This window comes from Polypterus senegalus, chromosome 7, assembly GCF_016835505.1.
Source record: "Polypterus senegalus isolate Bchr_013 chromosome 7, ASM1683550v1, whole genome shotgun sequence".
NCBI classification, from domain to species: domain Eukaryota; kingdom Metazoa; phylum Chordata; class Cladistia; order Polypteriformes; family Polypteridae; genus Polypterus; species Polypterus senegalus.
In genome coordinates, this window is record NC_053160.1 from 92467367 (window position 1) to 92611545 (window position 144179).

General features: G+C 36.6%; 1 protein-coding gene across 6 annotated transcripts; it reads right to left on the reverse strand.

Moving 5' to 3' along the window:
• Nucleotides 1-41975: 41975 nt before the first annotated feature.
• Nucleotides 41976-101192, reverse strand: znf608 (zinc finger protein 608). 6 transcript variants are annotated; one of them, XM_039759018.1, is made up of 10 exons: nucleotides 101024-101192; nucleotides 97930-98921; nucleotides 78696-78951; nucleotides 50707-50794; nucleotides 46736-49181; nucleotides 45599-46007; nucleotides 44486-44640; nucleotides 43319-43469; nucleotides 42756-42837; nucleotides 41976-42478 (listed from the first exon to the last, which is right to left on the reverse strand). In XM_039759018.1, exons 2-10 carry the CDS (start codon nucleotides 98728-98730, stop codon nucleotides 42472-42474), a joined length of 4395 nt encoding a protein of 1464 aa, XP_039614952.1. In that variant the 5' UTR covers nucleotides 98731-98921; nucleotides 101024-101192; the 3' UTR covers nucleotides 41976-42471. The 6 variants fall into 6 exon arrangements, with proteins under 6 accessions (XP_039614952.1, XP_039614954.1, XP_039614951.1 ...); XM_039759020.1 differs by lacking the exon at nucleotides 97930-98921 and having other exon boundaries at nucleotides 101024-101190; XM_039759017.1 differs by lacking the exon at nucleotides 101024-101192 and having other exon boundaries at nucleotides 97930-99271.
• Between the last annotated feature and the right edge of the window lie 42987 nt (nucleotides 101193-144179).

Sequence of the window (144179 nt, forward strand, 5' to 3'; positions counted from 1 at the left end):
TTAAAATTGCTGGTGAAGGAGTGTGCTTATGCAAACGAATAGGAAAGCAAGGTGTAAAGCTTAACTTTAAATTAGGTCCATAGACACGCTGCCACTGGCGTTTGTCATGCGACGAATACGATATTCGCGAGATACAAGTTTAATGAGAGGACGCAGGGTATAAACGAGACTTTTCATCACTTTGCAACAGAGTTAAAATTGCTGGTGAAGGACTGTGCTTATGCAAATGAAGACGAGATGGTCAGGGATAGAATAGTGTTTGGCACAAACTCAGCAAAAGTGCGAGAGAAACTTTTAAGTGCCGGGTCTGAGCTAACATTAAATAAAGCCATGGACATTGCAAGATTGCACGAGATAGCACAAGCACAGCTGAGAACCTTCGATGCATGTACTCCGAGCGGCTCACATGAACTGACTTTGCAGGACTGGGAAAGGTAAACCCGTGCATGCAGTGTGTGATGTTTCAGATAAAGAGGAAGACGAGCTGCTTATTGATGCAGTAGGAAAGGAGCAACCCTCTGACGCTGAACAAGCCTTTGTAGACATATCAATAGGAAAGCCAGGTGTAAAGCTTAAGTTTAAATTACGTTCATAGACACGCTGCCACTAAATATTCGCAGGAAAATCCACAACTTAATACTGGGAATGCCTTTTAAACATCTTAGATTCACGAGTACTGATTTGGGTAGTGATTACTTCGATGAATGAAACCTGTTATATTTACAACGGTTGACAACGAAGATGAGATGGTCAGGGATAGGCTAGACAAACACGTAATGTAACTTGAACACAACACATCCTCCAAATACGAACCTGATTGAAAAAAATAATGATAATCAAATCCTTGATGACAGCAACACTCATAACAGTCACAAAGCAATTACATTGACAATCATGTTACATTATTTTTAAAATGTTTCCTTTTCTTTTTCATAGCTTCTTTAACACACTATTTCTCCGCTTCGAAATGCAGGTATTTTGCTAGTGTAACTACAAGTATAATCTTAAAAGTGAATGTCTAGGGGTTTCTTCAGTCTCTTTGTTACTTATCACAAAAGCACACGTTTACATTTTCTGAAGGCAAAGTCATGTATTGGGTCATCACACAACAGCTTCTGTGTGAGGTCTGAGTGATGCTGATGATTGTCAAGCTGCTTATATGTTGTTGTGCCAAGAATGACCTCATGTATTTCTTGGTGAGCTTATGTTTTAAAAAACTGGTAACTGGAGGGTTGCTGTAATCAGGATGGTGATGCATAGATTTGGACTTGGTATTGGTGTAAATTTCTATTTCCTTTATAAATGAATGCCTAATTAGTTGTTATGATAATAATATAACAAAAGCAATAATAATAATTGTTGTTGTAGTAAATAATAATAATAATAATAATGGTTCCAGGGTATCAATGCGCTGTTACTCTTTGTTACTTGATACACCCAACAGTATTGCTTGTGACATGTGATGCAACAACAAAATAAATTGTAGTACCACTACTAATACTACTACTACTACTATTATTGATCATCTTATAGATTAAACGTCTATGCGTGGAAGTGTGTCTGTCTGTCCAGCCCAGAAGTGAGAGGTGGAGACGAGGTAAGGGTTCCAACTCCGATGAAACAGAAACTCGCTTAGCCGCTAATACACAAGCGAGGCCAGCATGTCGGCAAAATTTAACCTCCGAAGAAAGAGTCGCTCACTTAGCCGCTAATACAGAAGCGAGGCGGGCGCATCGGCAAAATGGCATCCCTTTTATATTTCCTCCCGCTGTTAATACACATGGTGGCGCAGTGGGTAGCGCTGCTGCCTCGCAGTTAGGAGACCCAAGTTCGCTCCCAAATCCTCCCTGCGTGGAGTTTGCATGTTCTACCCGTGTCTGCTTGGGTTTCCTCCGGGTACTCCAGTTTCCTCCTACAGTCCAAAGACATGCAGGTTAGGTGCATTGGCGATTCTAAATTGTCCCTAGTGTGTGCTTAGTGTGTGGGTGTGTGTGTGCACCCTACAGTGGGCTGGCGCCCTGCCTTGGGTTTGTTTCCTGCCTTGTGCCCTGTGTTGGCTGGGATTGGCTCCAGCAGACCCCTGTGACCCTGCAGTTAGGATATAGTGGGTTGGATAATGGATGGATGTTAATACACAAATGAGGTGAGCATGTCAGCAAAAAGAAACTTCCTAGGAACGAGATACCCAGAGTAGTTCCTTTCAATTACCTGACATCTCTACATTTCGATTTTTTTTCATGATTTCAAGTGTTTTTAGGACTCTTTTTACAGCACGGGCTTATACAGCTAGTAATAATATATAAAATACTACTACTTATAATAATAAAATAAAAACTAACACTATTACTGAACATGCTTAAAATGCTTACTAAATGCATTAAATGCAAGGTCAAAATGAAGTTAACTATATAAATATTTTAAAAAGGAACTATGGTGAATATGTCATCCATACTTATGAATTTAGCTAAATTACATTTTGTCCTTGCAATGACAGCAGATAGCAAACCAATTTAGTGATGTTAGCTGCCAATAAAACAAACCAACAAATGAAATTAATCTGAGCTAATTGCTCTTTTTCTACGTCAAAGTTGCTTATGTGGTGTTTTCCCACAGTTCAGCCAATAACTAAATGGGAAGAGCCTGTGTTTTGGGAAAATTTACAAACATGTCTTAAATGCCACAACACTCGGGGCACTTCATATGTCGACTAACATTAGCAGCCTTTAACAACGTGTGTAGGTCCTGAGGTCTATCTGGTAGTAATAATTAATCCACAACCATGTGTCAGTTAGGTACTGTAACATCAGATGATATCTGTTAAACACTTGATATCTAAACTATTACACATAATGTTACTCAGCTCTTACTCCAGTAAACTGCTAGCTTTAGTGTAGTAGCAGTTGAAGTAAAGTCAGCTCGCTTACCCTGAAGTGACAGGGTCTCCTGCACCGTAGTAGTCGATGTTCACCCACACTGGTGTACAGAGGAACACTCCTAATGCCAGCGTGGATCTGTAAGTTTTTTTCAGACCTTTGATGTAAACTTCCCTTGCCAATGGCTATTACTGTACAACCTGTGATCCTGTCACCTCGTAAATCTTTCACAAAGCTTTTTTTTAAATTAAGGTTATTTAAGTTTGATATACCAAAACACTAAGAGGCATAATTTTAGTGTCAAGTTTGCCCAATTACATTCCATCAGAGTTCAACATACTCTATTATTTGAAAACCTTATTATGTAAAACTGTGCAGATAAGTATTAGAATTTGAATTGCATTAATATCATTAAGTTAATTAAAAAACAAATACACTGCAAACAGGGCTCTTTTGATATCCACACTTCATCTACCTGTGAAAATTACAATTGTAAATAAATTGGTTGGCAACAGGACACATTTAGCAGAGGGGGGCACTTGATTTTCACAGGGGCGTACAAATATAGCCCACGTAATTTTCAATTTACAAGAAATATTCATGAGAATGCATTAACAGAACTTCATCATGTGCAAAGGAACCTAGCAACAAGGCAAACGCAGGTTGTATTGATCAAACTTGTGTACTGGGGCACCGGAAAGCAATTGAGCTCACACACACAGAAACCAATCCAGCCATAGTAACTTTGATTCACAATAAATATGCCTGAAAGTGAAACCAGTTCTAGCAAACTGAACTTTGTCCTATACAATGCAGTGTAGCAGCATTTCACTGTAATAAGCCAAAGGCAGGCTATATTGATGAAACATGTAAAATATGTCACTTTTTGCTTTTCATTTCCTTTTTCAATATTTATCGCTAGTTTATTTATAATTGTATTCCCTTTTTTTAATGAGTTCCTATCTGGTACAACCAGTATCAAATACTTTACTGCATTGCATTTTGAGTTGCCTTTTCTGGCCATATTTTTGTCATTGTGTGAAACTCATCCACAAACATTGTGAGGCTGAGGAAATTGTTGTGACAAAAAACTCTCCCTGGATCCATAATTATATTTTACAGAGTGGTGCACAAAAAAGTAGCCCTATGAACATTATGAAGTGTCATACTAGTTATAGGAGCAACACATGAAGTCAGGTGAAGTCAGTGGCAAGACTCTATGCAAGTTTTGTTTCATTTGGTTAGTTTTTGTTTTCTGTGTGCATGCTGGTGAGGAACCATTTATTGGATAAACACATTTTATTGCTGACTTCTCCTTTTATAATGGGCCAGATCAAGATCACATGTGAGGGATTTATGGAATAATATTACATTGTGAGTGTTCCAGTGAATCTCACAATTCAATAATCGCCGAGAATGTGGCACCAAAATCATGTAACCCTTTAATTCGTCCTCCTGCGGTTGTGACCAACATTGTGAGATGCGTGTGTCAAGAACGTCAGGTCAGCATGTTCTCCATGATTTGTGGACTATATTTTCATGAGTCACCTAATATAACTGAATCTTTGTCCTCCCAATGGAAAGCTTGTAATACATTCGTTTTGGAGGCGTTCTTTAAGCATTTTGAGTATTTGGGTGCTCAGATGGGTAACAGTTATGAGGCATAAATAAAGCCTGTTGTTTCTTTATGTTTATTAACAGAAAAAGGTCAAAGAAAATGCATGTATCTCCTCATATACACTAACTACTTTTTAACTCACACTTAGCTTATTAGCCATTTCCCTTTTGTGAGTATAAGTTTGGACTGCTCTAATCTTTTTCAATGTGCTTAGTTTCTAACATCCACTGTCACCATTTCAAAGCTGCATGAGTGTGTTTTAGGTGTATTGACAGTTAGTGCAATCTGAATCCATTAGCTATGGAGTTCAGGAGTTCAGCCTTCCACAATCGTAGTAATGCATATATTCTTTATTCATGTTCAAACCACTATTTTCTTTGACTTCTGACACTTCATTTGATAGTGCAATAGCCTCAAACCTGTCCGGTATTGATCCTCTTATTCTCAATAGTATGATCACATGCCTGGTGGCATTTTGATATTAACCTGCTATTTTTTGTTGAATAGCTTCAAAAAATAAATGTGTTGTATTTAAGCATACTGTGATGTATTCAGGTGCTTTATATGCCATAGGTATAACAAGGCTGTATTACCAATTCAAATGCCTAAAAAAACTAACAAAAGAATATGACTTTAGATTTTTCTGAGATGTTTAATGCTTAACTGGATTGCCCATTCCAAAGTAAGGCGGAATAAAATCACTTACTGCAAAAAAAAGTCTATAGGTCTTAACTGTATTGGAAAATTGACAGACCATATTAAAAAAAAAGTAGATTAACAATGGTGCTTCAGAATTAGTATAGATTTAAACCTTGTTAAAAATGGTCATTGTCTTTTTTCCGGGATAAAAATGTTATTTAAAAAACTAAAATGCTATGAATAACAGTCGCAACATAATTGTCTAAGAAGGTGAAAATTGCTACACTGTATGCTGCGTGTCCTGTTGCTTTTCTACACTGTTTCCTTTTTAATTTTATTGTTAATTCAAGTACATACATGCAAATAAGAATTCAAGTGCTGATCACGGATACCCATCTTCTTAGCCTGCTGCTTCCATTAAATGCTCATTGGGAGGTTTACCCCATTTTACTTACTGAAATTGTTAAATGGGAGGTCAGTGGGCCCAGGCTTGCCTTCGGGCTGTTATCTCATACCCTAACACCTATTATCACGGCAGTGGATACAAGGTGAAAAATAATCAGCTATACTAACGTACAGTTTTAAGTATCAGAAACCAAAGGAAAGCCCGCACTGACATGGCGAAAACATGCAAACTCCACATACACAGAAGCGGAGGCAGGAATCTCACCAAAGTCCGCATAGTTTTGAGAAAGCAGCGCTCAGGTCCGGCTCTAGTTTTTTTCCTGCCCTAGGTGAAGTTGAAAATGTTACACCCAAACCACAGAGTCTGGAAGGCAATGGCTCTTTGGATTTTACACGAAGACGTTGTTCCCCTTTGGAGTTTTGATGGTGATATTACACAGAAATTATATTGAAGACTGGGGGAGCGGGGAGGCAGTCTCCCTTGGTATTGTATTGAGTCTGAGTAGTTGTAATCCTGAGTTTGTGATTCACATTATTAAATTCTGAGAAGGAAATATTTTTTTGAAGTTAAATCAAGGCTACCTGAAAGATTAAGTTTTCCCAGGAGCTTGAATTTGTGTCACTTCGGTCAGTAGGTATTTTTGAAGAAGCATACCTGTAAGAGCCAATCTTAGAAAGTTAAATCTTTGAGATAAACTCATATTAGAGTTTGCTTAATTTCAATAGAATATAAATTTCTTTTATAGTTATAGACAATGGTATAGTCGTTTCCCCTTATAAGTTAGTAAGAGATAGAACTTTCTTGCTGTAACTAAGATACAGTGTGATAATTAAGTTAGTTGTACTTTAAAATGGGTCCCAATACTCAGGGACTTTAAAACCCATTTTCAGCTTAGAAATGGGATAGGCGTACAGTTTTCTGACTATTTTGAAATGGTTCAGAAACGAGAGATTTGTAACCATTAGAAATGTAACAAGATTTATAAAGCTTTGAACAGAACTTTTCTTAAACAATAACTTTTCTAATGTTTGGTATTTTATTTTTTTATTTTTTGTGTGAACTGTTTTACTTTGAATTTTAACTAAAACTTTTAAAAGCAAAGATTTTTTTGTCTGTGTAATCATTTCAACGCGTCAGGCTTTTGTTGAATCCCATTTTTTATGCTGCTGAACTTTGGTCATTTTGGGAAAATGCAGCTATAATACCCTTTACACTATTTTGACTACTCTTTCACTTACAGAATTGGTTATTACGCTACATTGAGATCAATTTCCCCAGTAACAAGCATATTGTGCCACACAGACGTTAATGCATTTGCCTCACAGGTCCAGGACGGCAGATTTGATTCTCTTTCTAGCTGCTTCCATGTTAAGTTTGTATTTTTTGCTTCTGTCTGTGTCATTTTTCCTCTTTGCTTTTCTATTTAACCACAAATCTCAAGGAGGGTGCACATTAGGTTAATTGGTGGGTGAGCATGAGCGTGACCATTGGATGGACCACCATAATGTTCTGGTTTCATTTCTGCATTGCCTCTGCTGTATAAAGATAAAATTGATCCTGTAATAAAAAAAAACAGATTTAGAGAATTAATGGGCAGATGGATGGATGACAAGTATGTTAAATTACCTTCATAACAGCTTGACATACAATATACATTTTGCCATTTGGAAAACTAGAATGCTTTAAACTCCATTTTCTGTTATTTTACTCTCTACTTCAGTGGTAATAATCCATAGCGATGAAATATTGCTTGTCTTGTTTATACAGCAAGTGGCCTTTTCTTGAGAGAGTTCAATCGCTGCTCGTTTCTGAACTGTGTTTAATCACACAATCTACTGAAAATGGACCTTGAACTCTCTAAGATTTTTACAAGTGGATAAAATAACAGTATTTAAAGAAATTCTAATTTCACAGGCAATATGCTCATATGAACATCATAATAACTAGTTTTATTTTAACAAATGTTTAAAGGATTCTTAACAGAATCTTACCATTCATCTGTAAACTTATTAAAATGCCACAAATGTTGATGACATAATTAAATAAACATGAATAGTTTACATATTTAACATTTATTAGACAGCTGCAATTTAAATTTTCTGTACCTATAAAGAGAGTTATTCGTGCTCTTTTTTTTCTTTTTGTTTTATTAATAAGCTGTGATTTAGACGGAGAAAAAGGACTGTGTTTTGCTTCTAATTTGTTTAGAGGTTATTTCCAATTTTAGTGCACAAACAGTTTTCTATAAGCAACACCACTTTTTCAGTAAGTAGCTTCTTTTGTTACTAGATGCACAGGCATGATGGGATTACACATCTGTTTATTATTGAAATACAACACTTTATAAGTGCAAATGAAATGTTGCTAAGCTGTTATACTTCAGGCTTTTTTCTCTTAAATTCTCAGCTTACCTTATTTGTTTGTGATTTCTACATTTGTCACTTTGTTCTTTTTTTTAACATTAATTTATGTTAAGCCTTAGAAAGACAATTGTGTTTTACATAGCATATCATAACATTAACTGAGTTCAGGGGCATAGGGGGTTTTAGGCATGTGCCAGGAAACAGCTCTGTACAAGGACCTAGTCCATCACAGGGTCCACTCATGTACACACCCTCACTCACAATGGCGCCATTTTAGAGTCACCAATTAGCCCAAATGTCTTGGAGATGTGAAAAGAAACTTAAGGAGAATGTCTGGACACAGGATTCAAAGTCAGGACACTGGCACTATGAAGGAGCAGTGCATACCCCCGCATAACTGTGCCAACTTCAGTTCTGCTTTATTGTATCTCTTAATCTTCAAAGTTGCAATCAAACTTTGGTTTCAGCTATCAGCCGGTCTGCTTCAACAGAGTCATGCCGTTCTGCATTTCAATCATTGTGTCTGTTATTATCTGCCATGACCTCTAGGTACAGTAGAAAAGCAAGCCTCAAGAGGTGCACCAAGAACATACGATACATCAAAGAGATGAGCTTCTCTTCTCTTTGTGAGGTTCAAAACACACGTGTTATACTTCCTCATGAGAATTTATTGGTTTATTTGGTTCTTAGCTCTCCTGCGTACACAGCTCGTCCCTCTGACTGATGAGAAAATCAAACATATTTGATTTTATCCTAGCCTGTTGCAGACTAGTTGGTCTCAATCATTCGGTATGTTGCATTAGGTGATCGACTTCAGGGGAGCATGGAGCATGCTGCCGATTTTCTCAGACTAGCTAAGATTATGCAAATGAAGTCTATGACTGAAAAAGTCATATAACATGTGGCATGGGTTTAAGTAAAAACATATAATATTCCTCAATGATTCTAGAGGGGTGCAGCATGGTGGCACAGTTCCCAGGTCATCCCTGCATGGAGTTTGCATGTTCTCCCCGTGTCTGCATGGATTTCCTCCAGGTGCTCCGGTTTCCTCCCACAGTCCAAAGACATGCTGGTTAGGTGCTTTGGCGATCCTAAATTGTCCCAAGTGTGTGCTTGGTGTGTGTGTGTTTCCTGGTGCCCTGCCTGGGATTTGTTCCTGCCTTGTGCCCTATGTTAGCTGGGATTGTCTCCAGAAGACCCCTGTGACCCAGTGTTAGGATATAGCGGGTTGGATAATGACTGACTGACTGATTCTAGAGGGCAGGTGATCCGGGTGCCTGATTCTCAGTCGGAAGAGAGAGTGAGGCCAGAGAGAGTGTAGAAAACACTACAGCACTTTCTAGCTAACAGGTGATAGCCAATTACCACTAACTGGGGAGGTTGAGGCCAGGTTGACTATAGGGGAGTACACCAGGAAACCAATATTCTTATTATTATTCTCTGCATGATTTTTTAACAAGCGAGACCTTTCCATTGTGCTTTGGTGCCACTAATGTATTTAGATCAAAGCACAGCCAATATCAAATAATAATCATGTCACCTCACCTTAATCCAACATTATAGCAGCATTTGTATCCACTTATTGCTTTATTTTGGTAGATGTGGGGATATTTGGACATGAAAGTGATGAAGAAGTCTTCAAAAGAATTGTGCTTGGCTCAAAACATATCAATGGCACCCATGAAATGCCACCACCTCCTGTCACTGATGCTACAATTCCCTCCTTTTGTGCTTGTGGGAGATTCTGCATTTCCACTTAATCAATATTTGAATGCTATAATCAAGTAAATAAACAAAGCCTTTGCCTGCTTTGAAATAATGGAATTTTTAAAAATTAATTCTATGTCAGTTACTTCTAAAGGTGCAAACCTTTCTCAACAAAATTATTTACAGGAAGTATTCTGTGCCCTAAATAATTAAAAACGTATTTGACATTCTGATATCACAAAGGAAGATATTAAGCAGGCTAAGTACAATGTCCCCTGGTATAGACACTGACAGCATGTGTTGCACTTTCTAAACAGGCTACTCAAACGGATGGAGCAAAAATTTTGAACAAGTAGTACATCCCACCAATCTATAAGGACAGTACTTTGACAAATGGAGACATTCAGAGTGTGGAAGAGAAATGTGGATGGGAACAGCAACCAACTTGAATGTTTTCTACAACAAGAGCAATTCACACTAATCTCAACAGAACACAGTACCGGGTGACACCATTTTAGACAGTTCAGACTTGGTTCCTTGTCAGGATAAGAGAAATAGGTGTATGCCTGGGTATATTTGTAAACATGTAGAAATTCCAATGAAGAATTTTGTAAACAACCCGTTTCATATTTCACAGTAACCACTTATATAAACCATAGCCACTTTTAATAACCATGCCTCTAAATTAAGCTTAGCTAAATCTGCCGCAAACTGTTCCATAAATAGTACAGTGTGATTTAGTAGTACTAAGTGTCTCAAGTAATATCACAAAGTTTGCATCAGGTTGTTTCCTTCCTACTTTCCTTTCATTCCTTCTTAAAGTTATGCTAAAGTTTAAATCTGGCACACGCATGTTCCACTGAAATAGCAGCTGATTAATTTGATAATTTGCCCAGGACCTTTGCTGAGTTGGAAATTTCATCAGCATGTGTTCATTATCTTAGCAAAATTACCCTCTTCACCTGCTTCCCCTTGTCAGACCCTGATTCAGTAAAATTTCTCAGGCCTGATCTGAATATACTCAAAAGAATATGTCAATTTCCATTTTTGGTTTCTACTGGTGAGTATATTGATTTAGTGCATGGAATTAAAGTCTACAGTAGGAAAGATTTAGAAGTTTCATTGTGATTGAACTAAGAGGAGAGATCTCCAGTTAATACTGCCTGTTGGGGGTCAGCATAATCAAATGAAGTGTTTGGGGAGTGGAGAGGGCATCTGGAGAATCTTTTACAGTATTCTCTCTCCCACAAAAAGGGATTTTTGAAGTGCAATTCTATTAAATATATGAGAAAAACTGAAGAAATAAATAAATTTTATATTAGCAAAATATAAGTAATAAAATAACTTGCTTTTAGTTCTTCATGGACAAGTTCAGAAATTCACGATATTAGGGAGACTACTACTTTCTCCCTACCAACTGTCTAGCATTGGTGATTTTTGGCTTTTGAGTGACCTCCACAACATAGCAGTGGAGTCGTTCATATACAAAAATGCACACAGAAACTGTTACACCAGTTTGTAGGTTGGGTTAGGTCTTTTTAATATGACAACCATGAATGTACAATGCAGAGTTACACCAGGTACTTTCTCTACTCCCAACTACATAAGGTGCCTAGTGGTTCCGCCTTCCTTTTTAAACAATTAGTAAGACCTTATTGATATTCTAGTATACATTTCTGCTTACATTTGCTCTCATAGTTTACTAGTTTATTTGGTGGTGTCTGTGACAAAAATTCACACATTAAAAACTTTTGGAATTCCAGACCTTTTACCAGCATTACCACTTCTCTCTTTTATTTTTTTGTTTTGCATTCATAAACCCTTTGCTTCCAAGTATCTGCACTATCTTCCTTTTTTTTTGTCATGTGATCTTTTTAAAATATTTTTTAAAAGAATAGATATTAATATGCCTAAAGCACAGAACTTCCTCAAACAGCTCCTCCTCAAAGCAGGGCCAGTGCCAGGGAAAACTCTTTAGGGAGGGAGGCATCTGAAATTTTGAAAGGGGCTGTGATATTTCAGTTGAAACAAAGCTATTGCAACTATGCAAGTTAAAGTTTACTTTAACTTTCAGCCCCAATAAACAAAGAATATTGTTCTTTTATTAAATTATTCAGTATAAAATTGATATTTTATTATTATATTAATAAACTCAGTATAAACAAAACATAACATGGTTATATCTTTGATTTCCTCCCAATTTACCTTCCCTAATAAATTAATATATGATCAAGACAAGAAATGTCAATGCAAGATAAACCCACCATACACTAAGCGGAAACGCACAAACTATTTTAAATGAGAAGCTCAAATGACTTACTAAGCAAAAATATCGACTAAAAATGAAAACGAAATTGTCAGTAATGCACTCTACCCGATAAACGATACACAATCAACAATAAAATATCACAAAAGATAATCTGAACATTACAAAAGCTGCTGTTTTCATTCTTGCTCTTGGAGTCAATGTGATCTGCACAGGTACGTGCTTGCGCTGTGCTAACGCGTCACTTTTGGAGGGATATGTTGGAGGTTAATGTAGTTATCTGACGTCTGACAAAGTAAAACAATGCTTTATTGCACATGGTAAGCTCGCACAAAATGCTCAAAAACTTTGAATGTGAAAGAACTGTTGAGAGGCTGACACCCCCTTTTGCTCCAAATTGTGCCAGTCTTGTTTCATATATGTCTGTTTGTTTTTGTTTGTCTTGTCTGCAGCACATGTGCAGTCAATGTGGACATGTCTTGGAGATGCGTGGATAGCTCTCCAGACAAATGAATGATGTTATAATGGACAACATTAATGACCCCATTTTGTCTGTGCATGCACGTGCAGATCTTTGTATAGACTGGCCTTAACAGCCTCTCAAAGCACTGGAGGGCAGAAATAGCAAAGGGGAGGTAGATAGATAGATAGATAGATAGATAGATAGATAGATAGATAGATAGATAGATAGATAGATAGATAGATAGATAGATAGATAGATAGATAGATAGATAGATAGATAGATAGATAGATACTTTATTAATCCCAAGGGGAAATTCACATAATTCAGCAGCAGTATACTGATACAAAGAAACAATATTAAATTAAATAGTAATAAAAATGAAAAAAAATTAAAATAAAAATTAGGGACACATGTGACCCCCAGAGCAGTGCTTGACCACAGAATGATATTTAATACCACCTCAGAGGATCAATATAATTTATCTGATGGGCTGCAGCACTATGACATCAGTGCATTTTTAGGACTGCGGTTTTAGGACAGAAGTTAAGGTTAGGGGTTAGGGTGGACAGTATTACAAGCTTGGTGCATTTTTTCAATAAATTTTTAGGACAGACATTAAGGTTAGCAGTTTGTGTGGTTAATGTTTAGTGGCAATGGTATCCTCGTTCTTTATGGTATAAGGTTTCCACCTAAGACATTCAGTTCAACATGTACTTAGTCAAGTGTCTAACTATTGTATTTTTTCTCTCGGACTGCATATATAGCTCTCTGCAATTGCCATTTGATGTTTGCTTTTCTACCCATGTATATGAAATCCCATCCTGTGTATAATTCGGCCTGAAAAATGCTGTCCTAAAACTGCACTAACATCAAGGCATTACTCATCTGCAAATAGATGTTTCTCTATGGCGGAGTAACTTTGAATCTAATGCTGGGAAGTGACTGCAGTATTATGTACAGAGCAGTAATTGAGAAGCATCTATAAGTATGACTAACTCTCTAAAATTAAACAACTAACATAACACCTAAAGGAAACAGAATGTGACAGCCCATCACAAACGACCAACGTCAACCCTCTTGAAGCCTTTTGTCTCTCTCCCTCTCTCAATCTTGTACGTAGAATCATTGCATGAACTCAGTCCATTGTTATTTAATTTAATAACTCTACTTATTAAAAATTTCAAAGACAAAATAGAATAAATTTTCTACATAGTCACATTCGTTTGTGATGCAATTTTCCCAGCATCGTACCAACTTTTAAATGCCCAATTACTACTGCTCCCGCCTTCACCGTTTCCAATGAAAATATAAAAGTGCGGAAACTTTTTGACTGTCCCTTGTGCATAATAAACACGAATAGTTGCATCAGTTTTTTTAAATATAAAAATGTGTGCTTCCTTTCAAATGTTTTAAGTCTGAATATTCTGAATTTTAACAGTCGTTTGTAATTTTTCATCCTGTGACAGAGGTCTAGAGAGATCTAGATCCCATGTAAAGGATCCAAACATAAAATATAACCTTGAAATTGTCTAGAACCATACTCTACATCCTTATGTTTGAAATTTTTCATTTTCAACCATCTGGATGACTGACTCTGAGATGGCTGAGATCACCTGTAAACAATCAAATTTCAAAAATATTACCATATTCATGATTGGCAAACTTAAAATAGCATAAAATGACACTCCACATTCCTATATTACTAATTGCCATTTTTTCAAAGTTTTGTGAAAAGGAGTAAATTTGACCCCTTATATCCTATTAGAGACTGAATCCCTGGGGTTCGGTTGATGTGCCATGCAGAACTTCAAGTCCTTTTTATCATTTTTGCTAAAGACACCTATTGGTTTATTCTTTATCATAAGGGTGTAGTTTATTGTACAAATTATGGATATAAAATCTACAAATGACAGGTTTTCGGGTCTAGTGGGCTAAAAATAGAAAGCAACCCCAAAAAGCTCAATGTCTTGCATAACTAGACATCAAGATGAGTTGAATGGTATATCATATGTGGGGATTTTTCTTGTAACGGTGAGTAAGGAGGCACTCAACAAAAAACGCTGATGTGATTCAAAGCATTCATAAGTAATTGTCATTTTTTCTTAATGTTTTTCATAATGCTATGTAATGTAGGATAGCTTTCAACGCCACCAATGTATTTTTCCATAATCAATTATGACTAGAAAATACCCATGTCAATATATTAGCCAGTTCTCTGGAAGTCTTTGTCTCCTCCACTTTTTATTTTTGTATTTAGTGGTGAAGTCTGGAAGTCATTGTGCCATCAGTGAATTGCTTTGTATTGTTAAACACAACATTCAATGTGTGGGTGGCACAAGGACATTGTGTAGTTATGAAAGGCAACAATGGCAATTGATTCATTATGTGAAAGAAGGTGTTGCCATTCCTATGTAATTCTTCAAGTTTACATATATCATAATTTTTCTTCTGTGAAATACAAAAAATCAATGTAAATGGTAATAAATTTACTTCATAAACTATTGATAGTTAAATTACTAGACAAGTACTAACAATAATGCTTTATGGGTAGCTTTCTGAAATTTAGCTTTCATATCAGCACTGATGTTGCTCCAGCTTTTGATACCATAATGTCTCTGGTGATGATGATGATGTTTGCTCTAATGGTTCTCTCCTTCATTCACATGTCTTGAGCTGGGATACAGTTTTTAATTTCATTCTCAAACCAGTAGAGTAGGGAAGAAGGCAGGAAATGACTATGAACGATGTGTCAGTCCATTACAGTGTAACGGTCGTCTGAAATATGTGCACGTCGCTGTGAGTTTGTACCTTTCCCCATTCCTTTTATTATTGGAATGGTTTAATTTGTTAGGTCGGCCAATTGGACAGGGGGAGGGGAGCACCTGGCTTGGCAGGCCAACAGACTGTATGGGGAGGAGCCAACAGTAAATGGGTGGTGGGAAAAAGAAGAGGAGAAGCGCAGAGCCAAGAGAGAAGCTGACGCCATCACAGGAAATGGCAAGAGGGAAAGGATTGACACTGCATGGAAACATCAGGTGAACCCAGGTTAATTTCAAAACAAATTATTTTTACTTTCTGGTGTAAGGTATTTAGGAGAGGACCTGATGGGCCAGCACAGGAACTGTTGATCTGTATGTTTTCCGGAACAGGAGGTATGGTCAGTGCCTCATTCCCCAACACAAACTGAGTTAGACATTACGTACAGATAATATTTAAAGGAGTATGAATACATTATTTTTTTTTGTTTTGCTCAAATTTCTGTATTAGTAGTGAATGTGTTTAAGTGTTTTGTGCCGTGATTTGTGTTGGGTGGGAAGCGTTGCAGCGCGATATTATGTATATAGGGTTTTTTGTTACAGTAAGTGTTCAATGATCATTTTTTACTTAACCCTGCTTTCCCTGGTATGTCTATGTACTTGGGGGTGGTGTAGTAGGAAAGTAGTGTTGGTCACTCGCACCTCGGATTTTTTTTTCTTTATTGTTTCTTTTTCCTTTGCTGCCACTCTAGGAGGGCAGCGCATATTATAATCGTGCCGGTTCTAAAAGCAATGCAACAGGCCTAACTCATACTTGAATCCCAGAAAAGGTAATTTAGAATCGGCAAATAACCGTAACTAGGACGTCCTTGGGAGTGTGATGACAAAAGTGAGGAACCAACTCAGTCAAGGAGAAAACATGCAAACTACACATGGACAATATGTCAGACAGAAATACAACCAACCAACCAACCATTTTCTAACCCGCTGAATCCGAATACAGGGTCACGGGGGTCTGCTGGAGCCAATCCCAGCCAACACAGGGCACAAGGCAGGAACCAATCCTGGGCAGGGTGCCAACCCACCGCAGGACACACACAAACACACCAAGCACATACTTGGGCCAATTTAGAATCACCAGTCCACCTAACCTGCATGTCTTTGGATTGTGGGAGGAAACCAGAGCGCCCGGAGGAAACCCACACAGACACGGGGAGAACATGCAAACTCCACGCAGGGAGGACCCGGGAAGCGAACCCGGATCTCCTAACTGCGAGGCAGCAGCGCTACCACTGCGCCACTGTGCCGCCCACAGAAATACAAATGAATAATTTATTCTAGGGAATATAATAGTAAAATTATATCAGCTACTAAAAGATAAGTCTTGATATTATAAAAAAATCACATGCATACCACTTGCTAGTTGCACCCTCTCTTACTCCCATACAATCTGCTAGACCATAGCTTGTTTCTAACACCTTCCCTATTTTGGTTGACCACATTAATGCCTGAATCAAACAAAGCAGCTCAAACATTATAAAAAAAAATAAAAATAACCCGGATGATATAAGCCACTTATTCTCATTTCATGTTTCAGATCAATTCACATCTCAATTTTTTTAAAAATTTACCATCAACTTTATTTTCAAGTACTGTACTTTACATTTTTTATCATTACAGTTTGCAGACTATTTTTATTCATGTATTTTTCTAAATGTGCATTTTCCATTGCAGGATCATTGAGAACTGGAAGCCATCCCAAACGTATTGGGTGTGCACCAAGGTAGGAATCAACACTGAATATAAAAGTAATGCATAACAACTTAGCATGCATGTCTTGGGATGTGGGAGACGTACCGAGTAACCAGACAGTAAGCAAACTGCCATACTGGGCCATAAATTGAACCCAGGGGAATGTAGCGGTATGGCAGCAGAGATAACCACTGGACCATCACAGTGAGTAGTATTCAATTAAAATTAATTTCCCGTCTTGTGATGGTATAATAAAAAAATAATTATAAAAAATAAAGTAATTTGGGACTAGTATGGTGATTGACACTGATTTATTGGGTTTATAAAAAGTATTTACCCCTTTTGAAATTTTCACATTTTATCATTATACAGTATGAAATCACACTGGATTTAATGTGTCTTTTTGACATGGATGAACTGAAAAAGACTCTTTAATGTCAAAGTGTAAATGGATCTCTAAATTAATTACAAAGATAAAACACAAAATAATCAATCACATAAGTATTTACCCCTTTTAATATGACATATCTCAAAGTCAAATGTCAAAGTCAAAATGAAATGTATTGTCGTCTCAACCATATTCAAGTTTACACATAGATGAAATTGCGAAGCTCAGGGTCCACAGTGTAACAACATGATGTGCAAATAATAAATTAAAAATAGAATTAAAATTTAAATTTAAAATTAAAACACAAACAAGATATTGTGCAAAGACAAGACAAAGAAGTAGCAGCAATATTGACATGTACTGTAGTTAGCAATATGAACATTGATGCAATGTATGGTATTTGCAATCTTGATACATAAATATAGTCAATAGATATGTAATATAATTAATAAATAATAGATATAGATAATACAGAAATCATCAGTGTATGATAATAGTTATTTAAGACATGTGTAAACAATGACAGGTCAGAATGTTTCACAGCAGAAGGATACCAAGAGTGTCCAAATACTTAAAGGTCAGTATGAGATTTTCAGTTCTTTTCTACCTGCCCACTCGTCTTTGCAGGAAAGTGGCTTGCATGTATAAAAGTTCTGTTTTTAGAGGTGGCTGAAGCAGGGTGGAGGATCCCAGGGAGCAGCATGGTGTTAAGGAGTCTGACAGCTTGGGGGTAAAAACTTTCTTGCAGCCTGAGAGATCTGACTTTGATGCTGCAGTATCTTCTCTTGGATGGGAGAAGTGTGAAAAGTCCATGTGAGGGATGTAAGGGGTCCTGCACAATGCTGCAGGTCTTGCGGACACTGTGTTTGTAAAATATGTCCTGTAGTGAAGGGAGAGGCACGCCAATAATGTTCTCTGCTGTCTTCACTATCCTTTGCGGTCGGATATGTCGCAGTGGCCATACCAGACAGTGATGCACCTGGTCAGGAAACTCTCAATGGTGCCTCTGTAGAACATGGTGAGGATGGAAGGGGGAAGACTTGCTCGCTTCAGCCGCCTCAGGAAGTGTAGTCTCTGCTGGGATTTCTTGATTAATGATGAGGTGTTATGTATCCACGTATGTTCCTCAGTTATGTGAACACGAGGAAATTGGTACTCCTAACAGTCTCCACATCTAAACCATTGATGCTGAGTGGGATGTGGGCAGGATGTCATTTTCTGAAGTCCACGATTATCTCTTTTGTCTTGTCAACATTGAGAGATAGATTTTTGTCTTCACACCATGCAGACTGCCGTTCCACCTCATCTCTGTATGCTGTTTCATCATCCCTGCTTATCAGTCCCAGCACCATCGTATCATCCTCAAACTTGATGATGTAGTTGTGCAGTCATGAGTCAGCAGGGTGAACAGCAGTGGTGCAGGCAGTTGAATTGAGAAATCACCTTTAATTAGTTAATTGAAGATCACCTGTCTGTAGTTGAGAGGTTTTAATTGGTTCTAGTATAAATACCCCTTATCAGGACAATTCACTTTGTAATGAGTCAGTATTGTGGTCTAACTTTCCAAGCAAGTTAGGGGGAAAAGTGTTTGAAAAGCACAAGTTAGGGAATGGATACAAGAACATATCCAAGTCACTAAATATCCATCGGAGTCGAGATAAATCGATCATTAATAAATGAAAAGAGTAAGGCATAACTGGAAATCTGCCTAGAATAGGCCATCACAAAAACTGAATGATTGTGCAAGAATAAGACTAATGAGGGAGGCCACCAAGGAACCAAAGATAACTCTGAAGGTATTTGCCAGGAGGAGACTCTGAGGACAACTGGAGGGAGGTTCTAAGATCTGATGAGACCACAATTGAGCTTCTTGGCCATTAGATTATATGTCTTGCTTGGTATAAGCCAAACACTACATATTATCAAAAACATACAGTATCGTCCCTTCCGTGAAGCATGGCAGTAGAAGCATCATGCTGTGGTAATGATTCTCTGCAGAAGACCCTGGAAGGTTTGTGAATATAGTGGGTAAAATTAATACAGCACAATACAGGAGATTCATGAAGGAAAACTTGATGAAGTCAGCAAGAAACGTACGCCTTTGGAGAAGGTTTATTTTCCATTAAGACAACACATTCAAGCATAACACCAAAGCTACAAAGGAATGGCCTAAAAAAACAATATTAATGCCTTTGAGTGGCTGTCCAGATCCAGTCCAATTGGCAATTTGTGGCCAGACTTGTTTAAAGGCTGTTCACTCATGATCCTCAATGTGTCCTGATAGAGTTTGCGTAGTTTGGCAAAGAAAAATGGGGGAAAATTACAGTGTTGAGGTATGCAAAACTAATAGGGACCTTTCCACATAGACTCAAGGCTGGAATTGCTGCTAAAGACTAAATAATGACTTGAATACTTGTGTTTTATAGCTGTAACTAATTTAGATCACTTTGCAGAGATCTCTTTTAACTTTGACATTAAAGAGTCTTTTCTTGTTGACCAGTGTCAAAAAAGGCTAATTAAATCGACTTTTATTCAATGTTGTGTCACAATAATATGTTTAAATGTCTAAGGGGGCTGGTTATGTTTTATAGGCACTGCATCATAAAATCATGTCCAGCTGAGGGCTTTGCACATTTCTGTGTAGAGTTTCCTCTGGGTCTTTTGGGTTCCTTCATAAATTGTCCATGCATGGAAAGGTGTAAGTGCGTGTATGTGAACGGTAGGCCCTGTGAATGACTGTAACATGTTGCGGAAAATACTAAATAAAGACGATCCATCGTTATATGTGAAATTCAGACATGGCCGCCCTTTATTTGCACCTATAGGTGTGGCGCCAATGTTTCTTCTTCAAAGCAGATGATATCTTTAAGGGGTTTACACATATATGTGCATATTTTCCTCTGGGTCTTCTGGATTTCTTCATAAATTGAGCATGTCTGAAAGGTTGTAAGTGTGTATATATGAATGGGTAGGTCCTGTGAAAGATTGGCACTCCATTAAGGTCAGATCCTGGCCTGAACCTGACACTGCCAGGATGGTCCTCAACACTTGGCACTCAAGAAACTGAATAAACAGGTCCAAAAATGAATGGATGGTGAGTGCTATACATATATATGGCTTTAAGAATTATTCCCTTCAAACCTTTGAAAAAGGGCATACTAAGGCCGGGAAGTGAATTGAACATTTCTTGCTTCATATCTTTTTTTTTTATTTTGTGAACTGCTATCATTGTGTGCCAGCAAAACACAGCTGAATTATCTTATTTGCCATCAATGTTACTTTTATTAAAGGCGACTGATACCTAATGAGCAACCAACCAATCACAGGTTTTATGTAATAATTTAAAATTCTGTAAGTCTTAAAAATATACAGTATATAGATTATCAAGATTTGCCTTTGTCGTAGTTATAGGAAAACTATTTTGCAGTTAAAATAGAAATAAAACACTCTAAGCATATTGAAAAACCTTCCACCAAAAATAACTATAATTAACATTGTTAACAAAAAAGACTCCAACACTTATTTTAAAGACAAGATACAAGTAAGCCTTTGTCCTATATTGCTTTAAGATAAAGGTTATTCTTTCTGAGGTAAATATGGGTTCAGCTAAAAGTATACATTTGTTTCAAATGTCACATTTGTCATATATGACAGATTGGCAGATCTAGTAAGTGAATGTGCATGTTCATCCTAGAATTGGGTGCAAGACAATTACCAGCGGTGTAAGGCTAACACTCCCAATCTTCCTTTCTAACATGTATCATCCTTGACCCTGGGAAACCATCATCACTTGGGATTAGAGGGTAATGACACTATCATTTACTGCTCTGCTCAATCTGTCACTTTAGTCCCCAGACACAACCTACACAGTAAAAATACTGCAAGTCAGGCAAAATATGGTGGTGATTTCTTTAGCAAATGATTTCTTCCTATTATGATTAGTATTATGCCACTAAACCCATAGGGTAAAACCTTAATCATAATGTTTTTATATTGAAGTAGACTTAGAAACAGGCACACATATAAAGTTAATATGTGAAAATGTCATATTTTCCCTACTGAATAGCACATGCAAGTAAGAATTTCACTGTACTCTGTACACATAAGAATAATGTCCCTATAAATCTATATGACACACTTCTGGAAATACTTAGAAGATTAGTTTTAAATTTTAACAAGAATTAAGCTTTGAATAGGTCAGACATAGTGGTGCAGTGCTTAGCCCTGCTAAATGCTACCTACAGAGCCCTGAGTTTGAATTCCAACTTGGTTACTGCCTGCATGCAGTTTGCATGTGCATCCATATTTTTGTGGGCTTTCCTCCTAAACTTCCTAAAGATGTGCATGCTAATTGTGGATCCTAAAATGGCCCAACGTGATTTGCATGTTTGTGTATGCCTTGTAATAGACTAGTGCCCTGTCCAGGATTGTTTGTGACTAATAACTGCTGGATAGGCTATAACTTCAATGAGCCTGAACTAAATTAATTAAGCTCAATAATGTGTAGATGACAACTATCATAAGCAGCAGGTGACACAATGGTGACCACTCCACTGCCTCACAGCTCCAGAGAATATAGCTCTACAGACCCATCTTGGTACTCTCCATGACGGGTCTGCATGTCTTCATTATGTACTATATGCATTATAAGGTTTGAACATAAAAATATTTTATGATTGTTCCAACTAAATCATCATTGATGGATTCATGTAATTTTTTGTCCCCACAGAAATTAATTGCTGGATGCACTCTGTAAATAATGGTCTCAGTCCAGTTCTTCTTCTGAGTATTATAATGAACACCAGTGACCCCTTATACTATATTCTACATATGATTTCAGTTCATACAAGCATTCATACAGTATGTTTCAGCTGAATTTATTTATATTTTATTTCATGTTTAAAATACTTTATATTCAAACATTATGTGAGCATATTTTCTTATTGTCAGGTATGTTTTGGTATGCAAACTGTGTATGCTGTGTATAATTTTGTCATATAATACTTTAAGCTATTTACATATTTGTGTTTGCCTTTAATTCTTTTTTATTGAATTGCTGCCTGATTTAATTGTTTTTGTTTTGGTATTTACATTGTGATTAGCGTACATTAGTAAGATGAGTATATGCATATGCATGTTAATTATACTGTATATAAATTAAATTACAACAATCAACTTCATGTATTCTTGCTTAAATCTATTTTGACATGTATAGGTCTGAGCCTGATGTAGAGGTGGGAAGGAGCTTAGAGTTGCACTGCACACTAATTGTTCTCCTCACCCAGGAACACCTCGATCAACTGGTAGACCTGTGATGTTGCTGAAACTCAATGCCATCCTCTTCCATTCTCTCTGCTACTTTAACAGCAGAGTACCAGAAAGTCACTGCCATTTTGTGACCAGCACAAGAAATAGACACACCAATTTCAGTTCAGCCTGTGTAAATTACAAAGACCTTGACAACTGCCATTAAATAGTGCCACAAACCATTTTTTATGCTTTCGTTACTTTTTTGCTATTTTAAACTATTTAACATTGAGCATATTGAAACGTAAATTATGTTCAATTAAAGAAAAGAGAAAACTGTACGTGTGTAATGTTACAACTTAATTTTTAATAAACTAATCTCTTTAAATAAGCATTCCAATTAACAAATAATCATCAAAGCAATCGGTTTTGATTGTACAGTACTTTGTTGTCCATTACATTATGCAATCAAAATACAGGAGATAGAAAAATTTCTTTGAAAGGATCATAAGGCCATTTCAGTTGTAGGCTTCAATTATCTAATTGTAGATAGTCGGAGGCAGTCAGGGGCACACTCCTGTGAAACCAGTCACAACATTTAACATTCCCAGCCTCTCTCAGGTTTGATTTGTCTTTACTCATAGGGATGGTCTCCGTGTGCGTGAGAGCTGACAAACCATGAATGCTTATCTGAAAGTACAATACATATAATGCAGCAATGAGTAATAAGGAATTGTGGTTAGGTGTTTTGGACCTCAATAACAGAAGAGAAGCTTGTCTGTCTGGTGTCTAGTGTGTTATAGACCAGAATGGAAAACAAGAAAAAAAGGGAATGAGATTACAGCTGAACTATCCATACCAGTTAACCTTTCATACAGCGCTGGCTCCGTCAGGCAGCACATTAGGCTGTCAGAAAAAGGGGCAAACACAACTGTGCTGGAAATTTGGCAAATGATTGCTAAATGTGACATGCTAGCGATTTTCAGTTGACATGGTTCGGTGATGAAATTGGCAGCTGTAGTCTGACATGCCCAACGACTAGAAGTGACATCGACTTTAGACAATAATATGTGACCACATGATATGGTTTATGTTGCATACTTTCAAAAACAGGTTTGTCTCCATCACCTCCAAGTGAGTGTTTTTTTTTTTCTCAATAAGAATATTGAACTGGAATTTAAGCTTTTCTTCTGATTAACTTCACACTATGCTAGACTAGTGGTTGACATAGCAGATGTAGTGCTCTGAGTTTGACTCCTGTCCCTGGTATCTGTGTACATTGTGCTAGGTACTCAAGTTTTCCTCCAACATCCATAAATATATCTGTTCTAAAATAGCTCCAGGCATTTCTGGGCATAAGTAGGCCATGCAAATGACAGGTACCCCATCAACAGTTTTCTTATGCTTTGTTCTCAATGCTCCTGGGATGGGCCCTGGTCCACCACCATAAGGGACTTGATTAAACAGATTTGTGAATGTTCTGTTACTACCAGTGTCAGCAGCATTAAAAAGCTTAGCATTAAACAGACACTCTCTTGTTCATTGTTGAACAATCCAATATCACTATCTTATGAGCTGAGTAAACGTCTAAGGTCAAAATTAAATTCTTCAACAAGAATACAATGCAATGATTTCTCAAGATGTTGTATTTACCAAACCTGTTTTTTCAAATGCAACTGATTAGAACACAGCATTTTTGTGATTTTGTGTATTGTTTTATGTCTTCAACTGACTAGATATGTAGAAATAAGCCTATTTCAGACCAAGAAGTGCAGTAAGTTGTGATTTCTAATGATTAATGATTACACCAACTATCTTTGGAATCTTTGTATTGCAGTTATTTGTGAAATCTGCAGGGAAGTGACAAAGTAGCAGCACATAGTCTGTATCTATTATTTTTGCGCCAGAAGTATTGAAACTGTACATTTAACTCTCTTGCTCTTACCATTAAAATTGTTCATCACTTAGCCACAGATGATGTGTGCCCACTGATGGCATGCCAAAAGCAGCAGATGTCAACATTTGCTCTTGACTAATTCCAAAACATAATAAACAGTTTTGGAACATAGTATAAAGTGTAATTTCTTAAAATTCTGTTATGTACCTAGGATATGCAGTATGCTCAGATGGAACTTTATTAGGCCCACCTGCTCACTAATACAAATAGCTCACTTCTGCAAACACCCAATCATGTTGCTGCAATTCAGTTTATTTAGCATGTAGACATGACCATGAGATTTCATTATCATTTACCCAAATATTAGAATGATCTAAAGAGCCATGTCTGTTGGATGGTTGTTGGTTTCAGATAAGGACGTTCTAGCATCTCACAATCTCTAAAGTTTATAGAGATTGGGGTGATAAACAAAAAAAGCAATGACCTGCAGTTCTTTGGTTAAGAACACCATATTAAAGAATATGGTCTGAGGGAAATGACTAGAATCATCCAAGTTAAGAGAAAGGCTGCAAATGCTCACATAACAGATTTTCACAACAGTAGCGTAAACTAAACTACATGCAAAGGTGTGATTAACAAATTAATTTTGTATACTGCTAAAAAAAATTAAAGGATCACTTTTTAATCAGAGTATAGCATCGAGTCAATGAAACTTCTGGAATATTGATCTGGTCAGTTAAGTAGCAGAGGGGGTTGTTAATCAGTTTCAGCTGCTTTGGTGTTAATGAAATTAACAACAGGTGCACTAGAGGGGCAACAATGAGATGACCCCCAAAACAGGAATGGTTTAACAGGTGAAGGCCACTGACATCTTTTCCTCCTCATATTTTCTGACTGTTTCTTCACTAGTTTTGCATTTGGCTACGGTTAGTGTCACTACTGGTAGCATGAGGTGATACCTGGACCCTACAGAGGTTGCAGAAGTAGCCCAGCTTCTCCAGGATGGCGCATGAATACGTGCCATTGCCAGAAGGTTTGCTGTGTCTCCCAGCACAGTCTCAAGGGCATGGAGGAGATTCCAGGAGACAGGCAGTTACTCTAGGAGAGCTGGACAGGGCCATAGAAGGTCCTTAACCCACCAGCTGGATCGGTATCTGCTCCTTTGGACAAGGAGGATCAGGATGAGCACTGCCAGAGCCCTACAAAATGACCTCCAGCAGGCCACTGGTGTGAATGTCTCTGACCAAACAATCAGAAACAGACTTCATGAGGGTGGCCTAGTGGGCCCTGTGCACACTGCCTGACACCATGGAGTTCGATTTGCATTTGGCATAGAATACCAGAATTAGCAAGTCCACCACTGACACCCTGTGCTTTTCACAGATGAGAGCAGGTTTACCCTGAGCACATGTGACAGACATGAAAGGGTCTGGAGAAGCCATGGAGAATGCTATGCTGCCTGTAACATCATTCAGCATGACCGGTTTGGTGGTGGGTCAGTGATGGTCTGGGGACCCATATCCATGAAGCGATGCTCAGACCTGTACAGGCTAGACAACGGCACCTTGACTGCCATTAGGTATCGGGATGAAATCATTGGACCCATTGTCAGACCCTATGCTGGTGCAGTGGGTCCTGAGTTCCTCCAGGTGCACAACAATGCCGGCCTCATGTGGTGAGAGTATGTAGGCAGTTCCTGGAGGATGAAGGAATTGATACCATTGACTGACCTCCATGCTCACCTGACCTAAATCCAACAGAACACCAGGTAGCACCTCAGACTGTCCAGGAGCTCAGTGATGCCCTGGTCCAGATCTGGGAGGAGATCTCCAGGACACCATCCGTCACATCATTAGGAGCATGCCCCGACGTTGTGAGGAATGCATACAAGCACGTGTGGGCCATAGTAACTAGGTACTAACTATTATTATTTTGAGTTGCTGCAATAAAATTTTGGCAAAATGCATTAACCTACCGTATCAGTTTTTCACTTTAATTTTTGGGGTGTCTTTGAATTCAGCCCTCTGTAGGTTGATAGTTTTCATTTCCATCAAACAATGTGGAATTCTTTTGTTCCTAACACATTATCCACTCCATATCAGTATAGATATCCAGCATGATTTTTTTCCCCATTGAGATCTGATGTGTTTTCAAAGTGTTCTTTTAATTTTTTTTTGCATTATTTATATATATATATATATATATATATCTCGTGGGTTGGTGCCCTGCCGGGATTAATTCCTGCCTTGCACCCTGTGTTGGCTGGGATTGGCTCCAACAGACCCTGTGACCCTGTATTTGGATTTAATGGGTTGAAAAATGGATGGATGGATATATATATATATATATATATATATATATATATATATATATATATATATATATATATATATATATATATATATATATATGTATATAATAAACTGTGTATATAATGGATTTTTATTATATTATCCCATTTGTTATTATTGTCTGCACTCTCCTCCTTTTCATGGTTGAATCTGGTCTATAGAGGCCACCACAGGAAAGGGCTGGGTACTTGTGTGATATTTTAAAATCCTGCAAAGGAAAGGAAGACAAAAGCAAAAGAAAGAAGAAGGAGAGATATCAAGCAGCCAGCCTATAGATATTATGGCAAAAAGCATGACCTGATAAGAAAAAGGAAGCGTTGATGTCATCAAAAAAAAAACTGAAGGAAATAAAAGAAGGTCATCAAGACGAAAGGCACATTTTCAAGTAGAGGATGGGCTTAGAAAACATCTGATCTTGAATGATGTCTGTCTCTTCTGTTTAAATATAAAAACTGGAAAGGTAAAGGAATTGGAACTATAGGCCAAGCTCTCATGGAATAAACAGTTAACATAATCAGGACAAATTACATACTGAAAAGCTGATTTTGTCTGATAATTTTTATATTGTGTCATGTTTATTTTTTCCAGTTTTGGTGAGCTTGCATGTTTTAATGTGTGGTTTGTTTAATGGAGGTAATTTTGAGGGCATTTGATGATATAATACTTATTTCATCAACTTATGTGTTAGCTCAGTAAAGTGAGCCACTTTCATTTAAGATGTTTAGGAAGTGGCTGCAATAGTGCACAGAAGGGCATCTCACAACAATTCACCTTCTGGGGCTCTAGTCCTCTCACACACAACTCCCTTCAGGTTTGCTCAGCAACCAGGTTTAAAGACAACAAGATGACCTCTAGCATCTGTCAACATATTTCATATTACAGTACCATTACAGACACATGGAATAAATTACCAGGTAGTGTGGTAGATAGTTGGACTTTAGGGAACTTCAGATCGAGACGTGTTACTTTGAAGATACTAAATGAACAGGATGGATGAGGTTGTTGATGTGAATCACCTGTTCTTTTCACAATTGTTGTAATGCTGTAATTTAATTACCTGAAAAAATCCTAGTTAACTTATTTGGATTTGAAAAATATTGCCTGGTGAGACAAATCTTGAGACAATTCGACCTATGGTGTACAGGACCACAAGCACTTCTAAAATAATGTTACTTATAAGATAGCTGGGTTCAAATTCTGGCACAGGCATTATGTGTGTGGAGTTAGCACACTGACAATCTCTTCAGTATGTGTTTTCCTCTGAGGACACTGATTTTCTTTTCCATATACACCAAAAATGTATGTTGTATGTAATCTGCAGCTTTAATCTTGACTAGTATGCAGTAGTGGGGCCTGAAAAGGATTGGAATACTACATTGCAATTACTGCTACTGGTTTAGATCTTAGTTGATGAAGCAATCAGTATTGCAGCCTGTGGCTGGTAGATTCCATTTCACTCTAGCCACATGATGGTAGAATTAGAAAAACAGTGACAGGAGAAAACTGAAACAGTGACCAGAAGGAAATAAAGAATAAACAAAAATTCTGCAACAACTTGGGAAAACCACAAGCCGATACCCATTACTAAGGAAATTTTTAAGGAAAAAACGAATAAAGGAAAAGATTGAGCAGAATATGGCAAGAACATAAGTTTTAGTGAACAGTCAACATGGGTTTAGATGAAAGTTGCGTTTGTGCTGGAACTCTATAAGGAAGCAACAAATAGATATTATCAGAGAGGTGCATACAATATTGTAACGGCTAACCTCTTACCCAGACGGCAGCTACACCTCCAAGACCTGTGGCATGGATAAATTACTGAGGTTACTTTTAAAATCAAACCATACCTCTAACAAATACAATTTTTCCCACAATCGACGGATTAAACATAGGCACACAAAAGCACATATGTAAAATTAGGTGAATAATTATATTAAATGAAATAATAAAAAATGCAAATTTTATACACAATAAAAATGTGTATATATTGTGACAGTAGGGGGCGCTATCGCTCCCTTGAACCCTCAGGTACCATGCCAGACACCAGGTAAAAGTGCAATAATTCTTTGTTTTATTATAATAATTATGTGCACCAAGCACCTTCCACTCCACACTACTCATAAACCAAATACACACAATAATAAATCAATAATCAACAATCCTCCACTCCCAGACACATTGCCCTCCTACCACCCAGCTCTGCTTGGCCTCTGGGAGCTCCTACAGTCCTTTTATACTCCCTAAGCTGGAAGTGTTCCTGGCCAACAGTCCACAAGTCCTTATTCCTTCCGGGTCAGGGTAAATAGTACTTTTTCTCCACCTCATAAGCCCGTCACTCTTCATGTGACGAACTTCCGAGTCATAGTGCACAAATGAGTCTAATGGCCTCCCGACAGCGACTCCCAGTGGTCTCCAAGTTATCCAGCAGGGCTGCGCATAAAATCTACATAGTTCATGAGGCCCTGCTGGAATTCGGGACCCGTCCATGCTCTCGGGAGAGCTCCTCCTGGCGCCTGGGGGTGAGGGCCGGAATATGAAGCCGGCCATCCATCACAATATATGTATATATATATATATATATATAGTGATGGATGGCCGGCTTCATCTTCCGGCCCTCTTATATATATATATATATACAAGGGATATCCAGAAAAAAAGGTTACAAGTGCCCTGGAGGGTGCTGGGAATTTTTTTTTCGAAGGTTGGCATACCTGCGTGTAGGGGTGTCCTAATGGTCAAAATAAACCCGGGACTGTGTCAGTCAGTTGTGAAATGTCATCACAGCAAGCAAGTTTTTCAACCTCTGCTGAGGCCGTTTGCTCCACCTACCGCCGATGCGAGATTCGTTCGGTCATCAAGTTCCTCACTTTGCATCGCGAATCCGCGGCTGAGATCCATCGTCAGCTTGTGGAAACTTATGGACCTGAGGTAATGTCACGTCAGCATGTTTACAAGTGGGTTAGGTCGTTCAAAGAAGGTCGCACTGACACTCATGACGAAGAAAGGAGTGGGAGGCCGTCTCTCGTTTCAGAAGAGCTTCTGCAGCAAGGTGATGAAAACATTTGCAGTGATCGTCGTGTGAAATTGTCTCAGAATAACTTGATTACAGGAAGCTGAGTGCAAGATGGGTGCCAAAAATGTTGACTCCAGAACATCGCCAAAATCACGTTTTGGCTGCACGTGAATTTCTTCAGCGTTATGAAATCGAGGGTGAGGCGTTCCTTGACTCTATTGTGACTGGAGACGAAACTTGGGTATGTCACTATACTCCTGAGTCCAAAAGGCAGTCCCAACAATGGCGCCATACCAATTCCCCATCAGCCAAAAAATTCAAGGTTCAGTTTTCAGAGTGGAAGATTATGGCATCTGTCTTTTGGGACAGAAAAGGGGTTTTGTTGGTGGATTTCATGGCCAAAGGGACCACCATCAATGCTGAAACATATTGTGAGACCCTAAAACAATTGAAAAAAAAGATTGAAGACTAAAGGAGGGGAATGCTGACTCGTGGTGTGTCCCTCCTTCACGACAACGCCAGACCCCATACCGCTCGTGTGACTCAGGACCTGCTTGTGTCCTTTGGATGGGATATTGTTACCCACCCACCCTATTCCCCGGACCTTGCGCCCTCAGATTTTCACCTTTTTTCATCGAAGTTGACGGAGATGTTGAGAAATAAACACATATTTTGGAACATACCCTGTAAATTTGGTTGAAATATATTCATTTTTCGATTTTTAACATCTTTTGTAACCTTTTTTTCTGGATATCCCTCATATATATACATATATATTGTGACAGTTAGTGGGCGCTATCGCTCCCTTTAACCCCTATCCATGACTCCAGAAACCATATAGAAGTCCAATAATCGACTTTATTTAAATACCACAGTGCACAAAACACCCTCTCCTCCACAATACTCCTATAATAAATCAATAATCACTAAGAAACAATCCTCCACTCCCAGACGCGTTGCCACCCTTCCTCCCAGCTCAGCTCACCGTCTGGGAGCTCCCACAATCCTTTTAAATACCCTGACCCGGAAGGGTTCTAATCTTCAGTCCATGTGACTCTCAATCACTTCCGGGGCAGGTAAAAAGTCCTTTTCTTCACCCCGGAAGCACGTCATTCCCCTTGTCCATGTGTGCTTCTGGGGCATAGGGAAAATATCCATTGTTCCTCCCTGCAGCGTCCCTTAGTGGCCCCCATGGCATCCACCAGGGCTGCATATAAAAACTACAATGTCCATAATGCCCTGCTGGTCTTCTGGGGACCTCCATACTGCAAGGAGGGCTCCACCTGGCGGTTTGGGGGTATTGGCCCGGATAAACGGCCGGCCACTCATCACAATATATATATATAAATATGTATATCCCTCCATCAAACTAACAATGTGACAACACCATATATACAATAACCAAAACCCTCCCGTGTCCCAGTAACATATAACAAACATAAAACATGAATAAAGATAAGTGGATACGGAAATGCCAATGATCGTGAATTTGAGTCCGAGTATAAAGCTGCCCTGAATACGGATGACTGTTCAACAGATAAGTGATGTGTTTGATTTTCCAGGAAACAAAAATGGAGCAACCTCACTGTGAATCCTCGGCGTGTGGTGGACAATGTAGTTCAACCCTGGGGTCTCTGGTGATGATTGAAACGATGTAAATCTGGCAGGATGAAAAACAAACAGGATCCCAAAGTGCATTGTAGAAAAATAGCAGGTACTGGTGGTTCATGGTAATGAATTGTGATCGCCGTCTTTCTCCTTCCTCCTCTCTCCCTTTCTTTGTTCCCTCCTGATTGTTTAAATAGTTAAGAGCCGGATGTAACTGATTGTTATTGAAAACAGGTGCTTTCTATCTTGGGGCTGTGGTCTCTTTCCATCATCTGTCCCCCCGTGTTTACGGGCATGACATTCACTGACGCACACATAAACAGCAAACGGGATGATGGAAACAAAACGCACTTAGTATTAATATTGACAACACTATTACTATTTAGCCCAGCTACAATATTATTTATATTGATTTTCAGAAAGCATTTAATAAGATCCACCATGAGAGGTTGGGCATCAAAATTGGCTAAAACAGAAAGCACAGCCCGAAGAGGTTACGTGGGTCCTCCTTCCCATGGGCTCACCACCTATGGGAGGGGCCAGGGAGGTCAGGTGCAGTGTGAGTTGGGTGGTGGCCGGAGGCGGGGACCTTGGCGGTCTGATCCTCGGCTACAGAAACTGGCTCTTGGGACGTGGAATGTCACCTCTCTGAAGGGGAAGGAGCCTGAGCTAGTGCGCGAGGTCGAGAGGTTCCGGCTAGATATAGTCTGACTCACCTCGACGCACAGCTCTGGACTCTGGAACCAATCTCCTTGAGAGGGGCTGGACTCTCTACCACTCTGGAGTTGCCCCTGGTGAGAGGCGCCGAATAGGTGTGGGCATACTTATTGCCCCCCGACTTAGAGCCTGTGCGTTGGGGTTTACCCCGGTGGACAAGAGGGTGGCCTCCCTCCGCCTTCGGGTGGGGAAGGGTCCTGACTGTTGTTTGTGCGTATCGCGAACAGCAGTTTGGAGTATCCACCCTTTTTGGAGTCTCTGGAGGGAGTGCTAGAGGGCATACCTTCTGGGGATTCCCTCGTTTTGCTGGGAGACTTCAATGCCCACGTGGGCAATGACAGTGAGACCTGGAAGGGCGTGATTGGGAGGAATGGCCCCCCCGATCTGAACCCGAGCGGTGTTTTGTTATTGGACTTCTGTGCTCACCACGGATTGTCCATAATGAACACTATGTTTAAGCATAAGGGTGTTCATATGTGCACTTGGCACCAGGACACCCTAGGCCTCAGTTCGATGATCGACTTTGTGGTTGTGTCGTCAGACTTGCGGCCTTATGTCTTGGACACTCGGGTGAAGAGAGGGGCGGAGCTGTCAACTGATCACCACCTGGTGGTGAGTTGGCTTTGATGGTGGGGGAAGATGCCGGTCAGACCTGGTAGGCCCAAATGTGTTGTGAGCGTAAGGTGGTCGGTGCCTGTCGCAGCGGCAATCCCCAAACCCGTTGGTGGACACCGGCGGTGAGGGATGCCGTCAAGCTGAAGAAGGAGTCCTATAGGACCTTTTTGTCCTGTGGGTCTCTGGAGGCAGCTGATAGGTACCGGCAGGCCAAGCGGAATGCGGCTTCGGTTGTTGCTGAGGCAAAAACTCTGGCATGGGATGAGTTTGGAGAGGCCATGGAGAACGACTTTCAGACGGCTTCGAGGAGATTCTGGTCCACCATCCGGCGTCTCAGGAAGGGGAAGCAGTGCAGTGTCAACACCGTATATGGTAAGGATGGTGCGTTGCTGACCTCCACTCGGGATGTTGTGGGTCGGTGGGGGGAGTACTTCGAAGACCTCCTCAATCCCACTAACATGCCTTCCAATGAGGAAGCAGAGCCTGGGGACTCTGAGGTGGGCTCTCCCATCTCTGGGACTAAAGTCACCGAGGTGGTCAAAAAACTCCTTGGTGGCAGGGCCCCGGGGGTGGATGAGATACGCCCGGAGTTCCTTAAGGCTCTGGATGTTGTAGGACTGTCTTGGTTGACACGTCTCTGCAACATCGCATGGACATCGGGGACAGTGCCTCTGGATTGGCAGACTGGGGTGGTGATCCCCCTCTTTAAAAAGGGGGACCAGAGGGTGTGTTCCAACTATAGAGGGATCACACTCCTCAGCCTCCCTGGAAAAGTCTATTCGGGGGTTCTGGAGAGGAGGGTCCGTCGGATAGTCGAACCTCGGATTCAGGAGGAACAGTGTGGTTTTCGGTCCTGGTCGCGGAACAGTGGACCAGCTCTACACCCTTAGCAGGATCCTGGAGGGTGCATGGGAGTTTGCCCAACCAGTCTACATGTGCTTTGTGGACTTGGAAAAGGTGTTCGACCGTGTCCCTCGGGGAATCCTGTGGGGGTGCTCGGGAGTATGGGGTACCGGACCCCCTGATAAGAGCTGTTCGGTCCCTGTACAACCGGTGTCAGAGCTTGGTCCGCATTGCCGGCAGTAAGTCGAGTCTTTGTCACCGATTCTGTTCATAACTTTTATGGACAGAATTTCTAGGTGCAGCCAGGGTGTTGAAGGGGTCCGGTTTGGTGGACTCAGGATTGGGTCATTGCTTTTTGCAGATAATGTTGTCCTGTTTGCTTCATCAGGCCCTGATCTTCAGCTCTCTCTGGAGCGGTTCGCAGCTGAGTGTGAAGCGGCTGGGATGAGAATCAGCACCTCCAAATCCGAGGCCATGGTCCTCAGCCGGAAAAGGGTGGAGTGCCCTCTCAGGGTTGGGGGCGAGATCCTGCCCCAAGTGGAGGAGTTTAAGTATCTCGGGGTCTTGTTCACGAGTGAGGGAAGAATGGATCGTGAGATTGACAGGCCTGGGAACGCCTTGGGATTCTCCTGGAAGAGCTGGAAGAAGTGGCCGGGGAGAGGGAAGTCTGGGATTCTCTGCTTAAGATGCTACCCCCGCGACCCGACCTCGGATAAGCGGAAGAGGATGGATGAATGGAGAAAGCAAAAAGTGATGGTGAGAGGAACCTTATCAGAGTTAGGTGATGTTAGAAGGGCTGTCTCCCTGGGGTCAGTGCTGGGACCACTGCTAAAAATATTAAAATGATTTGGATTGGAATATAAATAACAAGCTGGTTAAGTCTGCAGATAATACCAAGCTTGGTGGATTGGCAAATAATCTAGAATCCATTGAATCATAACAGAGGGTTATAGAGTGAATGCAGGCTTGGAAAGATCTTGGGTAGATGAAATGTACAATTTGGAAGTATAAATATTAGATTTAAAAACACAATGGGAGGTTTGAAACTTGACTGTACCCTTTATGAGAAGGAACTGAGTCATAGTGGGCTTTGTTACTATGAACTTCAAGACAGTGTACAGAAGCCTTTAAGAAGGCTAACAAGAATGTTAGGTTACATAGTACGATGTGTAGAGTATAAGTCAAAGGAGGTTATGCTTAAGCTTTATAATGCACTGGCACAACCTCATCTAGTGTACAGTGTACAGGATTGGTCTTCAAGTTACCAAAAAGACATAGCAGTGCTAGAAAAAGTCCAGCAAATAGTGACTAGGCTGATTCAACGGAAATGTGAGCAATGTGAAAAGATTGATAGAGTTGAACCTCTTGGAAACTTGTTAAACTTAAATTTCACACAAAACCTTTCCTCACTCAGAACCATAGAGACATGCAGTAAATTAACGTGTAGAGTGGTGGACTTTAGGGATCTTTAAATTTCAAATTGATGTTATTTTGGAGAAATTAGTTGGATAGAACTGGTGAGATTTGTTGCGCTGAATGGCCTGTTCTTGTCAAAATGCTTCTAATATTCCAAAAATCTATAGCAATTTTCATATCCTGATACTGAAAGGGAAAACAGCTGTAAGCCCTGAGAGGTTCTGTCGAAGGTTTATAGATGTATAATGCGCTACAGAGAAACATCCTTAATGAACTTTCCCATTTGAATTAAATCAAAGAAGCGCAAGTCTAAGTAATTAATTTTCTCTTTTTTCTACAGAGGAGACTGAAAGTAAAATACTGTGTGTTGCATCTCCCTTTACCTAATTCACACTGTGAGACCAGCAGACCTAAACAGGTGGCCTAGGTTGACTTCTAGGAACTGCCAGAGCAGTAAGATAATCTTAGCTAATAAGGTACTGAGGTCACAGATAAACATCAAGTTTCTTATTACTATTGTACAAGCAAGTGTCTTAGTATTGTGCTATTAATGCAACCCTTTGGAAATGTACCATCTTTACTGCACTGATCATACGGTTCAAGCATTATATTAACTTATCTATTTTTCTGATGATAAAGTCTTTTGGAATCTGCTAATAATCTCTTTGGAACAAATTTCTTCTTTTGGCTGCTCCCATTGGGGGTCACCTGAGTGGATAATTTTTTTCCATATCTTCCTGTCCTCTGCATCTTTCTCTGTCACACCCATCACCTGCATGTCCTCTCTCACCACATCCATAAACCTTCTCTTAGGCCTTCTTCTTTTCCTCTTGCCTGGCAGCTCCATCTTTAACATCCTTTTCACAATATACCCAGCATCTCTCCTCTGCACATGTCCAAACCAACATAATCTCGCCTCTCTTACTTTGTCTCCCAACCGTCCAACTTGAGCTGACCCTCATGGCTAATCCTGTCCATCTTCGTCACACACAATGCAAATCTTAGCATCTTTAACTCTGCTACCTCCAGCTTTGTCTTCTGCTTTCTGGAGAGTGCCACCGTCTCCAACCTATTTAACATAGCTGGTCTCACTGCCATCCTGTAGATCTTCCTTTTCACTCTTGCTGATACCCGTCTGTCACAAATTACTCCTGACACTCTTCTCCACCTATTCCATCCTGCCTGCACTCTCTTTTTCACCTCTCTTCCACAATCCCCATTAGTCTGTACTATTGATCCCAAGTATTTAAAGTCATCCACCTTCGCCCTGCATACTCACCATTCCACCGACCTCTCTTCTCATTTACACATATTGTTTTCTGTCTTGTTCCTACTGACCTTCATTACTCTCCTCTCTAGAGCATATCTCCACCTCTCCAGGGTCTCCTCAACCTGCTCCATATTCTCGCTACTGATCACAAAGTCCTCTTGGAACAAATTATGGGTGAATAAAAGAACAGTAACAACTCACTAAAGTAATTCCACCTTACAAAGCAGGAGGATATTTCCCTCGTATTTGTTTCACTGGGGTTTGTCAATCTTCCTAGATAAAGCTAAAGTGAAATCACATCTGTGCGAAGATTATTTCCAGAAAATGAAGTAATTTTAATCCATTAGTAAATGTATCATTGTTAGTCCATTAAGTCACGGACAATAAGAGCATCATAAAACTGATCTTGCAGGGGATGCAACAGCTGCAGGTAGTTGTGAATTCAAAAACCAATAAATAGCTGCTCAGAATGTTATCCATAACATCCATCATTGCCTATCCAACTTTTATCCCATCTTATGTTTATATGTACGTTTGCAGACATCTGACATACAAAAGTACAGTTTCTTCAGAATCAATTTTATTGAGCCTACTTTGGTCTTGTCTGTGTAGAAGTAGCTTTTCTTCAACTTTCTAGAATTAGATAGATAGATACTTTATTAATACCCAAAGGGAAATTCACATATTCTCACCACTTGATGCTATGAACAATATCCTGCTTATCAATTTGCTTTGTGAACTCAGAATTACAGGAAACAGAGGTCTCACTTGTACAAAGTGTTTTGGTCTTTTATGGCATTAACAGTGCTATTGGAAATTTTTTTAGGCTTGGGTTAAGGGATAGAAGTTCTTCTACCATCCCTTAGCATTATACATTTAGGCACTCATATCCTTAATACAGCTTCCCCATATCACGTCATTTATTTTTCTCTTTTATTCACTAGATTTTAGCCCATATCTGTCATTGCTTCCTGACCAGCTAATCACAAATAAACATAAACAAGCATTACATTAATCAATTTTCCAAGTTCAATCTCCTGTTTCTTTGGGCTTCTCCATCGGCAGATCTTTTAATGTGTATTTAAGTGCCTTGCATTCTATAAGTCACTAACTTGAGGGTACGTTGATGACACATTTCATGACTTTTTGCTGAATCAATGCAATCCCTTTTCTTCTCCTTCATAATTTTCACAAGAGCCTTTCTTCACTCATCATGCTATTTCATTTTTTGTTCTGATTCTTGCTCTTGCCAAGCTGGTTTATTGTAGCTGTAATCCCACCTCTAAGAAACATTTGTCTGACATATCTGAAACTTCACTATTCTTGCACATTTCCATAGAAGTGCTTTTTCCATTGGCTTCTCAGGAAAACAAATAAACAAAAAAAAAAAAAATGAGAAAGATAAAACAAAACAAAATCTCATACACCTCCATATATGATTTGACCTTGCACCACTATGTGCCTATCCTCCCTGTATTGTTGTTAGAATTATTCCTTTCTGTTGACACTTCCAAAGACTCATTTTTACATCTTTTATTCAAGTTACAGAATAAGATTCACCTCAGAATCACTGCTTCTCCTACATGACACCTCTTGGAAGAGCCTAATCCTAAGTCTTTTAATTCTCTTTCGACAATGATACATGATCATTTCTCAGGAATTCAATCTTCCCTGAACACATCATATTGGGTTTGGTACTTGGACGTTCTTTTAAAAATAAGTATTGGTGGCAACTGCAGTGCTTGTTAGACTCAAGAATTGTTAATTGCATGGGAGTGTTAAACTTGCATGGTTTTGCTAAACCCTCAAACAGCATAACTACATAAAAATAAATACTAATAAGTTTGTTTGGTTTTTAATTCTTGACTCCCTTAACCTTAACTCCAAAGCATTTTTGAGGATGATTTTCCTTTAAAGTTTGCAGGGTAAACAGAACAAAAATCAATTTAGTGTTATTTTCTTCAAAATATTTTGTTTTTGAACAGTTCTTTTAGATGTGTGTTTGAAAGACATCTCTACCCAAACATTAGGAGTCAGCAAAACTCCTGATATAATAGGCTTTAATAAGGACCCAAATTAAACAGCAGCAAACAATATAAAAACACCAATGAAAAATTTTAGATTAACTATGTCACACAGGAAATCTGGAAATAGTAATTTAACAACATTTTAACAAAATACATGCATTTGGGATGTTGTGAGTGTATGAATAGACAAATGACATTTACATTATGTGCCTTGACTAGAGGCCCCTTCAAATGACACAATATTTCTATTCATTTTGAGTTGGAGGCTTCATTTACATAATCCTAGTGAGTCAACATTATTTGTGGCTCACTTCTGTGACTTTAGCTGTGTAGTATGACATGTCCAATGACTTGTCCATCCAGTTTGACTTAAGTTAAAAGCACTCAGCCGAAAGTACAATGCACACAATGCAGGCGCAAGGAAAAAGGAAGATGGGAGTCTTGGACCATACAAACAGAAGGCAGGCTTGTCAGTCTAATGTTTCATGTTTTACATACCACAAAAGGAAAAAAGGAAAACGAATACCACAAAGTAGTGATGTGCAAACCCTGCTGTACTGACTTTGCCTCAAGTTCTGTGAAACTCGGCAAAATGCATTGAATTTAACCAGGAACAAGAAATTGAGCTAGTTTTGAGTAGATTATAATGGTGTAATGGTCTAGATGTTTGCTAGGAAAATGTCTGCCAACTATGCTGGACCAATTATTGAGGCCAAAAATCTGACCTGGGATGCGAGACAGCAGTGCTAACCATTGCAACATAATATGTCCCTGAGATAAAATTAATAGAATTAAATATCAGACCAGTAAAATTTTCTACAGGCAGGAAACATGAATTCACCAAGGCTTTGTCTTGCCTACAGATTCCAGATAGTAAATATTTGCCTCTCTCAAGCTAAAAATTAAAATCCTGGCCCTTTTGGTTGTTCACTGTCACTGCTACCAAATAATCACAACATTAACACATGTAGATTCTTCACTTGTTCCTGTTCGCATCATCTAGAAAGCACTTTGGGTAATATTATTGAAGGGGGTAGGCACTCAGATTGCATACAGCTCACAAACAAGGATAAACAAAAAGACATTATCTTTAAGATACAAAAACACCAACACATTTCCTTCTGTGTGCACTTATTGTGTTTAAATGTATTTTCTAATTTTTACTCCTCTACTAGGATTAGTGTTATATACGGAGGTTTTGGTGTTGGTGGATTTGTACCATTCAACATTATCTGTTACAGTTCTGTGATGGATTGCTGGCCTCGCAAAGTATCATGGAGACCTGGAGAAAACAAATTTAAGCCTGCCACACGGCAAATTTCCAGGAAAATATTTTTCAAACAAAGTCACCAGTGAAGACAGCATATTTGCTGTGAAAAATACTTTGCTGAATTTTGCTGATCAACACTAGCATCGCAATTTGATTGTACTTAACTTGCCATACTTGGAAAGCATTTTCACAGCATTGACTCTGTCATGTAGGACTTTATTAGCTGTCAGAAAAAGATACAAGCTTGTAATACATTAGAAATGTGCAAATGCGCAACCATGGAACGGCTGCTGTTTCACCACAGGCCACAGGTCTGCCACGCCCTCGACCCTCTGCATTTCGCATACCAGGAGAAGGTGGGAGCAGAGGATGCCGTCATCTATTTGCTACACTGATCCCTTTCCCACTTGGCCAGAGGCAGTAGTGCTGTAAGAATTATGTTTCTGGACTTCTCTAGCACCTTCAACACCATCCAACCTCAGCTACTTAGGGACAATCTGACAGAGATGGGAGTAGATTCATACCTGGTGGTATGGATCGTGGACTATCTTACAGAAAAAAAGCAGTATGTGCGTCTCGGGAGCTGCAGGTCTGACATTTTGGTCAGCAACACAGGAGTGCTGCTGGGGACTGTACTTTTTCCTGTCCCGTTCAGCCTATATACAATCACACTTCCAATACAACTCTGAGTCCTGCCACATGCAAAAGTTCACTGATGACACTGTTGTGGGCTGCATCAGGAGTGGGCAGGAGGAGGAGGAGTATAGGATCCTAATCAAGGACTTTGTTAAATGGTGCGACTCAAACCACCTACAACTGAACACCAGCAAAACCAAGGAGGTGGTGGTGGATTTTTGGAGGACCAGGCCCCTCATGGATCTGGGAGTGCAGCTGGATGATAAATTGGACTGGACTGCCAATACTGATGCTCTGTGCAAGAGAGGACAGAGACGATTATACTTCCTTAGAAGGCTGGCGTCTTTTAACATCTGCAAGAAGATGGTGCAGATGTTCTATCAGACGGTTGTGGTGAGCGCCCTCTTCTACACGGTGGTGTGCCTCACGCCTGGACAAACTGGAGAGGAAGGCAGGCTCTATTGTAGGCACGGAGCTGGACAGTTTGACATCTGTGGCAAAGCAACGGGTGCTGAGCTGGCTCCTGTCAATCATGAAAAATCCACTACATCCACTGAACAGTATCATCTCCAGACAGAGGAGCAGCTTCAGCGACAGACTAATGTCACTGTTCTGCTCCACTGACAGACTGAGAAGATCGCTCCTCCCCCACACTATGCGACTCTTCAATTCCACCCGGTGGGGGTAAACGTTAACATTATACAAAGTTATTGTCCGTTATACCTGCATTTTTATCACTCTTTAATTTAATATTGTTTATCAGTATGCTGCTGCTGGAGTATGTGAATTTCCCCTTGAGATTAATAAAGTATCTATGTCACTCTGCTGGAAAGTCATTTCAGAGTCTTCCAATTTAACATCCTATGCAATTTCTCATTGTGTAATATGACATCTGCAGGTGACAAGGCCAACCATCGTTCACGATGCAATTTTCCCCGTGTCATACCAACTTTTTAATGCCCAATTACTACTCCTATACCATCATCAATTCCAACAAAAATATAAAAGTGCAGAACCATTTTGAACATCCCTGGTACATTTCTTTATATTGTCTGCCATCGTTCCATTTGGGTCCTCGTTAAAGCCCACTGTACCAAGAACTCTACTTCAATTGGCCATGAAAATTTGATATTAAAACATTTGCTCAGCTACTACTACGGGGTGAAGGGATACAAAATGATCATTTTTGGGCAGAGTAATCTTTTAAAGCTCCTTCCCACTGAGTGAAGAACTGTTGGTTAGGTAGGCCAACAAATTTAAAGTGGTCCTTCGTGAGTGGGATGAAGGACATTTTCACCGGACAATTCATTTGAACCTTAAAAATGTAAATTCCTAACACTGAGGTTGCAGAATAAATGAAAACATAGAAAAAACACATACAAAAACAACTTTTTATTCTGATTGCCAAATTATTTTAAGGCAGGTATAAAAAAAGAAAGCATTCAATATACACTTTACATAAAATAAACTAGATTACAGCATGAAACAAGTAACCAGGCAACGTCTTTTAAATCTTTTCCCTAAATGTGGATAATTGTAAACATTTAAAAAGGCTGCAGAACTATTCAAGTAATAGAACAATCACAAATGTCTTCAGCTATGCAGGCTATCGGGTAATTGCCATTCAAGGTCATTAAAAAACATAATTATTATTATTATTATCATTATTATTATTATTATTATTAACAGACATACATTATATTTTGCCATTTAAAATCTATACAGTATATACACCACAGTTTTATGGTACTGGCACCCAAAGCCCTCAGAATGAATATTCTTCACAATTCACAATTACAAACAGGTGAATACAGTCAAATGTACACGGATGCAGATTTAAATAATACAAAGCCAAGGAGTTTAGTAAATAGTACACATATGTATTGTACCAAAGTGTCACTTGTATAGCTAGCCTCTCCAAGGGCAAGTAGAGAAAATTACAATATACATACAATCAGGCACACTGATACAGAACAATATATTTCTATACAAATATAGTGGCCATTTCTTTTATTCTAACACTTTATTTTTTTTTTAAATGTGACAAACACATTTTTCTACTAATGCTTGCCACTAGCAGCTGACCCTGCATGTGTGCGCCTGGTTACTGTTACAAAATAAAAGGTTAAGAATATATATTTCAACAAAAGTGTAATTACAGCAACATTGGTAACTCTGTATAAAATTTTCAATTAAAAAAAATGAAATGACGTTTTTTGCCTGCCATTAAGGCAATCAATATCAACACCATGGAACTGATGTCTGTTATAAAGCATTTCTTCCCATGTGATCCAGTCACATGCTTGCTATGTACATTTTTCCCCCTCTTTTCATTCCCTGCAAAAAAAAAGAAAAAGAAAAGTTCTTTCATATTGTTATTCCTTCTAAAAATACAATCATTTTCAGAAAATGTCTTCAAATACAATAATATTTTAGTTGACAAATTTAGACATATTTTACATTAGCTCAAATCCATTAGTCTGATTTCTACAATTACATACTTTGCATAAACACATACTTTTAAGCATAATCCTACCCATTTTAATATGCTTTCAAATAAATTAATCTCGTAATTTCCCCCCTCAAACAATTATTGACTTTTTTTTTTCTTTACCTCCTTTGTGCAGGAAATATACCAGATGCTGTAGCCTGAGCAGCCACCTGCTGACTGGCAACAAGGGCAGCAGAGGTCAAACCTAGAGGGAGAAAATAGAAACCTGCTTATAGCTCTTGCTGTTTCACAATGCATTTAATTGACTGAGCACCATGGAAAATGAAGAGTGCATTACATCTTTGATTTCCAGTACAAGCTGATCATCATACTGTTTACATCCTCTTAATCAAACAAGCTAGAGAATTCTAAAATTCTACTCAGGCTGGATTAAAAAAAAAATGTAAACTGCAAGGTATATTAATATATCACTTTCCTATCTGGGTTTGCTTAGATGATTTAAATTATACTTCCACTGACTTTTAACACACACGCATCTCATGAAATTAAAGAGACTGAATGAAATCAACCAAAGAATTGTGATTGATGTAATGATAGACTTCAGAAAAAAAGTATAGAACAATTTTCACAATAAAATTCTGTTTATCAGACTCATATTTTGGACAGACTAACTGCTGAAGGATCTTGAGAAAGGGTAGATCATATGGTTTTTTACTGATACTTACCTGGATAAGGATCATATTGGCCTGGTATAAGTGGATACCCCATTCCAAGATGCGTGTGGTGATGTGTATGTAGGTGCCGTGCAAAGGGTGAATGGCGTTCTCTCTCCCGTTCAGTTTCTCTCTCCCGTTCAGAAGGGCCTTTCTCTGCAGGCTTTAGGGCAAAAACAGTTTTGTAAGTACTTAGAAAGACAAGAACATGCTTGTGTTTTTCCCCCCTGAAGAATAAGCCATTGTACTATTGCCATAAAATATGATACGTTCCAGATCAAAATATTAAGATCAAATGTGATGTTTATTTATGGTGATCACCCAAGGGATTCTAGATTTCTTTGCTAAATTATCTATCAGTCGTGAGACTGTTACTTCTAGCTTACATCTGTTAAAACACTGAAATGTAGATCCTTGGGAATGAACACAAAAATAATTGCTGACTAAAGATTTTAAATATTGAATAATTTGTTCTTGAGGGTGAAAACATCCAAGTAATGGGCTCAAAATGTGGGAACAAAAACTGCACTTTATAGAAGGCACCACTCAGTCAGGTTAGCTTTGATAATTTTTAATTAAAAAGCTTAGCTAAACTACAAAGCCAAGTCATCACATAGGAAATGTCTGAAGGAAGTCATGGGAAACAAGCTGACCTATCTTCTTGCTTAGCAACAGTAAAATCAGTGCTTATCAGATTTCACATTTTTCCTCCCTTTGAGGGTTATGAATCACAGGGCACCAAGTAGTGAATAGAAAGAATACTCCTAACCAAATACTATTTAGATTAAAGGTGGTGTTAAAATCATTTTTACTACACTCTACCATGTCTTAAATCAGTTTATGATTTGTATATGTCTTTCAATGACAAGTTCAATATTATACTTAAGTCATGTTTTAAAACAATGAGGGATTCAGAAATATAAAAATATGCCAGTTTTCCCACTTCAAAGCCCAACAGAAATGATTCTGTAAAGAAGATAACTGCAATTTACAAAGTCAAAACCTAAATAAATGCTATTTTCTCTTTATAGTGAGCTTTAGTTTCCGTTATAAACAGTATAATAGCAGATTCATCCAGGGATGTCTGAAATGTCAAAGAATTAATAGTTATTTTGGGGACCCTACTAAGAACATTCACTCGGAAGACAAGACATCATTTACAGATTACTGTCCACATACCATTGGAGATTTACTGCGGTACTGATTGGCATGTTGCTGGAGCAAATCTAAAGCTTTTGATTCAGAAGCTGGTTTAGTGCTTATGCTGGGGCTTGTGTTTGCTTTCTCAACGTCTTCTCTTCCAGCCATCTTCCCATATATTGGATAATGGAAACCTTAAAACATAATAAAATTACCTTAAGAACCATCGTTTACACTTACAAATCAGCTATCTTTTTTATCATATGCTTAAACAACATCTAATTTCAAAAGAAGTGTGTATTTTTGTCAAATCATGGCTAAAATAAATGCATTGTATATTTTTACAAGTGGAAGACACAATAGGTGAACATTTATAAATATTTGCACTTCATTGAAACAAGAGGAAGCAGAATCTACAGTGTCCTGATGGAGATCTTTTGATTCAATTTCCCTTTTCTTGTTCTAAGTGGGAAAGGCCACTTTCAGGGCATTTTTTCCATTTTTTTAAATTACTTTCTGGCATACTTAAATTGATAATTATTTTGATAACCAGTTTTTCTTTAGATTTTTTATCAAATAAGCTCTGAAAAATTAAACTATATACTTTGAAAAATGGCTGTGAAAACATGTGTAGATAGAAATTCAAATTAAAATCAGAAATCTTGAATCAAGATTAATACTCGTAAAGTAAAAAAAAAAAAAAAATAAAAAGAAGTTTTGTACTGCATCATCCTTTCTTTAAACATAACTTTCTAATCTAAATGTGACTTAATTCAAGGTGTACCTAAATACATAGTTTGAGGATTTTGTATAGCTTGCATTAACAAGAAACTATTTTACGTAATGATTTTTTTTTTTGTAAAAAAGAAGCACTAGTGTACTGCACTTTACTAGCAAACAAAGGAAGAGCTGACCTGCTAAGGTCAGATGGTATGTCTGTAGCAATGATTGTGACTGAGCCTGCAAACATCTAAGCAAATCAAAAAGTTTGTTTTTTATTTCAAGACTTCTACACCAAAACCTTCCATAGATCTACTTAGACAGCATTTCTATGTTTTTTAATGACAAAGCCTAAGGTAAAACCCCTACCCACAAGTCACTACGCAAGCCAATTTACCTATATAAAACTGAACTGAAACCACATCCTCTTACCTGGGTAACTGTGCATTAGGACGGGAGAGACAGCTCTGTAGGCTGGATGATTGGGATCATACATTTGCAAATAAGGATAAGGATGCTGGTACTGAATATATGATTGATGTTGGCTCATAGGTGAAGAGACAGCAACTCGAGCACCTCGAGAATCTTTCCCACCAACTGGTGTTCTGCGATCTTCCGATTTCTTTGTGTCTTCCAAAGGTACAGATTGAGAGTCTTGTCTTTTGATGTCTTTTGTTTCCTCCTTTGCGGTGTTCAGAGAGACTGGGAGATTGAGGCTTTCCTTTCCCATTGTCTTACTGGTGCAGTCATCTTTCGGCCTCTTATCAAGATCTTCAGGCTTCTGAGGCTCCATATACTTTGGCTGGTAAACATAATGATGCCAAGATCTGGATTCTGGATCCTAATTTTATGAACAAAGCAGAAAAATTGGAGATATGTACATAATCAACAGCATAATTTGCTTTTCAACAATGTCCAGCAAAAAGGGGTTTTGCTGTGAGGAGATTGTATAGTATTTAAAAATGAACTAAGTACGCAATGGGAATATATTTATTTGTATGAAAGATGGATGTTTTGGTAGCAGTCCACATTCTGATATACTTACAAGTATACGTAATTACTTTTAAATAGGATTTTTAACTGTTATTATTTTCAAAGTAAAGCATACAACTCATTTTGCCATATTATGATTAATGTTATCGTATCTAAGATGTTGATAAAACACAACATGGAAACTATATAAAATGTAAAAAGTCTAAATCTTCCTAAACACATTAACCAACTTAATTCCCGGAAGTTCACTTGCACCAAACATCAAATGAAAAGATTTCCTTCACACAACTATATTGGGTAAAAGGGCAGTAGCATTATGTTTTAAATCTATGATATTTCAGTTATAGACCCACAAAAACAATTTTAACATAGCAGCTCTGTTAGTGAGCTTACTGAAAATGTTATTTCTTTTAAAAATAAAGAGAAATGTACTTAATTCTGGTTAAATCTTTCTGTAATTTATACTGTAGTCTTAACCCAAGAACAGAATGAGAAGACATTTTATATAGATCCAGCCTAAAATTTAAAGCAATTTACTTGCTTATGTAACAAACAGAGTTAATACACAAAACATACCTGTTTGAACCTCAGAGTAGGATCTACACCAGTTTGCTTCATTGAATCCATCACGGATTTCATTTCCACAGCTTCTTTAATGAGTTGATGATTTTCCATTTGCTTGGCTTTAAAATTCTCTGACTGCAGCTGCTGCTGGTTTGCCAGCATCTGTGCTTTGCTCCCATCATCTATCTTTGATTGCCCAGATCCAGTTTTGCTGTTGCAGTTTTTGTTTGAATCAGGAGTGACTGGCGCTTTTGATATTGTGGCAGAAGGAACAGTCTTTTGTTTAATGTCTTCTTTGCTAGACTCTTTTTGCTGGATCTCAGCTTTTCGTTCACCTTCTCTGTTGTTTTGAGACATTTTTTGCTCTGCCAGTCGCTGATCCTCATAGTATTTCTCATACTGTTGTCGATATGCTGTATTTGTTGCCATTAATGACTTTTGGTCCATATAAAGTCCATAAGTGTATGGTCCATAGTAAAGTGACTGGGCTAATGCAGGATGTCTCTGGGTTATCACTGACTGGTGCTGAGCCTGCAAATTTGAATTAATCATTTCACTCTTTTTAGAGTCCAATGTCAATACCTCCGTTTTTTCCTTCTTTTCATTCTCTTCTTCTGTACCCTCCTTCTTAGATTTATTACTTTGAGGTGTACCACCATTTCCAACAGAAGCAGTGTTAGGCTGTCCGGAGTGCACATAACTGGGAGAATAATAGGGGTCATATCCATGGTAATAAGGAGACTGTGACTCTTTACCAGAGGAAGCTTGCACTGGTGTTGACGGTAGGCTCTTGACAACACTCTCTTTGTTGGAGGCTAGTTCTGATGGGGAACTTGTCTTTGACCTCATTCCCTCTGAGCGACTGTCTGAACCACCATCATCAGCAGCATCTGAGATATCAGAATAGGCTGGACTGTTTGTTTTAGTAGTGGTCCCATCACCACCATTCTGTGTTAAAACATGCAGTGGGCCCATGGAGGATTGTCCATTTACAAGCCCACTACACTCAAGCCTAGAAGAGCTCCCTATAGAAGGGCTGGGTGCATTGTCTGTGAAGGTATACACCTTATCAGCTTCTGCTTTAATGCTGGCCATCCTGCTCTCCTGAGACTCTGATAATCCATTTGCAAGTACATCACTTCTGTTTAAATGTTCCTTTAAAAAATGTCCTGGTAGATCTTTCCCAGTAATCTTTGGGTCTTCCATCTTTGTCAGCTTTGCATCCAACTTAGGACTCCCAGTCTCCTTTCCTTCTTTATCTTTTAACCGTCTTTTTTCTTTTTTCTTTTTATCTTTGAGGGATACCAAAGCTGGGTTTACAGTGCTAGGCTCTCCCATAATTGTAGGCTTTGGCTGAATGGGCTTTAAAGGTGGGCTCTTTGGTGTTGCCTGGACAACAGTGGTTGTCAGCGATGGCAAGCCTGGGATTGTACCAGTGGTAGTGGCTGTGAATGTAGCAGTAGGTATGGCTATCAGCTGAGGAGGAGGAGGTGCTGGGGCGATAGGCCTAGTAGTCTTAGGCTTTGATAATGATTTGTCAACTTTCCCACTGTTTGCTTTCTTGCTTTTGTCCTTGTCACTCACACCTTTTTTATCAATCATGCCTTCAGCCTCCAGCTTGGGCATTTCTGCTGCAGCATTGACATCAGTCACAGCACAGTTTTCCAAAGCTGCTGCCATGTTAGAGATGACAGGCAAATTGTTCAAATCATTTGCAAGTCCTTTTTTCTTGCCAGCATTTTTAGCATTCTTAGAATTAATTACAGGACTATGAACACTGTTGACCAAATCCCTTTTGCCTTTAGGTGTTCCAGTCACACTTAAGCTGCCAGGAGAATTAGGCCCTTTCACAGAACCAAAGCTAGTCTCTGTGCATTCTAGGACAACACTGCCTAGAGTTTCCTCAGAGTCCGACATTTTATCATCACACTCTTGTTCAAATTCCAATTTATTTTCAGGATCCAAGTGTGCATGGGCCTGATGATATCTTAGTCCATTAATGTGCTTGTATTTTTTGTTGCAGTTTGGGTGTGGGCAGTCTATAAGTACTGGGGAGGAGCAGCCTTGATCCAAAAAGGAAACTTCAGACTTTCCTTGAGGAGTAGTCGGAGTACTCCTAGAGTTTGTTCTAACCCGTTTCCCTGACTTTGTATCTTCAGAACTGGAATTGAGGTCCAATTCCATGGGTGGCTTGTTTTTTCTCTTGCTACTGCTAGCTGGAGTGATCTTGATTTCTTCCAGTGTGCAGTTTGGGGGAGTTCTCCTCCCACTACCAGAGTTCAAACTCCCACGCCTTCCTTTGCCATTGTTACCACCACCCCGGTTCTTATTCTGAAGCCCCCTAGCTTCCGTAAAACTAGGATCCATTCCAGGTGGATTGGCAGCTACCGTACGAGCTCGCTTTCCTCTTCCACGTCCTCCTCGCATTTCAAGGTCACTTGTTGGAGATTCACAGAACCTTTAAGAGAGGAAGCATTGTACACTCATAGTCAACTTGAACAAAAACAAATTAAGTTTGTAATTTGGCTTTATTTGCCTATTCATCTGCCTTCCCAGGTCAATTTAGGGCTACAGGGAGTAGACGACTACCACAGCATGCTAACCATGTCGGTCAGAAAATGTATGTTACAAACAGTAATATATTTGTGTTGGATATAATCATCACTTGAGGAAAATTACCTAGATAGTGGGATAAAACACAGAAAAATCCCATGAAAACATAAATGCTAGATAGCCTTATCTGTGGTGTAAATCAAAAACTAAAAACAAACACAAATGTATAGATATCAATGTATATACTGTATATATAAAAAAATCAATTGGCTTCTTTGCCTCAAAATTAGTATACCCACTTGAGGTCAGTTAGCCTAACCCCAATTTGAAATGTGACTGAAGTCTGTCCTTAAAATTTCTTTGATCTTAATGGATGTTCTCCTCAAATTCACTGCCAAAGTATACTATTCCTGTATTTACTTTGCCTCACCTAACTTTAACCTTTCCCTCTTTTTCATTTGATTTACACTACTGTTGACTTAATGTTCTGATTATTTTAGCTCCTGGTGTTTGTTCAAAGCCTATTTGGCTAATGTGGAGTTGTTTTCTTTTGTTATTCATTTTTTTCCTCTGTAGCAGTGTTCACTAATAAAGGCACCATATGAAAACATAAAATGTTCTAATATTTTTCACTAATGTATTTACATAGATTTATCTGCATACTACACAAAACAAAATACACAAAATTCAGAAATTGTGATTGTCTTGATAAGGAAACAAACTATTCATCCTATTCACTTGTACATTTTTGCCATTCTTAATAAAATGCCTAATTGAAAAATATGATCAAGGTCATTCAAATTCATAATGATAGCCTTTCTGAATTTCCAGAAATTCAGATATTTAAGCCATTTAATGCACTACAGGTTGTTTTTTTTCTTTTAAACTGATCTGTAAGAATGAAAACAATAAAATAAAATGTGAACAAGGCTTGCAATAAACACAAGGCTATTGTTTTTACAGATGTTATACACTACTAAGCCCAAGTCATTCTTTTGCTGTCTGCTTAGTCAGCCATGTTTATGCAATGTTATTTTAGCATTTTTACTTGGAATGATTTTCTTTTCATCTGGCTACAAATGTAAATAATTATGTCAGAACACACTAGAGCTAATAAAAAAAACAAAAGCACCACTGTAATCTTTAATCTAAAACAGAAGCTTATATTTACTGCAATTCCCTGTAACATGGAGTGTGTGCGTGCCTAAAAATCTGCTGGAGCCAGTCAACATTTAATAAGCCTTAAGCTTTTGTTTAATGCAAGTGACAACCCACTTTACTTTTAAAAATTCTGGCAAAACTGCAGGCACACAGGTTTCATCTTTGCCATTACAAATGTGGACATGTCAAAGTTATGCATTACACAGTTGTGCGGCTTTTCATGGCAAAACTCAATTAAAATCGTAATAAAGACACACATCTCTCATTACCTGGGAGGGGCCCAGTCATGCTTTGTGCAATCCAGCAGCGTCCCCACATAAGTCTTGTTTCTCCAAGTTACATTCACCACAAGGACACCTGCATACAAAAAAGAAAAAAACTCAGTTAAAGTTGGAGGGGGTGGGGTGCTATACTAATAGAATGAGCATTAAATACATATATTAGTTACTTTCTGGGCATCTTTCAAAATCTGTGGTTTACTCTTTCCTCCATTTTGGTTTTATTGACCTCAAGGCATCGTGACCAATTCCCTCTCCTCTCACACCGGAAATTTTGCACCATTTCAACCCTTTTAGTATGCAATCTAGAAGTGGCTGACAGAAGGAAATGGGTTTTTGCCATGTCCTGCTGTAAAGCAGCAACATTCGCCTCTTAATTTTGTTATTATCACACTTAATTGCTTTTACTTGGAAGGCAGCCAGCATATGCTGAGTGCCAGTCAGCAGCATATCTAGACTGACCAGGACTATCCTCCCTCCTTCCTACACCCCCCTCTCATGCAACCAAACCCCCCCACCACCCCCCACTACTCAAGCAGATCCAGAAAAGCTGTCATTGGACACTCTTATCAAAGCCTGCACTCAGGGGCCTCTAAGCTCTTATCATCTGCACATTCTGAACAGACAAAGGGGTTTGTGAGAAGCTGGGAAAAAAAAAACCCCTCAAATAAAGCCTTTTGAAAACAGGTTCATAATAGCGTGCCCCTCCTCTCCACATTACAGTTCGAAATCTCACAAAGACATTTATCAGATCATTCAGAAAATATTACCTATTGAGCTTGCTCTTAAATTGCCTTTTCCCTATAAAAGGACAAGCAGCCATGCAAGTATGATAGAAGTGCTTTTCTATCAGCTTTGTATTATTCAGAACAGGCGCAGTTATATTGGCAGAAGGGGGTAAAGATATAAGTGAATGTAAATTAAATTAAACAAATAAATAAAATGAAAGGCTTACGTGATTTGTTAAATACTTTCATAAAGTGAGCTACAATAATTCTGGTATGCCATGCTTTTAGAAGGTGCTGGTTGTGGTGGTAGGGAGATGCATCTTCCTGAACCTTTTTGCTTTCTTCTCCACACCATCACCACCCTCCCCCATCTCTTTCACCAGCTTGCTAGCTCTTGCAACACTGGGATTTGATTTAAATATTACTATTCAAGTAAACGCTCTACTGCTTTGCATAAAAACACAATATTCGTTTCAATGTCATTCCGTTTCCGAACAGTTTTTGGCATGCTTCCAGAATACATGTTCAGCCCCTGCTGCCAATATTCTGTAAGTGAATTTTTATGTCTGTTTGGAGTGGAGTTGGGGGGATGAAGAACACACACACACACACACACACACTTATTATAAATCTCAATCCCATCATCCTAAAAAAAAAAACACTGGGTTATCCAAACAGTTATTTGCACCCATGCTGGTTCACAGAATGTTAACCATTTCCTGTTAATAATAAAAATTACACAATTTCTACAACAAAATTACACTGAAAAGTTAGACGACCACCCTTTCGGACAATAATTCCCTCTACCTAAAACCTAAACAAAAACTGGGCCAGAGTATTACTATAGAATATAAAGCAATGCAGATTACCAATTTCAGTTTTCTTTTTCCTCCATAAAAGACTGAATACCTGCTTGCCTAAAAGGTTGTTCTTTGCTCTACAAACCATAAAAGTCTTTGTACCAGCAATGTCTCATGTGCAACAGAAAATACATAATTAAAACTGCTTAAGGGGAACATGAAAGAAACACTAACTCGTCCATTCAAGGCTATAGTAATAAAATTAAAAACAGGAAAAGTCAGCACAGACACTTAACGTTTGTCTGCAATGAAAGCCTTTTGTTAGAGCTAATTCCCTGAGGGTTTCATGTTTCCAACAAAAGCTTGCCTGCTGATTGGCCAGCTCCTGCTGGGAGCACTGGGCTCTGATTGGTGCTCTCAAACCTTCCACCACAGAGCACAAAGAGCAAGTAGCTTGGATAAATGAACATAAAAGACAACTACGCAGTGCCAAAAGAGTGTGTGCAAAGGGTTTTATCAGGCAGGAATAAACTAAACAATGACAGGGTCGGGGTGAAACCAGGAATGAGTAAACCAAATACAGGCTTGTTTACCCAAGAAGGCTTGTCAAGGAAAGAAAAGCCTTTGCTTGATTTTATATCTCTCTCAATGAAACCAGTGTTAAATAAAATGAACATGCAAAATATATACAATTACTTGGATATTGAATAAGACAATATGGGAAAAAGATATTTCAAAAGAGCCGCTTAATGGTAAAGATCGCTATTTCCCTCCACCTCTTAAAAATGATGACGGAAGAATTCCCAGGAGTAGATTTTCAATTTTATTTCAGCAAACCCAAGTTCTGTCATGCTTCCAGCAATGAAATGAGCCTTTCTAGTTCAGCTAATGTGCACACTGCAGCTGTGGTAAATATCTATGGCGGTTTTAGTGCCACTAAGATAAGGGAAACATTAATTTCTCAAAATTTACTTTCTTATCCATCCTATCTGAATTTATGCATGCTTTCATTGCTTACGAAAGATCTTTAAAAAAGCCAAATGTTTGTACATAGTTTTTTGTATTATTCATTTTCAGTAATCACAAACTTGTGTGCATCTAAGAATAACACACATAATTTTAGTTTACTTCATTGGCGTCAAGCCACTGACCACTGAGTGGCTGCAGGGTTCCAAGTACCTCATAAGCACTATGATACCATCTGCTTTAGATGGGCTTATTTGTGTTTAATCCATTTCAGTGCATTTAGCTAAGCATGAACAATGAAACTCAAACAAGGCTACAAGGACTAATTGCACAGGGGATCACAAATCAGCTTGTGCTGAATTTCGCATTATAGAAGAGCTACATACGCACAAAGCACCACACATTTGATAAAAATCACAATGGCTTGACCAATCTCAACCATTTGATGCAAAACTGCTGGATGAGATGAGATGAGATCCGATTTCTGTACCCTGCAATGTCAGTATTCTTTACACATTTTTAAACCTCAAATCATTAAAAGCTGAACAATTCAAGGACAGCGCTATTTATTAAGCTTCATAACCATTTCATTTTTTTGAGGAAAGTGATAGTTTTTCTAATTTATCAACAATTTATGATAAAATAAGAACTCTTCACTCTTTCCTATGCTTGAGAGCAATTACTTGCAATACACAAAGGCTAAGGCTCTATTTTTCACAGCTGTCAGGCAGCCTTTTTCCCCTAAGGTTTTTCTAACCACTGCAAAGAGAGTTATGTTGTTTCATTACAATAGCAAAACCTTTCCAGCCTCAGAGCTTATATAATCTGTCACAGTCTTCAAAACTAGGCCTAATACATTCTGCCATAGCAAATGCATTAGTTGTCATTCTAGATTCTTTCCAACATGCTGTGCAAATCTAATCATTCTGCAAAATACAGTATGTATATATTCAAAACAAATAAATATTCCAAAACAATTCAGAATTTCAACTGTATATCTTCTCCAGATACCAAGGACAAAATGTCAGAGGTGATTTAATCAAGTTCTTCCTTGGGATGAACGCACTTATTAGCAAAGGATCATCCAGCAGGTTCAACATGAAACTATTTTCACAGAGAGGGTGACTAATGTCTGGAAGCATTTAGCAGCAGATGTTGTTATGGCAGAAACACCAGATATCTCCCCCTGTGACAATGTGGGTGTCTCCCCCCACCCCCCTTTTATGGCAAAGGCTAAAAGCTTGCAAAGAAAGATAGTGAATGGCAGAGAGGTGGGTGAAAAGTGTTTTATTCTTTGTCAGTCACCATATTACTATCCAGTGTCTTCAACTACACAAGGACAAAATAATCATTTCCAGGGGTCTTAAAAGATCATCTTAACATTGCGAGAAAATAATGTCAAAAAAAAAAAAAAAGACACACAGCTGACTCATTATCACTCTGACAGAGCCAAAATGTTAGTAAGACACCCTGTGGTAAAAAAACAAAGAATCTATTTTAAACCGTGACTCCTAAAGTGAATCCACTGCAGAAACAATTTTACAATTTTGTGCATATTTACAGAATCTGAACACAGATAGGCATGCTTTCCTAATTTTATTAATTTACACGTAGCACATGATAAAATCAGCTCCTATATTTAATTTTTCTAATGGCCTAACATTAAAAAACATCAACTTATTCACAGAGATAGAGTAAGGTGTGTGTAAAATTTAAATACGTTACACACAACACACCTATGATCGGTTTTCTTTTCTCCTAGAAACCCGTTTTTCAGTAGAAAATACAAGACTGTTTCCATCACTGTCACACTCCCCGCTGCCTTTGTTCTAAAGCTCAATGAGCTTTATTGATCAAGGAAAAATCATTGAGCTTCTTGGAAAACTAGACTCTAGCTTATTCCGTGCCATCTATTTCTTTTGTGTGAAGAGACATTTGGTCAATAATCAATTGACCGGTCAACTAAAACTAGCTGTGGCTGCACATGCCCTCTGCTGCTTCAAGGCTCTTAGTCTTCCTACTTTGTGTTTTTTTTTTTTTGCTTTGTTATAAGCAGCTGTAGAATGTCTGCTGAAGAGTATCACAGGAAAATCAAGGAGTAAGAAGCAAAGAAAATTAACTATTAGAAGGCAATTGTAATGTCTGCACATAAAACCTGTTGAAGCTTTGGACATGTGGAGGTGCATTCAGTATGATTCTGTAGCTTATAAAAAAAAATCATTAAATTCCACTCATTAACATAAAACAAGAAAAAAAATTACAATTGCTTATGAAAAAGAAAGCAGTCATATTGCTTAACAAAGGATTCAAGTTAGGAAAATGACAAATCACATTTACAACATAAAATAAATTTCCTTGGACTGTTCGTAGAAAGACAGCCAGGAGGTTACATTATAAATATCCAAATTCAATGGAGTATATAAAAATCAGAGGATCTTTTCCTTAACTAGTTTTGCAAATTGTTTGTGCTGTGCACTAAAATGTGTGCTTGTTTGAGTAGTTGAATATTTTGATGCACCACCAAGCCTTGAGAGAAAGTTAATAGTTTTGACTCAGCCATCACACTACACAAAACCATAATGCTAGTATTTCCCAAATTACGTTTAACAATGATTAATAAAGAAAGTGTATAGTTTCTCAAGTTATGCTGTACAATCTTGTTCCAATAATATGATTTAGCAAGTATTCTATGTTCTGCTTTAATAGACACATACAGATGCATAAATCATCAGTTTTAAAATAGCTATATTTGGTAACTTTTTCTTACTCCTCAAAGACAGGTAGGAATTATTCCATGCTTAAAATAATTCCTGTGATATTAAATTAAAATGGTGCAATAATGCTTGACAAAGAAAAGGGTGCTAGAAGCCACTGTCATTCACTCTCTTTTTTTTTTTTAATTGGGTTAAGTCAACATGATTACACTTGTAAAACAGAGGACAAACAATCTCCCCAGGCTATTTCTGTGTTAGGCTCAGAGAGTGTTTCTTTTAAAATAAATGGACCACCCGTTCTCAAGGTTGAGATCAGGACCTGGCTTTATTGTCTCAAAGTCCAAACTTTGTCTCAGGAGAGCAACTTGTGACTCTCTCTGATTTGAACTTATTTAAACCTAAGAAAAAATGACTGGCTCACTGTTCACAGAAAGTGAAAACTGATGAATAATGATTAATAGAGGTCACACTGTGTTCATTTACATAAACTGCTGCTATACCAGCCCAGCTCATTGATGGGCTGCGTTAGCTTGACCCTGTGAGCAGGTCAGCCTGCCAGTTGGAAATCTACATCGGAGGGTAATAAAAAAAATCTTAATATGCAGTGCCTGCTTGGTGGAAGTTCTCAGAACATTACCTTCATTTTGATAGAGATTAAATGTTTACATATTTTTTCCATTGATACTTATTTTTTATGTCAAATATGCAGAACAAATCAAGGAGCAGACTACGCACATTGGGAGTGATACTAGGTGAGCGATTACAGAGCTAAATTCATGCATTATTGTCAATAAATTATTATTAATCTGAGTTACAGATGCTATAACCAGCTTTGCTTTGCTTTCACAAAATAGAAAGGTCTTAAGACCCAATACTACATACTATTGGAAATGTGTTTTCCTTTAATGACATGCAGGCTTCTATTCTGGATTTACAACACTGTGATGTGATATTACTTGTCTTGAAATTGTCAGCAATCTCATTACTATTACACATTCAGATGCAGAGCACTCTGGCTTTAACTGAAGAACCTTCTGTACTGCTGCAGTTGATCTAAAAAGAAATACTTACAGTGAAGTTACTAAACTCCAACCTCACCAATCACTCGTGGAATGGAAAAAAAAAAGTCAAGGAATCATGATTAAGCAATTGGTATGATCTATGTTGAATTTATACAAGAATAAAATTATGGTTTCCTATTCTTGTTAACATTGACAGCATCAGCTCATCCTTGTCCAAAAGATTACAAAAACAGCTACTGACCTTCCTCATTTCAATAGTGGTAATCTACATGCCATGCTGACCACAACTAGATGATAAGATATGGCTGCAATCCTCCCCCACTCCCTTAAGGCTAACAGCTCTCTACAAGGCTACACATCAATATTCCCCAGAATTAGCATTCAGAGCTTTCATTTTGCTTGTCACATTCATTTCCCGCTGTTACTTTAATTACAGGATCAGTGAAAGTGTTTATTATATCCTACAGTATTTAAAAAAAAAAACAAAAAAACTGCAATACTGATGCACTAAAATATAACTCAAGGAAAAACTTTAAATGACATCAGTTCGGGGACTAGTACAAAAAGACAACACCTCAAATGCCCACAATACAACCCAAGGAACTAGGCGGCATCAGTAACCTCTAGACACTTACATTTTGTCCTTTTAACCTTTCTTTAAATAAATGCTGGAAAGAGGTTTATAGTTCGACACTGACATGGGTTCATGCTATGTAGTATGTCTAAAAGCCTATTAAAGGCTGTTTTGGAAATGCTGCGCTATTTGTGCCAGCCCCGGGCTCTTTTCATCTAAGTCTTCTGAGCCAAACAAAAAGCATTTATAAAGCCTTGTTGGCAGCCAGCTGCAGACTCCATAAATTATCAGCCCTTAACAACCTTTTTTTCCACCTCTTTTTTAAAAGGGGGAAAATAGAAATTGGGGGAGGGAGATGATGGGGATTTAGAGTTTTTCCAACTATTATTATATTTTCCCATATAAGATCAGACTCTACTTTCAAAGTATCAATTTGAAGACAAGCCAATGATCTGCCAATTCTCAACTGCTGAATTGTAAATAACCTTACTGACTATCACAGAACATTTCCTTAATCTATTCAGTAGCAACAGTATAAAGCTTTACACTTAAATCATAAAATTAGACTTTGAAAGACCGCTATTTTCTTAAAATCCCCCTCTCAAACACTGTAATCCTGCACTCATACACATGCCCCCAGTAAATGATGTCATTTTGTTCCCTTAATGAACAGAAGAGCTTAAAATAACAAAAAATCATTTGAACAAAAATACACCTACCTAAATATAATTAACACCACATAACAGACTCCATTATTTTTTTTTTTTTTACATTTATTAGATATCAAGCTGTGCATAATAATAACACTTATAAGTTTCTGAACATATATTCTTCTGCATTATACTGTTCCTTTTATGACAAAGTTCTTCTTTTAGGTTTATTAAAAAAAAAAAAAAAGTCACTCGGCTACAGTTCAATCATGTGCTTAGAGACCAGAGCCCTCCTGTAAACAAGCCTAATGGAGTGCAACTAATAGAGTTCCTCAGGAGCACGGCCAGCTAACAGGGCCTTTGTCAGCACTCAGTGAAGCAAGTTAGGCTTTTATTTTAGGTCAGAGCACTCCCACCACCCAGAGCTAAACATTTCTCACCTAGCAGGTTACATGTTGACATGGGTTGTAAATGTCAGGAGAGGAATCTGAGAGTATGTAGGGGTGTGTGTGTTTAGTACAAAAATAAGCTTATTCGAAATCTTCAAAAAAGCCATTACATATTTTAACCTTTCCCCCAAATTGTGTGTTGTGTCACTGAATACTTGAAACATGCAAACAATACTGTTAGTAATTCAGTTACTGTATCAGAGCTACTCTGCATTGAATTTCAATCGTGTACTTTTGCTGAATTCATGGTTTGTTCCTTAGATATACAGAGCAACCAAAAACTTATATTTAATAAAATAAATTACACATAAAAATAAGGGAGCATGCAGACTGCACATAGTTGTTAAGGGGAGCATACTTAGCAACTGCTGTCACTATGACTCACATCAAATAATACCTAGATTTCAATGCACTCTACTGTTGATCCAGAATTAATTGCACCAGTGTGACGACAGACATGACAGCAGCATTACGTACCTCATGTGGTATGCCGTTTGTCTCACTGAGGTTGCTCATATTATATATATATATATATATATATATACACGCACAAAACCACCAAGGCAACCCTTTGGACAGTTAAAAGTAGTTCCTTTATTTCTGAATAATTGTCTGCACCTTTGTGCTCTGGTATTTACAATTTAAGTTAACTTCTTGCTTAGTGTCTCTGTATATATTGGCTCTGATAAAATATTACAATTAAATGAAGAAATAATCCATACTGCAGAGGGTGAAATGACCCTTTGTGTGCTTTTTGTTTCACAGCAACCTTCAAAAGCATGGGAACAAGATGGTAAGAAAGTGGTAAGGCTGGTTTACTAATGCAGGCAGTATATCACACCTTGACAGAAGTATGGGCCAACTACTGTAATAAACACCTTCCATTGATAGCATCTGCATAATGGCAGGTAACCTCTAGGCTGCCTGCATTCCACCTTTCGCAGAAGTCCTGACTGCAGATGAAACTCTCTAGCTAGGCAGCAACACTAGGAGTCTAAGATTGCAATAAATTATCAAATGCACTTTGGCCCCATTTGAAACACTGGCCCTTCCAGCTGATAAGCTCTGACCCTGGTGGCACATCAAACCATTTCACAAAAGGCAGAAACATTATTGCTGTGCACTAGGGACAGCAGTGAGAGCCAATCAATCATGGTTCCCGGACAGCTCTTCTTTAAGCAAGCCAGATTCAAGGTTTTTCAACCTTCTTTGTTAAGACTACTACACCCCCATCAATTTTTTTGAATCATTTTTTTCTGTTTTTAAAAACAGAATGTGGTCATCAAAATTAAATGGACTGTAACATATATTTCGACCAAACAGGAATTTCTAAGACAACATATTTACCACTTTAAAAGGACATCACTTTTAATAAAAATACATGTTAGATTATATTAACCATCTGATTGACTGCATGTTTCATTTGTGTAACACTTATTTTACAGGTTAAATGAGCTTGCTTATTGTGAAAGAATAATATGCCAATTAGAAAAGACAGTTTAAAGCACAGTAAAAATAGAAAAGTAGCAAATCATCATAGTGGAGCTAAATATGTTTTATTTCAATACGATTCTGCCTGTTACAGGTTATTAAAAACACCATATTTCTCATTTATTAAGAAAAAGAATTTATATTATGCGATCTTGGAATTGTCTTTCCATTCAAGTTAAACTCCATAGATGATATGGGGGTGTGGGGGTTCAAAGCAAATAAAAATCAAACACCACGGTATGACCACTTTTGTATGGCTAAGCCAGAAACAAGGTCAGCACATGTTTTTTCATTAGCATCGGAAACAGACCAACATGCTCTTAACACCATAATGCTGAATAAGGCATATGGGCTGTTATGCAAAATTAACAAGCCTTTAGAGATAAATATGTAAGCGCTTCAATGCTAGAGGATGGCTGGGGGCTCTGGGGGATAGATTAAGGGCCTACTTCTGGCTTTACCACCCAGAAAACATTAAGATGACAGCAACAATAAAGCCTCCTCTCCAGCCATCACTGGTCACCTCCACTCAGTCTGCAAGTAATTTGGTAAAATTGGGGAATTCAATAAAGGCTGCATGGGAAGGAAAAAAAAAAAAAAGAGATAAAACAATACTGGCCTGTTTCATTTTTTTTTTTTGGTTCCTTGAGTGACAAAGGTTATCAGAATATCCATGACTACTGTATTAACTGCACTTAATGAAGACATCACAAGGAACTTGTTCAGGGAGCTCTTGGTGTTCCTCATATTCTCAAACATCTCTCTTCAATTAAAAATAAGTATCTAGTTTGTGTTTTTGCGGAAGTATTTCTCTTGAAGATTGGACAGCACTTAGATATTTACTGAGCTTAGTGGACTGCTGATGGAGGGGAAAAACCAGCAGCCTCCATCTGTTTAATCCCCCTGATACAGCAGCAACTCCTTTCAGCTGTCACTCAATGCAGCCCTGCTTTGCCCTGCTAGATGCTGTGAAAGCCAAGTACATATTTACACATATTTCAAAGGATTCATTCTAGATGTTGATACTGCCAAAGTTTTCTTCTTTCCTTCTTGCATTTTGCATGTAGACGATTATGTTAATGCTGTCGTATATGATCATATGATCAGTTACATGTCATATATGCAATATCTTATTTAAACATCATAAAGCAAGACTTAGATTGGTTTCTCTTATATATCTGAGGTTTAATTTACACAAGTCTTAATTAATGAATACATTGGCAACTGATGTTAATTAGCACTAAATGAAGGAGCTGAAATTAACAGTCATCCACTTTCTAAAAAGCCCGTTTTTAAAAAACACGCTACTGTGCAAACCACATACTAAACAGTAATGAATTAAAGCAGTGCAATTCCTTAACCTAAAACAAAACTGACATTACTGAAATGTACCTAGAGAGCAAAATATGTGAATCACCCAATTAGAAGATGATTGCATTGGTATAATTTGTGTCATGAGGCAGACAGCTGAGGGAAAATGACTACAGTTCAGTGTGGCAAGTTTATAAAAAAAAAAAAACACCAGTTTTTCCTCCTTATAGCTCAATAATTTTATTATCTTCGATGAAGCCGATTATTAAATTTTCAATAGCAAATAAAATTTTAAAGATAAATTACATGACTGATTATTATCTTGCAAATTACTAACATTTCTAAATTAAGAAAAAGAAGCATTGCAAGTAGCATTAATCTGAATGCAAGCCAGAATCTCTCCTAAAAGACATCAACAAAAGGCCATTGTCTTGAACAGCCCCAAGAAGTTTAATTTTATGGCAGCTACACAATCAGGAATGACAAAAAAGCCACTATGTACCGCATAGTTGTGAGAGATTGGGAGATGGTTGCTCAGCAATTAGCTCAGTCAATCGATATGCATTCAGTGAAGTTCCTGACTCAACTCCCAATAGCCTTCTTGCAGCTTGTCTTCACTCATGGCTCTTTTAAATTTAATGATCAGTCAGCTTCTGAAGTGCTTGGAAGCGACTGGTACACAGAATGCCCTACTGAGAAATTAATCATATTCCAAATAAATTGTGCACTGACATAAGTAAAAACAAAACATTAAAAACAATGCTAAAGTAAAGAAGCTCCAACAGATTTAAGCCAAGAAACATTAAAAATTAAATAAGGCAGCTAACACTACAGGCTACTAAATATCCATTTGCACTTTAAATGCTATGCAAATAGACTCAGAGGAATATTTTACCTTGCTTGCAGACATCTCTGAAGAGAGAGATTGGATAACCATGATAGAATCACTTTCCTTTGTAAAAACAAATTCCAGTAAATGTCACAATGCCTACTGAAGCTGAACTAACAATATAAGAGAGGCAAGAATTAAAATACAGCATTTCCTTTGGCTTATTATATAAGTTGTTCTGTGCTTTGATTCTGGAGTGTATGCTCATTTAAAGTTGGTCTGTAAAACACTATGAAAATTATATACTTAACATCTCAGTAGGTTCATATAAATTTAAATTAGTTCACCTTCAAGAAAAAATATAAACTGCAGGTTGACTCATGCATACACATCTATTCATAGCCTTTTTCTTTCTTTAAGCAGCACATCAGCTTATTGCTTTCTGATGATTTTTCACAGCCATAGTGAATAGTGACAAAAAAAAGGAAAAAAAACCCTCCAAGTGCAAGTCAGCCTTTTGTTTATTTATTTATTGATGTAATCATCCCCAGTGCCAACTTTCACAAGAAATGAATCTTTGCAAACACTTGGACTATGAAGCACAGTGTAATAGGACATAGAAATTATGGGTGCTAAGCAGAAATGATTCAATTAAAATTAATAATTCTCCCAGTCTCTAATTTCCTCATGTCCATAGGATCTGCTTCATCAGAGAAAAAAAAAATCTGTTTTTGCCATAACATAACACTAAACCAGTCATATACACACTGAATTGAATCCTCATCCCACTTTGTTCAAACTACATTTCTTCCAGCTAAGGAAACAAATATTATACCATAGCACAAGCTAAACTGTTGAAAAAAATACATTACTGTTTCCTTATTATGGATAATTTTCTCACTGGTTTACTCCCCCTCCTTATCATTTATAACTTAGAACACAATTTTTTACATTACATTTGAGTGAATGGTTACATTACAGAAACAATGATCGGTGTAGGATCACAGCAAATGTATAACATCTCATTCCTTACAGCAGGTTCTTTTAATAGACCAGCCTGCAAAACAGCTAGGCTTAAGAAGTAAAAGTTTTAGAAACTTTGTTCTGTTTAACTCTACCAAGATTTTTTTTTAAAATGGTGAACAGATAATTATACAATGTTTAATTAGCATTTATAAAATTGGCTCCAATATGAGCTAGAGTTGCAAATATTTGTAGACATAGGAAATGCAACAAGGCATGCAAGACTAGGAGTAATTCCTCTTAATATCACAGTGGAAATAGGCAGCTCTGTGGTGCTTACACTGTTAAGCAATTCACCAAATTCCATTGTTCTAGACTCAATTTCTATTTAAGATAGTTTATCCTACACTGTTTAATAAAAAGGGTGTTTCTCTATGGCAATATAAAATCACACCCAAACAGTATCTTCCGATCAAATTTCTGAGCCTTCAACAGAGCATGTTTCAGTCTTTCGTAAACGTATCAGGCAACAGAAGACCCGAAGCTCAATGGGATGCCAGTATATCTCTTATATAGTAATGCAGCATTTGTTACAGCCTGCTACATACAAAATGGGTGAAAAGGACTGGCAGTATTATACAAAGTACAGTGAAATTCTTAGATGGATGTCAGATTATCATGCAGAATGTCCCTACAATAAATACGAATGGAGTGAAGGATGCAAGAGTATTTGCCCCAACAGCAAAATATGTTGCAGAAAAAGTGATATGCTACCTGTATAGCTTCAGCTTCTATTTTTACATTTTGTTAAAGTTAGTGTTAAGAGGTAATGCTAACTAACTTAATACTTTTCCAATATAGTATGGTATTGTGTGTAAAGGATTTCAAAAATGTTCCACTTTGTACATGATGCTGCTGGAGAAGAAACCAACTTTACCATACTTTGTTAAACTTAAAATATTTCAGAAAGTTTAGTCAAACACATTTAGGCATAGTTACAAAATCTCAACAACAAAAAGGATGAATATAATGTGTGTGTGTGTGTGTGTGTTGGGGGAATCACAAAAAACAGTTATATCAAAATAGCAGTGTTCTTGTTTTAGTCACACTGGAGTTTGATGATGAAATCATACAAGTTAATTCTGCAAGTAAAATAATCTTAAATATACTGCAGTTTATTGAATTCTAAATATTAACACTGAGAACAGATACCTTATTTTTCATAAATATATATATCTAAAGCACTAGTTACACACAATACTTGACCAAGAGAAGGAAAAAAAATTCTCTAGCAGCATCTCAAATTTGTAAGTTAACATTTAAAAATAAGACATGGTATGATAGCTGCATTAAAGACAGAAAAAAAAAAAAACTGAGAACAGACTAAGCCTAGTTGGCATTGGTGTTTTAATACCAAGGACCCCTCCATGTGTTAAATCAACTACAGTATTTCTAACTGGGTATCTAAAATTTTGTCTTAGACCACCCACAATGAAGGACAATGCTCTCTGCCACTCATTCTGCCACAGCCAACCTCCTCCACCCCACACTAGATTCTAAAAAGGAGCAAGGCTGTAGTGCTTGTATTTACATTTTAGCTTTCCGTTCACGAACAGTCTCCAGCTGGGAAAATGGAGTGTGTACAGTACGCTCTGCCTTCAACTGACATTTCCCATAAATTGCAACAGAAACACTGCCTTCAGCACCTTAATAGCCAACAGAACACAGATCTACACATCAGCTCGCAGCAGGGTAGAGAAACTATGGTTACTGGAGGAGAATGCTTCGAGCTATCAGAGTCACCTGCAGACAAAGAGACTGATTAAAGTGAAAGCAGCTTTTCTGAAATGGCTTCCAAAAGATTTACTCAGTAATAGTAATTGTCTAACTGGGAGCAGTTTTCAAAGGCCTGATGATTAGGGATGATAAAAAAAAAATATTTAAATTAAAAAAAAATAGATTTTTTTTTTATAGAATTCTGCTAAAAGAAAAAAAAAATGGATTGCCCAAAAATTTAAATCTTAAGTCAGTTGACATGTACAATAACTCCACATTATGATTCAAATAACTTCACACCTCATTCTTTGACATGTAGATTTCAAAGGAAGTCTAAAGAAGTGGCCTGTTTTGCTGAAGACTAAAAATATTGGTATATAGTAAACACCAAAAAAAAAAAAAGGATGAATGAGGTCAACTCAAACATTATACACCAAAACACCTAGATCTCATATTTCCTCTGCACATAACACACAATCACACGTGTAATGCAGAGCTCTTGGCTAAGGCACAAAGCAAAAGAAAGGAAGAAAAAAAAAAAATCTCATATAAAGCCACTTGTAAAATGAAAACTGGTTGGTGAAATCAAGCCAATCAACAAGCAATTCATTTGTATCCCAATTCACTGTTGTAATTATACTCTTAGTTGTTTAGGTTGGTAACACTAAGCACAAAAAAGAGAGAAAAACTTGGAAAGGAATAAAAAGAGGTTGGAAATAAACCGAAAAGGAGCACCTAGAAAACAGAAGTGAACAACTGTGAAAAAAAGTTCAGTTATCAGATGTCAAGCACGTTTGCCCAAAGTAATTACACTTTGATTACCTATACAATGACACCATTTTTGACATCTTTTTAGGTTTAGGTTTTTTTAACAATGTAAAATTTAACAATTTATAAAAACCTTTACTGAATTTAAATTGATTTTGTTCTTGGAGATAAGTGTGTTAACAGGCGAAAGGATATTAGAAAGGGATGTTTAACAAGACAACATGCATTTCATCCAATCAAAATGCTTTTTGCTAATTAAGTTTTCCAGAATGGCTGGAAAAATCCAATGTGATGAACAGTATTTGACAAATCAGGGAATGATAAAGCTAAAGCAAACAATCTTAACAACATTAGACATGTTAAAGTGTTGTCTTCTAATAAAAAAAAAAGTATGATGAGGTAAAGTTTCTTTTGTCTATAGTCTCTTCTTTATACCTACAATAAAAAAGCTCATTCATGAGTAGTTTTACTACAGCAAAATAAGACTTACAAATGTGTTTTCATGGACTTCCCAGTACTGGTTGGAAAGGGGGTGGAATTGGCGACTGTTATTTTTACTTACTATGGAGTACATGGCCATGCAGCTGTAGTGTCTAGTTGCTAGTGAAGGCAGTAAGCACACATGTGTGAACAGGAGGCACGCTAGGGGAGATATATTTGAATAAAGTCGGGACCTAAAACTTTCCCAGATAAATAGGGGAGTCATGCATAAACGGCCTCATTGTGGCCAGTAGCCATATTTATGCTCCAAAACAGGTGTTCAAATTCCAAAACAAGCTTAAATGCAAGTGTATTTGTCAGAGGAGGTCATCATCCATTAACAGGGAGAGAAGGACTTGCAACAGCTAAACTGAATACCTATCATTTTCGTTGAACCATAACCATGCTGTTTGCCTTTTGAAAAAACCACACATTTGTGAATATGTTGTTTAAACACTATGTTGAATAAACAGTAATTTGAAGTATCTACCTGGCATCAACAGCAAACGTATATTTATCCAGTATCCAAGTTTCTGTAGAGTTTTAAGCTTACATTGTTAGCAAATTTTAGTCCGAAATCATTAAACTTGCATTGTCACTAATATTTCTTAAACTCGGAAGAGAAAACTGAATAAAGAAGGAGAAAAAAAAGACAATGTACTGCATATGTTAAAAATTGCCTTATAAATTACTAATAAGTATAGCAGGAAATTTTGTTACACAGAAAAACAAAAACACATTGATAAAGTAGTAGATACAACAAGTAAAAACTAAATATCAAAAATGAATTTATCCTTACTATATGAATTACTTGGAAATAACAAGCAACCCAATGACACTAATAAGGGCATTCTGCCAACATCTATCATAAGGCAAGAAAAGGTCCTTTATGTTCTTTCATCAGCTGCTAAACTGCCAGGTGCACTTAACTCAGTTCAGTTTATTATTCCAATGTATAACAACTAATTTACTGCATCTTTTAAATCCTAGATAAAGAACAGAAAGTTAATGTTATCAAGGCTCTCTACCAGGAAAATATCTAAATTGATGGTTGATGCCCAGCCAACCAGCAGCTAAGACTTGCTTCTCCTATTATCAAGAAATACTGCCTGGCAAACAAGCTAAGAAATTTATGGACTAACTCCTTACCAAATAAAACATCAGGGCGAGTTACCTGGTTGCATAAAACCACAACTTGAGCCTTCTGGTTTAAAAAAAGTGTCAGCTTAATTTGTGGCACAATCAAACAGCATGTGTAATTAGTATAAATATACATGTGAATTAAGCCTACACACAGGCACGGGAACACACACACAGATATATACTTTATTGCTATAACAAGCCAAGATTTAAAATATAAATATATGAATCCTTTCTCCTTAGTTAAGTCTAAAAAATAAAATGTAGGATGTATATATATTTTCACAAACACCTACGTAAGGTAAACAAATCTAATGGGGAAAAAAAAAGTGTAAAGATCTAAGATTACGCAAAAAAAAAAAAAAAAGCCTGAAATCTACCAACACATACAAAACTCCCTTGAAGCAGAAAACAAATTAGCAGCTTTTCCTGCAAAACACTGTTTGTCCAAAATAGAGGCAGCTTTTCACAAAGGCTTTTCTTGTTGCGTGCTTCAAAGATAACACCTCAGGGATACAAAAACATTTTCTCTAGCTTATTTCCTGTCACTTTCTTGTCTAGACTGGCATAACATTTTTGTCAACCCCCAGCTTTACCTTTACCCCTTAAGCAAATAGTGTTCAGACTTCACATCACATCTGGTAAAGACTTGAAACCGGGAAGCACATGTTAAGCAACTGTCAGATAAATCTGTGATGAATTATACCATAACTGCACATAGAAAACAACCCAATCAAGGAAATGTGATAATCTGTAAGTAGTTAAAAAGCCTCCGTTTAGATTTTAAATTTAGAAAAGGGGAAAAAAAAATGACACGATAAAAACAAAGCACAAAGATTTGTTCACTGCCAATTGGACAACCAGGCTCAAATATCCGATATTTTAATAGCACATTTCAAGTCTAATGTTTACTTTTTAACAATAAGAGCAATATAAAGGAAACTGCATGTTGATGCAGTCTGAAACTTTAATAAGCTATTACTTACTTTTATGTAATGTGTCTTAACTTTATTCTCAAAGGTAAAGAAATCCCTGGTGAAGAAAGTCACACAGAAAATAATAAACAAGTTTTATGCTTTCTAACATGAGAGACTGATGTGATTTTAAATTTGGACAAGACACACCGAATAGAAGCTGGTCCTTCGGTTTCCTTAAAAAAAAATGAAACTGTTTAAGAGGTTGAGGGTACAGTGGATAAAATTTGTCTCTGCAGTCAGAAAATTAAGAGTTTCAATGAATATGCATTTCTGAGAAGTCAGCTCAGTCTAGTGGAGGAGGAGCTGGAGACAAAACTCCAAGAATGTTGGTTCAATTCCTACCCTGATGCACTGTATGACTTTAAACAAGCGGTTTAAAGTAAATTTGCTTTTTATATGCCATATGTTAAAAAAATGCATATTTAAACAATTTTAATTTTAGCTGTGCTTGCAAAGTGAATTTCGATAAAGCAAGTAGGCAAAAAGATTTAATGAATTCACAAGAAGTTTTGGAATTTTTGATCTATATATTAGATTAGTAGCTATTATCATACATTTTAAAGATTATAAAACTATATTATACAGTTTATGAATATTACCTGTTATTTTTGCTGATTAAAACAATACACATTTGAAATATAAAGAAACAAAACCATGAACCCAATTTTTTTAGAAGCAGTAGAAGGAATCCACATATGACATATTATATTACATTCACAAAACAAGTAAAAATGCACCAACTTAAAAAAAGAAAACCACAATAAAAATGAGTTAGTGAAAATAAGTCACCATTTGCCAATTATGTAAGAATTTAACTGGTTGCACAACTATAAAAATATTTTCCAAGATTTTATCTAGACACCTTTAATGGGGAAGTTAATTGGTTCTAAATATAGATTACAATAAAGTGATCAAAGAATAAAATAAGTATATCAAGGATGTCAATATCCTCTACTCAACTAGATTAATTCAAACCTGCCAATTAAGATGCAGTAGTGAAATTACACTCTGTATTACTTAAAATTAAAGAAAATTAAAAAATTTACACTAAGAGGTGCAATTAAAAAAAAAAAAAAAATATGGCAACATCTCATTTATATTATCCTCTGGAAGGAATCATTGAATAAGCACAACCACTGCAAGCCATTTTTATGATAACATTTTTCTTTATCCCCATTACCTTTTATTATATTCCCCTCGACTTTGGTGGTCTTCTGTTTGGTGGAGAAGGGTGATGTGAATAAAAATTAGACTTAGTGTTTTAGGGCTACTGAACTGTTGTGTACAATGAACAGAAGTTAAAAAGAATCAGACATACGGGGAAGAAATGGGAGTATCCATAATGAAATAAACATAGGTATCACTTTTTGAACCCTTCAAACCCTGCAAACTCATAAAAATGTAAACCCTGATCACATATTTCAGAAATTCACCGACTACCAGATGCACTTTAAATTGACTGCTTGGGTTTCTTTCAATGCTTCACACACATTAATATGAATAGGATCAAGTAAACCAGCACAGAAAAGAAATAGGATATCATTGGTTAAAATAATTATCTGTGCAATGGTCATGCTGTGTCAGGTTGCAATTATCCCAGAGGACACATTTTTAAGGGAGTAGGGAGCGTATGTGTGTGTGTGTTTGTGTGTGCGTGTGAGGGGTTAAGAGGTATATTCAGAATGCACAGATGTTCATTAAAGCACATGCATTTACCTTTGCACTTTTTCATTGATAGTGAACTGGGCAACATAATGCCAAACGATGTTATTTTGATCCTTTTATTGACATGACATTTTAGTTTTGCTTGAACCTATGTAAAATATCTTATTTTTCCCCCCCAATCAAAAATCTTTATAGTAACTAATCCCAAGAAAAGAAATAACTGAACTGGTTATATCAGTAACAAACATACTAGATGTAATGAAATGCTAAGAATATGGAACACATTCCACAATAATCATTACGTAAGGAATCATCAAGATGCCACTATTGGTCGTTTTTGAAGAAACAAAAAGCCTATTCCAAACAGGATTATTCTACCTTCTGGGGCTGTACTCATTATATAAAAAAAAGAGGCAAAAAACAATGTTATGCTTTTATCTTAGCATCTATGAAAATACCTGACCTCAGATGGTATTGTGAAAAAAATGACTTGTAGGTTAACGTAACAAAGGCCTGTCGCTGTGAGACAATGCCATACTGCCTACAAAAGGACAAATAAAAACAACAGATCATCATCATTATGTTTATTTAGCTGGTCAGACTTACCCATGCAATGGTAAGCAGCAATGGGAACCATATCTTAACTCTGTTGTCTCTTGATACCTAGCACCTCTCATAGTTTGTGCACCTTTAAATACAACTGGTATTGCTTTTGTGGTCCCTTGTTAATGTGGTCTATTCAGAATGCAGATTTTCTTTTTTAATCAGCACAGTTTTAAATTGTACTGGATCCTCAGCCAAGTGTGCTGAATCAGGAAGAAAAGATCACTTTGGATTCCATACAGTAAAACAAACAGCACTACTCTAAAATTACAAGACCACAGAAATGGTGTCTATTGTCAAAGGGGCAAAATCAGGTGGCAAAGTAGCTAATTAATAACATCAGTAATAATGAGTGGCACTGCATAACCCCACAGCTTTGGCCAAAATAGAATTGATTTTTTTTTATTATTTATACATTTTTAAAATCCAATTGAGAGAGACCAAAGCAATTGATAATTACAGAAAATTTTCTTTAAATATTGGTTTGGTAAAAAAATTAACAAAACCCGAACATGTACACTCCTTCTCCATGCAGGCTGGTTACTTGCTACACTTTGAAGTGGTACAAGTCGGGTTTGCAACAAACAGCAGAACCCACACAATTAGGTGAAATCTTTCCATTATGTCAGTATGATGGAACCTCAGTTTATTTAAGCCTACATAAACGAAGGACACTTTAAAAGACATAAATATTTTGGTATTCTATAGCAGAAAAAAAAAATACTAAACTGCAGTTCTTTGAAAGAGGTCTCATCCAAGTACAAAGCAAAGCTGTGGAATGGAAATTATAAAACAGGTATGTTCTGCTAGTACACTTCTTCCTTAAGAGAATTCAGAATAGTTCTATTGTTTTATTACAACAGACTTGGCTGATTTTTGGCTGCACTAGGAACAGTTCACCTATTAGGACATCCTTATAATAATGTCACAAATCCTGCCATCAAACGTTTTGATGTTTCTGGCTACAAACCATTTCATTTTGATTATCCTCGTATCAGGAAGCCAAACACACTGGCAGGAGCTTTAGCAATCACATTTGTTAAACTTTGTCATGCCTAAACAGAATCAATCCCTGTGGAGCAAGAAAAAGGGGGAAAAAAGTCTCTCACATTATTAAAAAAAAAAAAAAAAAACTAATAATATCATCAGCAATCCCAAGTAGACTGGCCGCATTTTACTCATCAAGGAGGAAAAAAAATCCTCTCAACACTGAATAGATGCTCAGCTGGGTACACATAATGAAAATAAATCTATACACTGAAACAGGCTGTATTATTATTACTGTTGTAGCTCTCCACATCGTATTTTATTCAGGCTTTGAATTCTGAAAATAGCATAGGAAAGCATTTCATTTAAGCATAATATTAAAAACAATGCAAATTTAAAATATGTATAATTTAGGTAAGAACAGTGGTACAGTACTTATTGCTGCCTCACACCACTGGGTTTAAATCCAGTTTACTGTCTATGCAGAGTCTACATGTTCTCACAGCGTCTGTCAGAATGTTTCGCTTTCCTTTCGCTTCTTAAAATCAACCAGATTAGTTTGGGTAACAAATCTAAATTTGGCCTGGTACCAGTCAACCTAGACGTAGGATTGAGTGAGCCCCTGTGGATTAGCATCGTGCCTCACTGAAGCCTATATCGTCTGATGTTCTGGCTACTTACAGTCAATAATGTGAATGATTGTTTAACAAAATGAATCAACAAATGAATATTGCTAAAGAAAATCATTTCAGCACTCTAAGGTTATGTAGTAAGGGAGAGATGTACGCACATTTTTTCATGATCTAAAATATGGCACCTATGTGATGAATTGATGGGAATTGACTTGCCTCCAATACCAGATATTATAAACCTTCTTGATGTGTAGGAACAATGCAAAATATTAAGCAAATGAAGCATTTTCCCCTCCAGATTTAAGAAGGTAGGGGTATAGTAACCCAATTTTGTAATTTGTAAGCAGTATGAGAATTAAGGTTGTAAAACATAACAGTTCTGTATCTAAAAATAAGAATGTTGATATGTAACATTTGTTCCACTCCAGTAAAAGAATGAGGAAATTGAATGTCAATATGAAAAGGCAATATTAAATAAAAACTGGAGTGAGCCACCTGACATTTGTATTTTGTTTGTTAAGAATGTTGGATGAAAGCTAAGAAAAAAAATTGACCTTTGTAAAACTTAAATAAAATGACTTTAAACACTGAGAATCTGAAGCAAAACACGTCTACAAACAATCAATGACACCTTCTTTTTTTCCCTTACCTAAAAGAGTAATAATTTAGCATTTACAGTGTACCTACTTGCTTGTTTTCAGAGAGGCTATTTAAAAGAGCTATGCGAGGTTCCACCCGACCCATGATCCTGCTTTGGTTAAGCGAGTTAGGAAAATGGATTATTTTGTTAAAACACTATCAACTTTATATCACAACTTGTAATAAAATCAGAATTAAATAATTTGTATGGAAGTGGTAGGACAGCACACCCAAGGTCAAACCACTAAACTGGGACAGCTACCTACTACTGCCCAAACAAAACCTGAGCCAATACAGCTTTATTTTCTGTTCTTGGAATGTCACGTACAGTAAAAGAAAATTTGGCTTGCCATGCAGTGCTTCTGGATATGATGAATGCTGCTGAATGAAGATACTGCTTCTGTAAAGGATTGTGCCTTGAATGCCCGAGTTCCCCTCCTCCACTCGTTTTGTCACTGCAGCAAGTCATTTCATGTTCTGCCACATTTACACCAATCAGCTTTGAGGTTTAACTTGCATTTCTTTTTTCTCTTTCCTAACCTCATTTTTTCCTTTCCCAAAGAAAACACCACACATCACACACACAAAGAATAATTTAACTGTGTGTACTAAGGCTCTAGGGACGCAGCATTAGATTTCATTCTGTTGGCAGGAGGCAGTTAATGTATGATGGTTGCTATACTATGTGCGGTTTAAGAGATTCTCAAATAATACTGTCCGCCCCCTTATTCAGCAGGCTGTGACTGGCTCTTCCCCAAGCTGCTGTAAGTGCCATTTGTATACAGCATTTAAATAAGGCTATTATTACACTGGTATAAAAGGCAGAAAGTCTGATTTTTTGAGCCTATAATAGAGAAAGGTTCTTCTTGTCTTAGTTCTACAGATGTATCTACTGCTTTAGATTAAAGGGATTTACCAGTTCTTAAAAATCTTTTTTGTAACCTTCTCAAGAAATGAGTGTATACTTGCATGCATGATGCAAACACTTTGGCTTTTTTTTTTTTAAATAAGCAATAGGATTGCTTTTTAATGCTATAACCTTAGTGATTTAATATATTAAATTACAAAATTCTGAACATCTCCATTATCTAGTTCATGAAACAGTGTAAAAAAGAAAAAAAAAAATGCTGAACCAGCTTATTTTGAAAAGTCTTTCCGAACAGTATAATCCTATATGCATGCACAGTATGATAAGATGGCAACTGTGACATTCTGAGCCTTGCTGTTTTAGAAGCAAAATTTAAGGCTAATTCATGTCTTATGTGTCAAATACTCAGGCAACTTCAGGAGCAGACCACCACACTGAGATCATTAGCATAAAAATGACTCAACAAAACAAGCCCAGCTTCCCCTAGGACACCAACACACACAAAGATGAGGACTCTAGGCAGAGTTAACCAGGCTGTAGCTTCATAACAAGCATAGAATTGTGAGACACTCTCTTCACATCTACACTACTTAGAATATTGCCTCCAACTACAACTTCATTCATTTTTAACCAACTATTTTGTGTAGAAGAGTGACACAATGGGGCGGGCTTCCAAAACTGTATCGAAGAGGGCTCCAAAAAATAAACCTTAAGCATGGTCAAAATATCCAAATATGAAAAACTGTATGAAAATGAACAAGCACAGCATAGATGGGTAAAATACGGAAAATACATCAGAATTTTAGAAATTCTTTGACAGTATGTACATCATCTATACATTGTTATTAAAAAAAAAAAAAAGGATTTTATCTTGATTTATAAATCTGGAAGAAAGGTTTTTAGAAACCCAGAAGATAGCAGACTCCACGCTACTCGCATAAAAAAGTCAACCCTTCCCTACAAATTAAGACCTCTTGAGATTTCTCATAGTTCTTCTCTTTTTAAAATAAATTCATATTCACATTATATAAATAACTAAATTATCAAGTAAGTTGTCTACCTATACATGAATAAAGATCATCTCAGGACTACAAAAAAAAAAAAGCAAGTGAATTAGCCCTGCATGGTGGCAGGGGGTTCTGAACTCTAATCTAACGTGCCGATTATTACATTTTGCCACAATGATTTAGACCCTTAGATATATGATGAACACTCAATATTTATATATTTCAGCAGAATCTGCAGCTCTAGAATTTTCTATTAAAAACGCCACACACACACTACAAGACACACCGAATAAAGCATAATCTGAATTCTGTACAATAACTGGGAAAAAAGGCTATTTTAAATGATTTATAATTAAGTGCTAATAATGCCGTGTAAAGGTGCTGAAATAGCTACCACCTAACACTTGACAGGAAGGGATGCAAAGGCTTAATTTTCTGCACCAATTCATTAAACAAATGGCCTATGCTGCAACCATGCATGTAATTTAGACCCAGTGACCAGAGTTCACACATCACTGCTCATTTAGCTTTATAAAACAATCAAATGAGCAAATTACACTAATATAGCATTAATAATAAAGCCAATATACACACAAGACCGAAAACAATGAGGGCGAGTGGATTCATTGAGAGCAGGGAAAGGGGAAGAGAGAGAGAGAGAAAAAAAAATAAAAAGTGCAGCTGCTTCGAGAATACAAAAAGACTTTATACAAAGGCTATCTAGTGTGACTTAAAACATATTTCTAGGTCATTGCACAATAAAAGAAAGCTATACTCTTGAAATGTTTAAGCACAAAAAAGGTGCATGTCACAAAATTAACCCTTATACATAGACAATATGTAAACTAGCTGCATATTTTGTAGGCTTAATGCACAACATAAAAAATATATGCACTGTGTTGTAATATAGTATATAAAGATTTAAAAAAACTGTACAAAAAAGGTCATTAGGAAACAAGAAAATGAACATTTCCATTCAAAAACAAATATTTTCTCAAACCCCTGGGGCAACAAATCATAGTAAAGAAGGAAGTCAATCTGTTAATACATAAATGAGAAGAACCTTATTTTGAAGACATTTGGCACTCTTATTGCTTCAGGGGTGCAGGTTTAAAAGATATGTCCAAAAAAGCAACACCTTCACTCATGCAGACATGTGATCTGCTTGATAAAAAGCATGCTGTAGGGCCACTCACTTCTTAGAGTTTCTAGCAATTACAGGCGATGAAACAGTAGCCTCATGCTTTTTCTTCCAGGCACTAAAACAAAAGGCTGACAGTCAGGAATAGAAGACGCCTACTAGTAAGACGGCATTATTAGAAGGCCGAGAAAGATCAAAACAGCATGCTAGCAAGATGAAAAAACATTTAGATTTAAAAAGTATTTTTTTACTTGAATTTAAGTAATCATTCTGTACTGGAGTGGATAATGCTGATAAAATAATTATCAGTGCCAACTATCATATTTTGCATAGCTGGTTCCCAAGTGAATGTAACCGCAATGTGCTATTACTAATCTGTCAGGAACAGAAAAATAAGACCACACAGAATTTTGGGTTTTTTATTACACATACGGACTGTAAGGCATTGTTTTTAAAATATGCCTATATGTCAAAGTGACATAAGGGATACAAACCCTGCATATTCCATGTGTTCCAATCATGTACTGTACCTGCTTATGAGATTTATTATAGGAACTCTGCGAAGTGACAGTATTCAACAAGGTTTACATAATACACACAAGCTAAACGCATTTGGGTACAGACATATCTATGCAATTTGGGAAAAGTCCCTTTGATACTTTTCACCATGTGTATAAATCTGAATCTGTACTGCATGAAAGAGCCTAACCAGAAAGTTAAGCAGCAGTTGAGTTTCCTCCATCCAGCTGATGAATCTGCTTAACCCAATGATAATAATAATGGCTGGCTGGCAGCAATCCTGGCAGCATCCGTAGCAAAGCATGAATGTGAAGTGGATGGGGCACCAGGTAATTAAGCTAGTATAGCTAAATTTTGTACATGCAAAATTTAGCAACACTACATTTTTGAAGTTAAAAAGTGGCTAATCTGGGAAAATAAACATGGCTGCCAGAACTCTGAGTAGACACTGAAATTAGTTCACCCTGCAAATTAATGTAGTAATTCAGAGAATAAAAAATGTTTGAATATGCACATTTTATTGATGTCTTGCCTAGTAAGATTAAATACTCTGAATACAACTTTCTTTTATAGCTGCCTATGTTTAGTCAATTTTCATGAATACTCAATGCACTGATTTGTTTCTTTGTAATAATGAAATTAATTATGCTGTACAGCCTTTTAAGTGCTTCCCTCATCAATATGCATATGCTCAAATGGCATTATCATCCGCTTTCTTTGGACACATGTAGTTAAAAAGCATGTTAAATGTTGATACTAAGCAATGTAAGAACTACCTGTTCAAGTGCTGGAGCGCAAATGAGAGACACTGGCTAGTTATCACCCTGTATTTATCAACTTTCAATTACTACCTCTGTCCCAGGCAGAGTAACTGGGTAGCTGAAGATTAGGCTCAGTAAATATTGTGCACAAAACTAAGAAAAAAATAAAGGAAAAGCAAGTGACTCAAGAAAGCACACCAGTACATCACAAAGCACACAAGTTACTTAGCTAACTTAGCATATAAAAGGAAGCTGAAAAACAGGCTTTTATAAAATAAATTGAATAAATCATAATTCTCATGAACATGATACACTCCTTCTCTCAGAGCTGGTGGTTTCACTTCAATAACGGAACCAAAGGATTGGCCATCTGAGCAAGTTTACCTTCATATTTAAATGGTGAGCATTCACTCTGAAGATGGCCGAGGCAGCTAAAAGGACACTATAGACTTCATTATAAACCGATGAGGTTTTGTCCAAGGTATAATTACAGTAGGTAATGCAAAAAGATTTTAAATAAGAAAAAAAGTGGATAAAATTTTAATTTGCAGAAAACGAAATATCTAGAAATGGCAAATTATGCCTTTCTTTAAACACTAATTAAGAATAATTTCCTTATAATGTAATTCAGGTCCAAAGCAGCTATTTTAAGAAACAGCAAAGCTTCTTATATAATGTTACTTTTCTTGAGGAAAACACAAATGTAAGAAATTTGCACCAAAAATATACCATAATCTCCCAGAAGATTAACTACTTTATATTATTACAAAATAGCTGAAATAAGCAATAGTATCTGGGCAAACATTTGTACAAAAATAAATAAATAAATAAATATGATAAACATAAACAAACAATCTCAAAAGCAGTGTTGCCTTTTCCCTGCATAACAATAATGCTATGGCTGCCAAACTTCTTATAGAAGGCAGGAAAGTACATATACATTTTGAACACACCCACCTCCTTTGCAGTCAAGCTGAAGAATCTGCCTGACGGCCTAAGACTAGTTTATTCTTTTAGCCTGACTACTAAAAACCACAATTGCTTTTTAATTTCATCACAGGGAAAAAAAAAAAAAAAATACACCTACACATTCAAAAGCTGGTTAAACATTTTAGCAAACAGGAGTTAAGCTACATGGAGAATAGCACCTTTTTCCCAGAAATCAGGCAAAACTCAAATTTAGTTTTTAAGATTTGTTAATAAATGCTCATTTCAAAATACAAATTTGAGAAAATAAGTGCTTTAAAACAGAAACCTGAATCCTAGTACATTTCCAGTGCTTTATTTTACAATTAAAAAAATGAATATTTTCTTGCATATTTGGCACTGCTTTTAATAATAATATTTATCATAGAAATCCCAGATTTTGCAACTTATTAGACACTGAGGGACAAGCAGCTAAAAGATCAAAACGCAAGCAAATCTCAAATAGAGGTTGAACAAACATCAAAAATTCCTTAGAACATTTTGTATTTTAAAAAGACATGCAAAGATGTAAATGGAAAGAGATTTTTACATACCTTCTTCTGTCTCATGCCATACAATTCCCTCTAGATTTACACTAGTCCCCGGCTCACAGGGTCCAAGGCATTCTGGCTCAGTTACAACTCCAACTTCACAAGTATTAACTCCCATTGATCGAGTCCTTACTAATAGTTGCTCAGTTGGGGCAGAAATATTTGTTGACGATGGAAGAAAGTAAGAAGGCAGGATTTGGGGTGGTAAGCTGCTGGAGATTGGTGGTGGGGGAGCAGGCACAGTAAATAAGGGATCCACCTAAAAAAATGAAAGTGGGAGGACAAAGAAAAAAAAATAATCAGGTACAGATAGAATGCAAATTATCAAAAACCTTTGCAAGTCTCAATGTTGAAAACAACAGAGAAACCAAACATTTCCTCAGCAGCAATGCACACTATAGCATTTCAAAAAGTGAACTAATGAATCTTCTTTATATATGCAGTGAATATGTTTAGATGTTCTTTGTTAGTAAATCAAAGAAAATAAAAAACTAACATTTTTTTTTAAATAAAAACCCCAACTTTTCGGCTACACCTCCCTAATATTATATTAAAAGTTCTGCCAACATAATAGACTAGTTGCAATACATGTTCAGACTTTTTTGTTTTAATTTGTTTTGCTTTCTCACAGTGACAAATTAAAAATCCTTCATACACTTTCAATAGTTATGCTTTTTGACATGGCAAACAAAACCAAGTATTTTAATTTACTTTGCCTTTTATCACATTTTATTAAACACCACCACTTTCATGTTTGTAGCTTTTCATTGCCTTATAGTAAATGTATTTTTGTTTACTGTGCAAGTCAGAACCCAGAAAAGGAGGTCTCACCTAGTAGAAAAAGCTTTCAAATATAACCCTCAAACCTGTGGTTGCAATTTTACTAGTAACAAATAATCAAGATGTAATAATGGTTAACAAACATTCACACTATACAATTTTAATTTTAGTCACTTTGGATGAAACTGCCAGATGACCAGTAAGGAAGTTTAATAATATCTCAATGGAGTCAAATAAGAGCTGTAATCCTTAAACACATACACTCACTCACTCTCCCACCCCCAAGTGATCCTGGAAAGCTCAGCTCACTCTTGAAATGGAGGTGTGATGTTGCAAAAGCAGGACTAATCACTATTGAGAATACTTTGTTATCTGCTAATGTAAAACAAATGGGAGGTGTAACTATTCAGCAGCAACACCCTGTATCAAGAACACTTGAACCATGACAGAGAACTGCTTTAATACAGGATTCATTATTCAATCATGACAAATGTTGCAATACAAAAAACAACCTGCATTTGTTTGTCTTTGGGTACAATAGGATTTTCACTAGTAAATACAATTTGCTAGGGGGCATTTAATAGATGACTCACTAGGTTAAAGTAATCATTTTAATTCACTGTTTTAAAACGAAGTTGCTGCATTACCAGTATACAGTAATTTCAACACTACACAAGTTAGGATATATATACCAATGTGTCAAGACAGTCTTAAAACATTAAAGATGTAATTGCCTATTTTAAAATGTTCTATTAGGACGTGTTTAACAATTTACCCCTCCCCGCAAGGCCCTCCAATATTTTTCTTTTCACATTCAGTGGTTAATTCAATCTTATGTCCAAAGAATTCTAGGCAACTGGTTAAAGATTACCATTTCAGTACCCTGCATGGTGCAGATTTCACGGGGAGGGAAACAACGTAGTCAAGTGGGCGTCCATATTTTCTCCATTTATACACCGAACACAAATGCCGTGAAGCACATTAGGAGCAATAATGAATGGAATGGCTGCCATAATCGTTTCTACAGCCCCAGTATCCAATTAAGAAAAAAATCTGCTTTGCAATTTATTTTGAGTAAGAGAGAGAGGGGGGAAAAAAAACAACACAAACATGCATGAACATACTATGTATACTAACCCTTGGAGACTCTGAAGAAATTAAACAGGGAATGCTAAAAAGAATCCAAAAGGTTCCAACAATTTCACAATACTAAAATCCACAAAGGTTTTTGCATTATCAGTATAAAGGACAATGGAGAAATACCCTAGTACTATATAGAGGAATGATTATCAATTTAAGAGTATATCTGAAAAGGTTTCAGACTTGGGCTTACTTTGCCTCTTAAGAATAACTCCCACTAATAACATAAAGCGCATGTGGATGTTAACCATTATAAACAGAAAGAAGGAGGCCACGGTCTCAGGGAGGAAAATGCACATGAGTCAAACAGCTGCTGCTGGCAGTCTGTCAGATTGAGGAAAGTTAATGTCAAAATGGACACTTTGCAGTCCTTCACAGTTATTGCAACTTGATTATTCCCAGGAGTCTGTAGAGTACAAGAAGAGCAGGTTTTGTAAACACTAAACAAAGGTTATTTCATAACATAAAACAAATGCACAAAGGTTGTTTTTTTATCAGCTTTTTTTTCTCCCCATCAGAAAACTGCACAAATGGCATACATCTGTAACAATTTTGTCTTTATATTTAATTATAAATACCAATGCAATGAATTATGTTACAAATTAAATGTACTTCTCACAGATATTATCCTGTTTGCATTTAACATATACATCTATCCATTCTCTACTCTGATTACAGAATCACAAGGAGCCCACCACAACAACATTATTGGGTATTAAAAAGAGAAAGAAATAATACACATCACTAACCCAGGGGAAACCTATTTAAAATGTAGAAAAAATGTCAGAATTTATTACTGTGCTAGAAGGCTAAAGATGCATTACCATTGATATTTTCCGCACCACAGAATGATTTCAGCACCATCCTTCAAAGAAGAAAACACAACACTACAATAGTCAATACAATTCACTTCCTGTTATTTTAAGAGAAATTATGCTGGAGAAAAGATGCACTCTGAGAATCACTTCCTTACATTCTGACAAGCAGCCAAGAACATGAGGAGCTAAATCTGGACATAATCCTTGGATAAGCACCAGGCATGAGAATTCCACTAGCCAATGCAAAATTTAAATTATGTGCATAAATAAGACAGTGCTACACATTTAAAACCCATAGTCTGCTTTTCTCACTTAAGTAGCAGTTACTAAATTACCACATAAATCCTAAGGAACTACAGTCCAAATTAAATAGGCAAGTTAACAGGCCCAGCCTAGATTGAACTAAATGGACTATACATTATATAAATGCTTCGCTTGTGCAAAGATACCTTGGATAAACTGATATTTCTCTCTATTTTATTAGCAGTTATGAGGAGGCTGTTAATTTTGATTTAGTATGAGTGTAGACACTAAAAGATTTTCTTTCATTAATTTCTCATTTTAATCAAAACAGCTAAACTGTCTGGGCAATACAGAGATCTAATCTAATCTTCACATAATCAGTAATACAAGTGATTAAGAGTTATTTTAAATCAAATTTGGTTTAAACAAGCTATTACCCCCAAAAAAAAAACATTAGTAGTCAGAAAGCAACCCTGGGAACACATCAATTATGGGAGAGTGCCAAAAGCCCTTGAGATCCCAAAGATTAACAGCCAATCCTCTGTTTTACAAGCACACATCAAAAGGAATATTAATAAGAGGAGGAGGTGGTGTATAAGCTTGTCAGTAGAAGTCAACCCCTAATGAAAAGGCAGGTTTTCCTTTTTCGCTATTGTTCAAAGCTTAGGCTTGACCCTAGTCAGTTTAAAAAAGCCTATATTTAGATTTTGCTTTTTAGGAAATGGATACTATTTTAGATTCACTGCACTAAAATGTGCTGCTCAAGGTTATTTAGATTCTCAAATATAAGCATACAACTGAATAAAACACCCTCTTTGCCAATACTATCCCATTTAGTTTCTAAATGTGCCTTTCCAGCTCAATATTGTGACAAGACAAAGCCTGAAAAAATGGAATGCAAGGCAGAATTAACCTCTACAAGAGATACCAGTGTAAATTTAGGCACACACATAATTGGTAAACAAAGAGGATACACAAATATGAAGAACTTTCCCAATTAGCCATATTGTGAATTTCAGATTCGCCAATTCACACAACATGTACATCCTGCCAGTCTTAAGGGTGTATAGTACCCAGAGATAAACCTAAGATGGAGGGAGAGCACTTGGCCATGGTTCTTAATGAAAATGCAAATAAAAAGCTATCTTTACATGTTTAACAAATATGGCTATGTTTAACTAATTTGCCAGATTTATTCCCCCAATATCTACACAATCAACAATATCATCTTATTACTGTACCTCATGAATCAATATTAACAGCACACCAAGCTCAACACCAGCCTCTGGGTGCGAGCAGAGGTCAAAATTAACAATAAGGCCATTAAGTGTAATAACCTCGTTCACAACCAGCGGGGCTGATAAATACCTCATTTTTCCACTGCTTTAAGAGCAGCTCAAGTTTCTCCGATTAAAGTGAACATATGGACAAAATCCTTAGTCACTAGATTAGTCACAGACATTGCGGGTAAGCCGAGAAAGCAAATGCTGCAATACACAGAGAATTAGCCCCACATCCACCACTGTAGAGGTTCACCGTGCCAAATCAAGCATGCACACACAAACCAAACATTTTTCTTTTTAACATTTAGATTTTGATGAGATCTACATACATAAAATGAATTTTTCAGGTTAATCGGGGGAGGGATCACTGTTTCCCACATAAGAATAATTCGGTCTATATTAACAAATACACCAAACTTACAAAGATATAAAAAACTGAGAATACATCACCTCCATCATCCCTTGTGAGGTTTACTGAAAAACAGATGTGTAAAGAAACAGCAGCTTTACACATTCCTTTATTGGAACTACACAGTATACTTGTTAAACTTGAAAGCAGCAAAGTAACAGGAAATAGCTACAGTATCTCAGCCTAGCGCCACTTTAGGTCTAGAACCTTTCCAAAATAGTGTATGGTATTTATTTCATATCATTTATGCATCTGTGCCAAAGTCAAAAATTACATTCTGTGTGAATGGCAGCATGCTGATGAATCAGTGCTGCTACCTCATATTTTCAAGATCATTTGTTTGAATCCTGACCTGGTCATTCAGTGTGGAGATTGCTTCTTCTGCATGTACACATCTTTCCTCTGAACTCTGGGTTGCATCTCATATCTCAAAGAAGTGGGTTAGGTTGATTTGTAACATTTCTCTACATAACCTAGTGTTGGTGAACTCTGCAATGTACCAACACTCTCTCCAGGGTTAGATCCTGCCTTCAGCTGATGCCAATGGAAACTTTACAATCCTAAATGGGATTAGGCAGGTTTAGGTAATGGATGTATGTGTGCAAAACAGCAGACCTTGTCATACTGTCACAAGGTCAAATATAAATGGAATACTGAAAAATTAAGTGTTTAGTTTAGTGCTCTGTATTGGAGTTCATAAAACTGAATGAAAATACCTTGTGGGTTTTACTCTGTAAACCACTCAGCTACCAGCTCAACTTAAACAACACTAAACTACTTAAGATCAGTGGCAAATCAGATTGTTTTGAAAGATAGTTTCATTGCTAAGCATGACACCATGGAATGACCTACTCAGAAATCTGCCTTGTTCATTTGGTCGTACATCAGCCTCAAATATACTCCATTGAAGTACGGGCAACATTTAAGTAAACAACATAGTGCCTGGAGGAGACTCGTTCCAGGCACAGAACACATAACAATTGGCCTGCATCACTTCTTATTAATTAATATGCTGGACTGGAATGTAATTGATTAAAATTTACCACCTTACATTCAAAAAAATAATAATACTACATCGGACCACTACCATGCCAGTTACTGCTACTTTGTCTAAGTCTTCATTTGCTGGACTGTGAACATCATCCCCCGGGTATGACATCAAGTCCAATTAGGGTTCTCTTAAATTTTCTCTGCTATCTAAACATACAGAACATGTTGAAGGGTATAACACCTGGCAACTCTCAAGACAACCTTGAATCTCCAACTGGATGAAGAGAAGACTATGTGCAGTATATCATAAAGTAGAAATGGGGCTTTACAGTTTGTCCAAGACTTCCAAAGTAACATTATATCTGGCCTCACCTCTTGTGCAGGCATTTAAAAAAAAAAAAAAAAAAGGAAAAAGAGGGATTGTTGTCTAATCCTTTACTTTATATTGCATGTTACTGTCAATTTTCAAATGGAGTATTATATTCAATTAACTATGGTATATACTTATTTCTCAACTATGCTTTGATGGCTCAACAGTCTTAATAATAGGCTTTTCAAGTTGTCCCAGTAGTACACATTGGCACAGACTGGAGATTTAAAAGAGGCCAACAAAGACATTTTCATGTAGCTCAGTTTTTTCCCCTCTCCCCTTCCCACTTCTTAGGAATTTACTCTGCTTGCTTAATGATCTGCAAACCATTTCAAACTTGAGGTTATTGTGTAATGAAAAGGTGTGTTAATATGTCTTTTTAAACCCCTCCTTTAAAACTAATACATTTTTCCCCTAGCTACATTTAAAATTATACTTTAAACAGACCTGAAAGGGTTTGCAAAGAGGAACGTAAACATTGCCAGCTATTTTATAATAGGATAGATGTGTGTAATTAGCTCACAGTTTCCTTTGAGCTGCAGAAATACTCAGGTTCCAGCAATGAAATCAGCCAGCCGTGTATTACAACATTTGAAATCAAAGTATCAAGTAACATGGTGTACGCAGAAGTGTTTGCCTTTTCTTTCCTCTCCTCTAACAAGTCACTGGGTGTAAAGCACTTACACATTTACTTCTACTAAGAACACCTAATAACAGAAGCATAAAAACTTAATTAATACTAAATTGTGTGAAAAATTATATTACAGGCACAAACTGCAATGCTGAGAAACATGCATACATTTTCATCCTATTAATAATTTATATTTTTGAAAGTATGTTGAAGTGTTAAAGATTTCTTAATACAGCTTGCCAAAATTTGCAATACATATTTGCAAGTGACATTTTATGAGAGCAGAAACAAGATTTTTTACAACAAAGGTCATCTAATTTAAAGGTTACTTGTCATGTGGCCCAATAATGCCACAAAAAGCTTAAATTTATATTTTTTGGGTGGTGGTCAATAGGCGACTTAACTGCACAAGTTCTATACCAACCATTAGCAAGGACCTCTAATTAATTAGGGTACTAAAACAAAGGCTGGTGTACACTGAGCTCTTTCTTTTCTTTTGATGCCTTTGTAACATCTGATGAATGCAGTCTGAAGCAAATGTATAATGAAAAGGGAAAGGAGGGACCGACTAAGGCATTGTGTTTCATTAAATTGAGAGAGGCTCCCCCCACCCTTTTCCTTTCCCCTTTCAAGAATAGCCAAAAACAAGAGATACACGTCTGTTCTGCCAACAACTGGTGCCCCACAGCTATAGCCAGCATGCGTTGTCAAGTCCCTGTCATGTTAAAAAACAGCAGGGTGGAGGGGCCAACCCAATACACTGGAATCAATTTCTTGAATTTGAACAGGTTGCTAAACCAAACCCCCCCCACACACACACACACACACACACACTGTAAACTCATAACAAATCTGAAGTGCTTCCACCCAGTATTTTAAAAAGGAAAGACATTTAGAATTGCCTGATCAGGCTGGCATTGTAAACAAATCATTTACTTAACAGTACAGAATCATTTTTAAACAAAGAAGCATTCAACAAAATACAAATCTAGTCTAATTATTTGTACTTAAAATGGCACATTATACACAATTTCTATCTCATCTTACAAAAAGCAGTTGAACATATGTAATTCAGCTGCCCCAATCATCACTAACAATTCAGCTTAACAAAAATTTTCAAGAGAAACTGGTTGTTCCAAATAAATCAACTTTAACAGATAGTGTAAGAAACATCCTGAGACCTGTACAATTGAATTTAGGGTAGCAAGGGGGCAGGAGTCTTACATAAATATTACATTTACCATACTTTTAAATCTGGTCCTCCCTAGTGAAAGTAAACAGAGAAATCAAACTCAGAGAAACAATAGCAAGCAGATAAATCTAATAGTAAAATTAAAATATGGGACCTTCATTTTAATGCTTAACATATCAGTAAACTCCTGAAATTTGAGATTTGTTGATTACATACAGTTAAAGTTCCAGAGCTTATATCCTAATATTTCTCGAACTGAAAACTGCACTTAAATGGTAATGGATATTATTCATGAAATTATTAGTGAATCTTAATCTGTAAAGCTTAACACTTCCTCTACTTTGTAACCAGACCAAAATATAAAAAAATAAATAAAATCACACAGTAACGGTAATAAGCCTCATGTTAATAAAAATACACAATTTACTTAAAAAAAAAAAAAAAAAAGGTTGGCAAACTTTCTTCACACCAGGCCCCCCATCCATGGATAGTCAATGTATGATATTTTATAGACCGCTTTATAGTAACAATAAAATAGTAACAAAAGTAACAATAAAAACTACCCATTTTTATGGCAATCTATTGCACCAGAATTTGTTTACAGCATTAGAGATTTCAATATTTTTCCTTAACTTTCATAAACCATTCTGTCTATTCTGTATGGCATGTCCATCCCAAGTGAATTAGGAAACTTAACTAAAACACAAATAGTGGGCTGCTTTATGTCTTCAATTCTTGAGTACTGAGTCATGGTGCTGAAGTTGTCCTTTGGCAGTTCTCACAGTTCTGCCAAATTATGTGCCCTTTAAAGTGCTCACAGCAACTGGGTGTTAAAGGAGTTAAAAAAATCACACCTGCTTTCAAAGTGACATATTTTAAAACAGCAAAACTGAGGTCTGCATTTACCAACTGTGATAGTAAGCTATCTGTCTGCCTATTATAAGACTAAAATTGCATGTACTTGCCAACACAGTTAACAGTTTTTTCTGCATAGATTTCCAAAAATAAAGCACATTATTTCTGATGCAGAATGCTTATGTGTATCACAAAAACCCAGCGATGAAACCTGTTTAAACCTTGTCCTTGAGTGTCCACTAAATCACATCTTTGCTTTTTCTAATATTATATTGCTCATGCCTATGGGAGTAAAGCTTCAATGACTATATTAATCCCACAAAAAATCTCTTCATTAGGCATAACAGTTTGTTGCTTTAAGTGGTGCAGGTGACATAAGAAACCACTAAAAGAAATATGAGCACCAAGTAAATAAAGTTTTGATGTTTGGAATACTCTGGAAATCAATGATTACTTGAAATAAAAAAATTAAAAAGATTATCCACAGATTACTCCCACCCCAAAAATGTTATCTAGATATCAAGAGTAATTTATGAAAATTGTGCCTTTTAAAAATAGGACAGACTTCACTCTTAGTTGGGGTCTATTTGCATTGTCATTCCCCCAACCAAAAAAAAAAAAACAGAAACATTTATCCCTATTCAATAGAGAAAAGCGTACATACAACTATTGTGGGGGAGCATTATGCATAAGAGAGACAGATATTTCAAGCTTAGTAATTGCTCCTGTCAAGGACTGTCTGGCTGTGTATATTAAATTTGTTATTTTTGTGACCCTGTATTCATACCATAATGAGTTTTTTGAAGACCAACCGCAACAATTTACTTTTTAATTAATAGCTCTTTTTGTTGAGGAATTACTACTTATATTGCATCAATCTGCTCAAGTAACAAGTCCTACTGTATTCTATCCATCTTTACTGGTGAATGTACAGCCAATTAGCTGCAAATCGTTTTACTGCTAAGCTGCAGTGCACTAAACTACAGCACACAAGCATACATTTTCAAAAGGACAGGATGTAGAAAACCAGAAGAAAACCCCAGGCATGAAACAGCAGCTAGGAAAGCAAATGAGAAGGACATATTTAAGTTTCTGCCTGAAATAAAGGTATAGCAAGTCCTTATGCCATAAAACTCATCCCCATCCCCCATTATTCAACTAATAGGAAAATGCATTTAAGGTTGATGAAGTCTTTTTTTGTTGCTTTTGATCCAACTTCAATAAAAATTGCACTTGTAGAAATTGGCCTTGCTGCAATTTTGATCCTAATTGAAAGCAGATTAGGATGCTACCTCAGGGGACTGTTGTCAAGAGAGGAAAATGAAGCAAATGGAGAGGCAAAGCAAAAAAATCAACCCCACAAGAGGAGACAGATTTACAGTGTTCACAGTACTGAAAGGGGGTCTAAAAAAAATTCAGACAGACAGAATAAGATTACCCCATACTGTTGAAAACAACAATTAAAAAATATGTACATAATATCAAAGCTGAAAATATAATCTAACAGCTAATGAAAACATTACAATTTTGTTTGAAGCTTTCTGTCAATAACATTCAACACCAGCAGACCACAAATATTAAATTATTTCAAAGCAAAAAAAAAAAAAAAAACATACAGAGTTGATATTTCTAAGGTGCTTCATGACATCTAGAATTTCTACACTAAATCACTGAAGAAAAAATCTTTATCTGGGAAATAATGAAGAAATGCAGAATCAGAATCCCTCTGCATTTTCACAACTACTTCCAAGTAGTTGTGTAGACTTAATGGCCTTAAGGATATCAAATGGATTGATCGTATTTTCCATTTTTCATAAAACAGCAGTTAGCCAGAAAATAACTGCAGAAAGGTGAACCTTGCTTCATGATCTGAGAGGATTGTGATTCTTAGAACTTCTGTATTGCTCAAGGAAGCACTACAGTCAGTGAACAGATTTACTCCATAGACTTGTAGTCATTTTTGCCGACAACACTTTTGCCACAAAGTTTGTATGCCATGCATTTGTAAATAAAGTATTGCTAATCAATATTTCAGGAAGTTCTGGAGACATCTAACTAGCTAAATTATTAAACATTGGGACTGGGTACAGATAATGTGTGCATTTAAGGTACTGGGGTTTCAAGAACTTAAATCAACCAGATGTCTAAAAGCATTTGCTATGGGCTTTATTACATAAAAGATAATGTTTAATGCACAATTAAAACCATAAGGGACTATAATCTGCATTCCACATTTAGCATCCTAAGACTCTACAAATCTTAATGAAATTCATGGTGAAACACTGCCAACTTGATTTGCATTGACAACAGCTCTGAACAAAACATGCAGATAACGTTTACTCAGTCAATACTTATCCCCAAGAGCTAAAATTATTTTGAGTAGGAAAAAGATAACATTTTCACTGTTTAAGTTGATAGGATAGTTAACATTACCTTTTGCAACAAATAAACTTCATGATAAATACATTTCTAAAATGGAAGCAATATAACTAATATGGTGTAGCATGTGATGAACCACATATTCCATCTGTAGGCAGAGTAGAGGACAGTCACTAAAGCTGCATGGCCAAAACACACACTTGTAACAACAGTACTTCAGCACATAATAACATTACCAACTATTTTGAAAATTATGATGGTTAATTCAAATCTGATAAAATTATACAGCTTAGTTAATTAAAATCTTAAAGTAGATGTTAATCTAATTAATTTCTAGTAGAAAAGAAATATTCAACCATGGCAATATGCACACAACTAACATCTGTCAAAGAAAATAAAAATGTTCTTGTAGTGAAATATAAAATAGAAATTGTGGCCAAAGCAAAGGAAAAATAAAGCGATTTAAATACACAAATCACTTCAAAATAGAGGAATTTTCACATTTATAGAAACAGTAACTAAACATGTACATAAACCTGCAGAATTACATGCCAGACCCTGTAAAGCATGCATTAGTTCACTTAAGAGAGTGGTTAAAACAAGAGTTTAAAAGGATAGCGGGGGAGAAGAAGTTGAAAGGAAAAAAAAAAAACTCAAACATTTAATCTTTTTGTTGAGTCCTCAGTATAAAAGCACCTGCCAAGCAGTAACTGAATCATAAATGTACAAAGATTTAAGAAATCACTGACTACATAAAACAGTCTTTACAGAAAATAATATAATTCAAAAGGCAATTCCCTTTATGGAGAGGATAAAAAAAAAAAAAGTCTTTCATGTCTTTGGTTAGCTATTGCGAAAGAAAGGTGCTTAAGACAGCTTTCAGTGATTTCTGTTTTAAAGATATGAAACATCTAGCTTTTAACCTTCTCCTTTCAATGCAAAATGCAAGGTGTAGTGTAGCGCACTTCAGCTTAAAAGCAAAACAACCAAAGGGCATGCTATTATTTTAGACTGTCATGGGAAAGCAGTGGATTGCCACTGGGTCTCCTCATATTTCTTCTTTCAATAAAAGAGACCACCAGGGAAATGTGAAAAAAAGGAACAGACAAATCAAGCCTACAGAGTTCTGTTAAGTAAAAGAACACCTAGACAGCTCAGTTTTAAGGGTGTATTCGGTAGGAGGCTTAATAGCACAGATTTTAGGAGCCTCAGTTCCAAGACTTTAATCACTCAATACTACTAGAAAAATTAACCAGTACACAAATAAGTAAGGCGTTTAATTGCATCTTTAAGGTGTTAAAACATTTCAGTAGTAATCACTGCAAACAATCTGACATATCTGTGCATTGTTATACAATTTAAAATCAATGCTGCATTTCTGGATTTTAAGAATGTTGAAATGATCTTGCAGAAGCTAACAATCTGCATAGCGAATTTCATGCCATGCAAGACTAGACTGCTCAAACTAATGAGCTTTAGCTGGGTCTCCAAAACAGTACAAATGGCTCTTTTGTGTGCCACTCCACACTGTAACCTTTACAACTAGATTGGAAAATAAAAGCTAGCCTTTGTTTGCCAAGACAGTTGGTACAGATGAAGGAGGAGGAGGAGTAGTAAATAGAAGGAGGAGGGACATTCAAGCACAGTGCAGTAGTTGGCAATTCTCAAAAACCTCAAAGTGTCTATGGTTAAGATGGTCTATTGTTAATGTAATGAATGAAGAAGAAAAAAAAAAAACTTCATTGTCTTTCCGAAAGTCGTGAATATCTGTAACATAATACATCAATAATAAAAAAAACCAAGAACCCCAAATCAAGAAGCAAAAGAACAAATACATGAGCCATACACAGAACCACTGCAGTGGTACAGCTACTTTCTGTTAAAGCAATGACTGACTATATGTCTTTTTTTTTTTTTTAATATCTCAAGCATGTACATAATGAAAACAAAGAAAAGATCCCTTTCTGCTTACTGTTCTGTTTTTCTACCATGAATCACACAGGATTTGAAAAAAACAGCATAGAATAGTTCTTTATACATCAGTGTAACAAGACTAAAAGTAAATGGTATAACTGAAATTTCACAGCAAAAATTTGAAAAAGATTGCTTAATCAATTACTTAAAATTCAATATGATTTTGTGGACAGAAATAAACCGAGAGCAAAAAGTTATTTTACTTGTAACTGTTTAATTATATCCTGGTAAGGAAACAATCATTAAAGTACAAAACTATAGTATTTTATTTATACCTCTGCAGATGTATTTTTTGTCAGAATAAGAAGTCAAATACTTTTACAGCAGCAATCCAGTCAACCTTTATGGGTCACAAGTTAAACAACTTAAAACAAAGATGACACAAAAGAAAATTTTGCTGTTTAGCCTTACTAAGGTAATGAAGATTTAACTTTTGTAATGCCAAATTGCTTCATTAATGTTCAATTTTCATTGTAGAACTGTCATTCATTATCTAGCTATTTAATGTAAAATGGCCATGCATATTCCACTGTTAGATGCAAAGGCTACAAACAGCTTTACCACATTGCTCAATATCAGACAAACATGAAAAGGGTTTAAACAACAACAGATTTCACTTCCTATTATCTATGCATTTTAGCTCTTGTCCTAAGAAAGTCAATGCTACAGTCTTTCCTTGATGAGATAATATTGTAAAAGGGGCTATTGTGTAACATAAGGAAGTACAACTCTTCCAAGTAAAATGGATAAAAACTATAAAATTACAACCTTTCAATAAAAATATTTAACGCTAGTAAGGAAGCAAATTGCAATCTAGTGTTATAATACTGATTTTCAATTATAAATAATCACTAAATTCTAAAAACAAAGACTATTTTTGATTTCAGACAGTAAGCCGAAAATTTTATAGAACTAATAAATAGAGGAGACAAAAAGGCATTGAGAGACTAATTGTGGAATTATTTGGTATATATATATATATATATATATATATATATATATATATATATATACACACACATAATACATATTGTATATGTAAAAGATGAGCTACAATGGAAAAAAAGCTGTTCAGAGTCTTTCTCATGATGGTAAATCCCAAATGTCGTTTTATTATGTTCAATAGACTGAACTCTAAATATATGGACACTCCCATTCTACTGACTTCTCCTGAGATTGAGTATTGCAGGAATTAGCTTAGCTCAAGGACAAGGGACTCTGGCTGAATGTAAGGCATGATTACACACATGGCTCTTCCATTTATAATCCATACTATCTTTATCCTAGCTCTGTGTTACAGCAGTAAAGCAAAACGATTCTGCAAGACATGGCTACTTGACAAGAGGGCTGGTTGGGGGGGTGGATGAGTAAACATTATCGCAGTGTTCTCATATAAAAAAGGAATTTCAAGCATTATGTCAAATTCAAAATGGTAAAATATTTTAATATAAATCATAACACAAATATTTTACCCCCCTACCCCACATGGCTTAGGCCATTCTACAGTTAAAACGTATATATAATTATAGATCCTCTTGGGAAAAGTAAGAATGCATTGTGTGTTAATGATCACAAGACGGGCTTCCTAAGCTTTTTCCCTTCATCACAATTGCAATAGGTCCTCCCTGGAGCTTTACCATTAACAAGTCTGTTTCCTGTCAGCCCACTCAGAGATAATGTCATTTATCTCAAAGCGGCACAAGACCCATCATTAGCCTCAATAAAAGACCACGGACAAAGGCCGAATGATGGCTTATCAAAAGCTCAGAATGTGCAGCCAACAAGCCAAAGCCAGGAATTCAAGTATGGCTAAAGAGTCCTGACAACTTTATATATGTTTATAAATTGTTCCTTAATTTAAAAAAAAAAAAATCACACATTAAAGAGTAAAAACACATTTTTCTCCAATACTCACTTTATAAAACTTTCATTTTATTGTTTTTAAAAGCTATACTGGACACTTTTGATTGATCATTGTTTATTTGTAAGCCACTAAATCTTAACACTTGATATTTTGTTAATGCTCTTCGCGTTCAGACCATTTTTGCTACTTATATTTTTTATTCTATTGTAATTCTGTTGGATTACATGTACCATAATCTGTATTTAATATACATATTCTCATTACTCTTACTGTGTGTGACATTCAGCTAAATATAAAATTATTTAAATATAGTTAAAGTAAAACACTATCGAGTATAACTGAAAAGTATATTTAAAATGTGACTAACAGACAAGCCTCCCCCCAAAAATCAATAACTTATGCAGTTTAGCAGGGCACTTTATGTAATGTTATTAACAATGGTGAAACTGTGCTTGAACAGCTTAAACGTAACTCCATTTAGAAAGCTATTAAGACTCCAAAGTGCCTGTAACCTTTTAACATTTTTAAGGTTCACACATTATCAGACTCCCCTTGAGCAATTATTAATGAATATGAAATATAAAGCATTGTCTGTTAACCATTACTTACTTTTTATCATAAGAGAATGAAACATTTTGGAGAAAAAAAAAACATATATACATACATATAATTGGATCACTAATCAGAAGATGTTTAAATTGTATGTCTGGTCATGGCCACTTGAGAGCAAGGAAGATGGGTGTCAGTGAGGAACTCAACCAGAAAGCTTTCACTGACCAGAGGGCGCAACCTCTTAACCTTTCTGAAAACAGACTCTGGTCTCTCCATTCATGGCTGCAAAGATTTAAGTAGCATGAGCTATAGATTCTCTTGGGAGCTTGAAATTACTGCTGATTTCTATGGCTAAAAATCTCAGCTAGCGCTTCTTGCCACAAAAGGATAAGACTTCCTTCATTTATTTTTTATGACCGCCTGAGATTCTGTTTTACAATAAAAGAGAATAAAAGAAAAAAGAACTAAATCCATTACTTTAAAGATCTTCAAGTATATCAGGTTTATTTATTGCAGCATTTCTTAAGCAAAACAAGAAACACATTGCTTCAAACACCAGTATGACAGATTGCAAACTATTACTCCAGAGGTAAATCTATTATGCAACACTTCACATTAATGACAAAATACTCAGAGGTTACGCTCCATAGGGAAAACTTCAGCCCATCCACAGGACTTTCATAACACACAGCTTGCACACTTCTACTCTATCAAAAATGAAGGACAGTCTGCTCTATATTAAACAAGCCAAACTGTTCCTAACACTTCGCTACATGGCTTTAAACGAAATCTATTCTTATTGAAATCTCTTCCTGTTTTTCTCCATTCAGCATGAATCCCACCCCATCCCATATGCAGGAAACACAATTGTGACACACTAACAAATGTGGCCAAACTGGATTCTGACAAATATTCAAGAAATCTAGTGTTAGGATTTTGCAAGAAAAAGAGAAAAGATATTATAAAAGAAAGCCTCATGGGAGTGGTAACTTACCCATTACAAGTCTGCTTATTCAGGCATGCCAGTAATGACTTAACCACAAATATGGACTGCATGAATATAGCACAAACATCTCAGAATTACAGACTTCTTTAACTTGACCTACACATTAAGGGAGTGGCACGCTTTACAACACATTTGTGGTTTTTATATAAATGTGCCAGCAGAAACCAAGTCACAGATTTAATTGCCTTTTAGAAGCTCCAATTTATCATGTTTTACATGACGTGCTGCAATGTGGAAACAGCGTAAATAGACCAAAATAGATGTGCCAGCATGCCGTGCAATTTAAGCACAAACGACTCATCTAGGGAGCCATTTCAAACCAAATGCAACACTCTCTCCAAATAGGTTAATAAAATGTGCCTCTGACAACAAAAAAGAAAGAAAATTAAAATGCTAATACATGTTATACCACCCCAAAGGGCGTTTGACCCTTATGGTATCTGAATATAAAGACTAAGATTAAAATAAAATAAAAAAAAAAAACACCTCACAAAACACAAACAGATACACAATATGAAAACCTAAAAATGGCAGAAACATCTTCATTTATAAAAATGGGCATCATGAGGAGGAGATGAAGAGTACATATTCAGATTATCTTGACCACTGAATAAATACAGTCAAATAAATCACTGCTGTACAACATGGCTTGTGTCATATGAACCAATGATCAGTAAATGTGCAATGTTTCTGTCATTAATGTATATGCATATTCTATGCAATCCACATGCATGATAAACACTTTAACATAAAAAAAATACAAACACGACTTCTTACCATTTAAAATGGGGTGTTGTGGACAGCCAATGAATAGTGCATGCTCAAAGAAAAGCAAGCAGATAAAATGCAACCCACATGTTTGTTCAATTAACTTTTACAATATTTTAGTGGGGTCTTCCAAAGATAATGCTGGGATCGCTGAGGAAGAACACACAGCACATAGTAATCTCTGTTGCCATGGCACCAGCCACTGAGATACTGAAATGTACAGACTGCCAGTTAAACAAAATTGTTGAATGTGAACATTTGGCTGAAAGATTAAAAAGAACTGAGGGGATACAGAAGGGCGGCCCCTCCCACATTCCAGGCAGACACTGAATCCAATCAAACAGCGCCGATTTTTTTTTTTTTTTTGGTCCAAGCTATTGTGAGGACCAGATTAGGTCAATTTATCTTGTTGGTTAAAGGAGATTTAAGAGCACCCAATTTGCAATCCACTACTCTCTGCAAACACCACCACCCCCCTTAACACTTAGAATCAACTGAATGGGCTTGGCAAATGCTGCAGTGCTGTCGTAACCAGTGCCCCCCCCCTTACTTGAGAGATTTACACGCATTAGAGACATTTATGTTAAAACCCATCAAATCAATAATACTCTGTCATGTCCCCTCCCCTTCTGAAATCAGTTTAACACTACAATGTAATTATACATGTGAAATATTTCCTGAAAAATAGCAATTTTGGAGATAATGAATTTTGATTTTACCTTCTAAGCAAATGTTATTTGCAATTAACTTTTGGGAATCATCCCCTTCCCAATAAAAATGGGGGTGCTTTTTATCTTTTGTGCTAAACCCTTACAATACCAAACAACAAATCATTGAGATCCACTTCAACATTTACTGAAAAGTATGGCATTTTAAGAATAAAAAAGCTGTTGCACATTTCAAACCAGCAGGTTTCTTTATCCAGATACGCAGTAATACGATCATTTCTTAAGGGCTCCCTTGTTTGCGTGTTTAAAATAAATGTGAAGGGTCATAAAATCCCACCTTTTAAAACGTGAATAAAACAGCTAAGTGAACAGATTAGTTGCCGCCCCCCGAAACTGCACGTTATCAATTTGCCGTGATTTGAATTTAATTCGAGTGCAAATGTCATAATGGGTTAAGAAATGTACACACTTCCACAGATCCACTGAATGTCGAAAGTGAATTAATATACATAGTCGACTAACTAACCAAATCTGGGGACGATTTTCTTTAGACAAGTACATAACTGGCGAAAAGCCTTTTTATAACTTGACAGGGCAGTTGCTCAACTGTATTATAGAAAAAGAAAAAAGCAGCCCACCACCAAAGACACCAGCTCCCCAAAGGCTTTTTTGTAAACTCCAAAAACAAAATCATTCACGTCTCATATAATCATTTTACGCCGCTTCTGTTTCCTTTAACAGCGCAGACCCTTTGACCTTTAATTATCCAACAAACAATAGTTCGCAGTCCCCAGAGAAACCTTACACTTAAATAACTGCGGCACTCTGCCTCTGTGTGAATTTCTCAGAATTTAAAAACAAGGGGCTCTGACGAGCCAAATTTGCCCTGCCACAAGCGCGTGAAGATTAAAGGTGTATCGGTCGATTAAAAAAAAAAGATATAAATATAGGTACTGAATTGTGGCATTAATTAAAACTAAAAGGGGAGGGGGGGGGGTTACGACACCAGCGACTGCTGACTACAGTAGACATCCCTTCCTCTCTTTGCAGAAAAAGGACACACTAACGCCATTTGAATGCACTCACAGAATATAAAAACACTACCCTCATGGAGACTTGGCACCAGATTCCCTTTGGTTAACATTAAAACGGCACAGCCATCTATCCACACGCGTGCGCGCAGGCACTTCAGCAACCCATCAACACAATTTAACAACTGAATGGAGGGAGAGAGAAGTAGGCGAGATCCGGGGGAGGGGAATGTTTGCTCTAACGCCACTCATACACACACAGGCACACTTTTTTTTTACCGTACCTTTTCCGATTTCAGCTTCTTAATTGGTCTGTGATTTTCCTCTTCTTCCTCCTCGTCGTCGTCGTCCTTCTTTACTAAAAGAGAGTTACTCGAGATTCCAGAATCCAGAGCGTTTTTACTCAAGTCGCCCACCATACTGTTCCCACAATGGTACGGGCTGCCTTTAGCCCCAAATCCATACAGGTGGCCAGATGCGGCGCTGGCGGCCGCGTGCCCAGAGTCGTGCTTATCTTTCCTTGCCTTGCTAGCTGCATCCTTGTCTCGTTTGCCACCACGGCTCTGGGTTTTGCCGTTTTTCTCCTCTTTGCCTTTCGTGCATTGAACGACGGTGTTTGGGTTACTAACAGCCTGGCTCTGAGTTGAATTCATGCCAGATGCCTCTCCAGGGCGCCCTTGAACTTCCTGCCTCTTGCCCACACCGCCGATCTGAGGAATCCCATACAGGGAGGGAAGAGATTTATTAGCATCCTTGGAAGTTTTGCTCCTTTTCACTTTAGATTTGCCAGTCTCCTTAGTGGAATTTCCCTGAGGAGCAGAGGGCTGAGCAGATGCAAATTTTAAGCCATCCGATAAGGCTGATGTTCCATTCGCACCACTAGATGCCAGAACCCCGCAATCCTTGGAGCTACTCGTGCTATTAGTGGAATTATTCATCTCCAATTTTTGTCTGTCCTTCTCCAAATCAGCGTCCAAGTCAATGATCAAATTGCCAACTCCAATTTCCCAATCATCACCACTGTCATAAGTATCGACTGCGTTTGAATCCACACTTTTTCCACCTGTGGAACTATTCAATGACATCCTGAAGGTGGGATTTCTGGCATTAAAATGTCGATGAATTCCCCCGACTGAAGATGAGAGGACATTCGTTGTTCCCGTGTGTATCTAACTCTCCGCTGGTTTGTTTTGTTTCCCCTTCTAATTAGCTTTATTATTATTTAAAAATCAGTGAATCCTTAGCTCAACACACTTATGTCCAGATCCATCATACCCTGTGGTAAAAGCAAGGGGAAAAAGTTGTATGGCCACAGTCAGTAATTTATGCCACCAGCGGACTTAATGAAATGCGTTAAAGCTCTTGTTTAATCACGTTACTCTGGGAGCTTAGCACGTTCTCACCATACCTGCTTTCCTTTTTTCCCCGATTAAGTAAATCACCATTTAAAAAGACAGTGCCCCACACCCACCCGCCCCTCCAAAGTGTCAAAACGCATTACCAAGACTGTCAATTAATTGTTCAGTTTTCAATGCAAATTGTAATAACAAACTGGTTCAAAATAAGTTAAAGGAACAAGAAAAAATAACGCATATGCTTATTTTAAATCAATATCGAGAAACAAAAATGACAGCGGAGAAAAACACAAAAAATACCAATGGAATTAAAATACACCAACCTACTAGAAGGTTGTAACTGATATAAAACGGCTGATGAATCACGGTGGATTTCAGTCATCGTAAATCCGCTCGATGGTTTGAAATCATGAAGTTTATGATTATTCCCACGCTAATACGATCCCTTACCTCGATCCTCTCTAATAGGTTTGTTTTCTCTCGCCAGAGTAACAAACACTGTTAACATGCTGTTTAAAAACACCCGAACAAGGGAGACGTAATAATTACAGTAATAGATGCAAACGTTTCCGATAAAATAGTAAATCCTTCAGCTGATATCCCCTTCCTCTCTTTGGATACAAATTCCGAAAAAAAAAGCAGATGAAGACGTGTGATACGATTAACAAGCACCACTTTTTGCTAGTGCAAATGCCAGCCAGAAGCCAAATTATAAACTTCTCCAACTTCGCATATTCCGCCTTCACAAGCCGAGACTTCACAGTCCTCCGGATCAGTAAGTAATGATACCATGAAACAAACCTACAGGCGTCCGCTTGTAACAAGACAGAATTTGCTAACCCTGGGATAAATTACCGACAGAAAGGAAAAAAGGGGGGAGGGGGCTGAAAATCCGGAATGGAGTTTGATGGCTGTCTGGATTTGGCACACGTTTCCACCACTTTTCTACCTATGATAATATTGCTGGCCAGCTGTTAAAACAACAATATTAATATAAGTAAACGTATATTCCTCCCGAGGAACGGCTAACACTGCGATGATTTGTAGTTCGTTAACGATTTGAGGAGCAAGTCGTTTTTGTGAGGTAGGTTTCTGACGACCTCGTGGGAAGAGTGGGATGAATTAATATCGCTCTCACTTCAACGAGAAAGATGAAATTACAGTTTGAACAGCGGCAGCAGTGGGTCATCTTAATATCTAGTAATCGGGCTGTTAGATGTGCCCAAATTAAGGTCTCGTCCGCTACTTTTAATTATCGGCTAAAAGCTGTAATGAATTGTTGATGTCAGTGGAGTGCTAGAGGTTTTGAGGGGGGGGGGAGAAGGGGGAGGGATCATCCTTTAAAGCAGATATTTTGCTATAGTTCAGGCTTTCTTATCACGTGAGAATAGAGGCTTTAGTGAAAACATAAATTGTTGTTTTAAGAAAAAAAGAAACGACGTGGAGAAAACAAATCCCTGACGCGTACATGAAATCTTTGTGTACATTTTAAAGCGGCAGTAAGACCAATTTAACTAAACAATCTTGTTAAAACCAAATAAGAAGAACCTCGGCAGCTATAAAATGATCGGCAATGCCTTAGCTACAACACTACAGGTAAGCCTCTCAGAATCCACGCGTTCGTTTTATTGTTCTTCTTTCAAAATAATATTTTATGTAACTGGTTACTGCTTTATTCAATGTGTTTTTATAAGACACCCCGTTGAATGCATTAAATAGTCCTGTTTGGTCTCTTGCTGTACATTTACACCCCGGAAATTACTGCGCTGATACCATTTTAATGTGTGTGTCTGTCATTTAAACTGTTCTTAAAATCACATTATTGAAATGTTTTGGGTTATAATTTGTTGTGTTCTTGTAGCCAAATGAGTTCCAGGACTCCGTTTGTTTTTTGTTGTTTTTTTTTTTTTTTTGCTTCTTTTCATCAGATATTTTTACCTGATGAAGACCAATTCAGCACCAAATATTTTTAGACTAGCCTTGTTGAACGTGGATATAGCTCTCCACACACAATTATACTTACGATCTGCATTGGTTCGGGTGTGTCTTTTCCGTCTGGCTTCATTGAAAGTTCTAAATGAGTGATCTTTTAGTCCAATTTTTTTTAATTACACACATCAGCCCTTATGTGTAAAGAAAAAAATCCCACACGCTGCCTACACTCTTAAAGGGAGAAATGCAAAGTGAGGAAAGCTCTGCTTCTACCTGAAAAGACTTTTCTTTGTTCCCTATGTCCTTCTGGTTCCAGCCAATGAGATCCGCGCTTTTATGAAACCGAGCTCTGCTATTGGCCACCAGATTCTACTCTCCTAGAAAAGGAAAAAAGGCTCGTTTCACACACTGAAGTGAACAAGCTGGCTGAGGCAGATTTTCCTATCAACTTCAATGAAAATAACGCTTGATTTCATTTACATTAAACATTTAATTGTGTAAAACAGCAGCGTTTTCTTCTTTTGTCGCATTTGCTTTATTTATCAGAAACGAATGTCAGCAACGATAGACGAAAGCATAGGGTTAACGAGCTTTGTAAATGTAGGGCATTTTAGATGAGAAATGTACTTTGATGACCATGATCGGAAAATATAACCGCGATCTCAAAAAACACAACATTAGCGCACATGCTTTCTTTACACACATTTAAATCTGAAGGCTTGGTTGCGTTTATTTATTCTCCTCGTTTCACGCTGCGGCTGATAGTGTGGTTGAATACCACCCGCCGGCAGCGTTTCAAATGGCAATCTAGAGAGATATGATGATGGACTGACTGCTCGCTACCAAAAAAGAAATAATCTGCTATTGTATAATATCTCACATAGTAGTAGTCACTTCATTACCAGATTTCAACCGAACATTATCTTAAAAGTGTACATTAAAAATCATGCCATCCTCTGTAAATCTCAATTCCACTTTTTATGCAATAGCGAATTTTCATGTCTGTGTGTGCGTGTTTGTAACAATGTCAGCTCATTAAAATCATTAGAACAGTAGAAGTTCCAGGCACTCGTCGCTTTGATTAAATACATTTTAATCGCTTATCTAGTAAAACGTGTAGACATTTATTTTCTTTGAGTCGCAATACTATATAATATTCCTATATATTACAAACTCCCATATTTTGAGAAACGAGGGCGCAATTATATTTTTTATTTCATGATTACGAGAAAATGCACGTAAGCTCTTGCACATGGATACTAACTTAAATCCAAAAGCAAATGGTCAAAATGCGAGCAGTTAGTGACTCAATTTTGAGGGTCTTTTGCCTGACAAGTGTGAAAAAGTAGCCAGTTTTGACAATGTGCCTCCCTTCCCCCAGCCGCGCTACAAACTATTAACATGATCCGTGTAACAGAACAAGAGACTGCTCTGTTTATAGAGAAATTATTTGCATTCAGTGCAGGCTAGAGATGGAAGAAAAGTGCCACTCAATTGTAATACGTTGCATCAATAAATAACCTATTAAAATACAAACCTCAATCTGGAGAATAGTGGTTGGATAAAAAAAAAAACATCAAATGTAGATCTAAAGAGGGAGTCGGATTTCTGCTCCTTTTGCACAAAATAATATCTTTGTTTAACTGGGGAAACCCGTTTTCCCAGTTTTGGGTTTTTGTGCCTGCGCCATTCATCCTGTTAATAATCTTCATATTTTCGTATGTTTAGCTCCTATAAGGTTTGGATTGCATTTGCTACTCTGGTTGACGCATCAAACAGAAACAGACGTGTTGTTACAGCAACAGAGGTTATTAGCGCCCCGGGGGAGGGAAGGGGGTTTACAGGCAAAGTCATCAGGCGGGCGAGTCTGATAAATTGCTTCTGTTTGCCTAATCTCAGCAGCCACCCCTCCCCCTAGTAGCCACGCTTCTAATGATCAGTACCAGCCCTTTCTTATTTTCTTAAAACTAACATGCATACATTATCGATGACCATTTACTATAATATTTATTCTCTATTTGCAGCTCACTGCAGCTTTCTCTCACCTGTTTTGATATATATCTGACGTTGGTATACGTTGTCTACACTTGCTATGTGAGTCTCTTTAAACCACTTTTTCCCAGCTTTTAAACAACAATAACCTGCTAACAGAAAAATTGTTGAATTATGATGCATGCAGGTAAACCTTTCCTTGGTAATAACGTACATCGTCCTTTGTATGTCAGGATTACTTCACCCATGTTTTGGCTGTCAGGGGTTACAGTTGGTTTTAGTGAGACACACACACACACACACACTGGATATCCAACTAGAGAGGACTTATCGCCGAAGCGCTTTTTTAAATGTGGATCTCCGTGTACAACAACCGTACATCTCCTAGCCAATCATAATTATGGAAATAGTCGACTACGCCTTCTGATTGGATGCCTCTGAGGATTGAGTACTGCGGGCTAAAAGAGAGAATGCGGAATTGTGTTGCATGAGGCTTATTGGTTTTGTGCGGTGAAGACTGTCAGAAAACTTGAAATGTCATCCCATTTGCTTGTTTCCACGTATGGTTTACCTTGCGTTTCCACGTACAGTATCTATATGATGTAAGACTTTGGTCAGGTTCAGCAGGATACCATTAGCCAGCCAGAAATGAAAGATCAAAAATAGTAAAATATAAATGGTGGTTTTGCTCTTTTCTAAAAAGGCCCTTAAAAAGAATATTTTTTGTTTTTAAATAAATGGTTTACATTAAAATTCAAGCAAAGATAATTACTGTATAATAATAGGCACTGGTGTCAAATACCAGTCTTCACCAAAGAGCAATATAAATAAAATGATGATGAAGCAGAGAAAATCTGCCTCTAGATCATTTTTTTGTGTTTTGGATCTGAGCCAAAGTGATTGTGGCTTCAAGGTCAAACTGGCTTTTTCTTTCTCAGATCTATAAACTACTCAGTTAAGTATTGAAAAATGACATGGAAAGTACTCATTAAAATTTCCACCTACATAAATAATTTCTGCATCACCTGGTAGATTGTTTTAAATACTATAACTGAGTTGGTCATATGGTGTTACAGTAAATAATTAAGGTGCCTGTCACCAAAGGGAGAGTTTCCATTTTTTTATTTAATCATTTAGTAGTTTACATTATTTATGCTTGTGAATGTTGGAAAAATATATATTTTTTTCCACACTACTGGCATCAGATTAAGCTGTAGACCCCTACTGGGATAAGCAGATTCAGATAGTTGATGGATGGATGGTATCAGATTTGATTATAGCTTACAGCCATTGGAGAGAGAGAGATAAAGAACGAAAGAACATGAAAATTAGTTTAGAATATTCAGTGTGTGTGTTTGCACACTTGTTTTTGTATGTATATATGTTAATGAAATGTTCAATAAGCTAGGGAGTACACAAGTAAAGATTGATGTTTCTGATTAGCTACATAAATGTACATAAACCAGATTATTTTAGCTATTCGGTTATTTTAAAAACAGAAAAAATCTTGGTGGTTGTTTGGAGAAGGACACAGCTCTATAATATGATTTCTACAATGTCAACTTTAGGAATGCTTTTCTTCATCTTTCAGTCAACCATATTTGTAATTAATAGTTCAAAAAATTATTGGAGCACAGTCTGTGCAGTATAAAAATATTTGTGGTTGGTATGAGGACGATTTGCCCTTTGTCCTCTTTGGCCAAAGTCTTTTCTTGAATTTTTTGACATATGTGTTTAAAATCTGAATTTAACAGAGTGCATCACAAAGTAATGTAATCAGAAGATAACATTACTATTTTTAACATATACTTTTAAATATGGGTAAGATATCTTCTGCATTAAGTCTATGTTCTGTTTATGTTTGTTTGGTTTTTATAAATAGTTAAAACCTGTACACATCAGTTTGCTACTTTAATGTACTTATAGTAATGATTTGTGTTCCCTGTATAACACTATGCCTTGTGCCAGTTTCTACTGACTTACTCCTCCTCAACCTCTGTATCTCTAAACAGGAAAGGTAGAATATCAACTAGGCTGGATGGATAATACATACAGCATAGCATAATATGATACAAACAGTGTAAAACTGGGAAGAAGGTTTTATGTAGTTTGTCCAACCTGAATTATCTAAGCATATATTTTAGGTTGTAGGTAAAACCAGACAAAATGAGGGTCATTACACTTCATTTCCGTTGCAGTGTTAGTAGCTCAACAGTCCCAGAGGACTTTGGAGAAGGCCTGCTTCAACTTTAGATCAAGAGGCTCCATTTCAGAAAGTTTGACCGGGAAGCAAGGATGCTTATTCCATCTTTTCACAAGTGGTGTATTGGGTACAGTCAATTGGGAGATGGCCTATGGGTACCTCAGACATGATGGATGGTTTATATCTTTCAGTTTTCTTAGGAACATTAAGAAATTTACTAGATTGTTTCTGAAACTTAGAAGAACTAGCTCAGTCAACTCAGTTGTTTAACTACACTATTGTTGACAACAAAAGTTGAAAAGCTGTTTGGAAATTAGATGAAATTACACTTTTTAAGAGATCATGGATAAAGAAGAGCATGCTACGCCATACTTTTTTATTATTATTGTAAATGAAATGAGGAGATGAGGAGGCGATGGGTAGGTATGGTGTCAAGGAGAGGAATGAAGAAGGTCAGAGGATAGTGGATTTTGCCAAAAGGATGGAAATGGCTCTGGTGAATACGTATTTTAAGAAGAGGGCGGAACATAGGGTGACGTACAAGAGTGGAGGAAGATGCACACAGGTAGATTACATCCTATGCAGAAGAGTCAATATGAAGGAGATTGAAGACTGCAAAGTGGTGGCAGGGGAAAGTGTAGTCAAGCAGCATAGGATGGTGGTCTATAGGATGACGTTAGAGATCAAGAAGAGGAAAAGAGTGAGGTCAGAGCCAAGGATCAAATGGTGGAAGTTGAAAAAAGAAGACTGCAAGGTTGAGTTTAGGTAGGAGGTGAGACAGGCATTGGGTGGCAGTGAAGAGTTACCAGACAGCTGGGAAACTACAGCATATGTAGTAAGGGTGACAGCAAGAAGGGTGCTTGGCGTGACATCTGGAAAGAAGAAGGAGAAAAAGGAAACCTGGTGGTGGAATAAGGAAATACAGGAGAGTATACAGAGGAAGAGGATGGCAAAGAAGAAGTAGGATAGTCAGAGAGATGCAGAAAGTAGACAAGAGTACAAAGAGAAAAGGCGCAATGTGAAGAGAGAGCTGGCAAAGGCTAAAGAAAAGGCGAATGATGAGTTGTATGAGAGGTTGGACACTAAGGAGGGCGAAAATTACCTGTGCCAATTGGCTAGACAGAGGGACCAAGCTGGGAAAGATGTGCAGCAGGTTAGGGTGATAAAGGATAAAGATGGAAACGTACTCACAAGCAAGGAGAGTGTGTTGAGCAGATGGAAAGAGTACTTTGAGAGGCTGATGAATGAAAAGAACGAGAGAGAGAAGAGGTTGGATGATGTGAAGAAAGTGAATTGGGAAGTGCAATGGATTAGCAATGAGGAAGTAAGGACAGCTATGAAAAGGATGAAAAATGGAAAGGCTGTTGGTCCAGATGATATACCTATGGAAGTATGGAGGTGTTTAGGAGAGATGGCAATGGAGTTTTTAACCAGATTGTTTAATGGAATCTTGGAAAATGAGAGGATGCCTGAGGAGTGGAGAAGAAGTGTACTGGTGCTGATATTTAAGAATAAGAGGGATGTGCAGGACTGCAGTAACTACAGTGGAATAAAATTGATGAGCCAGAGCATGAAGTTATGGAAAAGAGTAGTGGAAGCTAGGTTAAGAAGTGAGGTGATGATTAGTGAGCAGTAGTATGGTTTCATGCCACGAAAGAGCATCACAGATGCAATGTTTGCTCTGAGGATGTTGATGGAGAAGTTTAACGAAGGCCAGAAGGAGTTGCATTGCGTATTTGTGGACCTGGAGAAAGCATATCACAGGGTGCCTCGAGAGGAGCTATGGTATTGTATGAGGAAGTCGAGAGTGGCAGAGAAGTCCATAAGAGTTGTACAAGATATGTACAAGGAAAGTGTGATAGTGGATGCATTCAAGTTGGAGGTGGGATTACATCAGGGATCGGCTCTGAGCCCTTTCTTATTTGCAATGGTGATGGACAGGTTGACAGACGAGATTAGACAGGAGTCTCCGTGGACTATGATGTTTGCTGATGACATTGTGATCTGTAGCGGTAGTAGGGAGCAGGTTGAGGAGACCCTGGAGAGGTGGAGATTTGCTCTAGAGAGGAGAGGAATGAAGGTCAGTAGGAACAAGACAGAATACATGTGTGTAAATTAGAGGGAGGTCAGTGGAATGGTGAGGGTGCAGGGAGTAGAGTTGGGATTGTGGAAGAGAGGTGAAGAAGAGAGTATAGGCAGGGTGGAATGGATGGAGAAGAGTGTCAGGAGTAATTTGTGACAGACGGGTATCAGCAAGAGTGAAAGGGAAGGTCTACAGGATAATAGTGAGACCAGTTATGTTATATGGGTTGGAGATGGTGGCACTAACCAGAAAGCAGGAGACAGAGCTGGAGGCGGCAGAGTTAAAGATGCTAAGATTTGCATTGGGTGTGATGAGGATGGATAGGATTAGCAATGAGTACATTACCGGGTCAGCTAAAGTTGGATGGTTGGGAGACAAAGTCAGAGAGGCGAGATTGCATTGGTTTGGACATGTGCAGAGGAGAGATGCTGGGTATTTTGGGAGAAGGATGCTAAGGATAGAGCTGCCAGGGAAGAGGAAAAGATGAAGGCATAAGCAAAGGTTTATGGATGTGGTGAGAGGGGACATGCAGGTGATGCATGTAACAGAACAAGATGCAGAGGACAGAAAGATATGGAAGAAGATGATCCGCTGTGGTAACCCCTAATGGGAGAAGCCAAAAGAAGAAGAATTGTAAATGAAATGAGTAGCAACTAGAGGGAACATGGTTATTTTTGTTATGAGGAACCTTTGTTTATTGTTATTTACTTCTGGTAAGTCAACAGTTCCTTTCCATTATCTTCCGTAATTTTCATCTGCATATTCAGTGTCTTGTCTATATGATTCAAAAATGTACACTCTTTACAATTACGAAAACACCTTGGCTTTGTCTGTTTATGTTTCTTGAAGCAGAGCTTTTGTCTGACACTGTTAAAAAGGTTTGCAGTTGAAGATAACAAAAGTGAGCTTTAACCATTTTGAAAAGCCAGTAAGTCTCTATTGTCATTTACTGTATATGTTACTACAGTATAATGAACAGCAGACACATATAACAGTGTTGTGCAGTATATTTTAATCATACTGAATTAGATATATATTTGGGGATAAGGATTAGATTAAATGTATTCTAGCTGGAATATATATGTATTTGTTGGTAATGCAATGTCAAAGATAATGTTCCTGCAGTAATTTTGTTTAAATCTTATATCTAAAATTATATTTAAGTCAAGACAGAATGATTATTTTATTTCAGTCTGTCACAAAAAAATATCTTTCCCTATTCTACAATATAATTATTTCAGGATAATATAATGCAAGTTCATTCTTTCCTTACCTGACTTTTGTAAAAAAAAAAAAAAAACAATTTCAAACAATTACTCATCTTTATATTTAACTTTTATAGTGAAAATAGGATTGGGTAAGTGTCTTTAAAGTATCAAATGGTACTTGACAGTTGAATTGCTAAAAACAGGCTCTTCAATATCCATCTCTGCTTAACTCATCTATGTTTCCAGAGGAACACAGTGACAGACATGGAGAGCGTGACAGCTCAGACATAAAAGCTTCATCAGCAAAGTGCACTAGTGGGCATAATTCAGTCACAAGCAATCAGGATTGCTAGGTTTTGTGAGTAATATTTTAAGAAAAAAGACAGCAATAAAATCTCCAGACTGCCACAAGGAGACCTAAAACATTTAATTTCTTCTCTTAAGAATAATTATCGATACCATAGTATTTTTTTAGACCATAACTTAACTAGTGTATCAGAACATAAAAATAAAATTAACAGTGGATTATTGACATTTAAAGAGATTTTAAAAACTAGAGGACTTTAGGTTAAATGATATGTTTTTGTTATTACCAGGTTTGAAAATGATTATATAAATGGTTTTATTAAGATGTATATGATGAAATTATTGTATTGTAACAATAGAAAGAACAGGCATAAGGTTTGGTAGAGATATCTGGGACCAAATACTAAAACGTAGTTTAGTGCATCTGTCGCAAATATGACATGTAACATAATTTAGTAGAAGACAGTTGGTGTGTTTCTATGGATCATGGATAAAAATTCAGTATGTATAAAAGAGGTGTGGAACAGTGTCACCGTAAATGACAGAGATGACATATCATAGACAGCAGGAGAGCATGAAGTGTTACATAACACAGTAAAACCATTGCATGCAATCTTATCTTACCTCATCCTAAATGTGGATGAAAAAAAGTAAAAAAACTGTTTTTTGTACTTGCAAGTCTATTTGGATGGGAATCATTACTGCCTGATAAATGCATTTTTTTTACTGTGTTTATGCTACACACACACCTATAGCAAGTGCCCTAAAGAGTATGGTATTGCTCTTGTTTGGAGTTTCATTCCAGTCTCTTAGCCATTTTGTTACATGCTTTCGGTAAGCATTGAAATACATTGATTGTAAGTTTGTAATCAGTTGTGTATTGCTGTGCAATATATCATCTAATAGTTTAAAAACTACTGTTTTGAATTTGTTGATACACATGATATTTGCTATTTATTCCTCATAGTGCTAGGTGCTTGGTCTCAATAATTTATTTAATCTTGCCCTTCATTAGAATCTCCTTGCCTCGTCTATGGTTTATCACACATATTAAAAACAGTACTTATTTGTGCCTATAAAACGCGTGTATGTGCATGTTAAACCAAGAATTGAACTATACACAAAACTTCATGATTCTCCACTTTTAACAACCTGTTTTTTGTTGGATTCACACTAACACTGACTGTGTTCTCCTTGCACCCTGTGTGTGATCTGCACTGATACTGCATATCTTACTCATGAAAAATACTTTAAACTGATAAAAGGTATAGACCTAATTGAGTCAGTTTGTAATATGAACTGTTTATAGTGTCTTGCAGGATTCCGAAGCAAACAAAGAGTTAAGTTAGTTGGTAATGTGTTTCTATATCAAGTAGTTTTGCATGCCCAATAAAAATAAAATTACCATTTGTTTTGGAATGGTGTCTGTTAATATTGGTTGAATTCAAGAAATGCATTTAAAAAGTAGTTTTGCGTCTGTTTTACTGTTCTTTGTGAATAACATTTCTTGCATGAGAATACTCGGCTCTGTTTGCATTGCAATTGCAAGGTAACATAGATTGATTCAAATCATTTTCTTAAACCAAATGTATTATGTTATGTAATACCTATATGTCATGTATACCAGAAGTTTTAGGGCTTAAAATACAATCTATTTGTTCACAATCCTTAGAAATAAAGTACAATTGCAGAATATTAGTGTTTAGGCACATGCACCCTCATCCTTTCATTTTCCAAACAAACTCATTTCAGAATCAGTATAGGGCATAAAGCCATTAGGGGCACATTCACATATTTATACTCCTGTCTTACAGATCCAATTTAGAGTCACCAAATAGAAAATAGTTTATGAAATGGTTCAACTCAGAGTACACAGCCTCACAGAGAAATTATAAACAAAATTTATGTGTTTCCCAATAAAGGTCAGATGCAAGTATATGCAGTGTATGCGGATGGAGAGTGAGTGTAAGTCAGCCATATCAATCCTTTTCACCTAACACTTCTTACAAAGGCACTTTATCATTCACTTTATGTTTTTTAATCTCTGTTACTTATAGAGTGATAACAATTGTAGATAACATATTTTCTGCCACTTAATTTAAACCTATTGTCTTTGTAGTCTTCTATAACAGATGAAAAAGTATATTGGCAGCAGATTTTTTTTTTTTTTTTTACTTAAACCTAAATGTTACATATGCTGTTTAAATTGCAATTGTTTAAGTTACATTCAATATATTAATTAATGTTAATGAGTCTTGTCTGAATGGAAAACATAAAAGGTCACCATGGAGGATATACTGTATAGAGACAGCAAATTAACATATAGGAAATTAACTAAATGTTTATCTGTACTTGAATTACCAACTGCATGCCAAACAAATGTTTACATGTCTTTGGTGTTTCATATAATATAAATTTATTCCATCCTGATTATCTTTACTCTGGCTGATTTAATTGCTTGAATAAATATATTCATAATTTCTGTGTACAACAAAAACAAAATGCCTTTCCACTATTTAGCAGATACATGGAGATAAATAAATTTCAAGCTAGGATGTATGCTGAAGAAAATATATGGGAAAAAATGGTAATGGTCTCAATTTTTTTTCTGTGGCAAAGCCTTTTCCACAGGGAATTTGACATGCCTATAATTGCTGCAGCATTTTTCTTTGCTTGGGGCTTAGCTTGTATTCTGAATTAAAAAAAAATCTCTCTATTTCTAAAAAATGATATTTTGAATACCAATTGATCATAAAGGGTTAGATCTCTTAAAAGCTGCTGGGCTGATTTATCTATTTGTTTTCCATTAGTTGAGAGATGAAAAAGATAACAAAGGCTGTTCTTTTCCAGTGTTGAAGACAGCATTCAGAGAGCATGTTAAATGTGCTCAGGCGTTCAGAGACAGTACAGATCAGTCTTTTGCTGCTCAATGAAGGACTTAAGTACATGACTTGCATGCTAAGGAGCGACTTGTGTTTCAGTTCAAGTTTACTGTCTAATTCTTTGGCACAAACCCCAGAGATAGAAAATGTAAACTAAATAAAGGGAATGGGTAATGTTTGGCTCAAATGCTTTTGTGGAAGAGTAAGTCAGACCTTGAGGGCATGTTGGAAAAATTGAATTGAGAAAGGGTTACCTTGTGAGTCAGATTTATAGCATATCCCAATTGTAGTCATTAAATAGTCTGCCTGGGAATGTGTAATTATGCTTGCCTTTCTGATATGTACTGTGCCATCAATGTCTCCATTGAATTCATAAATATCGCAGATAGTAGTTTGTGGTAGATAACAGCATATGATTGTGGCTTCCAGTTTTGTTCAGACTAAATGCAAAGCAGAACAGACTGCAGTGGGTATTTGTGACTTTTAATTTATCTGTCAGGAAGGGTACTTATCTCTCTTTCTGTATCTGTGTGCATTGCTGTGCTTCAAGAGATGTCTCTGTCACACTTTGCATCTCTCAGGCAGTGTCTAATTTAGGATCCATTTCACGTGCCTTCTTTGCAGAGCCTAATGTAAGTGATTAATCCTGACTCTGCTTAATACTGCAAAGAATGTGGCAATGACCTTAGCTGAACACTAGCAAAGTAATTAATGTTACATGAACTGGGATATTTTTTTACCCTGGGACCTGAATAAACAGACATGCTGTATTCAGTTGCAGACCTTCACTCAGCTGCAAATGTACTGTGATTTCAAAGGGTAATGTTTCAAGTGTCATAAGCAGATTTATGAGGTAAAAACACATTCCTTGTAGAACAAAAGAAAGAAGAAGAAAGCATGACTAGATTTTCCTTTAGTGAAATTTGAAAAGCTTGCAGTGGCTTTATAGCGAACAAAATGCCAGTGGGTGTATCTGTAGTGTATATCTAATATTGTTGATTTAAATGTAAAGTATAGGCATTGGCAGTTAAAAGTAACAAAGGGCAAATAGTTGCTATAAGATTTCATAGTAACAAATATTTTGACAGCTCAGAGATCTGTCTGTTATGTGGGCTTGGTTGAATAATTAGCTACATGAACACATATTTTACTTGCTGCTGATACATACAACATACTTATTTGATTCAAAATGTTAGTCAAATCTATCCTTCTCTATTCTCTTCATTAGTTTATACTTTTTATAATTAGTTGTAAGTAATTACTACAGGAAATGTCTAGAAGGTGGCATTACTGTATAGAACTGCTACTGTACATGCATTATGGCTATTTAACTCAGTCCACTGGAGGCGATGGTGTCTCTTTGGTTGTACTGCAACAGACTTCTCAATGAAAGACACATCCCTAAATTCTGTATCATGTTTAATGAAAAAAATCATGCTTTTAAATACATAGGCTTATGGTGACATTTGGTTATGGGCTACTTAAGCTAGTACGGTGAAGGCTAAACGTATTAAAGTACACTTTATTGTACAAGCATCCATCCATCCATTATCCAACCCATTATATCCTAACTACAGGTTCAAGGGGGTCTGCTGAAGCCAATCCAAGCCAACACAGGGTGCAAGGCAGGAAACAAACCCAGGGCAGGGCGCTAGCCAACTGCAGTATTGTACAAGCAACATTCTTAAAAAGTTCTGTTGCTACCTTTGCTATATGATGCTATATTTGTCTTCCTTACCTCAAAACCTCTGCCATCCTTATCTAAAAATAAGTACCTTATGTTGAAGTTAGAATTATAATTAGAGATATTTCAAGAACATATAAGAAAATGGGAAAACAAAACAATGTGATTGCTCAATTGATGGGTGCGCTGAGAAACAGTGTGGACGGAAGGGTTTTTTTTTTACCAAGAATGTGTCTGTGATTAAGATTAATAATGATGAGGATCCATACTGTATATATATGTGTATACAGTATGTGTGTATATATAGCATCCGTAGTCTGAGTCTTGATCTGATTGTATAGGTAACACATGTGGTTGGTCTGCCAGTCTGCAAACATCCGGGCCCTCTCAGTTGCGAGAAGCAGATCATAGAATGTTGCATAGTTTACTGTCAAATAATGCAACGAGTACGCAACACGTGTTTCACCCTTATTTCTGCTTATCAGGCATACAAACTCCACTGCACCTCTTGTGGGGATCGAACCTCGGATGTCAGCATCAGAGACGAAGTCCCTTTACGCTGCGCCACAGTGTATGGTTCGTTTATTCAACAGCCTGGAGATCAGAGTAACTACATTCGTAGCATCCGTAGTCTGAGTCTTGATCTGATTGTTACGTGTTGCATACTCTTTACATCATTTGACAGTAAACTATGTATATAGTTTGTATCTGTCACATGCTCATCCAATCCTGTTATTGAATCATTTTATACATTTTGTTTCTATTCTATTACAACATCATAGGGAGTTTACATTTTTTCCCTCACAGTTCCAAGTGTGAGTTAGGAATGGATGATGCTTTGGACTTAGGCTATCACAGAGCTCACACACACACTCACACACACATGCACACACACACACACACACCTAGGCCTATACTGGGCCAACTTTGAGATATCAATTTAATTAAGAATTATTTTTTTGTTTTAGGGTAAAATAGAAAAAAACATTCTTCATGAAATATTTCATACAGTAGTATAGATTTTCTGTCACTGCTCCAGCACCCAACAAGACAAAAATTGATGATGATATCTGTTTCCAAGACCCTATGTTCACACTGTTATCTTATTTTAAAGATTTCGTTTTTAAAATATACTTAAACAAAAACACTTCATGAAGTGTGCTGTATGCAGTCACATATACTGTTTCAGAAAAGGCAGACTCATGAAGTATATTAATAAAGATCGGAGTTGAGCATTGCCTTTCACCATACCTGCTTCTTTCTATTTGCAATGAAGGTGTAGCATTTTTTGTATCAACCCTTTCACCTGTGCAGATTTTTAAGTGTTTAATCCCTTCTGATGGATGAGACTACTCCACCACATTTGCAGGACTAGTGTATATTGCAATAAATTAAGGTGTGAAAAAATAGTTTGTATTTTTTCTTCCTTTTGTAAGACTCAAATGACATGACATAAAAGTAATATTGTGCATTGGTCTAGAAATGAAATTAACAAAGACCAAAACACTCCAATAAATCCACAACTTCTGATACCTATTATTATTATTCTTTCAGTTTCGAGGGCATTAGTTTTAGATTTGCATGCTGCTAGTGAAGCAACATAGTGCTGCTTTGTGTGGTGCATGCTGAAAGCACTTTTATTTTCTTCTTTGACAGTGTTTTGATATACTTTTCTGTTTCCTTAGCTGTCCAGGCTGTTTGGCTGTTTCTAAATTGCTGATGATGAAGCCGCTTCTTGGCAGTCTTCCCAGATAACAGCTCTCCTGTAGATTCCAGTCTTTTTAGGAGCTGCCTGCCTTCAGCATAATAGGCAGCATTGAAAGCAACAAGGCGTTCGGTCGACAAGGTCGGAGTGCCTTTCATTCTTGCAATAATCAACCAGTGTAGCTCTTCCTCAGACCTGGGGAGAGAGAAGATAGAGGTCAAAAGAGCAATTACGCTTCACATCAGCTCTAGCAAAGCCTGGAAACAAGAAGAAACTAAAGAGATAAAACGTCTGCCTCTAATCCTAATACACATTTTTTTTTCCTTGAAAATAATAGTAAATGCAATAGATTAATGATGAACACTAAAGGTTCACAATTCAAAACAATCTTACCCAGGAAGTAAAATACATTTGTGTCCAAAATGGAGAAAAAAACAGTACCAGCAATTTATAAAACATATTTTTTTTAATTTATGATTTGTAATTTTTTTTTTTCTTTAAAACTGTATGTTAATCTGTAGCATGGAACAGTAATTAGTGTTGCCTTACAACTCTGAGGACTTGAGTTTTGTACCTTCCCGGCTCACTGTCTGTGTGAAGTTTGCACATTTTCCTGTCTGTGTGTGTGTGTGTGTGTGTTTCCTAAGGATTATTCTAGTTTCCTCAAACATCACCAAATGCATGGTGGATAGCTGACTCTAAACTGGCCTGTTATGAGTATGAAATGTCATTGACTAGTATCCCTTCCAGAGTTTAATCCCTTCATGTCACTAATATTGTCTGGATTAACTCCAGCTAGCCAGCACTAGAGCATTAAATAATGAATGAGTTATATTTCCAAATCAGAATGTATTATTGCACTTTCTTACATGTGTATTTGAACAAGGCTGACCAGAGTGTTTACTCAGTTATTTGCACATTGGAAGAAGACAGCAGCATACTCTTCACTGATGTGTTTACTTCTTTTGTGTTCAGAAATGCCTGTTTACTATGTTTTGATAAGGTTGCTTGATGCGTAATTTTGATAGCTGTAAACGGTAGCCTTTCCTGTTTTAGCATCTTATCTGAAAACTAACTGAAAGTTGATTTGTGTTATATTTGTACACTTAGTAGTCTCATATTTGATTTGTGTAATGACTTTAAGATTTAATAGGATTTCAGACAGTGGCATGCTTATAATGGTTTGAAGAATCACGGAAACAGTGTTACTCTATGGCACAGGTGTCGAACTCCAGGCCTGGAGGGCCACAGTGGCTACAGGTTTTCATTATAACCATCTTCTTCATTAGTGACCAGTTTTTGCTGCTAATGTAACTTCTTTTGCTTTAGTTTTAATTAACTTGACTCGGGCCCCTTAGTTGTCTCTTTTTTTAATTGGCAGCTAAACAATAATGAGACACAAAACGAGCTGCCACATGACCAGCTCACCTGTGCCCATCACACAATATCTGAAAATAAAGAAAAATGAAGGCCTCAGTAAGGTTGATCTCTCAGGTCACCAAAACATTTTGACGAACAGAAAATCAACAGTTTTGGAAATGTCTTCTGTGGCAAAATGAGAGCAGCAACAGATCACAAAATTAAATAACAGGCTTAATTAATTAACAGCAAGAATCAGCATCTCATTAATAGATTGGTTGGAGTGAAATTGGTTGGAGTTTGAAATCCCAGTTTAGCTGCTCATCTGTTGACTCGTTTCATGTCTCATTTCTGTTTGGCTGCCATTTCATGAAGAAACAAATCAATTCAGAGGGCTGAATCCTTAAAACATGGCTATTAAAATGAAGGGAAAAGGAGTTAATTAGCAGTGAAAACTGGTCAATGATTAGGAAAAGGGTTCGAATGAAAACCTGCAACCATTGCGGCCCTCCAGGCCTGGATTTTGACACCCCTGCTCTATGGTATTTAAGCTTATTTAGCAGTATAACAAAATGGCGAAAGGGTTTCTTTGACGTTTGGCTCAAATAATTGTAAAAAAAAAATAAATTGTGAATACAATACTGTAAAATAAAACACTTTTGAAAATTATATTTTTTAACTAAGGCTTAATTTCCTACCAGAGTTAATCTCATCCAAAGTGCCATCTGCCCATCAATCCACATCATGTCCACTTATCTATACAACATTATTATATGAGGAACAACATCTCAGTGCACTGAAGAAGTATTCGATTATTTGTATTCAGACAAATTGTTTTTACATTTAGAGCAAAAAAAGTGTCTTGCTTAGATTACATAAAAAGACAGGAACAGAGTAATCTGCTTTATAAAATGTACAGTACATCTTAGCCACTAGTGCATTTACAGTCATTCATAGATGTATTGCTATGAGTACAGAAATGCAGGGTTTCATTATTTTTGGTTCCTCTCTAAATTAGATCCAATGACAGTTCATTTTAACTAGGCTTATTCTTGCATCACTGGTACCATGTACCCCTTGCTAGATACCCCAGCATTTAAGTGAAGGCTCAAAGCTTAATATTTTATTTATATTTTATTATTTAGATAGATTTTCTGATGGGTAAGTTTATATTGCTTTCTCGTATTATATAGCAGTTGTTGTTGTTTTGTCACTCTTTTTTTCTTTTAGCCATCTTGCACTTGGCACTTGATGTACCATGGAGTGACTGTACCAGTACCGAGCACATTTTCAGACCTTTGTGGTGTTATTTTGTAATCCTCATCATTTGCCTGCACTCTGATCCATAGCAGAAAGCAACTGAACTATGACAGATCTTTTAATACCTTTGTAAAAACTTTATTAAAAAATAGAACTGAATGTAGGTTTACTTTTATATAATGTAAGGTGTATATTATAATTGTAGTTTGGTAGCAAGTTAATTCTGTGCAAAATGTTAACAATGATATATTAGTAATTAGTGGATAGCATTTTTAGATTTTAAGTGAAATACACAAAAATCTGAGGCTATTATGAGTTTCTATGTAAAATGTATATTAATGTAATATTAAGACAGAATAAATGTATTGAATGAATTGCTGTGGTGGCATTGCTGGCTGACTTTTCTAAAGCTATGTGTTTTGTATTCCAACCTGATCAGTGCTGGTCTAGAGATTACCCATTTTCGTAATTTGTATGAAGGATTTTTATAATCCACATACACCAGTTAACCTCCTTCTCATAGGTGTGTGTGTGTGTATGTATATGTATATGTGTGTGTGTGTATATATATATATATATATATATATATATATATATATATATATATATATATATATATATATATATATATATATATATATATATATATATATATATATATATATATATATATATAGTATGTATATAATATAGTATGTATATGTTACATGCTGTCAAATAAACGAACCATATGCCGTGGCGCAACGTAAGAGGTTTCGCCTCTGACGCTAACGTCTGAGGTTCGATTCCCGATAGGGGGTGCTGTGAGTGTGTACACCTGATGAGCCCAGAATTAGGGTGAAACACGTGTTGCATACTCTTTGCATTATTTGACAGTAAAACTATGCAACATTCTATGATCTGCTTCTCACAACTTTGTATATATATATATATATATATATATATATATATATATATATATAATATAATACAAAGTTGAATGACTCACTCATTCTTCAAGAAAAACACAATTTCCTGATCAGTTAAAAAGCTGAAAATTGGCAGGCTTGTACATCAAGACAAATAAAACTCTGTTAAGAAATGACATTTTGATATGTCAGTATTTAGAAGTAAAACCTCCTCAAAAATGGAAATCAAAATACCCTAAAATCTCAAAAATGATTTGGCTGATTTGATTAGAATTTAGTAATTTTACAGAAAAAAGAAATTAGCCCACCCTATTTTTTTTTCCATTTGTCGGTATTTGTTGATAAAAATGCTGTAGCGAGTGGGCTGTTTTTAGGCATGGCATCCTGTTTTTTTTTTACAGAAGTGATTGTGCACAGAGAAATGTGGCTGCCACTTTCTGCAAATGAAGGCCGAAGTGGAAGTTCTGTGAATTTCAAAGAAAGCAATCTTTGAAATTGTGTATTTTGGTACACACAGGACTTTGTAATTTGTCCTTGTAATGTGGTGTTATGGTATGAAATACATACAAAATCAATGCTGCTCGCTGGGGGGTTGCTTGGCTTGGGGAGGGGGGTATGATTGTCCCCTCTTGGATTGTCTGTCTTGCTTATATACAGTATAGTATATATCCTGCAAACAACAGGGTGGGTGAAAGGGTCCCTTGGCGGTGAAATATATGAGTTATTGTGGTATTGTGGAGAACTCTCATGTGCAATGGGAAAACCTAGTAACTGTCATTTTTTTTGTTTTTGGAGTTACTAGGTCTTTCCTGATATTTATAAGGTATTGGTGAAGACCAAATATGTTTTCATTCCAGTGGTAGCACGATGGTAGAAGCTAGTATATACACAGTATTTTACATACTGCAGAGCAAGAACCTAGCTACTCCACTGACCAAGAAGATGTGACATATTATTAGGTTTTTCCATAATTGGTGAGAACTGGGGTGTACCCTTAGAGGGATGACTGCAATGTGTTGCTGTGCTCCAGTTTTCAAAGCAGAAGTAGGGAAGTGCCAGCACAATGTATCAACCTACTTCAAGCCCTGGGTAAACAAGCCAAGAACAACAGCATGCCCTGGTAAGTTTAAACACTTGCACAGTTCATTAAAGGGATCCCTCACAGGCAAAACATAGAGAGAGAGTGAAAATTGTACATAGATGAACATATTATTTCTTTTTACCTGTTCTTTTTCTGTACAATGCTTAACATGTTTCATTTCTTATGTAGCCTATAAAATTCATTTTTGTATGCTATAAGTTAAAGTACAACATGATTCACTGTATATTGCTTTTAATCTGAACCCTTCAAAACTTTCCAAAGGTATAAGATTACAGATCAAATTGTTACATTCAAGTCTGGTTAAAGCTACCATTTTTACAGGATGTGCTACAAGGTGAAATTACATTTACACCGAAGATTCATGATATTCCTACTTATTACCTATTTCAATTGAAAAGAATGCAGTTTTCTGTGAAATTGTGTTTTCCAATGACGAACAACACAAGCCAAGGTTAGTCAATAGGTAAAGATTTATGCCAAAGAAATGATCTTTGGCATGAGTGTTTTACTCATGGCCAATTGTATCTAGCATATTCAAGAGTATGGAAGTCCAGTAAATTAAGAATATTAGTTCCTTGTTTAAAAAATTCGTAAATAATTACTTAGTACTTATGAAACGTGATCAACCATTGATATTATAGCTGAGGCCCGTTGTCTTAAGAAATTGCAGCACAGCTAGTCAAGTAATAAAAGGCTAAAGTATTGCCCATAAGCTCTTAAAGGCCCCTTGATTTTGTTAACTTTTAATATCATTGATGTATTGCATTTGATTATCTTGGGTTTTCTATTCATTCAAATATCTTTATGCACAAGAGTATAAAACCACAGATGTAATGTGACTGATGGTGGTATTATGAAAAAAATTTGTTTGAATAAAACACTTTAGAATAAAATGTCAGCAGGTATATAATTAATTGTCCCAGATCTAACAAAGAAAGGTTTGCATTACTTAAGGTGTAAGTGCAAAATTAGCTGCACAAGCACTATTATAAAGTATTTTATTTTCTTGTAAATACAAATCCTAGTAAAAGTTGCCACTTAGGTATTTTTCTGACTTTTGTTTCAGGCTTTTTTTTTTTTTACTTACAGTGTTTTATACATTTTTTTTACTGCAGGTGTAAAATAAGTACTCTGCAAAAAAAATGATTTAGAATAGTGGAACAGTGCAGGTGCCGAAAACATACAATTTCCAGACTTTAAACCTACCGCTAACGTTTTATATGATAGTTATTTTCAGAATGCAATATAGCTGATTCTGAATGTGCAGTTTATATAACTGAAGTACATTTTTCTGTGTACTGATTACCCAAATAATAATAATAGGGACATTAACCTGCTGGTAAATGGCCTGTTTATCACATTGTCAGTTTCCTTCCATATTTCTTCCAAAACAAGCAAATGTCACCATAATTGTGTGTGTGTGAAATATCCAGAACAATTTGATCCACTTAGCAAAGCACTCAGGCGTGTATGGAGTTCAAAAGATATGGTCAGCATAAGCATGTTGACCTCCACTGTTTTGCTTATGTGCTATTTAATGCAGGAGTGTTAAAGGTAATATATTTTTGTAAGTACTGCATAATATTATTTAAAGCATTTTCCTTTTGCAAGTTTTTTTTTAATCATACACCCATCTATTTACCAAGCATTCTTTTTTCTTTAGTTTCAATTCATTTTTACACTCTTGCTTACCTTGTCCTTAAAATGTACTGTCCCATCCAATTTAATGCACGGTTTACATTTTCTTTTATGTCCATTCAATATATTGTTTGATTCATTTTCTATTATAATCTTGCTAATTGATTTGTAATGAGCATTGCGATTGTGCTGACTATGAAAGGCAATGCAGTACTGGACTGATTAATAGAAGGTGTCGTAAACCTGAAGTAAGGTTTAGCAGTTACCACAGAAGAATTTAATATAAAGCATAGTAAATGTTAAGAAAACCTATATAACTGAGTTGATTTTTATTTGGAAAAACACTTAATGCTAACAGATTTAAAAATGGTCCACTTGCTTATGCTGCTGGCGCTGCATAAACTCTCAGAGAATCACTACCTTCATTCTAATCTAAACACAGTTGAGTAACATACTCTAAAGGGAATTTAACATGCTATACAGATTCATTGCCTCATGATATTAGTGCATTTAGTGTTCATGCTGTCATGCTTAACAAGAAAAGCCTGGAGGGGGAGGGGTGCATATGTTGCTCTGCCTTCCTTTCAAGATCACAGCTGGCTTAAACTAGATTTCTACATAGTTGTGCTGAAGACTTTCAAATGCTTCCCGTCCGTGGATGGGCTTCATCCAGTTTTCAGTGGCTGAAATAAATAATTCACTCATTAGTGAAGGTCGACTTCAGCACCACATTGCTCCTCTCATTCTCTGTGTTTTATTGTGCTTTAAGAAGAAAAATGTGCCTTCTTTAATATAAAAGAAAAAAGTCTTTACTTGCATAAAGGAAAGCTGTGATTTTTTTTTTTTAAGCTGTAAAATCTTGTAGGTCAATATTTTATTATGTGCAATGAAATTGGAAAATGCGATCTTGTTGGAAATATTTTCTAATCATAATTTGTATGACAGGTAAAGCATAAACGAATGCAAAAATATAAAATCATCACGACAAAACAAAGTCTTATGGAGCAATCAAAATTGGTAAATCCATTTAAGTTTTGACACAATGACCCATGACAAAATTTTACTTGTATATGTTAATAATATAACCAGTATATACTGTATAGTATGCAGTATCAATGGCTTCAACTCTGTCTTTCTTAATTTAGCATTAATGACAGAATTTACTTCCTAGTGACAATTTTGATCAGAGGGCTTTTGGGAGTGCTGGGGAGATGCCTTAGGGTACTAATTTATAAAACTTTGCATGGATTCAAGCATGACAATATGTCAACGCTGTAAAAACTGGCAAATGCATATGCTAAAACATCCCTGATTTATAAACACTGGTGTATCCACATTTCTCCGTACTAACCCATACTTTTCTCTGCTGTTCTTTTTCCGGTTTTCTGTGGTGGCGATCTGCGCCACCACCACCTGATCAAGGCACAATGCAGTCCTTATATTGATGGATCGAAGGCCAGATGTTCACATGACCATCATCATCTAATTCTTCCATGTGAAGGCTGAAAACCTCAAGGACTGATTGAGATGTTAGGTAGAATTCCCGGTCGGGGCTGGGCGGTCTTGTGGCCTCGGAACTCCTGCAGATTTTTTTTTCTCCAGCCCCCTCTGGAGTTTTTTTTTATTTTTTTTTTTGTTTGTTTTTTCTGCCTTCCTAGCAATTGGACCTTAATTTATTTTTTGTTACTTAGTATTGCCTAATCTTATTTTTATATTTTTCATTTTTATTTCTTCATCTTGTAAAGAACTTTGATCTACATCATTTGTATGCAAATGTGCTATATAAATAAATGTTATTATTGTTCTGTCTAATTTACCATTATAAATCACAATCATCTTGTAAATGTGTATATGTGAATGCACCTCAAACCCCGTCTAATTGCCTACCTGAAACAAAACAAATATGTAGCATTCTAATCAACAACATACACATGTAATCACAATGCTGCAAAACTTAATTGGCTGGTAGAGCTGGCTCCCTCCTGTGATGCATCAAGATCCCACCACCTGCATTCTAGAGTATCTGGACTGCATAACCCCACTAAGCATGCAAGATCTGGGGATCGGGAAAAGCAATAGGGTGCTACTGTCTGAGCGGGTAGCTGCTGTTACCTGGCAAATATTATGACAAGGCAGCCACCATGTATAGTACTGCCATATCTGCCTAAGCTTCTTTGTCTCAAAATAAATGAATCGTGGGTTGGCCCAGGCCACCGAGCCACATTGTTTGTCAGTCTTGACATCAGAGATGAGGTGTGCTTTAATAAAATATAACTAATTATGGATAACAAAAGCATCTTCTTTCTTGCTAGATGCCTTATTGCAATATGAGTGCAGTAAATTCCCCAATTACAGTAGGACAACAAAAACAAAATTCTTTAGGGCAAATACACAGGATGGGTTTTCTTAAAATACAGTCTGTACATCATAATTACCTCTTTGTAATATAATTATCACAGTGATATGAATTATTATGCATGTGAGGCATCATTTATCTGGTTTGGTTGCATTTCCCTACCTAATCAAGGGTGTTGTCATTTCCTAGTTTCTCAGAAATGTTGCATACAGATGGGTCAGATTTGCACATTGTCCTGTCAGAGTTTCATTTATAAATGCCAAGTTTTATACTGAAAACTATGTAGATACATGTCAAGCCTCTTTTTGTGTGTATACAAGATTTATAAATCTAACCCAGGACTGGAGAGTGTCGATGTTATGATTTCTATTTTTTTTTTTCAGTCTTTCACTAATCCTGGCATGGTTGCAGCCAAGTTGTTTGTTTTGCTGGGCTGATTACTGTTCATTTGATTAGGATAGCATGTGACACCTTATGATATCAATTCTTGCCTATTGTGGCTAAAGTAACAGCAAGATAGCTGTCAAGATTTAAAAGATCACAAGATTTACACAGCCTAAAGGAGAAAATAAACACAAGAATAGGTTAAATGCACAGAACTGGGTCTGATAGAATCTAAAGGACCAGTCTCGCTGCATGAGTTCTAATTTAATCATAATTCAGATCTAATTATGCAACTTTTAATGCAATGCAGGAAAATGATACAAGACAAAAGAATTGTTCGAAATATCTTGTAATAAATGAAAATGGACTTCCATTGAATTAATTCCCTGATTTTCCATGTAATGTCCTCCATTCAGTTGGATACATGCTCGAAGTAATAAATGTAAAAAGTTATAGTGTAATGAAAATTGCATATTTAGATCTGGACCACCCTGTACAATACCTATAATGTAGGCTTGAGAAATAAGGACTTACAAACAGAAGAGATGCTCATCTGTCTGATGCTTTGTGTTTTGCGTACCATGACAAAATAGAAAGAAGAAAAAAAGTCCTAGATTGAGGTAGAACTCATGTACCTGAAAAGAAGTTCTACAGTAACCGCTGCTTTGAGAAGAATGTTACTGGCTGTCCGAAAAAGGAGCGAGGTCCTAATACTTTAGAAATATGAAACTGTGCTGTAAAGTTATGTAATTCGTCATGTCTTGCGATGTCTAGTCATGTAATCTGACATTCTCAGGCAACGAGATCAGCAACTGAGTCGTTAAGTTTGAGTTCCCTTTGTACTACAAGCTCTTTAATGTGCCACCAGATTAATTTAAATGAAAAACTGAGAGTCAAAGTCAAGGAAACAAAAAAGAGTGCCTAAAATTTCAAAAACACCCTTTTGTGAAAACTAAAAATTTGTTCAATGTTTGTTTTGGAAATAAATCCAAAACTTTGAACTTCCAGTTTAATTATCAAGAGCAAGTCACATCACTTGCCTAGCATCTGGTGTGGTAATTACAAAAAAAAAAATGGATACAGCTATTTAAAAAAAAAAAAAAAAAAGCATAGAGTAGCTATGGGACATTTAAATGCAGGCACTCACTGGATAGTGTGTGGTTGTGTGGTCGGTTGGCACAGCCGCTCTTCCAGGTGGTTTGGTGTGGAACTAGGGGTTAGGGATGCCGTGTGGGTCTATTTCACATGTTCATTGTCACACATTCTGTAATATTGACTTTTTTCCTTTGTTAAATTAAATAAACAATTAAGCACAAAAAAGTAGCTATGCAATGTCTGAAAGTAAACAATGTCTGAAAGTTAAAACATAATAATTAAAAATACACCCAGTAGTTCATGAAACTTGTTGTTTAAGATAACTCCATAGAAGTTCCGTTTCCAAAGCATCCAGTTTATGAAAAACAAATTATAATTTTATTATTTTCTTTTTTCAGATCTTTTACTTTAAAAAAAAAAACATCATCTTGCTAATTTTAAAACATTTCCATAATTGCTTCATCTGGTGATGTTTTTTTCAAAATTTGGTTCAAATTCATCAAACGTTTGGTTCATTTTGGTCAATGTGTACATGCCAATCACTCTTGAGTGCGGACCAAAACAACTGTACCCAGACGTTTTGGAAAGGGTGGTCTCAGTGCGGTACTGAGTAAACCATGGAGTGGTTTGCATAATGTTGTAAATGCGGTCTGACAGAGGATCAATCTAACTACATGGAATACAGAATATTATGGGTGAAATTGAGCATGCCGGGCTGTGGTAATCATGCTAAGCATCTGCTGTTGGGGATTAGAGAATCTTATTTACAGCATAGTACGTTAAGGGTTAGCATAGAACATTAAAAATAACAAAACGGTAAAAGTAAATACACACATATCCACAAATGTTACACAACTCATATAAACAACTCTCACAATTACCAGTCAGTGAAAGCAAGTCTAACACCTGCTTTTTACCTGATACATGCCCATTATGCAAGCAATTGTACAGCAGTTAAAAAACAGAAGAAAATTAAAAAAGAATGTGTAAATTCACTTGTGATCGGAACAATAAAAAACACATACAGTGGTGGAGAGAAATGAACAGCGGTTCTTGTGAGACCAAGGATCAGACTACCTTAACTATACACCAGTAGTAATATGTGTACGTGGGACACCTTCTCAATGTGATCACTTTTCGGGAGTGATGTGGGTACAGAGGTATACTAACTTTAACATATGTAGAAAATGTTGAACATTCCAGAATGAACATTATTAACAAATAATTACAGGAGTAATGACAGAACACAAGTCATTTGAGACAGCCTTGGTTACTTTCATATGGTAGTTCTCAAGTAGTCTTCTAGTTGTTCAACAATAGGCGTTTTGTTCATAGAGTTATGTTTAAGTAAATAAACCAAATAATTACAAAAAGTGCAGCAGTGTGCAAACACAATTGTTGTTGACCATTCGTGATATTTTTCCCAGTAAAAAAAATGTTTCTGCACAACAAAATAAGTCCACGCCATGTCAACAGGATGTTTATTGGTATGTTTAGTTTGATTAAACTTTTGCAGTATGAAACAAATCTGATCCAACTAGAAACTGAAACAAAGTAATGAATCATCATCTTATTTAGTCAAAGTAAATGGACTAGGAGTGTGAAAGCACCTTTAGATTTGCCTGATTTTTAAGACTTCCATTAGAATTTTTACTGGCCTTTGCATACCTAATATGTTTTTGCCTATTTCTTTAAACTAATTTTCATCCTCAGTTGTCTAATTTGGGACTCTGGAGTCTTATCTTTGTATTATAATAAAAAAAAATCCTGAGACAAGACTTTTTAGCCTCTGACGAGACATCATTTTTTTTCAGAGAGATACTTTCACGTCCCACGAGATGAGACTTTGTGCCAAGAGATTTAACCACGTCTGGGGCCAGAAATAAATGACAAATAGTAGATGACAAAGTAGAACGTCATAAAGAGGTTCAAAAATGTTGGCACGATACACATGCAGAGCAGGTTAAAGATTAAAAAAAAATTATAGTAAAGATCGCATTAGCACAAACAAATGGAAATTATTACTCTGTGAAATAACGGAACAGCGAAAACAGATCGAATAAATTGTTCAGATTTAAACTTTAAGTCAGAGACTTGTAGATCATCTAATTCGTGTTGTCATCTGGGAAAAGTAGTGTTTCTTACCAATTAAGAGGCGTATCCGCAAGAATTAAAAGATTTATTGTTTGGTGAAAGTGAAATCCACATACGCGAGCAGCAGAGATGCAAAGTGACTGGCACATATTGCGGCGGGGGCGGGTGAGGGGGCTTTGGTTAGCAAAGCGAGTAGAAGGCCATGTCCCCTAATTTATGTATAAATATAAAATATTGAACATTCCTAAAGCATAGTAGTTCCTATTTACTAATCATGACGTTCATGTTCACAAAATTATTCTTCTAATGTATGACATCAAGGTTGTACATAAAGTTAGCAATAAAGAAGCAAATTACATGGTGTTGCATGGATTAAAACATACATAAACTTGAGCTTGATTCATAGCCTTCTCACAGTCTGTGTCAAGTTTAATGTAGTTGTTCTTGTGTTAATATGTGTTTTCCTCTAATACAGTGGTTACCTGTAAAGAAGTGCAAGTTAGGCTGACATGTGACATTAAATTGATCCAATACAAATTAGAATGTGCCTCACAATGTTCTGGTTTTGTTATTTCTACTTCTGAAAAAAAGGTAAGCATTGCAGACTATTTCATGTTTTTGGCATGTGAAATAAGGAAAATTATTATCATATATGGTTATTAACATAATGTTTACATAAACAAAACACTTTGCTGTTGTATTTAAACATTACATGGAGAAAGATTTGTTGTCAGTTAAATAAACTTCCGTAATGCTTTTTTTTTTTATTTTTTATATATATATAATTAGCTCCTAGTTCATCATTAACTTGTTGATTCAGTCACACCAGACCTAACATGATTTTCTTTAGTGAATTCAGTTAAAACCACTCTGTGATGGACGTGCACCCCATACGGGGTTTCTTCTTGCCTTGGGGGTGATGTTGCTGGGATTGGAAAGGGTGGCTGGAGAAGGCAGTTTACATCTCAAAGAAAAGCATGTTACAATAATTATCAACTTAAATTGGTCTAGTTTGAGAGAGAGTGAAGGAAAGGAGTGAGGGTGGTGGCCAGTGTAGGGTCTGGCTCACCACAACCCTATAATGAAACAACCAGGTTAAGTAAACGGGATGAGTGCAGTAGCATGTCAACTGCGTCATTTCCATTGTAGTGTAACTTATTATATGATCATAGTTATATCAAATAGTGAATGTATTTTTATATAATGCCTTTCATAACTAAATTGCAGATGTTACAGACAAGAAATATGGGGAAACTACTGTAGATTACATATTATACATTATACTCCAATAAAACAACAAGTTAAAAAGTAAGTCATTTAAAATGTTGACAGACTGATACTATCGGAGAAGCAGTCTTACTGTCTGGAAATGATTGTGTGACAATAGGGTTTACATAGGGTGGGGTGCAACTTGTTTAATTGAATGGGTGATTTCAGTTAAAATGAAAGCCAGAGACACAGTGATTTTTTTGGGGAGGGGAATTTAAGACCACTTGTGAGGAAACAAGCCTAGACTGGTCTTCAGCTGCTGTACAATTAATATTCTTGTGAAAGACTAAAATAGGAAAACCCACTATGAGATGGAGAGTATAACATTTTCTGTTATTTAAATTTCTCTTTGCACTGATGTGCAAGTACATTAAATTTTATGTTCAGCACATTTAACAGAGGGTCTTCTGTACATGATTGTAAATATGGAAAAAAAAAAAAAAACACTGTACCCATAGAGTAGAATAAAGAGATCACTCGTGTTACATACTTACAGCATGAAACTCTTAACTGGCAGCTGGTATGCATTTCTGGAGATTAAATCCATGCCAAAACACTAAAAAACAGGCCAGGCCAGTTTAACTCTAAGAGGATGGAAATGACACAATCTTGCTTCCAAGTTATAATTTTAAAGGTCTCGCATGAATTGCACACGAGAGCATACAAGGAGCAGGAATGCAGAGCCTTTTAAAAGCACATGTCAGCAATTATAACAGGAATGTTTTGCTCAAGTGCTCCTCATGAAAACAGAGGTTTCTTGGTTTACGTGCAAACTTTAAAATGTTCATTTTTTTTCTTTTTTTTTTTATTCTTCTTTGGAAATGATTTCCGAAACTGTATAACTTACATTACAAATCCCCTGTTAAATACATTTTTTTGTTCTCAAACTGTTGGACAATGAAAACACATCTCTTGCAACCCGTGACCTATTGGAGTGTTTCAGGAGGTTGGACATGCACTTTTGTTTTGACTCCTAGCCATTATTGCATCTGTATTCTTTTAGTTAACCAGAGCAGACTTAATCTGTGACCTTTTATCTGCAAAGGCCATCAGCTTTTTTGATTTTGGTAAGGCTGCTTTAGAAGGTGCCACATGTTACTGGGAACAAAACCTAAACCCTTGTCACCGTAATTAAGGTCTAGACTTGTTTTAATCTTTGATCTGAAAAAAAAAATGTAAACAATAGATATTACACAGTGATCATCTGACAACGATAATCTTAGCACAATTTAATTTAAATAACAGAGAATGTCTTACAATTAGGGTTATGATAAGTTCTGTCACAATTAAACATATTATGTTAACAGATGCTTTGTATCTAGGTATACTGTGCATTTTATTATAGTATATGCTAAGCAACTATTGCAGAGAGTACTATAATAAATATCGGGTGGCAAGTTTTGGTCAGATATTGTTCCCAGAACTACTTGTTTATGGTGTTATTTACATGCAGATGGAAGTTACAGGTATCAGGTTTGCTTGTCACCTCACCTAACTCCCATTCCCAGTGGTGGAGACCTGCTTATATGAAGAAACTATTCACAGCCAGTGTACCTATTTGTTCCTCCAGGCGAGGATATTTGTCAGTTGAATGCAACTGAAGTCAGGTTACCATTTTCTCATTTTCCCACGTTACTATAGTTTGTCAAATGCTAGGGCTTTTTTCTTCCTCATAATTGCACCATTGGGTCTCGGATGTTAAGTGCTTGAGAAAAGGCATACTTGTAAGGTTCGTGAAATTGAAGGACTGCTGAAATTATTTTTGCAAAGAAATATATGTAAGTATAAATCATGAAATCAACCACAAGGCTACAGGTTCAACTTCCACCACTTTTTCTTTCTTGCTCAATGTGTGCCCGGAAATAATGCTGTAGTGCTCTAAAATTGAAATCTATTAGTAGCTACAGGGTGATTTAAAATTGTCTCTGAAGAGGCACATTTGATCTTGGATATGTTTGCCATTTTTTTAAGAGAAAACCTGCTCAGTGAATTGCTCTTTATTTGCAAGCACTCTGCCCACTCTTGAATAGTAGAGAGTTGCTGGCATTTTAGACAAAAGGCAAGTTTGTGTGTATGTGTGTGTGTTTTTTCTTTTTTGGTGGGGGATGGAATGCAACAACTTAATTCACTTGTTTGCTAATGTTGACATGCTTAGCAGGAGATGAAGGAGTTGTGAATATTTTTCGATGGAAAAAGTAATAATGTTGAAGAGTAAAATAAAAGAAAAAAATTGTGCATTTGAATGGAAACTCAGCTAGAAAATAAATACAACCTCATGCCATCTAGTTTTATGTACAGTATGTTTTTATCATTAAATTAGACCTTCTTTTCTCATTTTCTTCTTTAACACTCCTTTTTTATTGCTGTGCTTTCTACAGACTCAGTTTGTGTAAAGCATTTTTCCTCCAATTAAACATAACCAGACGGCTCACTGAGACTCTGGTATTTCATTATTTCTTTAAATGTATCCTGTGAATAAATAATACATCAGTAGCATGATAAAATGAAACCAGCAAGAAGGATTTAACTTCCTCTTGCTTGGATACTTTCAGAAGTTATTTGGAAAAACACTGATAACCAAAGCTATTATATGTAATTATACCCATCCATAGAATTTCCTGAGGCAACCGAAGTCACCCACCACATTGATGTGAACTCGTTTTTTTCATTACTAGAAAAACAAATTAAAAGGAGCAATTAAGTTTCTTTTTTACTTTGCCCTGGGTCATTACTCTGCAAAATAGTAATGTATTATAAGAATGAATATAATGCACATTATAACATGATAGGTAATGATTTCTGTAAAGAAAATAAGGTTATATTTTTATAGGTTATTCTGTAACATTTATTTATTTTTGTAAGGAACTGATAATTAAATGATAGCCACAAGTCAAGACCACAACCTACTGAAAAATACACTAAGTCAAGTGAAGACAGAAAGAGACGCTGCTGAATTTATAACTCCTACAATTGTAAACTAAGCTGTGGAACTTCGGTTTCACATGATTTTAAACTCATTTTTGAAAGAGAAAATGTTTGGAAAAATACAAATATATTAAGATTGTCGTTAGGTTAGATGACAGACTGTAAACTGTAGATTAAATGGTAAAGTGATATATAGTCTGGTTCACATAGCCTTCTAATTTTTTTTTATTTTTGCTTAGGGAAGTGCGCAGGAACTGCCATGTAAATTATATGAGGTGGAATATACTATAATAAAATGCATAATCTGATTTAAAGTAAGGAAGCTCTATTTATAGATTAAGACAAACCAATCACACTAGAATTAAAATAAAAAGATGAAGTTAAAGATAAACAACATAATTTGACTTAGACATTTTGGTCCTCTTTTTAATTTGGAAACTTTTGTAGCAATTCTAAGTGATACCTCTTTTGCATAATGACCCTTACATTTGTATTTATATTCCATATATTGCAATTATAAATAGGCCTACATTTCAAGTAGAGTTTACAAGAAACTTTATAAAGATAATAACATGATAGATGAATAACTATGAATTCATTACAAGACTGTTATTGAGGGGTCAATCTAACAAGTCAGCCCATTGCTGGAATTTATGTGGATGACAAAGCAAAAGAGGGCATTTTTACGTGGCATCAGTGATCTTTCTGTATTGGTTTAGTTAGTTCTCTTTCTCTCTTCTCATCTCGGCCTTTTTGATTTTCCATTTTTTTTCAGTTCATTTTGCCTTGGTTATACTTTACTGAAATAGGACAGAATACATACGTTAGATTTCGGCTATGGATGAAAATGGGAGGGAATTAATTTACTTAATTATACAAATATACTGTAAATTTGGATCTTATACAAAACAAAATAAAAACTGAAGAAAATGTTGTGACAATATTTTGCCTTGTACTTCTACTGGAATACAGTATACTCCTTTGTATTGCCATGATTCTACAATGACATTTTACTAGCTGTAATGATTTATTTTTTTCTTGTAGGCAGTAATCTTATAGAATAGGACACATTCTAAGCAACAGTCCTTGCTCATAACACTCCTAATTTTGCTACTTGTAAGCAATGGGGGCCTTTCAAGCCTTATTCTTTCATTGCTGTGACACTTCAAGCTGTAGGCTGCCATTCATATTTTGGAGTTAAACAGGTTCCATGTGAATGTGCCCGCTTGTGAAAGTGCATGCATCCTCTGGGGGGAAGGGATCATTTCCATAGATGTCTGTAGAGTTACCCTGCGTGAAATTATACTGCAGAGCAAACTCTTTCATGTAACACTTACAAAATAAAAAGGAAACCATGCTGGTTGTTGTGATGCACCAAGACTCTCATTCAGCAACACTATGCTTTACATTTCACTATTCATTTAAAAAGTTTCATTGATTACGAAGTTATTTACTCAGTAAGCAAGATATGTTGATAGCAATTTACATACTTGTTCAAAAGGAAGAATTTCAACAGTGAGTTTGAAATAAACTAGAATATAAACACTGCCCGGTTTTAAGTAATAACTTTCGGTATTTTAAAAGCACAATATTAGAACTATGATTTAAAATGTCAAGCATTTTAATAAGGCCTTATGCAACTAAGTGTTCGCTAAAATTCTCAAGCATTAGCTACAGAATTGTTCCATCGAACAGGAGCACTTCCAGCAAGAACACTTGAGAAACTGAACTTTGTGTGCACCATATCTATTTAAAACATCGGTCATAAAAAATACAACCTGCTGATGCCAATAGTAAGTTCGATATACAGTATCATGCACATCTACTTTATATCTTACCTATGTACTGTAAACCTTATATTTGCCAAGACAATGTATGTAAATTGGCACACAGTAGAGGAAACCTCCAAAAAGCAGTGGTTTAGTCTAAAAACAAGCAAACAAAATTAAAAAGTGAAATATTTATGGGAGATTTAACAACAATTTTTTTTTTTCATGCTGCATTATAATTTTTTAAGTGAGCTTGAAGAAAAGGTTCTTTCCTGATACTGTAACGTTATAATCAGGGCATATGCAGGTCAGGTGACTTCCTCATGGTCATTCTGAATTTTTAATAATAGTGAACATAGCAGTATTCATGTGGTTTACAGTCAAACACCTTGACCCCATTAAAACTTAAATTTTCCATTTTTTTACAAACTTAGTAAAGGAAGATCATTGGTCTGCACATGTTGTCTGCTGAGAATAATAAAACGGTAATGTTCATGAAAAATGATTTTAGAAATTATTGAGTAGAAAACTGGAACATAAAGTGTTTTTATCAGAGCGAATTAATAAGAATTTGTCAGTTTTACTTGCCTCAATAAAAATTACTTTTGTGTGTACAGTATATGGTTAGGTGAACATGACATAATATGTTTGTTGTATTATAAATGATGATGTATTAGTGCATATTTAAAAGCAAATGCTATTGCAAAATCTTCATGTTGTTGAAAAAAACTGTTAAACATAAAATAACAAGCAAACTGAATAAATAAAGCACAAATACATCCATTTTTTTTTAAATTCACACATTTTAGGGATACAGTAAATCTGTAATTTAATCCAGGCAGCACCAAGACACAAGGCAAAAGAGCTGTTGTGAACACCATACCAGTCTGTTGTTTAGCAAACTTTGCACCTACCATAGAAATGCCAAACAAGCTAATATGCACATCTTTGGGGTGTGGGAAGAAAACCAGAGTGCCTGAAGAAGTGCAGAGACAGAGAATGTGGAAGCTCACCAGGCACTGACCAGGCTCCATTTTCCTGCATTAACCAATGCACTACAGTGCTCAGCAAAATAATAAACTTTACATTTACAAATCATGTCAGGTTTCCTATCCTTTTAAGAATAACTTATTTATATTTTGTTTCAAGTTTTCTTATCTGAAAAAAAGAACATCATTATGATTATGGGACCCAATACACAATAACTTTTTTTGGTGAAAATAATGTTATCAACATTTGAATTTAGAGACCTGTGTTTTGTTGCACAACCCTGCAGCTCTAGGTGAAAACTGCAAATTACAAATATGTTAGCCACCTAAAAAAATGTTACTGGAAATACTAAATTTAAGCAATACTAAAACAAAGGGCATTACTGTTACTCTCTTACACAAGTTTTCAAGTTCTCCACATAAAAGGAAAAGAAAAAATGCATTTTTGTGATTAATGTATCAAAACATGACTTTTCTTCTGTTAATATTAAGCCTTTTATGAGTTACACTTAACTGCTAATTAAAGACAATGACACTGCGTTTTTCTTATTGCTGATATCCTCTGTTAAATGGCAGGCTGGGCATTTGGTGGGGGATGGGGCGGGGAGTGCATATTTTTGCACAATGCAAACAAAAGCTTCTCTGTGTCTTAGACATCATTGAAATATGCACTCACTGAATTCTAGTTAATAGAAAAGAAATCCTGTGGCTCCCAAAAGAGCTGATAAATACATTCTCTGATAATAAAAGAATAAAATGTCTCCATAGGAAAAAAAAATGGAGAAGGCGGTGTTAGTTTAACTCCTTTCTGCAAAAGAGTAGATTGTACACAAGTCTCGGTCTGACTTTTTGAATAGGAATTGTGCGATGCGTTAATCGGAATGAGCTGGTGTGGAAACTCACTACTTTGACACAGAGAAGGAGAGAGAGAGAGAGAGTTTAATGGGCTTTTGTTTTACAGGACTGTTCGCTGAAAAGAGCTGGTCAGCTGCCAGAACATGTTTGGGATGACAAATTGCTCACATTGAAATGTTTAGAGAGAAAACATCACTTTGTTTATGATAGAGCTGTTTGGTGGACGTCTGTGTCATGGCTAGCCTGCCTAATGTTGCAACATTATTCTTCACTAAAATCTCCAAAGAACAAATTAAATGGTGTTTTGGTAAAGGTGGGGTGGGGTGAATGTGGAGTTAATGCACATATCTCTTCTTGGCAACAAAAACAATAAATGCCTTTTAATCACCTCTTATGCCTATGATCTTAAATATCTGCTTGTTTTACTGCTGCAGTGATATACAGTAGATGGAATACTCCCATTTACAAATTCATAATTCTTTTCAGCTTTTTTATTTTGGAACTGAGATCCATGCAAGAGGAGTTCAGACCAAAACGCAAATGTGTTTCCTAAAGGAATTAGCGTAACACTGCATAAATTACTGGATTAATTTACTTATATAAATCCCCTGGGAGAAACAAGGGGCATTCCCAAGTGTCTTTCATTGTACTGATAATAGGGCAGTCTGTCCAGAGTGTTTGAAATGTAGGTGTCTTATAGTATCAGGTTGACTTATGTCTCTGTGTGTGCGTGTGTGTCTTGGAAAACTTTGCTTACAGTCTTTCCCACAGTGTGGGCTGTTAAGTCAAGCACCACTGAAGGTGTTATTTGAGTTGTGCTGATAACTAATTTGGGGAGGAGCCTGATAACTTTGGAGCGCTTTATCTCACAGCTGGGTCAATAGTACTCCATCTGACAGTAATAGCTTAAAAAGAGGTGATAGTATATTTAACCACTCACAACAAACTAAGACCCCTGGGCTGGTATTATATAGTCGGCATAATCAGTAATATAGTACCTTCCAGGAGAACACAATACATTCATCCAGTTTCTGGTTGTGGATAGCCTTAAAAGTTAGTAGGATAATTTTGAAATGAATTCGGAACTGAAGTGGGAGCCAGTGAAACTGCTGCAAAACGGGAGTGATATAGTGAATAGAGGGGCAGCTGAATTCTGGACCAGTTGAGGCTATAAAAAGATTTGCAAGAAAGACCAAAGAAAAGGGAATTGTAATAATCCAGATGAGAAGTGACAAGGCTATGAACAAGGATAGCAGTGGTGTGGGGAGTGAGGGAGGGAGATGTTATTGATGTGGGACTGAAAAGATAAAGTACAATCAAGGATGACACCCAGACTCTTTACCTGTGGGGAAGGGGAGACAGAGGAATTATCAATAACAAAGGAAAAATGATCAGTTTTGGATAATGCTGATTTTGTACCAATGAGGAGAACCTCAGATTTCTCACTATTTAATTTAAGAAAATTTGAGGAACACCAGGATTTGATTTCTGCTATGCAATCAGTAAGTGAGGAGGGTGGAAAGGAAGCAGTAGGTTTGCTAGTGAGATAGAGCTGGGTGTCATCAGCATAACAGTGGAAGCTTATGTTATATTTATAAAAGATACTGCCAAGGGGAAGGAGGTAAATAATAAAAAGAAGGGGCCCCTGGACAGAGCCCTGGGGCACACCTGAAGTAACAGTGGTGGGTTGGGATGTGAAAGTTTTAAGCTGAACAAACTGAGTGCGTTCTGAGAGGTAGGATCTGAACCAATCCTTTGGAGTGTGGGTAATGCCAATCGAAGATAATCTATTGAGAAGAGTAGTGTGACAAATAATGTTAAAGGCTGCACTCAGATTAAGGAGGATGAGAATAGTAATTAAACCAGAATCCGCTGCCATAAGGAGGTCATTAGTAATTTTTATAAGTGCTGTTTCTGTACTGTGGAGGGGACGAAAACCAGACTGGAACTGTTCATACAGATTATTTTGAGATAAATGAGAATGAAGTTGAATAGCCACTATTTTTTTCAAGAATTTTGGAAATGAAGGGTAGATTAAAAATAGACTAAATAAAAATGACTGAAATTAGTCGGATCGGCACCAGGTTTTTTCAGTAAGGGGGACCAGAAAGGGGAGGCAGGCTTTGACTAGAACTGTACGGAGGGGGTCCAGTTGACCGGTGGATGGCTTAGACTTACAGACAGGATCTGAGATTTCTGAGAAAGTAGGAAGTTGAAAAGAGGAAAATGAGTGAGTTGGTGAGTGAAATTCAAATGAAGTACTGGAGGAATCCGTACAGAGAGACCGATGAATCGTCTGGATTTTTTCATTAAAAAGGATATAAGGGAATTCCAAAATTCAGTTGAGTAAAGGTGAGAAGGTAAAGAATCTGGGGGTTCTGTGATATTGTTAAGTAGTAAAAACAATGACTTGGTGTTTCCTTCATTGGAAGAAATAATGAGAGTATGATAGTTAGATTTAATTTAGGCAATACAGTCCTTGTAATAAAGTATATGGTTTTTGTACATCTCTTTGTGAACAAAGAGTCAAGTTTTTTTATATAACCATTCAAGTTGCCAGCCTTTGGCTTTCAAAAGCTGAAGTTCAGGCGTGAACCAGGGAGCAGAAAAGGAGAAAGAAACAGATCTAGTTTTTAATGGAGCACCAGAGTTAAGAATACCATTAAGTCCAGTTTTATAGTGTGAGACTAGTTCTTCAGCAGTGGATAAATTATGAATGTCCATAAGGGAATCAATACTAGAGGAAAGAGAGTCTAAGTTAATATTCTTAATATCACGGAAAGACATAAGACAGGAAAGCTTAGTGTTGGAAAGTGCAAGTTTAACATTGAATGAAATAAGAAAATGATCAGTTATGGGAAGTTCATCTGCAGTACAATCAAGCAGGGTAACTCCAGAACAGCAAATCAAGCCCAAGATATGTCCTTTGGAATGAGTGGGAACATCAGTATGCTGCTGGAATCCAAAACTCTCAAGGCAGGATGTAAAGTCTCTAGTGATAGGGACATTGCTATTATCCATATGTATATTGAAATCCCCCAGAAGTATTATGTTTGATGAAACAGTAGATAAGTGTGTAAGGAGAACAGCAAAGTCAGTCAGAAAGTCATGATTTGGTTTAGGGGGCTGGTAAACAGTTGCAATAATAGTAGGAATAGGTCAATTTAATTGACATGCAAGAGATTCAAAAGAACTGAAGGCAGGAACTGACAATGGCAAGACTTTCTATTTCTCACATTACATTAATGCAAGACCTCCACCTTGGCCAGAGCCACGGAGTTGAGAGATGTAAACAAACCCTGGAGGAGTGGATTTGTTAAGTTGGGAAAAGTCATGGGGTTGTTGCCATGTCTAAGTTAGACAGAAAAAGTCAAACTTACGATCAGTGAGGAAATCGTGGATAAGAGGCCCCTTGCTTGTGGAGTGAGCGGATGTTCAGCAGACCGAAGTTAACAACAGTGTTATCGCATTTAGCAACAGTGTTAGCTGACCGGGCTAGGCCGGCTAACACATTGTGGTCAGCGACTCTGCCTAAACTACGTGGAGGATGTTGAGAATTGGACCAGATGGAGTTTATTATTTTCTAACTGACAGCTTGGATACTCCGACGTGACCCGTGGTGAATGTATCTCCGACAGGGGAGGAATACGATTTCTCGGTGGAGATACAGGCCAGTCAGCGGAGGCTCAGACAGGTGAAAGCAGAGTCGGAGTAGCTCGGCAGCTGAGTACTGAAGCAGGCCCATCGCAGGTTGGATAGCGAGTGACAGGATGGACCAAACAAACACGAACCAAATAAATATCCTACCGGTCCACAGGTAAGTCTGAAGGCAGGGATAGGCCGAAAAATAGTCCATACACAGCCAAATCAGCAGTCAAGCTAGAAATCAGTCTAGCTTTAATGATTAAAAAATAAAACTCAACAAATAAATCTGCCCAAAATAAAAATGAAAACAGCTGCTTAGTCCATTAGATTGTAAGTTAATCTTAAAAAAGAAAAAAAGTTAAAAAGTTATCGGAGAGCAGTAGCGAGCAGTCACACCAGCGTTCGCTCAAATGGAAGATAAAAGATAACAAAGATATATAGAACATTAGATAAATGTTTTGCCACGGTAAGATCTTCAAAGTGAATAAAACCACCATCTGTAAAGATAAATATTTCCTGCTTATAATCAAAGGCAATCAAAAGGAAAGAAAAAGAAGGGAACTCAAACAAAAAAAAAAAGATGTAATAAAGTCCATCCATTTTCCAACCCATGTAATAAAGTCGTAAAACCCAAACCTGTATTCTATACACTGGCGCCATTTTGCATTCTTATGGTCATATTGGGAAAAAAAGTTGAGGAAGGGGAAGTTAATCTATTCATCATAACGATACATACATTACTGTTCCACTGTATCTGTATTTTTATAATTGGTGCATTGACTTCTTAGTCAATAGTTCACATTGCCTGCATTGTTAGTTTTCTTTATAACAGATTAAACAGAAATGCATTTTTATGCATTTCACATTTTTCTGATTGGTATTTTTGGTGGTATAACATTTACATTGCTTGCTTTTTTTGATATTCTGTTATGTGGAAGGCTTGCCTCTGAACCTTTGCTCAAGTATCCAGTGTGTACTGATAACTGTAAACATGCTACTGTGAGTGCTGTTAAATTGGGTAAATCTCATTCAAAATTAACATTTGTAAATTAATTAAAATGTACTATAAAATAACTGGATTAAGATGGTTTGATAATGTAATACTTTCTGGTTATGTGAACAATGATTGTATTACAATATTGATTTAACCCTCTTTGCTCTCACCTCTCTAATTGATTTACTCATTATTAGGGAAAACAGAAAAAAAAAAAATATATATATATATATATTTTAAATGTTGCTCTTCCACTCACCTTTTTATCACATCTTACACTGCCTGTTTGTAACTATCAAAGTATTAGAAATGAAAAACAGAAAACATCTGTTAGTATAGCTAAATAGTGAACGTTTTAAGAGTAGTAAATGAGGGTTTGTAACTAAGAGAATGGCATCAGAATTGTCCTGATTTTACTTGCTGAATATATTTGTATTCCTGAAAGCTTGGTTTGAAGCTTTTACAGATGAACTTCACGATTTATAGTCTCAAATGAATAGGTAAGATTAAGAGGTCATAAGATTTGAGTCTCCACAATGCAACTTTGAATTGCTTTTAAAAGAGATTTCCTTCATGATGTTTTTAAATGCATTTTCCAAAAAATGCAGGTGGTGGTGAAAATGGTGATGGTGACTAAACATTTTTGTTTAATAGGACAGTCAAGGCTTTGACCTCTATGACCTGCAACAAAGAAATCTTAAACTGGGTGTAAAGAAGCAAAAAAAATCTGTGCTGTCTCATAAAGCTTAGATTCTAATAAATTGTCACAACATTTAAATATGGTATTAAATAAATTGTTCAATGTTAAAAGCTGATGTTTGGATTATTCCAATATAACTGCCACTGGTACTCCGGAGTCTTCAGCTGGTAGTTGCTTCACATAAGAGTAAACCTATTTACGTGATCATAAATGATATTTTGTTGCTATAAGGCACAGCTGTCAAAGTACACCTGTCGCTCATGTGATGCAGAACATTTCATATAGCAAAGCAGGTACTTCAGATCTTACGCTATCTCAAAAGACACAAGTATGGCACAGGTGCACAGCTTTGCTGTTATGTATGGCTACAGGCCAAGAAGTAATAAAATGAGGGTGTCATGTCTGTCATTTATTTTCTAAGAAATAAATGATTTGCTAGGTTTAGATGACCACATCCATTTACCAGTTTTAGCCTTTATTTGACTATTTAACCTCATTTCCATTAAGCACCAGGTTTGGTGTTAAGAATATTCTCACTTTAAGTATACTCCTCATTTGGCTCTTATTTTGATTCCATGGATGTCACTCATGAACATAATCTGCATATGTGAAAGCCAACTGTTCTGACATTGTGAAGTGTTAAACTGCAGAAAGTGTCATTGATCAGCACTTTTTCATAACAACAAAATATAACAGCTATAGATATTGTAGATAGCAGTAAATGTAAGATTTATTGGTTAATGAAAAGTCACTAACCTTTTTTTATTCCAAAACTGTAGCTTTTATCCGAGTGAGCTTTCCAAATTGCATGTAACACATTCAGTTCAGTATGTTCTTTACTAAGTACCCACTCCACAAAGCAAGCATTATATATTATGTATAAAATGCTGCATATGTATACAATGTATAATCAGTCACAACTTCTTATTTGTTGTATGTACTAAGTATGATGTAATGCTGGCTTGTTGCTGCTTTATTCTAGTATATCATTTCGAAGTTCTGAATACTTCAGATGAAATATTTGTAAGTGATCAGATTTTCTTACTCTAAGAAATAGATCAAAAGTCAGTAATCATCTTGATTCCGAGTTACTTTAAACAGAGCTTATGCTGTTCCAGTGATTGTTGAATAAATACACGCATGTGCAGCACAGTTTTCAGTTGGTGACTTGGAACAGCCACAGTCCACTTTGCAGCACAGTGAAAGGTCAGATATTTATTAGCAAATATTAATTTTGGCTAAACTGTAAACAAATACCAGTACTATACAATGTCATAGGCTGATTGCATTAATTCATTTTCAGGTTCTTGGATTTGTATTGATGAACATTGATATGTGTTCCTCTAGATTTATTGAAAGCTCACGCAGATGTGGCTCATGCCTGCACTCAGAAATCCTAGGGTGGGCTTTGGTTCTTTAAAGCACAGTACTAGATGAAGCACATTTGAAGAACAATTAACAAATTTATATTTTTGGTGATTGTTGCTGTAATATATTGATTTGACCTATACCTGTTCTATAAGTAGCAAGTTGCAATGAGCATAGCTTAGCTGCAATTTGGTAAAAGCCACAGTAATATATCTGAACCTAGGAGATACTGAAATGGAGTCATTACAGTTAATACTAGTTCCCATAAGACTTGATCGGTCAGGCAGTTAAAATGAAGATCTTCTTCGACTGCCTAAAAGCGACTAGAACATAAAATATGACATAACCATTAATATCTGAGAGCATTTTAAGGCTTCTCTGTAGTTGAAAAGTTTCACTGCCACACATTAGATGAGCGTGCATGCTCTCACAATAAGAGGTGGTTTGGTATATGAATCTGTAAGCAGATTAAACTCTTTAAAGAAAAATAAAGTCAAAACCACAAGTACACCAGGGTTCAAACCGATTTGAAAACAGAACGGCATGTCATTGTGAATAGGGAAGGAGATAGAATGTTACATGAAGAAGTGAATGGTTCAACTCCTGAGAAACATTAAGCAGGTTGAAAAATGACCTTTTTTTTTTCTTTCATGTGCCCCAAGTATCTCTGACGTCCTCCCTCCAGATTGAAACCTTTTATTGGAAATCCATATCTATCTGGATGTGGTAAAAGAGCAAAGTAAATCTGAGTTTTATTACACAGCCTCTGCTTACATCGACCTTTGAACTGCAGTAATCCATGTTTAAAAGTGTTGGTTGTTTTACAGAATAAATAAAATGTGAAAAAAAAAATAAAAGCACATATATACGCTCATGCACCTGCACGACAGAGCTCCATTGTTTTTTTTTTTTTTTTTATTTCCACCTTTTTCATAAATGGCTCGAGTCATCTGATTTTATTGCTGCTAGGAGAAATGCTCCTAATAACATAGCAATTTTTTCTCTTTCCTTCAAAGAAAGTGGATAATAGATGATACTTTCTTATGTCTAGAAAGCTTTAATTTATTTGATGTCTTTTTCGACCGATTGCTGACTGCATTTTTTTTTTTTTGCTGCCTGAAGCCTATATTAAATTTGGTGCTATATACGAGAATTAAGGGATTCAGCAGCAGGCAACACACTGTGTCTTATTTTACAATCTGACATAGTTCCTAGGAGAATTGGTCTTCTTTTCTTTAAGGAGTCCTGTTCCCCTTGAAGCAAAATTATAGGAAAAAAAAAGGGATAGAAAAGTGCATAAAAGGCGTTCTTGATCTGCGTGAGAATATGTCTCAGTGGATGTTACACCAGATATGCTGGAATAAAAAAAGAGGAAAGCTGTAAATAATGTCAAAAGACCATTCAGCTCCATTCGCCACTGATCCATCACAACTTCTAGTAAAGATAACAGGTCTCGTTTTTTTCCAGTAGAAATGATGTGGATAGATATGCATGACAGAAGTGCAGAGAGAGGGAGGTAGAGTGAGTTTATAAGCCCAGACAAAAAATACAAGTTCATATCTGGGTCATTGAACAATTGCTGGTGTCTGAAAGACAATTTTGATACAGTGTGAAATGCTTTGATTCTTCTCAAGAGCCTGAGCTGAAATGAAACATGCAATACTTGAATTTTACTACCCTCTTTAATTTAGTTAATCTTTAATGCTTATACACAATACTAAGTAAATCATGTTTATTTCTACATCTCATGTTTTGGATTATTAGTTATCCAATAAATAAAAATCGAGCAAACGTTTTTTGTAGTTTACCTTTTGTTTCCATGGAAGCACTTTCCAATTATTATTGAAATCAAACTGGATGCTTTTTGTTTGACGCCTGTTGTTAGGCACTGGTTGATGGGGTAGCTTTATGTGAAATTAATGCACTTAGTCACGGCCTTGTTTCTGCTCAACCCCGACCAACATCACAACTGGTGAACACCATTAAATTCTATGGTTCGAAAGCCATGATCAGAGCACAATAGTACCTTTTGAACCACAGGCGATTTATCCTTAAATAGAAGACTGAAGCAAATTGTCTGGACAGATTGGGGAAAGCTGTCTGTGAATCAGTGGGCATTATGTGAAATATAAGAAGAGCCTAAATTGTTGGATAAGTCTATATATGGACACACTTTCTTTTTTTCTTTTTTTTTTTTTTTTTTAAACAGTGCACTGGAAAGAATAGATGAATATTGTCAGTAAGGATTAAAATCACTTTCTTTTCTGTCACTTTAATAAAATAAAAATCTCAGTAAATGTTTATTCAAAGGTAGGAAATGCTCATTTTCAACCATTTAAAAAAAACAGATAAATCTTCTCACTGCAGCCTACATCTTGCAAGTTGGAAGTGTTTGATCCTGTGGCTAAAAAAAACATTACTTTTAAAATAAAATGCAGTACAGAAACAACAAATCTGAGCATCAGGCAGCTTCA

Excerpts from the sequence above, each read along its gene's own strand:
- znf608 (XM_039759018.1), bottom strand. The coding sequence starts at position 98,730 with ATGTCATTGAATAGTTCCACAGGTGGAAAAAGTGTGGATTCAAACGCA. Across the intron at positions 46,008-46,735 it reads CTACTCTGAGGTTCAAACAG|GATCCAGAATCCAGATCTTG; the intron begins GTATGTTTTGTG and ends TCATAAAATTAG. Across the intron at positions 44,641-45,598 it reads CCTAATGCACAGTTACCCAG|GTTTCCATTATCCAATATAT; the intron begins GTAAGAGGATGT and ends TTATGTTTTAAG.